Below are 143,650 nucleotides of genomic sequence, written 5' to 3' on the forward strand. Positions count from 1 at the left end.
CCTACTTGGGGAGGCCATGAAATGGCCCCCCCAAGTGGGATCAGTCTGAGCCTTGGTGGGGGGTGGGAGGAAGGGTGGGAGAAGGGCCCCAGAGGGCTGGGGGGCATTTTGCATGCAAAATGCCACCCCTGGCAAGACAAGCCTCCCCCAGCTGTCAGTGGTAGAGATGAGAGCAGAGCACCTACTTGGGGAGGCCATGAAATGCCCCCCCCCAAGTGGGAGCAGGCTGAGCCTGGGTGGGGGGTGGGAGGAGGGGTGGGAGAAGGGCCCCAGAGGGTTGGGGGGCATTTTGCATGCAAAATGCCACCCCTGGCAACACAAGCCTCCCCCAGCTGTCAGTGGTAGAGATTAGAGCACCTACTTGGGGAGGCCATGAAATGGCCCCCCCAAGTGGGATCAGGCTGAGCCTTGGTGGGGGGTGGGAGGAGGGGTGGGAGAAGGGCCCCTGAGGGTAAGGGGGCATTTTGCATGCAAAATGCCACCCCTGGCAAAGGAAGCCAGCCTCTTCATTTTTTCCCCATAGGAAATAATGAAGAAAGATGAGCAGCAGCATGCTAACAATATGCTGCTCCTTCGCTTTCTTATGGGAGGATGGGGGGACCTGCTTTGGGGGGCCATAACATGGCCCCCCAAAGTCCAATCTGTCTGAAACTTGGGTGGTTGTTAGAGAAGGGTTAGAGGAAGGTCCCCACCAATTTTGGGCTTATTCGGTGGGAAAATGCCTCCTCCAGGCGTCCTGGAAGACGGAGGCATTTTCCCATAGAAAAAAGCCGAAAGAATGCCGAAATAATGCCGAAAGAATCCCGAAAGTCGAAAGCCGAAAGAGATTCTTGTTTCGGCTTTCGGCTTTAACGATAGAGAATCTTCTTTCGGCTTTCTACTTTCGGCTATAGCCGAAAATTTTTGGCTTGCACACCCCTAGTATTTACCCCACCCTCAAAACCAAGGTTTATTTGTTTACTTCACTTATATCCTTATTTCACTTATACCTTTCTTCTCAATGAGGACCAAAGTGGAGTATATTATTCTTCTTCCTCCAAGTTTATCCTCACTGCAATGATGTAAGGTAGGTTAGGCTAAGAGTGTGTGACTGGCCCAAAGGACAAATGGTTTCAAAGCTTCACTGGTCAAAAGAGATGTGGTTGCTTTTTCTCCTCCATCCCACCTTCTTCCCATCTCATTCTTCCTGCTTATGGGCACAGATATATCTAGTTTTAGCCTTAGATAGTCATTTTGATTTATATAAATAGTCCGTCATGGCAACCCAGAATAAACTGGTTTCCTGTTGCATAGTCACCCCTCAATCATAGCCAGAATTAAAGGCTGAAAACCAATCTGCACATACCAAGCATTTTGCTATTAATGATTTTATTTGCATTTTGGACAGGTAACCCTAGTATATAGAGAACTCCAAATGCTGAGTTTAGTTGCCTTTTTCCAAGGATTGTTCAGCAGGAGTGAGATGGAGGGGAGCTCTCAACTCGAGTGCTCCTGGTGACTTAACTAACACAGTTGGGAGTTAACAAAATAACACATGTACTGTGTGGAGACTGGAGACTTAAGGATCTTACAAAGGCTTCACTACTGCTAGATAGACAAAAAAAGATAAAGCAATGGAAATACATGTGAGGAAACACTATAAAGCATACAGAGCAACTCACAGAGGTGCTAACTTTCTTACGTCCCATCCTACACAACGAGGAGGGTGTGTGGACATGGGTATCCATTGGACAACAGACCCTGTTATCATATGTGAAAAAGGTGAATTTATGATTAATTTACAACTTCGGAGTAAAGTGTCAATAGAGCTGAAAACTGAATTCAAACACATAAATCAAACCCTCATCTTTACAAGGAGCTCAACAGATCAGATGGTTTTAAACTTATAAGGACAAACATAGTGCCACCCCAAATGCTGCTCAGTGAAATAGTACTTAATCTTGTGAAAACCTAAAACAATGAAATGGCACCCAATGGGCAAGGCATATTGGTTTTGCAATTGAAGCTGAAATACTGAGCACGCTCACTCTAGAATAAGCTTCATGGAAAGGGGATGGCAGTGATTTATTCAGCAGCCCAATCCTCTATATTAAATCCTGTTCAGGTGCCCTCAGATTAGAAGTATTTCAGGTTGCCAACCTCCAGGTGATAGATAGGGATTGCTCAGAATTACAACTGATCTCTAGGCCATACAGATCAGTTCCCCTGGAGAAAATGGCTGCTTTGGAGGGTGGACTCTATGGCAATATACCCAGCTGAGGTCCCTCCCGTTGCCAAACTCTGCCCTCTCCAGGTTCCACCCCCTCTCCAAATCTCAAGGAATTTCCCAACCTGGAGCTGGGAACTCTCTAACAGCCCCACTGGTATCAAATCCCATTGAATGTACTGGTCCGTATATCAGGCAGCATAAACGTGCTTATGGCTGCAGTACACAACTCTCAGTAACATAAATGAGCTGCAGTCATCTTTTCTTGGAATGTATATCTTGCAGAGTTTAGTAAAAATTCTTGCATTGTAGGAGCCCAGGTTATTAGGATACAGGTATCTGAGAATTAAATGCTACTATCACAATTCACATCCCTTTTAAAAAAAATTGCAGTTAACATTTTCCATCAGTTGATACCACCAGGGTTGCCAGCCTCCAAGTGGGGTCTGGCGATCTCATGGAATTACAAATGATCTCCACACAACAAAACTCGTCTCCCCTGGAGAAAATGGCTGCGTTGGAGGGTGGGGTCTATGGCATTATACCCCGCTGAGGTATAATGAGATATAATGTCTCCTCAGGCTCTCAAGAAATTTCTCAACTCAGAGTTGGCAACCCTACCATACACACACACACGTGATTTGCAGTGCAATCCTACGTAAAGTTGCTCCATTTCAGACCACTGAAATCAATGGGCTCAGGCTCTGCATTGGGATTATATTGTGGGAGATAAAATATCCTTTCCTGAAGAGTTAACTTCTTTTTATAGATTAGTATTTTTACTTCTGGAATAATTTTTACATTCATTTCCTCGTCGTCGTCTTTTAAAAAAAATAAAATTCGTATTATGGCCTTCCTCCTAGAACAGCACAACACAACGCTGCCATCATTCCCTGCCTACCAGTTTGTTGCCTGCCCATTACCGGCACCACCAGTCATATTGTTCTCTGGCTTGTTTGCAGCCATTGCTCTAGACGTCAGGAAAGATGTTCCTGCATTCTTCTCCCGACAAGGGGCAGGTCTGATCCGGCAGCGTTTTGTCCCTTCTTCCCCCATTCAGTCGCGTCCTCCGGTGGCTTTGCCTTGAGGCAGGAAGAAGCTTGCAGGCAGCAGGGGGCTCCTGGTTCAACCCGCCGCCCGGTTTCTTTTGTTGCAACAGCTTCTCGCCGGCTGTCGGGAGATGCGCTGAGCAGCGGGGGAAGCCGCGCGAGGGCAGGGAGTGGGCGCAGCCGAAAGCCGGAGACGTTGCAGCCCGAGTGCGTCAGACACGGCGAGCGCGGAGAAGGGGAGGGACGGCGAGGATGAGCTCAGGCGCCGGGCAGCAGTAGGGAGAGGAGCCGAAGGTGAGCCGGGCGGCGTCTTCCCCCGCGCAGCCCCAAAGGACTGAGGGGGCAGAGGCGAGCCAGGCTGCCAAAGGGAAACGTTTGCCTAATGCCAACCTGCTGGCGCGGCAGCGGTTGATTTCCAGTCTCCTCCTCCTCCTCTGCCCCTACCAGATAATCCCGGCCTGGCTGGGAAGCGGCGGCTGTGCCTGGTAAGGGAGGAAGCATTGCTAGAATTCCCGCGGGTGGCGGAAGACGACGGGGCTCTGAGAACCCGAAGGGGGTGCTCGATCGCGCCGGGCAGGTGGCGGGTGCCGGTACCTGGGGTGGAAAGGCTGGCTGGTGCCCCGCGCGCACGCCCACCCTCTTCCTTCTTCTTAGGCCTTTCTGCGCCAGCTAGGTGCGCTCTCTCTCGCGCGCGTGTGCTGGCATCCCTTGTACAGCCCGGGGGATCTGGCTGAGTCTCTGGGGGCTTTAACGCGCGAGCTCCTGAGCCTTCCCGTAATGGATGGAAATGGCCTTCAGCCTTCACCTCCCTTGCGCAATCTCCCTTGCACGCCCACCTCTCCGGCCAGGCATGTCTCGGGGGAGCGCTCGGAATGCAGCGCGCGTGGAGAGCTTTTGCGCCGGCCTCAGCTGTGTAGAATGAATGAAATCCGCGCTCCGGGTTCAGATTGCTCTTGTCAGACGAAGAGCCAGGGGACGGTAGGTTTTGAGAAGACAGAGAATTGCAAATGCAGCCCAGCGAAATTAATAACTGCAACGAGGAGCCTGTTAAAGTGTTTTTAATCGCTGCTTTCCCCCTCCCCCATCGCTTTCAACATCGCAATGTTGCTTGCAACATTTGCACAGGCCATTAAAAACTGTCGTGCAAGGGTGTGATGCCTATAATTGTATTTTAAGCCTGTTGGAAAGGGAGGCGCGTGTGTGTGTACGGAAAAATGTATGTGCAAAAATCTGAAAGGAATATAGTCAATTGTGGATGTTAGAGGGTTGTGTGGCTTGTTTTTCCTGTAGCCAATTGTTTACACAAAGGCTTTGAGCAAAGGCTTAAAACCTGTAAAGGGTTAACTTTGCTGATAGGCGGGCTTATCGAAGAGGTGGAGTTGCACATGCCTAGACGTCGGTGGGCTTTGGCCCCAAATAGGTATTTAGGTAAGCTGTTAATACCAGGAATAAAGGAAATCACCATCTGGGGTTTTGGGAACTAGGGACTGTTGAAGAAGGTGTGAGTAATTGTGGGTTTTGCACGTGGGTATTGTAAGTTGTTTCCTCTGTTGTGGTGTTCTTCACCATAGTAGGGGATTTAATAGTTGGTTCTAGCAATGTGAAAAAGTCTCATGGTATGTAGAGGCTAGAGCTGTAACAGGAAGTGTGTGCCTAAATACATATATATTGCTCCTCCATCTCATTTTTGTGCACCATGAAAAGGCATAATCAATCTAGAATGTAATGCATGAGCAAAGCTGGCCTCCTGAGCCTTCTAATCTCTTCTTGACATTACTGCCCTTAAAGCGTGCTTTGGACTCTTACATCTCCTACATTTCTTTCTCATTCATCCATTTAGCCTAAGCAACTGTTTTACATCTATCTCTTGTGTTTGGGGAATCTCATAATTTTTCATTCCTTGGTGTGACTCTGACAGAATTGAAGAACTTCTGCTTGCTTGCAGAGCTGTTAAGTCTGCTAATAACATTTCTAAACATCTTTATGTGCATTTGTGTCCTCTGGACTTCCACAGTGCATACTGATTTAACACAGTGGGGTGGGGGGGGCGGGGGGAGAGAAGAGAAGCTGTTTTAACATCACACACAGTTAGAAATGCTAATCAAAGATGTGAGGTGCTTTATTTTGTCCATGGAAGAATATTCATTTCTAATTATTCATTGTTTCATAAAACTAAGAATGAATGGGTGGTATTGCCAATATAATGTTAGGCAAGTTAGCAAAATTATATTAATATTTTTCATGTGGTTCTCCTTAGAAATTGTGTGAGTACAATTGTGTTTCATTTGTAGACTGGGAGTTTGTGTGTGGGGGGGGGGATAAAACCACATATACATATAAATTCCAAATAGAAACATCAAGTTAGGAATTTACCTGGTTACCTTTTGCAGGTCAGGTCAAAACCAAAGCTAAAATTCTTATTTATGTGTCTCTTTTCACATATTAGAAGTAATCACTGTAATCACCAATCTGATAGGGAACTTACACGTGATTCAGGTGATGCTGTCTCCCGGAAACCTCCAAGAACAAGAGTTGAAATCTGGTGGTTTCCACATAAAGATTTTTGCCCCATGTGATGAATGGGATGCCTTGTGCTCATGGCGCTCCCAGGGCTTCCCCCTTTATACTGGAGCAAAGGAAAAACCTCCTTCACTATAAAGAGGGAGTGGCGGATTGTTGTGTGTCAGAGTCTCCCTCTGGAAGCTCAATCTATAGTCAATCTGGGGAGAGTGGGGTGGACCTCAGCTTCATTTTTCTCCTGTCCTTTCAGGCCTTTAACACTGGCTCAGCTGTGAAGGGGGATGCTGTAAAATATTGACACACTAATTTTCTGGGAAAATCTCCAGTTCTAATTTTTCTGGAAAACCCACGTCCCTGGTTCTATTATGCATGAAAGTGGTCTTGGAATAAGAGTTTAAATAAATAATTTTCACACATGAAGATGCTACTCATGGGTTGCAGTGGAAAGCTGGTTGTCTTCCTACCCTGGGTAAGAACCATCAGAAAAGAAATGAGGTATAAATGTATGTCTGAGCTGGGTTAATATTTGCCCACTCGTGGCAGGCAATCTCCAGGTAGTGCCTAGTTGGTAGCATGTCATTTCCTGATACAATCCAGATGTACCAATAGTCGTTCTAGGAATTGCTGGAACTCTACCCATAGTTCTACCCAGGACCTTACCCATTGTCCCTTCCAGTTTGTGACCTGGAAGTGATGTGCTGAAGACTATGCTTAAACCTTTGTTTATTTTTCTCCTTCTCCCCCCTTGCCAAGTTTGACCTGGCCTAAGGTCATTTCCAAGGTTAACTGCTTGGAGTTCAGTGCTTTGAGGAAGTGGATTTTTTTCTTGCCTTTCTACAGCATTGTGATACATTTGTGCACCTCTGGGGGTTTCCTAGTCTTTTTTCTGGTCTTTATCAAACCTGCTTTGTTCCAAATTTTTGGGAAAGATCGTAGTAAAGCCTGGACGGTTGCTGTATGGGTGAGGTTTTCTGGTCCACAGGCAGCCATTTTCCCTGTCCCTACGGCAGCCATTTCTTCCCCCTACCACCAGAAGAGCTTTTTATTTTTTAAAAAACTCAGTACTAGAATATTGATATATTAATATACCTGTGTAACAAGAGGTTGTAGCAGGTTCTCTGAATTAATCAATTTTCATTTAAAAAAAAAGTCCTTAGCCTCTTTCTTTATAATTCACAAGAGAAGGGGATACATACTTATGTTTTTAAAAAAATGAAAGCTGGGAATTCGGAGAACCTGCCCTGTAGTTACAAATGGTATATTGGTACAGTACTCCAGTACCAATTTTTTTTTTAAAAAAAATGCAAAAGCCCTGGTGGCCCAGGGGAGAGAGGGTGGCCACTGCTGGGGGACTGGGCCAGGGAAGCTGCAGAGAAACCTGCTGTCTGGAAGCCCTGTTACTTCTGCACTTTATCTGCAGCTGCGCTGGCAACGGGGGAAACCGCAAAATTCTGTGGGGAAGTTCCAGTTTTATCTGCACATGATCATCTTAAATATTAAAAGTACTATTATAATTTGCCGCCTTCACCCTCTTTTGTTTTGGAAACTAAGGCTGTTTGATTGAATAATCTTCAGTCTTCACTGAAGTAGACATTTTCTGATGTTGCCATTTTTCAGATCTCTTCATTCAAATTGGAACCTGGTCTTAGCTTTAGAAGCCAAATCTCTATCCTAGAAGAACTTGTTCTAGGTTGACCTGCTTGGAATGGCTGGCTAGTGCAAAATGTGGGTGAACTCTAAAATGCTCCTGGGATAAATTCTCTTGGCCTTTCAGCCCTTCTCCCACTGTTGATGTGCACATGCAGAAAAACAAAAGGTGGTTCTACTAATATACAAGTATCAGATTTTCTGACACACTCATGGCAGTTATAAATATGCTTTTTCCAGATTGGTTTCTAAACCAATTGATGGTTATTCAGGAAGGTTGATTTACAATTGCATGTCAGCATTCCTGTGTTTTGCCATGCATGTGAAATTAAGGTCCTGCATTCCTTGCTGATTTTGTGTTACGAAGGAAGATCCTAGATTATGGATAAACTGACTGCCAAACTTTTTGTTAATGGAATGCCTGATAATCTTCTGTGGAACCCCGAGGTTCCTCTGTTTGAAAACCAAGCAACTGATTCATAGGGTATGTATTTGTTGTAGTGGATTTAGCAGAATAGTTCTGAGTTGACATTGATGTCCCTGTTGAGTTGGTAGATATTAACTGTAGATCCTAATAATGACTTTTTTAACCTTTCCAGCATAAAGTGTTTGACAACGTCAAATCCCCAGGCACTGTGAGTATTTGTTGCACTTTCTCTTCTGTTATTTTCTCTGATCTATGTACAGTCTCTATAATGTTGGGTGCAACTATTGTTAAAAATGTTGCATAACAGCCAGAATAGCAAACATTTTGTGAATAAGTTTGCTCGATGGCTTTATATGCTATGTGTGTTTGAAAATTTCCACAAAACTTTGCTTGTCTTGAGAAAAAAGATTTACTTGCAAAAGTGATTTTCTGACTAATTCTAGACATGTTTACTTACAATTAATTCCTCTGACTCTGCTGAGATTTACTTCATAGTAAGTGTGCTGAGCATTGCGTCTCCTATTAAACTGTATTTTCTCATCCTTTGTAAACTAGTCCTAGGTCCCATCTTTTCACTTTAGTTAACTATGTAAGTGCTATACCAGTACTATAGAATGCTGTTGTTAATCCATTGCTTGTTAGCAGTTTAGAGACAGGCTTGAGCAAAACAGGGTGCAAAAATGTATAGGAGAAGCTGAGCCCAACAGTGATGGGATTGCATCCAGCATACTGTTTCTGCAGGTTGATTTCCACCTGCAGAGTGCAACGTTCTCAGTTCCCCCCACCTGCGGCAGCCCCAAATGCCCCAGAAATCCTGTTCTTGGGGGTTTCTGGGGGCATTGTGGGCTGCCACAAGAAGAGGGTGCTGAGAAAGTCTTGCTGTGCAGGTGGAAGCTGTTGTGCCCTCAAATGCCATGGCGGGTCCAACCCATGGGCCTGTGCATCATTTCCCCCAATCCACAGAGCTAAATTGGACTTAAAAATTAGAGAAATGTACATGTGGGCAAAGATAATACTGGGTTGCATGCTAAAAGAATGGAGAGGGCAGGGATAAGACTTGCCACCTAACCAGCATCTGATTTGTTCGTAAGTGTATCTACTCATTAAATTGTGATTGTAGGAAGAAGCCACATTTGTCCTGCAGTTGAGCAGTACAGTACTGGGCTGTGAGCCCTATTTGTCTGAAGTAGGCCTTACCTGTCATGGTCCTCCGGAAGTCTTTCTGCTGTGAAAACAAGAAATTGGGATTGAGAGTATAGGGTCCTTATCTTCTAATAGGAATATCCTTGCCTTAAAGAAGGGTCTCTCCTTATACTGTCTATTTTCCTGACATTGATAGAAGAAGCAATATATGGCCTCCCATCTGGAAGGGATTGCAGAACTTGTAATTCTGAAAATAAATTGGTATTTCTTCAGAGTAGAATGGGACTTTTTAAGAATCCGTGAACATACTTGCCAGAATAGAAAGTATGTTGTATGAGTTGGGAGGTTGTTGCCTGAGATACACGTTCTTTCCCATTTAGGCCTGATAAAAAAGCTTGTATGTATTTATTCTAGCAGATAGAGGCTTCCCTAAGGTTTCTTAACTGTATATAATGCAGAAAAAGATGCGTAGGAACTGGTATAGCAGTTTAAAAAGGGAGTAGTGAGAAGAAAATCAGAGTTTAAATTTCTGTGTTTCTGAAATTCTCTAAACACTCCCTTGCTTGCCTTAAAGGGTTGTAGTAAGAATTTACTTTAAGCAGAACTTGTGTAGAATGAAGGTGTAACATTTTATTAAGAGATCTTGCCCACTAATCTTTCATTCTGTGAGTTCACTCTACCAGAATGCTTCCATTGAAACATTCCTTCAAAAGAATTATCCTTCATGCAATTTGAATATAATGCTGGCTCATGATACATCTACTATGGCCCTTTCTGGACATTTTCCATTATTAACTCAGTAGGAAATGCTGCAGTAACCAAATGTTGCTTGACAGATTTTTGGTTATAAAAGTATATGTTCATCTAGTTCAGTTTCCAAACCAGAAAGTAAAATTAGTGGGTATGTTTGTTTATGTTACTGTGAATGTCAGAAATTGGGGATTGTTGACATTCTCTGATAAATGACAGCTCTCTCTTTCAGTGGCAATAGCTTATAGTGAGTGATGGCAATTTTAAACACTTCCATCTATTTGACATAGAATAAAGAATAAGCCACAAATCCAGGCATTTATAGCAATCTCCAGGCTTAGAAATTTTTCTGGCCCCAGAGGAGGAAGTAGCTCGTCTTAGAGGTACATGCAGATTTTCAGCAACAATTCATAACCTCCTCTGGTTCTTGTTCTTTTAATATCACTTGCAAAGATTTCTTGTTTGAATCATAACACAGAGCTAAGTATTGCATGGATCTGTATGAATAGTCCTATTAACTGTGCAAGGCTACTTGCAGTATGTAAAATTCAATCCCAGTGTAGTGTTTGAGTAGACATCCTTTTTGAGTTCCTAACCTTGTAAGAGCACAAGTGCTCTGCTACTATCCCCTGTGCATTTCTAGCCCTATGGTTGTGGCAGCTTGCCTCTTTGGTAGCCAGAACATTTAAGCTTCCTGAAGACCCAGGAGCCTTATGCGTTCATAGGCATTTCCGGTGGTAGCTACTGTGTGAGTGTTGTTTCTCAAAAGGTCTCTGTGCCCCATTTCAGACATACTCTGGAGAAATTCCTGAAGGGTAGTTGAGTATACTGCAGTCAAAATAACAGAGTTTCATGGCACCATAAAAACTAACTGATTTCTTGTGACATCAGCATTCATGATCCAAAGCACATTCACCAGTTGTGTGAATACATTTTAGAAAATAGTTTAATTCTCATGGAAATTTCACTTCACTTTTTTTTTGGATCATGTCAATTTGAGCTAGCATTTCAAGTACCAAGAGTCCAAATAACTTTATCGGTTTGAACAACTGATATATCTATTCTCAAGCAAGGGTTTTAGGATTATGGACTTTGCTGGTGGTATGAGAATAGCAAATAGTATACCTAAAATTAGTTAATTTTAATAGTATTAAAATATCTAGGAAAAATTTTGTCGGATGCATTTTAAGCATTAGCTACCAGATGTCTTACAGTAGCTTGTGCAGGTTTCATTATTGTGACAGATGTGCTGATCCTTAACCAGAGCAGGACTAGTGGAGCAGTGGGTTTGAGTTAGACTTTTACTGAAGGAGAAGATCTACTTACGTAATAAGGGTGGCAGTGCTGTTTTGACCAATATCTCTTCTGCTTGAAAATCTTATGGTATTCTAGGGAAGGGCTACCTAGAGCGTATGGGTTGTGTGAAGATTTCTGGAATAGTTCTGTATAGCCTACAGATGCTTGTCAAAGAGTTCTTGCTTTTTTGTGGCTATTTAATGTAAGTTGCTATCTTCTGCGGTGGGAAAGAAGTATGAAAATGTGATGAAAAATAGTGTTAAAGGTAGGGCTTTTTTTCAGCTGGAACGCAGTAGAACAGAGTTCCAGAATTTCTTGAAAATGGTCACATGGCTGGTGGCCCCGCCCCCTGATCTCCCGACAGAGGGGAGTTTTGATTGCCCTCCGCGCAAGCGGCATGGAAGGCAATCTAAACTCCCCTCTGTCTGGAGACCAGGGGGCGGGACCACCAGCCATGTGACCATTTTCTCCAAGGGCAACCCACTGAGTTCCGCCACCTCTTTTCCCAGAAAAAAAGCCCTGGTTAAAGGATTAACTGCGATGTGATATAAAGATACTTGTTATAATCTGTTGGTTTTGCAGGGTCCCATAATAGGGTATTTTCAGGGATAACTTGAGTATTTTCAACATGAGGGCGTTGATAGAAGGATAACAGTTTTAAACTTAGATGTATACTAGTGGCTATTTGGTACTGGTGACCTGTTAATTAATTACCTGTTGATGAAATATGGTGATGGCTGATCTATTATCAGTTTCCATTGTGGTTGTTGGCGCAGAACAACTCATAGACCTTTGTACTATTTGTGTCACTTTTGTGACTTGGCAAATTGTCAGGTCAGAGATAAACAGTAGTGGCACCCTAAGGATTTAAGAAAAATTTATTCTATCATAAACTTTTCTTGTGTTGCACCACAAGAATTGAGCTGTAGTATACAAAAAGCTTATGCTGCAACACTATTTTGTTGTTCTTTAGTGGGCCAGTGAAGTCAGGATTGTTTTTTGTTGCAACAGGCTAACATCGCCACCTGGAATGACCAGGTCAAGGTTATACATGAGCAAATAGTGCCCTGACAGGAATAATTGAAACTATATGACCTGCTGATGTCATATGTGGAGAAAAATGAGTATTTTTAGTTTTGTTTTGTGTGCAGATTGAAAGCTATGATTTTCTCTCTTACTAATCCACAGTGGCATAAGCTGCTTCAGAGAGATTACTCATAATGGTGGCTGCTTTAATCAGGTTTGCTTGGAGGTTGTTGACAACTTGTTTTTGCATCAGACAAACAGAACTTTACTGGATCTCAGTGTAATGTTGGAAGAGATATTATTTTCTGCTTTTGAAAAGCTAAGTAAAACTTCCTGGAAAGGTCAGCTGGGATTTGGAGTGAGGTACCATAAGTATGCTGATGACACAGCTCTGTTCCTTCATTCCATCTGAACCAGGTGAGGCAGTGTCATTCTTGAATGGCTACCTGGTGTCAAGAATGGGCTTGATCAGGTGAGAAAAAGGAGAGAGAAGAAAATGGTGGATACGTGGCCCCATCCAGAACAAGTGTAATAGATGTGACTTATAATTGCAGTTATATTTGCTCAGTCATCTTGATAGGACTGTAGAAACGGCTATGCCCCATTCTGGAGATTCTGCAGTAGAAGTCTGTTCTGTTTCTTGTGTGCATTCCTTTGCCAGTCACCATAAGGCGTTCTCTTTTTTCTATCTCTCCCCCCCCTCCCCCGCTATTTGATTTCTAGTCCTTGTAAAGTATCCTGAATTGCTCTAGGAAATTCCCCAAATTCCTGGTCAGTTGCCTTCAGGGAAATTTTCATAGAAATTTTAGCGTTTATTGAACTCTCTAATTCAAATGCAAAGTAAGTTTGTTACTAGGCTAGGAGGATAATTATCTTACTATGCAGCTCTCCTTAGCATGAAAAATCCTCTTAATAGCACAAGTTTTTAATTAGTTGGCTTTTAGCTAGGCCTTCAGCAGCCCGAATACCCCAGTTTGTCCTGAGCTTGTCAGGGCTTTGGAACTAAGTAGGGTTGGCCACGGTCACCAAGGAAGACTGGGGTTGCTGTGTGGAGGAAGACAACGGCAAACACCTCTACTCCTCTCTTGCCTTAAACACCCCATGGTTGGGGTTGCCATGGATTGGTTGCAACTGACAGCACATTCTTTTTTTTTTCTTGCCCAAGACCACTATTTTAGCTTGTCAACCCACCAATAATGAGAGGGTAGAGCAAGGTTGGTGGAGAGTACTGCCTCAGTACTGCCAAGTACTGCTTGGTACTGCCTCAGGAAAGGTGGTTTCCTGCATAAGCACCCACTACCATACTTCTGAAAGTGGATTTTTTTCTTATTTAGGCTGAAAAGCCTCCTTATTTAGGCTAACTAACTTTATTGTGGCATAAGCTTTCGAGAATCACAGCTCTGTTCGTCAGATGCATCTGACAAAGAGAGCTGCAGTTCTTGAAAGCTTACGCTACAGTAAAGTTGGTTAGTCCTAAAGGTGCTACTGGACTCTTTACTATTTTGCAGCTTCTCACTAACACAGCTAACTCCTCTTGATCTTAATTGGGCTGAAAGCCTTCAGCCTTTCAATAAAACTACAATGCCCCCTTCGAAGAAACCAAACCCCAGCTAGCAGCATAATTGTCTGCCATAAAACAGCACATTAGTCTGACTATTTACAAACACAAACTTAGCGGGTATAACACATTGCAAACTGAGAAGCAGAAGTTAAAATATTAAATAGATTGGCATAGATTAAAACACTAAAACTGGGTGGCCATCAACAAAGGGAAGAGTAAGACAAAACATCAGAAGAGGAGTTCCAAAGTCTTGTTGACACCACAGAGGCCACACCATAGATCTATAAGGCACATTATAATATTGGCTGTTTTATTTTCAGTCTTCTTCCTAATAATTCCAATTGTAGAGTTTGCCTTTTTCACTGCTGTGGCACACTGGGTCGATGTTTTCATCAAGCGTATCCTCTGCAATCCCAAGGTCTTTTTCCTTCTCAGTCTCAGCAAGTTCAGACTCTATTACAATTTAATTGAAGTTGCGATTTTTGGAATCAGTGTGCATCTCCTTACACTGCTTACCCACATTGCAGTTTCTTTGCTACATTGTCCACTCACCCAGTTTGTCGAGATAGTCCTGGAGCTCTTCACAGACATCCTTGGTTTTCACCATTTGGAAAAAAATTTATGTCATCTGCAGGTTTGGCCACTACACTGCTTACCCTCAGTTTCAGATAATTTACGAACAAATTAAATATCACCAACTCAGTAGTGATCCTTGTGGGGCCCCACTGCTTATATTTACTTCTCTCCACTTTGAGAACTGTCCTTTTATTCCTACTACTTGCTTTCTGTTGTTTAACCAATCTTTAATCCATAAGAGGAGCCAGTTTGGTGTAGTAGTCAAGAGTGATGGGACTCTAATCTGGAGAACCAGGTTTGATTCCCTACTCCTCCACTTGAAGCTAGCTGGGTGACCTTGGGTCAGTCATAGCTTCTAGGAGCTTTCTCAGCCCCACCCACCTCACAGGGTGTCTTGTTGTGGGGATAGTAATGACACACTTTGTAAACTGCTCTGAGTGGGCATTAAGTTGTCCTGAAGGGTAATATATAAATCGAATGTTGTTATTATCCTGTGACTGCTAAGCTTACTCAGGAGTCTTTGGTGGGGTTCCCCTTCTCTGCTTGGGTATGTGGGCATAAGCTTTAGCACCAGTGTTTTAGTCCTGGGGGCTTTCCAAACCAGGAATAGAATGGGATCTGTCCTGTGGCTTTGTGTTGCATTCTATTGTAGAGGTAAGCAGCTGTCATTACAGCTTCTGGCCAGCAGGAGTCAGGGAATCCCGCTTGAAACAATAGGCATCTCCCCATCTGCTGCAGAATTCTGTTGAATCTCTCAACTGCACCATTTTGAGCAGGGCTATAAATCACTGTTATTTGATGTCTAATTCCTTCCTGCTCAAGGAATCTTTGGAATTCACTGCTGCAGTTCTCAGACCCATTGTCTGTGAACAAAGTCTCTGGTGCTTTCCCAAATAAATTCCTTGCTACAGCCATGTAATTCCTAAATTTGACTAGGGTCTGGTCCTTAATTTTCAACAAATAAACAAACACAAAACACGTTGCATTGTCCAAGAAAGATAAAATATATTTATGCTCTCCCATTGAGGTTTGCAATAGCCCAATCAGGTCTGAATAGATTCTGTGCAGGGATTCTGTACTCTGAATTCTTTGATGTGTCTTGCAGCTAGGAGCAGCAGATTTACCCTTAAGACATATTTCACAGGTTTGATTCTCAGCTTCACAGTGATCAAAAGTAATTCCACTGCTCTCTAACAACTTCTGAATTGAATTAAAGCTTCGATGACCAAGCCGGTTATGCCAGGCATTTAAGCAGTTTACTTGTGTACAATCTTTTCCCTTCAGATAGGCAACTTTATCAGTCTCAGCTTTTAAGTAAATGCAATTTTTAATCTCACAGTAGGAATCTCTGCATCACAGCTTTTAAGTATTACTGTTGAGCTTCTGACTTCCATTTGCATCGTAATGCCAGAGTTTAACATTCATCCAAGTGAAATTTTCCCTCCTGGTGCCTCAGGTACATACAGGCACTCTTTTAAGGTAAGAAAATTTGTGTGTCCACCAACATCAATCAATTGCAAATGAACACTTCCAGTCCCCAATATTTTAAGAGAGGTTCTGTCCACTTGAAACAGATGATTTCTTGATTGATCATCAAACCCAATAAAGCAATCTCGATTTGGGGTCTCAGATGCTTTGCTAATGAGTTAGGGACCATAGACTTCATCACTATACTGCCTTACATATTATCTGCTACTTTAAATATGTATTCCTATGTACTACCAGTGCTCCATGTCGTCTAATGTTAGTCCTAGAATTGATTATGTTCTGCTTCAGTATTTTTTCTACTCTGTTGGATTCTTGCTAATACTATGTCTTTTAAACTTGTATCTATTTACCCTATGGTATTGTTTATGAAATGTCCTTTATACTGTATTGAAATGTACTTAATACTGATTGTACTAATTTCATACTGTGTACTAATTTCATACTGTGTAATCCGCCTTGACTCTCAGTGAGCAAGGCGGACTATAAATGACATAAATAAATAAATATTAAATACTCTAGAAATAAATAAATGGAATTTCCACTGTCCAAAAGCCATAAACTCTTTATATTGTCATCAAATTCATTAGTGACCATACAAGCACTGTCTCTTGATCTCCCTCTCTCACTGCTTCTAGAAATCTTCCTCTACTTCCTCTACTTCTTCCTCTTATAGTTCCTGGACCACGTGGTCCTTTGATCTGCAGTTTCTACCAACATGGTCTCTTTTGTTACACAGGTAGCAAACAACACTGCGTCCATTTCCTCTTTCTGACACCTTGAATGCATCGTTAACTCCCCGTTTTTGTGACTCATCAAGGAGACATTTGACAATCGAGTTAATAATTAAGCCTGGTACAGTTCTCAAAACAGCAATTTGACTCTCATATGAATTTGGGAGACTTCCCACAATGTTTGCAAAAACTTCTGAATCTGGGACAACCACCTCAGCAGCTTTCAACTCACATAGAATGCTATTGAGATGCTTTTCCATATTTCCTTCATCCTTTAATCTGCTTTTGCACAATTGAATCCTCAAAGATCGAATTTACTCATCTGTCTTTAGGCAATGGCGCTCCTGAAGAATCTTGTATAGCTCATTGGCTGTTTTATATTGATTTATCAACAGGTTATAGGATTCTTTTAGAGATGAAACCAGCATAAACATGATTTTTCTTTACATTTTCAGTCCATTGTGGATCCTCCTGTGAAGGGGGCTCCATTGTAAGTATATTTTCTAATCTTCGTACCTCAAGGGCGTATGTTAAGCTATTATTTCATAAGGTATAATTCTTTTGATTAAGCTTAGGTATTTTGAAGGAGCCAATCTTACCCATGTCTCCATGTGGATCTATCCTGGCAGCTGCTCTTTCGGTACTCATCTTTCCTTTTGATGTGGACAGCTCAAGATGGTTTTCTTTTCAAGTGCACCTTTCTTTTCTTCTCTTCCTCTGCTAGAGCTGGTAGGGTGATTCACTTGAGATATCTCAAAACTTCAAGACTGGAAGTGAGCGTAAAAGCAAGAGGAGAACTTCCAATGCCCGCAAGACCAAAAGGAGAGTTTTCTTTCTCGTTATTGCTACTGGAGCCCATGACCTTTGTGGGGAGATAAATTCTTAATACATATATTAGCAGAGTTTAGCAGAAAGGCGCATTGTAAGTAGTGAGAACAGACAAACACTCCAGTTTAGCTCTATAAAAATAGTTTACTACATAAAGGATAAAAATAGGGTTACATTGGTAGAAAATAAGAAATAACTGGCTACATCTTTGCTAGTAGAAGGTAGTCCAAAGACTTAGAAGCACTCACTGAACAAAGAGCGATAAAACTTCAGTATATATCTTCATCATCATCATCATATGATTTATATACCACCCTTCAGGACAACTTAACGCCCACTTAGAGCGGTTTACAAAGTATGTCATTATTATTCCCACAACAAAACACCCTGTGAGGTGAGTGGGGCTGAGAGAACTCCTAGAAGCTGTGACTGACCCAAGGTCACCCAGTTGGCTTCAGGTGGAGGAGTGGGGAATCAAACCCGGTTCTCCAGATTAGAGTCCTGCACTCTTAACCACTACACCAAACTGGCTCTTAATTGCCTTCCCCCATAAACAGGTTGTCCAATAGAAAATCCTAATTCCACTTCATTAAGAGTAGTGACTTCCCTTTCTCTGGCAGGAATCCTTACTTGAGGCCTAAGTGGTTACATGCAAATAAGTTTACTAACTAACTCAAGCAGTAGTTTAACTCTTTCATGACTGAAATGAAAACACTTGCTAAATCCCGACAACACTGTTTCTGGATTGTAATGGAACTGACTGAGCAATTATTCACCAACACAGTTTCCCGGAACCAGCCAACACAGCACCCCCAATACCACCCCACCCTTCCAGAGCATAGAAATACTATGATAAAGTGTCTGAAAAGCTGCTGAGAGGTTCAAAAGAGTCAAAGATACTGTTTTCCCCATGTTTCTCTAGATGAAGATAATCTGCTTGGGAACCTGAGACAGTTTGCGTTCCAAAGCCATGTCTTCCAAGAATCTCTGAGCTGAGCACCTTGACCAATTATGGAGTGTTAGAGTTCATTGGGAAGTTGTTGGGCTCAGTGACATAATTTTTTTTTCCAGGTGGGGCTTCACCATTGCTTTCCCCAAGGCTGCTCACCCAGCCCAGCTGATCACCCTCTGGCAAATCTCACCAGATTGGAAGGGCAAGAGTTGAGCATGTAGCTAGTAAGTCTTGCCTATTCAAATAGCCCGCTCAAATCTTCAAGCTGTACAAACCTCCCTTTCTGTGACATGTACTTTGTAAAGTGCAAGCCTAAGGGAAATAGCCAAAGGGCTGTTAGCCTGTGCCTTACAGCCAGTGCTATAAGATGAACAAATCCAGGACCAACCCACAATATAGTGTGTTTTGTTTTGTTTATTGGGTTATTTATATAGTGTATGTCACTTTAGGTTTTTTTGGGGAGAAAAGCAGGATACAAATAATTTTAAAAGTATCCAGCCAACAAAACAGGATGAGCAGAAGTTGAAGAACAGCCTGATCATTTCTGTAATCAGCATGGTGTCCAAACTGGTATGCGTTCTCTATCTGCAAAGTGCATTTCAAACTGGTCATAATGAAGGGTTCTTCCATCTGTTTCAATAGGCTGAGTTGTAGTAGACTTTTAGCCCCCTGGAATGGAGGCAGTGGTGACCGAGAAATAGACTTTCTTAGACGTGGAGTGTGTCCTAAAGAAATCTCGAGTTCATGTCTGATTGGGTTTGTCATGAGTTTTGCTGCAACCATTCTGTGGTCCCTTTCCATTTTGTTGCCCCAGCTGTTTGGTGAGCAAGGGGCTGATTGGACTCTTGTTTAGTGGGGAAGAGCATCTGGGAGCAATTGGATCCTTCTCATTCCAGTGCCTGGCAAGACTTTGACAGGTTTGCCAGGCATGCCCACAGAAGAATCCTCCAAACCTGGCTTTAGGATCCACCAGAGTTTCTAATGGTTTTCCAACTTCTACAGAATTTTGAGTTCCCTGTAAGTTGAAACCCTGTCACAGTGATCACCAGTGTGTTGCCAGTGGGCATTCTGGTGCTCGCCAATATGTTTAAGCTACATTTGTTTTCAGCCCTGTTTTTGCAGCCTTAGGGGCTAGAAGCTTATCCCTTAATGAAGCCTGAGATCGCTAGAAAGCAGCATTGGGTGTCCCTTCGGTGTAGGCTTAATGGGATGCTTACCCTCATTACATGAAAAGCTTCAACCATCCATTTTCACACACAAAGTTTCTGTTAAAGGGATATCTCTGCCCGTTTTTTCTGTATAAATCACTCTTCATCATTTATAGAACAAATTTCTAACTTCAGCCATATTGCTATAATGCTGCAGAAACCTGTTCTCTGTTTCTGTTACATAGAATTCAAATGCAACAGTACAATACTCTGGAACTGAAGGATGTGCTATTTGTAGCATAACTATTCCGCATGGTCGCAGTCAGGTTGGAAAGTCCTGTGGCTGTTATAGAGGAAAGCAAGCTCGACTTCTCTTGCTTAGTACAAAGAAGAACCTTTAATACCGTTATGTAAGCGTGCGTTATGATGACTCTGTTTTTTTTAAATAATGTGATAAAATGAACGTAAGCTTATTTCAGTCACCGAAGAAAATACTCCCCTAATTGTTCTTTAATTATTTGGAATTCTCCCCCCCTTTCCCTTTTAATTTCCGTTTTGCATGAATGCTCCTGACAACCTAGTTTGCTTTAGGCTACATTGACTTTGCTCAGCCAGCCAGAATATTCAATGGCCAATTGGGTGGTTATCCCATGAACAGAGCGCAGTCCTGGAGTACGTGACATGGATTTGACCTGACAGTTTTACTGTCATGCAATGCGCAGAGGCTTAAAGCAGTGGGAAGGGAAAAGCAGATTTAGGCTTCATAACGGAGGCTGTACTGTCATGAACTCCTCCCCCAAACATTGCAATGGAAGATGCTAGGTGCTCACAAGCAAAGCAATCTTGCTCAAACAGTACGTAGGTCATTTTAAAAGGCTTACTGTTTTTAGCTTCGTTTTTTTAAAAAGCCAAGTGATGATGAAATGTTCCCTGTTCAAAGGTTCCCCAGGTGGTAACCCTTAAAACATCAGTCTTCTGAAAAATAGAGTAAAAACTAGTGGCTTTTGAAGCATGAGATGCTTTTTCGTGCCTTCTTATTTCTCAGCATTCAGTAACTTTATAAATACTGTCTCACAGATACTTATTTGGTGATGTGGGGCTATAATTACTTTCAGAAAAATAAAACTGATGATTAAATGGGATCTATTTCTGATAGAGATTGACATTTCTCTATTGCTGTCCTCTGTGTTGTAAAAATAGGCTGCCCTGTAAAAAATGCATATGATGGTGATTGAAATGGCTTTGTGAGGGACTGAAATGGAGAATTTCTCTTAAATTGTTGCTTAATGTGATGAAACCTAAAAATGAAAGTGATAGCAACTGGGACTCATTCAGTTCTGCTGGACTTTTGTGGAAGAAACAACTACTGAGGGAGAACTTTGAATTGCGTGTGGTTTGTTTGCTTATTTACCTCTTTTATAGCTCACATTTATCACTGAGACTCAAAGTAGTTTACAAAATATTAAAACAATGTAGTTAGCATCCAATGAACAATGCAGTAAGAGTAGGGTAACATAAGTAGAAGACATGCAGACAGTAACATTCCAGGATACGATGTACCACAAACAATGCAAAACATGGATTTCAGAAGCAGAAGAAAGCAAAAAGCAGTAAAAACAAAATAAGACATACTATAAACAGTGCGATTGAATCCTAATCCATTTAAAAGAGCACCCTCCTGAACCATTCCACTATATACTACAGCTCTGTTTCGTTCATAATAATGCCCTTTAAACATTTCTGTAACACATTCTGCAGAAAGTTATTAGTGTGGGAGACTTTTTGACTTCCTCAGGCAGGCCATTCAACGAAGTGGGAGCCACAACAGAATTGAGGTATGGGCTGCTGTTTCTTACCCATTTGGACAGTGGCACCTTCAGAAGGCTTTGTTTAGCTGAGTGAAGCTGTTGTGGTGGAGCATAGGAGAGATGGTCCTGAAGATATGTGGGTCCAGGGCCATTGAAGGCTTGAACCTGGTAAACGACTGTCACCAATGTAGTGACTGCAGAATACGTATAACATGTATACTGTATTTAATTCCTGATAATAACTGAGCTGTACTAGTTGGAGTTTCTGAATTGACTGTAAAGGCAGACCCGTGCAACAAATAGATTTACTTTTGGTTCATTATGTATGTGCAAACAAAGAAGCTTGCTAAATTCTTTTCCTCCTTCCTAAATGTTTTAATAATCGGAAATAGTTATGTATGTGTTTTAAGCAGCTGCTGTTGCATATTTTCTGCTTCAGTTCTGCTTTATTCAAAAAATGTCAGGAATGATGACCTAGAGGCTTATTGATGTTGTAGCAGGTGGTTTGCATATCCTGTTGTGTAAGCATGATTGGAAGCTTTCTGGATCCTCAGCTGTGCTGCTGCATTAGAGTTCCTTAGTCTTGAGTGAAATGTCATACTTGTATCCTATAATAGTATTTAGGGTCAGTAATGGATCCAGTGAGATTTATAATGGTTCACCACACCAATACCCAGGTGTCTGCTTGGAGTGCCGTGTTGGCATGGGAGGGGAGGTGTCAGTCCTAGGGTGGCAGTCCCTGGCAGTTGGATCCCCAAGCCCCTCACAGCAAGCAGGCAGGTGCATTGGTTGAATAAACTTTATTTAGAGATCTAGTCAGTTCAGGTATGCACTCATAGGGAGAAGTTGGCAGAAGTGATTATTCAAACAATAGGACTGATATAGTGGACCTTCTCCCACCCTTTGCATTCAGGTGTGAAAACCCAAAAAGTTACATGGGAACAAATTAGTTTAGTCTAGACAAAGTACAGCGTGGAATCATTCTCTCCTGTGAAAAAGATACATTTAAGTACACAGCTGCAGCTCCAGTCCAAGGCCACTCAGAAGTGAAAGCACATATTTCTTAGAGGTAACAAAGAGGCCACTTGGTCCTCTGAAAATTAGTATTAGCAGTCTAGACTCTAGACCCCTTCAGGTGACTTATATAAAATGCATAAGATACAGTAGTTAACTTTGGCATTGTATCAGCATGAATTTAAGATGCAGTGTAAGATGCCGAACACAATAATGGCATGGATGCAGAACATAAGAATGGCATGGATGCTTATATCACTCTCAGTATAAAATGCAGAACATAAGAATGGCGTGGATGCTTGCAGAACATAACAATGCAGAACACAACAATGGCATGGATGCTAGCATACATGACAGGAGGCAACAAGTGTGGCTTGTGCCTCTTACCAGCGTTACTAGTGTCCGGATCTAAGGTGAACGCCATTGCTTGGTTTTCTCCCAGCCATGTGCTATGAATCAAGAAGGCCTCCCTGACCTGCTTGGGCATGAGCCAGTTCTGTGGAAGGCACATGATGTATCTATATTGCGGAAGCTGAACAGTTCTGGGTTGGCAAGCTTCCTTGATGGAAGACCACCAGAAACCATCTGGAAGCTATTCTAAGCTCTTTAGAGGGCGAGGGTGTAAGTGTCGTATATAAATAGCATGAAGTTGCTAATCTATCTCTGAAGCTTCATTCCGTCTGTAGCTTTCATGACTGTGCAGTACAAATGGTTTCCTACTGAAATCCTACCTTAACTGCCTTTTTAAATTGTGGGTCTGCACAGGTCTGGAATGTCACTGGTCATTTACCCCTAATTAGAGTGCTTTTTGCATCTCCTACTTCCGCTTGGTGGTTGGAAAAACTAGTCCTGGCACCCTTCATAGTTCTAAGTACATAATTTGTTCTGGTAACCAATAGACAGTATAGACTTCACAATGAGGCGATGCTAATTTGAGGCGTTTATAATGTGTATCTATTCCATGATAACACTTGGAATCTGCATTTCTTACCATGATGACAGCTGTCAGTTTGAAGAGAAAACTTCTTTGGTCCATTTACCATATATCAAAACAGGCCTCCCAGCAAGTTGATTGTTGAAATGGTTTTCTGGTTCACAAAATGAGGTTTGTGGAGTTTTATCTTGGTTTTGCAAGAAGATGCAGTTGTGATCATTGACAGATATTTGCCATATGTTTGGGTACATAGTGCTGTATATAACCATACTCTTAAAAGTTTCCTTGTGGGTTTATGCTTTTTTAAACATTGAAAAGGAGCAATGGAATGTTCATATTCTCCTGTGTTGTGCTTTATGAGAGGGGAATTGACAAAGAATATCATTATTTAAAATATTTACATCCTGTCTTATTTTCTTAAATTCATGCATGAGGATCTTTTCCAGTTATCTATAATAATGACTGTGTATGAAATACACATTTTTGAATTAATGGATGACTAAATGGCCTTGGATATATTTGGAATACTATCATTATTAACAGCTTTCACTTCCTTAGGTGAAGTTTTTCTTTAGGATTGCATTCACTATGAGCAGGGTTGCTGGGCCCCTGATGAGGGTAGGGGATCCTCTGGCTCCTGTTTCTTGCTACTACACAGAGCAGTGGTGGGGAAAATGGCTGTTAGGCTGACAGCCTGCTCTCCCTTTTGGAGAAAACCTGGAAGTGATATCAGACCTATCTAGGAATCACTGGAATCTCTATGGTTTTACCGTAGAATTGCCAGTGATTTCTACAGAAGCATAACATCACTTCTTGGTTTTTCTGGGAGTGCTGTCATGGCATCATTGATCCCCCCCCCCCCTTGCTGGTTGCCAGGCATAGCCTTCTAACCCTAATCATGAGCCTTGCATGTAAATTTTAGAAACGGAACAGAAGATCAGCTGTTCTTGATTACAGATATAAATGCTAAATGTGTGTTTCAGCATAGTTACTAGTATAATGCATACGTTGCTTTGTCAGTGAAGTCAGCTTGTTCTCTAGTAGTGCCAAAAGAAAAGTGTGTATGAGGTTATTTGGAAGATTTCAATTACTGGTTCACAGACTAGCTTGGTTTTAATACATCTGATAGCATTTTGCTGCCTAGATTGTAAACTCTATTTTCTTCTCCTTTTGGCAGCAATCAGACCCAGCTGCAAGTATAACAGGCCTAACAGCCAAGACCCACTCTTGTAGAAGGGCTTTGCTGTCACTGCTGTATTTATTGGTCTTTTCAGAGCAAGAGGCTAACATGATGCGGTAACAGCTGTGAAAGCATACTTGTGTTGCTTAGTGCACATGAAGAGTAGGTATTAGGGACCTTTCCCTGCTACTTTGCCGAATTGGATGGGTTTTAAAATAGATTTGATCACTTTTAAGTGTGCCTATAGCAACAACCCGGTGTATGTGATCTATTTCCAGGGGATGGCATTCCCTGTGGACCTGCTGGATAACTACAGTCATGAAGATCTGGAGAGTTCTGCAGAAGACTATCTTTCTGATCTTAGGTGTGGGGATCCAGAAAACCCAGAATTCCTTTCCCTTGTCAATAATGTCAAGGTAAGGCTTCAGAATTTTTTTTTAACCATATGACAACTGTGTGAAAAAACTTATGTAAATTGTACTTGGGGTTTACTCACTATCAAAAGGCCTATTCCAGTGTATTGCAAGGTAGAAAAATGCCCATAAACAAACCATTTATTTCTGGTAGCACGTACACGTACAGTATGTTTCAAACACCCAGAGCCTTGATGCATGTTTTCATGTAGCCTTGCCAGGTGCCTGCCAGTGGTGGACAAACTCCCCAGTGGTTTACCCTTCTGGGTGGCAAGCCACCCAGCAATCACTCGGCACTGGCAGGCAACCTGGGCAAACAGGAGGCGGGTGTTCTCCCAGCTGGCACGATGATGTCACTTCAAGGAGTGCATGCAAGGATTAAAGAGGTGAATACCCCCCCCCCCCGGTTGCTGGGGAGACCTGGCAACCGGACTTTCACATGAGGTAGAATGACTCTAATGCCCTGAAAGGAGAAAGCTGTATGCTTTCTGTTAGCAAACATGCAATGAGGCTGGTATCTTGGTACCATTCTGAAATTTCATAAAATTAGGTGGATTTTCACATTATCTCCCATCATTAGAGAGGTTATATGAGTGCCTACTAACAAGGCCAGAATTTTGAGGACACAGTGTTTCCAAGAAGACCACATTACAAGAGAATAAATTAATTTATTCTGTTCTTATCCTCTACCTGGCTTCCTTGACACTGCTTACAATTTCAGTCTTTTTTCTGTGTAACTCCTACTTGAGTTGGGCATGTGTTAACATTTTCAGCCCACATACAGATAGATCTAGATTGTTACCTGGAATAGGGCTTCTTGTGAGTAAGGGGGGCGGAATTAGCAGCAAGTAGCAAGGCTATGTGAGAAGGGTAACTATGGGATAACTCCACCAGTATTTACGGGGTCCTTTCTCCAAGGTAGCAGACGAGACTTGGTGCTTTTAAGGTCAAAGAAAATTTTTATTTAAAGAGGAAAAACCAATATACACACAAGAGGCAATTAAAAAGTGGTTGGTGCACACACAGAGTCCTAGGAAGCTAGCCAGAAATTGGAATAGAGTGAGGGTGGGGGGGAGTATATTTACTGATCCAGGAGAGTGGAGTAGTCCACGGAGGAAGAGAGTAGCTTCAAATGTCCGGTGTTCTTGGCCAGGAGAGAGACTTAGGGATAGTGGCCCCAAGGGTACAACTCTCAGATCTGAAGGCGTAGCTTGCACAGTTTGAAAGGGGCAAGAGCCCTGGTTTTTATACAACAAAACATGTCCTCAGGCTGAGGAGCCCCCTCAGCTGTTGGAACAAAGACCGCAAAGGTCAGTTACTGAGAATTACAAAGGTTTGATTACCTGGATTACTTGCTGCCGGGGTGTGTGAAGGAAATGCAAAAGTCTCTCCTGCTGCCTCACAAAGAGGCAGTTTGCTAATCTTCCCAGAGCTGAGTTGATGAATTTAGATAGGGATGGCATCTTCCTAGGAACAAATTATAAACATATCAGTGCTGACTGATTGATCCTTGATCTTAGGGTGGGGGATTTCATCACAGAAGGAGGGCATTGAAATGTGCTGTGGGGTGACACAACCAGACTGTTTCTTATCACAGCTCATGCCCGCAGCTGAAGAGGCAGTAAATGCAATCACTGTGGTTACTCTGCATTTGCATGACTGTCCTGTTCATGCTTGATCTCCCGGGCAGGACTCAGCAACACTTGCTACTCACCAACTGGAATTCCCCCTGATGCAGATCAGGCTGCATTAGTCCAGGGTCCCTGTGATTTTTATATCACAGGCAGCTATCAAACAGCTATTAAATATAGCTGACTACTTACATAGATTCCATCCAGAGAGTCCTTCCTAAATTGATACAAAGAAAACTAGGTGAGGTGGGATGGTGTTGCTTGTTCTGTTTTATTCTTGAATTCTGGAATTGGAAAACTGAGCCTATTGTCTCCTCTTTAGCACATTTTAGTCTGTGCTAACAATGTGCTAACACTGTGCTAATAATGTACAAACAAAAGTTAGTTGAAACATTGTAAACTTGTTTTTTCCCTCCTCCCAGATTCCAATTTGCTTGTCAACGGTAGGCTTTGTCCCTCTTTATGGTGGAGAGGAGAGACACAAAGTCCTTGCTTTGTTTGCTCCGGAGGATTCACTTGCAGGTCTTATTTTAGATTTTTAATCTCAGAATTGTATCATTCTGCCTTATGCCTGTTTGTTTCTTGTTCTTGCACTGAAGATCTAATGTAGTTATGCCCTAGCTTGTCGTATGTCTCTGGCTGTCATGGTTTAAAGTATAAACCTGGCACCTCTAAAAGCGTTCATACAGTTGCTAGGAGAAGGGTGACTCCCTCCAGCCCAGTTATGTAATGCTTAGGCCAAGAAGCAAGATATTAATCTGGCCCTTGCCTACCTTATATGTGCCTTTCTGACCACCGCAACAAAATCATTCTAATGTTGTTCTATAAGAAACCTTACACAGTTGCGGAGTGGGAGGTGGGGAGAAAACTGTGTCCCTTGAATATGGAACCCATGGATGCTACTGGAGAGGAAATGCTATAAAAACTTGGAGACCTGCAGATTTTCATCTTCTTAAAATATGGTGATTGATTATGGAACAGTGAGTGAATGGCTGCTTTAAAGCACCTCTTAAAATATTATTGTTTATTGATATATGCATTGAACCACAATTTGGTTTTACATTCTAATCATGAATAGAAATTACCCTTAATAATAATTATTAAAAAGTGTGTATCCATGTACCCAAGTAAATTTCTTGGGTGTAAGCAAAGCTAAACATTTAAATGTACACTAATGTCAGACTCCCTTTTCTCATTCCAGCTGTTGCCCTGTTCCTTGCAGATCAGTGGTGGACTATTGATGATATTGTGAGAACATCTGTCCTTTCTAGAGAAGGACTTCAGCAGGTAAATAGTGCACCTGCACTATTAATCATGTTTTTAATAATAATAATAATAATAATAATAATAATAATAATAATAATAATAATAATAATAATAATAAAAATAGTTGTGCTTATATACTTCTCTTCTAGGCACATTAGTGCCCCACTCAGAGTGGTGAACAAAGTCAGTATATTTTATTATGCTTGCAATACAGCTGGGGAGTTGAGACTGAGAGGAGTGGCTTACTTAAGACCGCCTGCTGGGCTTATGGTATTAGAACCAGCAGAGTGCTGATTTGCAGCCCAACTACTTAACCATTATGCTACAGCATAGATTTTTGAAATCCCTCCCCTTACTCTGCAGGAAATCTGAAAACAATTCATAATTACCTTGTCAAGGTTAAGTAGAGAAATTATGTGTTCAGATTTTTGTGAAACAGAATCAAGATTGTGTATATTTGTGTAGAGTTTATACAACTGATTATGATTTCTTTTTGTACTGGAAGCACCTTGCATATAGAATTCTTAATATTATTAACTATAAAACTCATGTATGCTACAAACCTAAGATGATTTTCACTCAGACGAATCCTAGGAGCAGTAGTTTTGAGTTACTGTTAAGGCCCTTCAGCAGAATTTATTATTGTCAAGGTTCCTCATAAGTTGCAGTAATTTAAACCACTGCAGCTTCATAATGCAGATATGCCTGATCAGGGTTTCATCCAATGTCTGTTTCCACGGTGTCTGCTTTTTAGAAAGTACTGTTGGCATTTTGCTTTCCCATTGCTTTGGGAGTAGGATTATGGATTTTAGTAACCTCTTAAGTATTAGATTGTTTTTGAAATGAAATAATTTTCCTATTAATAACTTTTGATCATAGTCTTTTCTGTGTGTTACATAGGTGAAGTCTGTTGGGGAAAGAGTGGTTCTTTATGTACTAAACAGAATAATTTATCGCAAACAAGAAATTGAGAAAAACGAGTTCCCATTTCTCTGTCATGGTAGCCATGATTATGCCAAGATTCTGTGGAAAAAAGGAGAAGCAGTTGGCTTTTATTCTGTTAAACCTACAGGTAAAGTCAGTCTTTTACACCATTTGAGAAGAATTGTTTGCATGATTCTCCTGCTGCCTTATATATGAGATGGCAGGGGTGCTGTGCTATTTCACAATGGTGAGACAATTACTTATATCTGATTTATGTAAGTTGAAGGATGTGAGAGCTGTGTAATGTTAAGTAGGATGCAGAGCAAATGAAGGCAGAGCCGGCGTGGTACAGTAGTCGGACTGAAAGCAAGAGCGGACCCAGTTCAAATCCCCACTCACCCGTGAAGTTCACTGGGTGACCTCGAGCCAGTCACACACACTCAACCTAACCAATCTCATAGGGTTGTGAGAAGGAGAGTATCATGTACATAAGTTCTGAGTTCCTTGGGAGAAAGGAAAGATTAAAAAATATAATAGAATGGACAGACATAGAATGTTACAAAAAACAACGACAACAGAGAACAAGTTGGTGATAACTGGAGAGGGGAAAATATGAAGGACCACCTAGGGGAGAAGAGAGAACAAGATGAGAGGAAAGCCACTAGATGAGTCATCAAAATCCAGAAAGAAGTGAAGTTGACCTGTAGCTGCAAAACAAGATTGAGATTGAAAGGAACTTTCAAATTGTACCCTTCAAAGAGTGACAGCTGGCAGTGTGGTTATGTGACACTAATAGTAGGTTGGAATTGGCATTCATTGATTTTTTTTTCTTTTGTTGGAGTTACTTGAGTTTTATATGACTGATTTAAACAATTATGTGCTAGTCTAATTGGTTGCCATTTGGCCTCTCCTCATGAACACCTTAGGTGTTACAGGTGTACATGCACTCTCTCATTATTTACCTTTAACAGTTCTATTCTGTGGTTTCCCCCTTGCCTTCAAATACTTTCCCCACTACAGTTATACCTGCTCTTTCAAATAGTGGGGAGAGAATGAACGGTTCAGTCCACTTGACCTTTGTCCTGTGATATGTCTTGGAGCATACAAAGAATAACGAGAGTCTTCACCTTATCCTGAATGTTACATGTAATCAGGGGTTCCGCTTTCAAGAAAAGTACGCTAGTCGTTAAAGAAGTGCTGGATGTCTCTTTTTGAGCTTGTTAATAAAGGGACAAACTGGCATGTTCTCTGCAAGAAAATATATTGTGTGTAGGTGTGTCAGTTCACTTTGAGCGCTTCTTTGCTGTTACTTTTATATACAAATTGCAAAGGAAAAAAGGATTGAATACCTTATCAATCTTGTGACTGTTGTTATGCCAATGAAGGTATATGATGATGATGAAAACTGTAAATAAAAGCAAAATAAACTATAACCAAATAGATTGGGTTGATGTAGTCTTTTTTCCATTGTGAACATACAGCAGAAACCCTTACATGGAGTTCTGTTTAAAAAATGGAATAGCTCTCCAAAGATTTATTTAAATACTCTGGAAATTTTACTCCTCAAATAAGTATATAATATATCTCTGCAGAAACATAGTGGAGTCATAGTAGCTGCTTTCTTGGGATTGTGGATTAATTTCTAGGGAAATTGGTTGCCAGGCATATTATATGGCCTTGACAACAGTTAGAAACTTGATATTCAGCCAGATGGGCCTTTGGTCTAGTCAAACTTAGTAGGTTTTGGAGGCAGGGGGTGGGAGAAAGAAACAATACGCAGATGGTTCTGTCTTTCCCACTATCCCCTGTAATTTTAACCTTGTGAACAGAATGTGTATTTTAGATTTTCAAGTCTCTGAATTTAACCCCTTCATTTGGGGGTTAAATTATGCTTATTTATAAGTAGGAAAGTGATTCCTTTAAAACTATCTCAGGTAAATTGATTGCCTTATAATGAGAACTGGAGGTGGTGAGACTAAGGTTCAAGGATGGATTTGGATAAACTGTGTCAAAAATTGCAATCCTTATTTGCTATCTGTGACAGTGTCATCAAAAACTTTCTTCTAAACCAGATGATTTATATGTAAGAGTCGTTGGTTCTTGGAAGTATGGATGTAGGATATTAAACATTAAAATGATCAATATTGTTTACAGCTAGTATATTGCTGCAAATATTTAAACATGCTTGGGAGGAGCTAGCAGGCAGAACTTCTCTCGTTAATGCAACTGTGCTGACCAAGCTGGCTGCATGCGGGGTTTACAGCTGTTGCCTTTGCAGTGCTAGCAGATGATTCCCGTATGTCCAGGAAAATTACTTGCTTGAGAGAAATGTTGGTTGCTCTGGGAAGAAGGGTGGCCTGAAGAAAGGTACAGGGGCCAAATCCCTTTGAAGCTTCTAGTAGATCAAAAAGTAGGACCCCCCCCCCCAGCTCCTCTAGCATAATCTTTTGCCCATCACACCTCATAGTCTTGAAGATGGAGTGTGCAAAGAGGAGTAATACGTGGAATCACTTCACAAAAGAGAGATTGTGAGCTTGTTAATGCTTAAATGAAAATATTTATCTAATAATTTAAATGGTTGCTTTTTAAAAATGAAATTTACGTCCCTACTGGGCCGCTATATTTTATATACAGTTAGATTTGGAGAGTAACAGAAAGAGAATATGTATCTGGTGAAATTGTGTAAATATGATGATGTAGGAAGAAAGATGAATTCAAAAAAAATACAGTGCTGAGTTGTCCAGATAAGGATTTTGGAGAGTGGGAGAAAAGAACCTTTCAGGGAAGCCATTTGGGATATAAAGGAAAAACTTTGCTATCCAGCACCCATAAGGAATGGGGGTTTCCAGTTACTCAAATGTGCTGAACATACAGGCTTATTGCTTTGTCCCACCCGCTTCCCCAAGGAATCCTCAACAACCAACCCCATCCCAGTGGGAACAACATGGCAACAGCTCCCACACTGGGCTGGTCTTGCCCCCCCTGCCCCAAACCATGAAACTGATCTTCCCAGGAGGAAGACGAGCAGAGCAGCTGCTCATAAGAAAGAGGAACCTGAGGATGGCATCAGCTGGCAGAAGCCCCACAATTGCTAGGGGGCATCAAGTTGACTGGCTAGAGCAGTAGGAGTGGAGGGCATGCTGAGCTATGGTAGCTGATATTGAAGGAGCTTGCCCTCTGGGTGATGCCTACTAACTGAGTGTTCTGGATAACAAAATGTTTCCTGTACTAAGGAAGTGATTCTGTCCAGGGAACATTAATCAAAGCTGCCTTAACAATTGCAGGGAGCATGTGTACTGCTTTCCTTACCCAGAGCTACCAGCTTCCAGTCCTGGACACAATGTTTGTGAGGAAGAAACACAGAGGGAAAGATTTTGGACTGCTCATATTGGAAGATTTTGTGGATTCCTTTACGGAAGACATGCTTGGCCTGCGGTATCCACTGACATCTTTTATGCATGCTGGTAAGCCCTAGTTTTAGAATGCATGTGCCAATTATATGTAGATTTTACTACTTACCTTTTTTATGATGAACTTTCTAGAGGATTGTATGCATGGGTATGCATGTCTGCTTTTGTTGTGTGTAGGTAAAGACTGAGCACCTCCTTGGCTTTCTTTGCAAGAACTTGACTTCTACCAGTTTTGTGGACTAAGGAACTCTCTAACATATGTAATTAAGAGAATAGGCAGATAGTACCCTTGACACGGATGAAAAGTGAGAAAAAGTTGTGTAGGGAGGAATCTGAGATAAATGAAATAAATAACTTCCTTTCCTTGTTCCTATCAATCCATGTTTCCCTCAGGAGCAGGTTTGGGGGGAGCGGCAGCATTTGAAAGTACTGGGGGATGGCAAGAAATTTGCCCACTGTGGGTGGAAATCCTCATCTGGATTCAAGCCAGAGAGACAAACCCTGGGTGAGACCTGTAGTTTACTGCAAGACCTGATTCTATTTAATTTTGTCCTACCCTTCCTCCAAGGGAATGGTGTATAGAGGGTCCCCTCCCCTCTTTTGCTTTTACAGTAGCCGTGTGAGGTAGAGTGGACTGAGGTGAATGACAGACCCAAAGTCATTCAGTTAAATTCATGGCTGAGCAGGGATTTGATCCCAAGTTCCTTCAGTTAAAATTAAATAGCTATTGTGCCAGTATTAAAAACTTTTAGGACCCCATCATTGTTGATTTTGATGGCACACTACAAAGGACATTTCTCTCACAACTGTTCATGTGGGCAAAGCCAATGGAGGATTTTTGTGTATGTATGTGTAAATAAATGTTTGTATAATAGGCCAAGGCCTCTTACAAAATTGTGATTGTTTACATATTAGAATGAACTTCTGAATACTTTGCTGCAAAGTAATTGCTGCTTCCATTTAAATACTCAAGAAAGCAGGTCTCTTCAGTTAAAATGACACAAATTTGGGGAGTGGAAAAGCATCTTATAAAAGTCCAAACCTGTTCTGTTTTTCCCAGCTTGTCAGAAGTACTTTGAAAAATACCCAGGAGATCATGATCTTCTGTGGGAAGTTGAAGGAGTGGGCCATTGGCATCAGAGAACACTTGTTGCTAATATATTGCAGAGGGAGACTCTCAAATACACAGGTAAGGTGGTTGTGGGCGTGATCTGCGTAAACTGAAATGAGAAAAATCTCTACTATTACTATCTAATTTATGTAGCCCAAATAATATTTTATTTGTTCAATTTTATTGGGAGCAGGAGACTTGCAGAAGGAAACCAGCAGTTCTCAGGCTGAGGAGAGCTTTTTGCAGTGTGCTGTAGACCACACCCCAAATGAACAAGCAACGGATCCCAGTGATACACAGCTAAGTGTAGGTATACGAACTGCTTTCTCTGCATAATATAGGGCTTTCTAAAAGCTTCACAACTTCTGAGAAATTTTATTCTCAGAAAAGTATGGAACGCTTTTAGAAAGTGTTTTTGCTTGACATTTTTCCTGCTTGTCACCACTACCTAACACTTTTTAAAGTAATATTGTGTAATATTGTCGAAGGCTTTCACGGCCGGAGAACGATGGTTCTTGTGGGTTTTCCGGGCTGTACTGCCGTGGTCTTGGCATTGTAGTTCCTGACATTTCGCCAGCAGCTGTGGCTGGCATCTTCAGAGGTGTAGCACCAAAAGTCTTTTGGTGCTACACCTCTGAAGATGCCAGGCACAGCTGCTGGCGAAACGTCAGGAACTACAATGCCAAGACCACGGCAATACAGCCCGGAAAACCCACAAGAACCATAATATTGTGTAATTACACAAATCAGTTTTAGGAGCTCAACTCACAGAGGGCATGTGAGGTGCTGAAACTGTTTAGAAGCAGGACCATGCCCAAAGCCTGCCTCAGAGGACAAAGTTTTTCCTTAGACCTACCCAGCTATACTTTTTAGGAAAGCAAGCATTCTCCTGTTGAGGCTTGGCCTACGATGAAGCAGGCTAAGTCTCCTGACTCAGTTGTCAGATGTGGTGGTGGAGGAAAGTGCCATCAAATCAAAGCTGACTTATGGCAACCCCTGCTGGGGTTTTCCAGGCAAGAGACTCACACAGGCAGTTTTCCATTGTCTGCCTCTGCAACCCTGGTCATCACTGGAGGTCTCCCATCCAGTTACTAAGCCAACCCTGCTTAACTTCCAAGATCTGACATGATGAGGCTTGCATGGGCTATCGAAGGGGCAGTTTTCAGATAGGAGGTGGAAATTTGAGTAGGAAATTTCACTGTGCCAGATGCCTAGGAACGAAGGAAGCAGGCAGTGTGGATTTTATTTTTACTGTGGGAGGATTGGGCCTTTTTCCTTTATGGCATGCAGTGGAAATGAGGAAGTGCCACAGTCCTGAAGATTTCAGTTAATGCAGGGCTCTCTTAATGAGAGGAAACAATATAGGAACTGTTTCTTTATCAGATGTTCTAAACTGTAAAAAAGATTGCTTCTGTTCTTTAGAGGAAATGGATTAAACTTCATCTTCAATATCCTGACATAATATACGGGAAATGAACAATATGAGAAAAACATGGCTTAGTGGAACCCTAAAATTCCAACCTTGATTATGTGGTTTTTTCCCCATACATCAGTGTTGTTTTTCTCTTGTATAGATGGACTCTCATAAAAACAAAGATGGCATAGATGTATGTGAAGGCACATCTGAAGGTAAAAACTCAAGTCTTCCAGCTCTTCTGTTAAAATTTTCTCAGTGTATTTTTTGCTTTTGAACAGAGATTATGTCAAATCAGAGTTTTCACAGTACTGAAAGATTGGGGAATGGGACAAGAATGGCACTTTATAAAGTTTTTACTTTTCAAAACAGAAATCAGAATAAACTTAGTACAGTCCCTGCAGTTAAAACCTCCTCATTCCTAGACTGAGGAACAGAGGCTACCAGTGTTGGGGAGAAGCAACCTTTTTGACCTGAGAGCTGAAAACAAATGCATAATTGTCCATTTGAAGATATTGGTGTGCCAGCAGACAAAAGCAGAATAGAGAAGAAAGAAAGGTTGTTCTTGGCTAGATATGCTGGGAGCATACTGAGCCCAGAGACGATGTTGGTACTTTTAGTGGTTTACCTTCAGTCTGACCAGCAGCTGCAGGTATCTAGGATAGTGATGATGGGTGTAAGTCATGCCTGTTGCCATCTATGCCAGTGGTCCCAGCTATAATGCCAGTACCTCGGCTTTTGCATTTAGTTGTTTGAACAGAGAACAGCCCATGCATGCTGAGCAAAATGGTCTGGTGTCTCTGTTGAGCACATGTGCTGGGAGTTGCCTTCCTAGATCTAGGTGATAGTTATCATCGATGCACCTCCCACCCTGCCAGTTATATAGCTGCACCTGGCACATTTCTTTCAGAGAATGGGGCAGCTTCAGACATCTATAAAATGCATGTTTGAAGTATTTATTGATGTCACTGAAGATGAAACCATGGTGTGTACCAAAATAGCACAAAGGAGTATGATTAAGAAGACCTGGGAAAATGCTTTAAATGCTTAGACTGAAGTTTTGAGGGCAATTATATGGTCCCCCCCCCCCAGCTGTTTGATTTATTTGTATACAAAACATGCTATTTCCACATCACTCCTTAGAACTTAATGCTACACCAGTTTCTACTCGATCACGAAGCAATCATCTGAAACGTCCCAAGTTGGGGAAAAGGATCCAAGAATCTGACATTGCTGATGGTGAAGATATAAATGTTTCTGAAGCATCAGAAAACAGGTATGCTGTAGGTGAATGTTTTAGTTGCATCAGAGATGTTCTTGTGCTGCTTACAACTTAGGAATGGTTTGCACAAAGGAAACTTAAAGAGTTTGAATAACTGTATTTAACATCCACGAAACGAGCCTGTTACATTGTGGAACTAGACTTTAAATAGCAATATAATTCAGTAAAACTAACATGTGCAATTTCTTTTCTCATTGGTGAAAAGTCCAGATAACCAGTTAATGAAGAAAGGTGCATACAATTTGCACACTACCAAAATTAACTATTTGTTATTTATTTATGTTACTTATAGTCCGCTTTTCTCACTGACACTCAAGGCGGATTACATAAGGTAAGTCAGTACAATGAATAGGAGCAGGAGGCATCTAATGTAATAGAACTAGGATTGCAGAAATCTGAAGCAAGGCAAAAGTTTTATTTGTTTATTTATTTATTTATTTATTCGATTTTTATTCCGCCCTCCCCACATTTCCAGCAGGCTTAGGGCGGATTACAAAATACATAAAAGTTAAAATATATAAAACAGTTGTTATAATTAACAATTCTATAAACATCCAATTGATACAGGTAAAATACAATTATATATATCAACATAGCATCACAAAATTCCACTGATCAAATTTAAAACAACTTCAGAGCATCTCTGCATTCAAGAGGTTTTTTTTAAAATGGGGGTATTGGTGGTGGGGAGGGCCCAATCCCTCATCAATCGGCCAGGGGTGCTCCGCCTAGCAATGCCCATATTCCTGGTGGAACAGCTCCGTCTGGCAGGCCCGGCGAAAGGATAACAAATCTTGCCAGGCCTTAGTTTTTTCAGACAGAGCGTTCCACCAGGCTAAGGCCAGGACCGAAAAGGCCCTGGCCCTGGTTGATGCCAGGCGGGCCTCCATGGGGCCAGGGACCTTTAACAACCGTTTCTCACTAGAACGGAGAGTCCTCTGGGGTTCATATGGGGAGAGGCGGTCCCGCAGATACGCTGATAGGGCTTTATAAGTTAATACTAAAACCTTGAACCTGATTCGGTACTCCACTGGTAGCCAGTGCAGCTGACGCAGTGCTGGTGTTATATGCTCATGCATCGGCAAGCCCGTGATGACATGTGCTGCTGCATTCTGCACCAGCTGTAACCGCTGGATCAGGTTCAAGGGAAGCCCTGCATAGAGCGTGTTACAGTAGTCTAACCTAGAGGTGACCGTTGCCTGGACCACTGTAGTCAAGTCGCGGGATGAAAGATAGGGGGCAAGCTGCCTGGCCTGTCATAGATAGAAGAACGAGGACCTGGCGACCACCGTGATCTGAGCCTCCATTGTCAATGAGGCATCCAAGATCACCCCCAGGCTCTTGACTCACAAAATTAAATTTACAAAAAAATGAGATGGGATGTGTCTGTGTATTAGGCTGGTTGATGCGTTCTCCCGGCTTTTTATAGTACACCAAAAGCACTTCAGTATTACATAGTTTTTGATAAATACTTCATTGTTTCTTCACAGACTGGAACCTGCTGCACGTATGTCTGAAAGCTCAGAAGAGTTGATAGAAGAGATCGAAGACAGTGTAGCTGAATGTGAACCAGAGGAGTTAATTGAAAATAAAAAGCAAGCAGTTCAAGAAGTGCAACAATTGTCTGAGAAACCGGATGATAAAGAGGTACAGTTCAGTTAAAGATTATAAGATGGTTCCAAACTCCTGCAAATGGAAGGAGTATGTAGAAGCAGAATTTTCTCTGTCTTCCCATTCTTTCAATAGCCCCTCAGTAGCTGCTGCTGAGTATTGGGGATCGTCCAGAATAATATACCATGCGTTACTAAGGACTGCAGGAGGGGCAGTGGATTGGTATTGAGCAAAATTGCTTAATCATTTGTGAAAGAAACAAAGAGTTTGTTCAAGGTTATGAGGGATAATTTCATCTGAATCCCCCCCACCCCCCAAATATGCTGCATGGAAGGCTCCCACATCCATAGCGGTAGTTTTTGGGATGAACAAAGGGCTGCTCAGAGAGTTTTCAGGAGCTTAGACCTAATCCTCAGTCAAGATAAGACTGGAGCGTCTTGAACTTTTTAGCTCTATATGAAGAAGTGTAACCCTTGGGTTTGGAAAAGATGAGCCCAATACTGTAACATTTCATATATTGTTCTACCCTATGCAGGGCCGAAGGTATGCACAATATACCTGAGGCTTACTCACGTCAGATACTGCATGCAGAAATGTTTGACTGAACTATATGTGTCTCATCACTGTGGGATAAAACGTTAGCAAATTAAGATGTAACAGTGGCAGTGATGGCTGAATACCCTTTGATGTATGAATGTCATTTTAGGAATCGTATGTTGAGTCGCTCAATGGAGAATTAACAGAACATGCTATCAAGGTTTCATTGGTGACTGAAGGAGAAATTGCAAGTGAGGCTATGGATGGGGAGTCAAAGCTGCAAGCAGATAGTTCAGAAGAAGCAACTTTAACTTTACTTGTCCCATTAATTCTTGATTCTTCAGAGAAATCTCCTGAAGGCAGTGATGATAATATGTCAGATAAGGTGAGGGAAATGCAGAAAAAAATTATATTCTGTTGACTTATTTTCTTGTGGAGATAATTTCTTGCTTGAGTAGCACCGAACAAAAGGCAGAAACACTGTACCCTATTACTATGCAAGACCAACAAAGCCTTATGTCCATTAAATCAAAGTGTGTAGTAGCATTTCATTTTCCATGATATATCATTACAGGGTGGACAAATATTACTGCCATCAATTCTCCTCCTCCTTTCCCTCCCATTTCTTATGTAAAACCTTTGGAGAGTACACAGGGATGACAGCTATTTATTTCAGAGATACCTTTACATGCCTAATGTGGTGGGGTCCACTATTTAGGTGGCTATAAACAAGGATTAGACAGATTCAAGTCAGCCACTAATAACCATGACAGCTAAATGGAATCTCTGTGTTTAGATGTATGTCCATATGGGGTGCTGAGGGGCTACTGCGTTGTTCTCTGGACCAGGATAGACCAACCATCAAATTCTAATTTAAGTCGGAAGAAACAATATCCATGTGTTTGTATGACTTTTTTACAGCATGCATGTTTACTCAGAAGTAATCCACATTGAATTGAGTGGGATTTATTCATGAATATGTACATCATATTATCAGTCTACTTCAAAGGAAATGACATGGATAGTTTGGGTCTTGGAAAAATGTCATAGGACTAAACATTTCTGTGTAGGCCTATGAGAGATTTCCCTGTGAAGTCTTTTCTATACTAACAAGCTTGAAGCTGTGTGTGTGTTTGTGTGTGTGTGTGTGTATCAGCTCGGATCCTAAATTACCCAGATTCCCAGTCTTTCCACCTTAAACTGCCTTGCCTCCTGAAACTCTGCTCCCAGGGGACAATAAATCTCTGTGAACTGTGTCAGAAGTAGGGGTGTGCACCTGAAAAAAAATGGGGTTTCCTGCTTCAGGCTTACTCGAAGCAGGAAGGCAATTTGGGATAACTCAAATCCCGAAGCGGCAAGCCCATGGGAAGGGGAGGAAGGACCCCCTCTTCCTTCTCCCATTGCCTAAAAAAAGCGGTGGGGTGGTGTGATGATTTCAAGAAATGGGTGCATGTATCTTTAAATGCTTGGTTTGAGCTAGGTGAAGAGTGGGGGTGAAAGAGGAATGAGTGAGTGATGTGATTGGTTGACTGAGATTGTGGGCGGAGTGAATGCAGTTTAGACTGGGAGAGAGAGAGAAAGGTTTCAGTCAGAAGAAAGCAGTCTAGCTGTGTTGCCTGAATATGTTGAAGTGTTTATGACAGAAATATAACCTGTGTGGAGCCTGAACTGAGCATGTTTGTAAAAGGACACTCAGTCAGGGAAAGAGAGGCCACCTGTGTGCTGCCGGAGCAGGTTTAATATTTCTGTGAATAGGAGTCAGAGGAAAGCAGGCTAGCTGTGTGCTGCCTGAGGAGTTTTAAGCATTTATGCGAGACAAATATTGAGTTAGAGAAAGAGGCTGACTGTGTGTGAAGCCTTAGAAGAGATCTGTGTGAATGAGAGTAAATGAAGTAACTTTTAAGAACCGAGAACTACATTTATGAAACCGATACGCTTCTTGACTAAATAAAAGTTTATTTTTGTTTTGTTATATCCCAGTGTAGCTGTCGTTGCTATATCCCATTCTTATCCTCAGGGCCACATAGAACCACGAAGGAGCCTGACGCTTAGGAACGTTACCAAAAGGGAAAATTTAAATAAAATATCTTGGAATAATATATTTCTGGTGGCAGCCAACTACCCAAAGGGTGTAAGGGAAAGATTAAAAGAAACATCTACCCCAAGGAAAGTAAAGATTGTAACAGGTGGGAAGTTTGAAACTTTCCTTGCTGTTTGCAGATGCAAACAGCTAGAAAAGTGCTGCAGCTGCTGCTGCTTTGCCTGAAGCTTCCCAAAGTGATACGAATCGCTTCGGGAAGCTTTGCTTAGGAATTCCCAAATCAGCTCAGCAATTCTGGGACCAATTCAGGTTAAAAACCCGAAGCACACACCCCTAGTCAGAAGTAAAGCAGAAATCTTCCTTGCACCGGCTCTACCACCTGTTCTATGGGATGTACTGGGGTTCAACAGTAGAACATCTATTCTGCATGCCACAATACCCAGGTTCAATTTGCAGCATCTCTACTTAAAGAAATGAGGCAATGGGTAATGTGAAGACCCTGCCTGAAACCCTGGAGAGTTGCTGCTAGTCAGAGATGATAGACCTCTGGTCTGACTTAGTATACGGTGGCTTCATCTGTACCTTCTACAAGCAGAAAAGGAGGTAGAGATCTAAGCCATTATCTTGGTCTCATTCTTTCTTCAGTCTGTGCTGGTTATGACGCCTTTGCAATGACTGACATCCTGGGGAAGTTTGGCCACATTGTCACCTTTTTGCCTTGCGTAAAACGAATCATACTGGCCTGTGTTAGTCCTTGTAAAAAGAACCAGCATGGGTGCAGTGATTTAAAAGGTTGGACTAGGATCTGGGAGACAAAGTTCAAATTGCCATTCTGCAGGAAACTCACTTGGATAACTTTGGGCTAGTCGCACTCTCTCGGCCTAACCCTCACAGGCATGTTATGAGGATAAAGCGGAGGAAGAGGAGAACGTTGTTTGCCATCATGAGCTCTTTGGAGAGAAGGTGTGGGATACAAACATACTAAAGGAAGTAGAACAAGATATGTTGCCGATTAAAAGTTCTTCCTGAAACACAACATATAAAGTTTGTTTTTCCCCTGCGTCAGGTTGAGAGCATGGCAGAATCAGAAGTACCACTAGAAGAGGAACAAGCAGCAGCACAGAGGAAAAGGGCAGCTGTTCATAATGCAGATGTTGCTGCATCATCACAAAAGGAAGAGCCCTCCAATAATGGCCTTTCAAACTCTGTAGCAAGTGAAGCTCTAGAAGATACTGTTTCTGAGAATGTCTCCCCCAATACAACCTCTTCCTTGGAGGAGCAAAGTGAAGGAGGGTCTGACTCACCAGAGGCTGCTGTGGCTCTGGGTCAGGGGTCCTTAGTGATGGTTGAACTGGAGGATATTGCATACCAGCAGCACACAGAAGGGCAAAAGAACCAGCTGGATGAACAATCGGAAGAGTCAGCTGAGCCAGCATCTGAGAGAGCTGCAGACAGCAGTTCTGAGGAAGTGGAAGTGGAAGTTCCCATAATAGACAGGCGGACCTTACGAAGAAAGGCCAAAGGGTACAAGGGACCACCCAAGAAAAAAGGAAAGCTAATTTAAAACGTGAGCTGTTACAGCTGGAGCAGTTACTGTGTGTGTATTTTTTTCAATAGGTTATTTAAAATAAAACTTTATTGAACAGCAGAACGCATACATCTTCAAACACTGGAATTTACATGCCTCCCCTTAAATCACTGCAGACACCAATTAAGTATGGAAGTCAATGGCCAATCTTGATAAATAATAAAGTATAGTAATTTGGTAGACGTAATACTGTTGCATCGTTGTTAGAGACATTAGAGAAGCCCAATGTATTTCATCTGGCATTGTAATCACTTGGCTATATGACGTGGCTCTTGATCCTGAACTTGCTTTTAATGATAACTGTTCCTTCAGAATGCCGAAGGATAGCCATGGTTTAATAGAGGCTATACGCCAGGCACTTCAGTGGTTCCCACAACTCTAGAACGTTTCCAGTTAAAGTCCCTTGAGTCTGATCTGCATTCCATTGAAGGATTAATCAAACATCTTGGTGTGTGATAATTTACTGAGAACAGATTCTCTAATAGTCTTTTCAGAAACAATATTATTTCATAGTAAATGAAAATCTTTTTTGTTAAAAAGAATTTCAAAATATGACAGTATTTGTATTTGGTTGTTAGCATCTTTTCTCATTTCATCTTCAGGAGTTTGCATCCAACTTTGATTATTAAACCAGGTGTACATGCTCTCTGTTATGGACTAGTTAAATTGAATTCTTGATTTACATTGGACATCTTTGCAAATAAAGCGGATATTTATTTCCACAAATGAAGCTCCAAACATAATTTAGAATGGTAGTATATGTACAGATAACTTCAGATTTGTACTGTTACACCTTTTATAAGTAGCAATTAGGAAAGTTCATAGAGAATGTCTTAAATTGAAGTAATTTCTTAATTGATTTTAATTGCTAAGAACGGGCTTTGTTTCTGGATATTTTCTAATAGTATCTTAACAAGACACTAATTTTTTAATGTTAATCCTCTTGAATACTAAGTGCTGTTTATTGTTTTTAAAAGCGTATCATTAGAACTTTGGAAATTGTTGGAACTGGATTTCTAGGGTGTTGCACTTTCTCCTCAATGTACATTTGTATATTGTGGAACAAGAGTGTGGATTGATAGGTGTTTATAAAAGAAAATTTAAGCAAACCTTCAGCATTTCTAACATTGATTAAATACTTTCTATGAAGCACATACAAATCCAATTATAAATACCTACAGCTTGTCTCTTGTACTAAGATTTCCCCCTCTAAAGTAGGATGCCTTGATAATTTAAGAACAGTCAAGTTTTTGTTATATCATTAGGATGGGTATTTTTGAGACTGATGGGGCGGGGGGTTAGATTTAACATACCCTGTGTACAGTGTTTTAACAAATATAGGATGTGAATGTTAGGTGTATGGGTTAAGCTTTAAAAAAGAGTAAATGTTTCAAGAGACTTAAAGATTCTTGCTCTGTAAATCAAACTACGTTATGTGAGGTGACTCAGATCTGTATTCCTATGACTTCTGGATTAGTGACTCTTACATTGTTTAGTGTGCTTAAAACTGTCCTTTCCTCAAACGTGTTGCTGCTTTGAAGACTATAGAACTTTGTTAGTGAAGTCAATTCATTTGTTTCTTATTCTGATTTCAAACACTGGTTTCATCTGTGAGAGCTGAGCTTCTCTGTAAGTACAAGAGTGTTCATGTCATAGGGAGCTCTCGATGTCAAGTGGCTTCAGGAGTCTAGCTGTCTGTATAAACTTGACTCATTACTATGGATAAGTACTGCCAATTCCTGTTATAAAGTTTTGTATGTAAGCAAGCCTGGAAAAGGTTTCTTTGTTTTAGAGTCCAGTATGTGACTTTTTCCAAATCATTAAAATGTGCCTAAAATTGTGCTGCATCTACCAAATTATGACTACCTAAATTGACCCCCAGTGAAGCCTTTAAGAGTTAAGTCACCACTGATCATAGTTAAGGACTACATGGATAATTATAGATGCCCCATAGGGTCTTTCATAGTTAATTGTTCCAGAAACACTTCATTAAGTACAGTTGTTCCTATCTAATAGAACCTCCTTGCACGTGCTTGCTGAAGAAATTTGCAAGACAGGGAAGTACTGTATAGAAGCACTTGAGAAGCCATTTTGTGGTTCCACCGGAAGGAAATGTCACCAAAATGTGTTCCAATTTCATAGAGGAGGGAACGTTTGAGTGTTAGGTATCTTATTCTTCAGCATTTGATATGTTAATAAATTCCATTAGGCCATAAAAGGTTATTAAATGTGACAAATACTGCAGTGCGATGTTAACATTGAGCTCTTATTTGATGGGACAAGATTATATGAACTGAATTTTACTTCTAGCTCTGTTCTGTTAGACGTTGCTGTTCAGATAGTATTTTTTTCCTAATGCTGTCAAGATGTAATCCACATCTCAAATATTTCATACACAGCTTGTTTCACTAAGGTTATAGCATGAAATAGGTTGAGCCTAATTTTGTCCCAGGAAGAAAACATTTTAGTTATTGCAGTTATGTTTATATAACCACAGAAATCTTTGCAGGCTCATAGGTACCTAGTACTACCATTTGTTGCTGCACAAACATGAGCAATAAGTAGTTCAGGTTTCAGCTCCACCTTCCCTATTGGTTCAGTCTTAAGTTTTAACAGTTGTCACAACCCTGACATTAGATGTCTTGTAGACCTGTGGTACTGTTTATGAATCTCTTATAGTGATGCTGTCCTACACTAGTGCTTTACTTGTGTGTTTTGCAGTTTGACTCTTTTAGCATATCTTGTTTCTGATATTTCAAAATAGTCATTAAAAGTTTTTTTTGTAATTTTCACTTGGTTTTAGTACTCTTTCAAATCTTCAGCCGTCTTTACAAGTATCACTACAGGATACGCATCTAGGGGGCCCAAGTAACATACGGCAACTATGAAATATATGTAGTTTTGTCAGCCTTGGTTTTACACAGTGCAGAGGAGACTGATAGGTTTGTAACTGTAACTGGGCAGTAATTAAACTGGTAACCAAAGTCATGTTCTGTTCTGTCAAGGCCAGGCACACATGGAACAGATTTTGCTCCAGTTTCAGTGATCTTGTCCATAGTCCTTGGCTTTTTTACTTTCAATATGTAAGCCCTATTCACTAAAGCAGAACTTACACAGAACTGCACAACAGAAAGTCACACTGAAAGAAAGTCTCTTCTACAGTTTGTTTTTTCCCTAGTACCTCTTTACAAAACCCTGACACAGCTGCAAGTTGTAAAAGACCCTGTTTGGAGCCTTAATAATCATGAAGATAACAAGCAATGTACTATATCTTTATAGAAAGACAGGAATAATATAGTGATAGGTAACTCACAGCAGGAACAGATGGAAGGTGGGCCACAGCTGAAATGCTTAATTCCACAAACACCATGCATGCTCTTTTGTGTTTCAATACCATATATACTAGCCCCTAGGTACACCTGTGCCATACCTACTTGAACTACTGCACAATGCATCTGGAAACAAAGTGTGCAAAAATATTGATGTCAGCTATTTTGGGTCTAAGGCATAAACAAACAAGCCTCAGGTTTTTTTGTTTTCATTGGGTGCAGAATCTCTCATACTCTAGGGCCAATTCCATTTTTAAAACTGGATAATAAGCTACATAGGGTCCAGAATTCCCCTCCATTAAACTACTCACAGTTCATATTTCTGGCAGAGGCAACATCTGGCTTCTAGAAATAGCACATTTCATACATCTCTAATGAGTTGCTTACAGTGATCAGGCTGAAACACTTTTTGGTTAAAGTTGGTTCCCTTTATTACTGGTAATGTACATTGAACAAAACAGTCTACAGACTTTCAGTTCTGGTGTTGCTACATTGATGTAACAACACAACTGCTTATCTGTCCGTACTTTGAAGCACTCATCTGTGTGGTCAAGTTAGTGGAGTTTTAATGCAGCACTTACACAAGCAGAAGTGCATTAATGCACCCATCATTTTCTGGATTGTTGGTCACTTGTGCATATTTTCCTGAAAAAGGAAACAATTTATATTTAAAACCTTGAACCAAAATGGAACTACACTGCACAAAGGTTACTGTAACTGAAAAAGCCAATTAACATACTGCCTAGCCAGTGGTTATAGAAGTAGTATTTGTAAAGTTCTCTTCTGTGGACATGGATGGTCCTGGACACTGAACTAGTTGACTGACACCATTTAGAACAGTGGTGATGAAAGTACTGAAAAACCTCGTGTTTCTACTCGGGAAGAGCGCTTTGATGTGTTCCAGTCAGCTGATTCACTTTGAAACAGATGAAGGAAATGCTCAAAAATGTTTCCAAGAAACTGAACAACGTACAGACGTGTTGTACGCAAACTAACCTAATACTCTATCTGCCAATTCACACTAACTTAAACTCATACTGCTTGAGGAGAAGGAAGCATGGAGTTACCTAAGAAAAAGGAGGGGAAATCTCTCTGAAGGAAGCAAAACTGGGGATAGTGCATCAAAATCCACTTACTTCAGTAGACTCTGAAGCGAGCAGATTTGCTTAGGGTAGCACTATACCAATGAGCTCAACAAACCTACTTACATCTTCAATAGCAGGGACTTGATATGCTGTTCACAACCTACAGTGATCTTTCTTTTACAGGACCATTAAAAGAAATTTATTGATTTTGCTGCTCCAGTCCAGATGATACAGCCATCTGAAGAAATCCCTATACCAAGTTCAGACAAATTTAGCCAAACGTCATATCAAAGAGCACCTTTGCACACTTCTGCTCATTCAGTTCTATTTACATTGTTTAATTGGTATTTGAATACTCACCCCAAACTACTTTGCCGCCTTGTGTCACGAGACCAAGTTCACTAACGTTCACCTCGATGACGGTACCTTTTGTAATTACTCCCAGAGATGTATACAAAGGAGATGACGGATTCTTTTTTACACCAAGTATAGGTAGACAAAAAGTCGCTTTGAGTTCAGGATGTGTCACATGAGCCTTCTTGAACCGCAAACCCTATGTATTGAATAGATTAGTTAGGTTCTTATTTATACGATTACTATTGATTTATGTTTTTGAAGACATCTTTGTTCCTGAATTACAATTCATGTGTAGCTAGTATAAAAGTTCCTTTGTTACTGAAGAGTGCTATCAATCAGAAAACAGCAGATTATTGACTGATTAACCAAACCATGAAAGCATTTACCATTGGCCGAATGAATCGTTCATATTTTGGAGGCTTTCGAGTGAAGCCATCCCCAACAAAGCACACTTTTGTAACCATTCTCTTCCATGCCTTCTTCTTTCTCTTTCCTGTCCGAATCACTTTAAGAACTTCAGTCTCTCCCTGGGCACGGACTTTTGGTACAGGAACTTCCCATTTCCCCTACAAAAAAAAGAGCAAGAGCAATGTTAGTGGGGGTGGAGGAGGATAAAAATTTTAACCAACAGAAACATTAGTATTAAAATGACAGTAGAAATCCAGTTTTAAAAGGAAATCGTTCCATTGACAAAACAAGACTTTGCATACATGTCCATAGATCTACCAATTCTGGCTGTTTTCAGTAGGCAGTAATTTGTGCTTGCCAGGGAACTTGTAGGATTACAAGTGTTTTTTTCCATATTGAGCTGCTCTTGGAGCAGACAAAGATACAGTCTGTGCTGCTTGCTCAGTCCCCCATCCAAAGTGGTTCTTTGCCATGCTGAACTTTGGAGAAAGTTCATTCTAACATGAACACACGAAGCTGCTTTACTCAGATTGGCAGGTGGCTCTCCAGGAGCTCAGGAAGATGCTCTGCCGCTATGCCACAGTCCCTCTCCTTAAGTGCCTTGAATTCTTTGCAATTCCCGGAGAACTCAGAAGAAAAGGTGTTATGTGCTTTGGGGCATTTGGGCTGGGAAGATTTAGTTGTCTTACCTGATGTTTCTGGAAGAAACTATACCAAAGCTAAACCTATACCATCAATCAAACCTTAAAGACCCTTAAAAGAAATTACTCAGTTTTTGGTAAGAGACTATACAGATGTATACTGTACCAGCCATACCTTTGTACACTCATCCTGACAAGTCAATGATTACCTCCTCCCTCGTATTTCTAAAGTGCTACCTAATGCTCTAACTAAACCCTAGAGCCGTTAGTCTGCAATTCAGTATTTTAAAGGCGTGTTTAAAAAATGGGAAGTAACCATAACTGGAACATTCCTATTGTTACTTACTGCTTTCTCTTTTCGCTTCTGTTTAATCATGTTAGAAAGAACTTTAGCTCGGGATTGACCTTCTCTGTCTAGCAGATATGCTGGTACAGCTCCTTCTGGAGTTTTTTCATCGTTCTTCTGTTTGGTATTTCTCTTTTCATGCATCTTAATGCTAGAAGAAAAAATAAATCAGAACTATACTAGACAAAAAATTGTAAGCCAGAAATAGAAAACCACTTAAGCTAGAACAACAACAGGCATCTTACATTAGTCACATGCTCTACTGAAACAAAAAAATTGTGATGGGCATGAATCTGGTTTATTATTTATTTATTTAGAAAAAATGTATGCCACCGGTCCAAGAACCAGCTCAAGGTGACTTACAAAATAAAATTAATAAGAACTAAACATTAAAAATAGTAATTAAAATCCAGTATTAAAACCTTGACCAGCATAAAAATAGACGCCTGGCAACTTAAAACAAGTTTCCAGACAAAACAGCATTTTTAAAAATCAATCCCTTAATTAAAATTCTGAGTGAACAAAAATGTCTTGGTCTGGTACCTAAAAGAAAACAACACAGGCACCAGGTTGGTCTTGAGGGGGCATTCCATAAGCAAGGTGCCCCTATTTAAAAAATGCTGCCTCTGTTTGCCACCCTCCTCACCTCTGAAGAGGGAGCACAGAAAACAGGGCCTGTGAGACAGATCTTAACTGGAGAGCTGGACAATATGACCCCAAGCCATTTAGGCCTTTTAAGGAAAAAACAGAACTCTGAATTGTGTCCAGAAACAAATCGGCAGCCACTGTATATCTTTCAGCATTGGGGTGATATGATCCTTGTATCCTGCTCCAACAACAATCTGGCTGCTGCATTTTAGACAAGCTGATGTTTCCAGACAATTTCTAAAGGCAACTCCACATATAGTGCATTGCAGTAATTAACCTGAATATAATCAGAGCATGGGTCACTGTGGCCAGATAATGCTTTCTGAGGAACAGCCATAGCTGGCTTATCAGTCAAAGCAGATAAAAACCACTATGTGCCACAGAGAACTGGGCCTCTAAATAGCCAGGATCCAGCAACATACTACCCACTACTCCCATGCTATGAATCTGTTCCTTCACGAGTGCCTCCAGGACAGACTGACTCCTTAGTCTTTGAGCAGTCCTCAAGCTGTTTTATCACCCAAATCTGGATTGAGCTGATTTATTATTGGACTCTTGCGGTCCTCCTTCTTCCATGAGTTCATTACTTTACTTCATTTAACACTATACTGTGGCTTACAGTCTTCCCTTTTCCATTTTATTCTCACGACAACCCTGTGAGGTAGGATAGACTGAAAGTGTGACTTGCCCAAGGTCACCAATCAAGCTTCCATGGAAGACTGGGTCTCTGACCCAAACATGAGTCTCTGATGCCAGTCACAAATGCTAGACTGTTCAAAACATTTGAAGGAAGGTACAAGGTTTTTACAAAATCGGGAAATCATTGGATCATTAACTAACTATGCAAAATGAATTTCAACTGCAGACAATTCCCTCATATTCCCCACCCCCGGCAGCAATATGAGTACAATGAGCCAAAGATAGTAATTCTAGCCCAGCTTTATATAGCTCCAATAAAATATAAAAATAAATCAATATCACAACATAATCCAGAGTTTATACCCCAGTGGGGCCAAGACTATGCTATGCTAATGATTAATCATGCCAGAATAGTTCAAGATAGAATCAATCAACTACTCACGTCTTTTTCATCTGTATCTTCTCTGCATGGCGCTGTTTATGGTAAAGCTTGGCCTTCAAACCAATCATTTTCTTAGCTTTCTTTGAACGCTCGTGAGCCTCGCGGCCCTCTTTTTTCCTTTTTTTCTCATGGTAATCCAAGCGATAACCGTAGCGCTTACGATGTAACTCTATGTATTCGTTCTGTGGCTGTTAAATCAAAGATTAGAAATTTGTAAAACCAGTGATATGAATATAAAGAAGTAGCACATCATCTTGTCTAATAAATGTTTTCTGAAAGCTGAAATAAATCAGAGACAACTATAACTCTCATATTTAGCTCAAATTATGTTGGCAGGTTCATGTCTTTAGTTAAATCAGCATACTTCCAGTTCAGAAAATGGGCCACAAAAAACACAAACCTACTTTATTATCAAGATACAAGGCTAAATTATTTCAATATTCTGAATGTAACAGTATCTTAAGCTATCTGGATTCCGAGACTTATACTAAATATAAAAGATAATCAGCCTATTTACTAGGAATGTTTACTTAGAAGTAAGTCTTACAAAGTTCAACGATGCTGCATTGGTAGCTAGCTTAATATATCTATCTATTTACAATGACAATGTAAAAACAAAAAGTTCTCAAAGCAGCATACACAGCAAAACTGGACAAAATTTAAAACATTTTCATCCTAAAGTATTCACTACATTTTTTTCCTGCTTTCTTCCTCATGATGTTATTTGAATTGGGTTGCCAAACGGTGAGGAGAAAAAAATGCCTCCATGCCATTTCAACATATTAAACTGCTATTAAGGGGACAGAACATTTATCTCTAGGCCTACTGGCAACCATATATTTGAGACTTGTGAGGCCCATAGATATTAGCTGCTATTGGAGGCCTAGAGAAGTGCAGAAATACAAGAGTTCCATCTCTAGTGCATTTGCTGCTCCCACAACGAGCTCTAATGATCATGGTGGAAACTGCCCTCCCTCCTCTGGCAACACATGAGTACAGCAAGATTATTTGGAAGCTGCTACTGTGCAATTCTATGAGTAACTGTGCATAGGGTTGTACTATTAAAGTTATTGCTGCTATTTTAGTGTAAGCCATGTGTTGCAATGGTTAGAAATGGGGAGAGGAGTTCAAACTTAGGCAAACAGAGTTTAAATTACAACATAGTCATGAAGTCCACTTAGACCAGTCTATTAGCCAGTGTTGCCATAAGGACAAAATAGTGCAAGCGCTAAGTACATCATTTTGAGTTCCATGTAGGAAGATGGAGCTAAAAACATGCAAGATACACAGGTGTTTATTTTAAAATTAAAACTTTGTTATCTTGTTTTAATTATCTGTAAGCCACCTCAAGCACCTTTGGAGAGAGTGGGGTAGAATTAAAATTACCAAATAAGATGTATTCAAAGGTAATGAGTGAATGGATGTGTGCTTAATAGTAATAGTAATAGTAGTAGTACATGTGCTTATATACCATTTTTCTAGACAGATCAGTGCTCCACTTAGAGCAGAACAAAGTCAGTGTTGTTACTATCTCCCCAACACAGCTGGGGCAGATAGGACTGGCTTACCAAACACCACCTACTGAGCTCATGAGAGATTCAAACAAGCAGAGTGCTGATTCGCAACCCAACCACTATGCCATATTAAGATTTTAGAGACACCACCAGCAGAAGCCAACATATACTTTTGCATATTTAGTCTCATCCTTTTGAAACAATCCCCAGCAGTCTCAAACGCCCTTTCTCTTGAACCACTACAATTCAGCCTACCCCATATCTCATGCATACCCTCGAAAGTCACGAAAGAACAGAAGTGTATGGCTGAAATTACTTAAATAAGCCATTTCAACGTAACCAATGCAGCTGGCCCCGCTCAGAGGCCAGGCATGCTGTTCTCTTTCCCTGGTTCCCGTGGCAAGAAAGGGAAACTTCTGGTATCCACAGCGGAACCCAGGCAGCCTCTCGAGCAGCTACTTAGCACGACCGAGCGATTCCAAGTAGAGACCCGCTGCCCTCATCATCAGCCCGCTTGCCTTCCCACTCACCATGGCGATTCAGCGTAGAAGACCCAACTAAGTCTTGCGGTCGAGGTTCAGTTGTCCCCTCTGAAGAAGCCACCGGTCTTAGAAGGAAAAGGAAGGTCCAGGTGCAAAACCTGCCCGGGTAATAACCGGTTCCGTTTTCTCTCGTTCCGCTCCTGCTGAAGGGGTCCGGGTGTTTGGCGCCAACAAGGTGGCGCAATTTTCTTTCTCTTCGGGCCAGCGGCAAGGGGAGAAATTTAAACACTCGAATGGTAAAGCTTGGTAGAACGTCAACGGAACGTCATATCACCTTCCAAAACAGAGAGGGAAGGCAAGGAAGGTTACGCCACCCTGATGGAGGTAGCGTGCTTTCTCGGACGAGATTCTAGAGACCGGAAGCTGCTGTAGTACGCCTCAAGGCCACGCTTTTGGGTCGTGTCCGGGGTTCCTACCGGCTTCTGAGAAGGAAGAGCTAGAGTGGGCAGTTGGGCGGTGTTTCTCATCTTGAGGGAGGCGATATTTTGGCCGCCGTATAGCACTCATGTGACGAAATAGGTGGCATTTCTTAATAAGTCACCCAAATGTGTGTCTGGATCAAGAACAGTTAGCTATTAAGGTCAATGGCAATTATTCAGGGCATTTATTTAAGCGCACACTTTGTCTGACATCTGGTTTTGTAGGCAAGGTATCAGTATGCTCCGAAATAAAAGAACACTGTTGCTGAGTGCCCTAAAAAGGGCGTACTTACGCACTCAGGTAAGAACTTTTAACAACTTCCTGGGACAACTGATATGAAACTGGACTATTTTTAATATACTTTACCTTTGGGGTGATGAATATTTAAAGTTTCACGGGGCTTGCCTGAATATGTGGATAGTGGTGTCTAAAATCACTTGCTATATCAGTCTAGAAAAAATTGTTTGCAATTTGAAATTGAATTTGCTGTTGAAATTTGGAAAACTTATTACAAGATAATCGAAGTTTTGTCTGATTCTGATCTCTTTTCCTTCACAGTTCATGTATTGCCAAAAAGCAAACACTCTGTGTGTAAAAAAAATAAAACCACACCTATATCTCCAGAGAAATTACCATTCTCCACCAGGTAACTGTTTTTGATACTCTGCAACTTGCATATAGGTTCGCCATAGTATTTTAGAGAAAGCAGTGAAAGGCACTCCTAAATATGCTTCTATAAATTATTGTTGTTTGTCCTTGTTTAAGGATGCACATAGAAACAGAGCCCTGGGTTATTTATTTACTTAGGATATTTCTGCTGCTTCTTCAGAGTCCTTCTGAAGGCAGCTTACAATTAAAATTACCGCAGTAGTAAAAACAAGCCACTGAAAACAAAACACCTAGTTTTGTAAGTGGTGGTAATAAATGTGGAGGAGAAAAATAACCAAATTTGTTGGAGAGGTTCTTCCAGTTTCTTGTTTCTGTTCTGGTGTGACACTATTTCTATTAAAGTTACAGCACACTAGGCTTCTAAGGGATATTTATTTTGGATTGTTTAGAATTAATCTTGGCCAAGTGTCCTGTTACATATTTATGACATACTTGTTCAATCGACTAGGTGCTGTCATTTGAAAAAAAACCTCATTAATTGAACTTTCTGCTGTGTGTATACAAGCATGGCTAATAAGGGAAATACCCTGCAATTCAGGGAAAGAAGAAATCACTGATTTCAGTAGTATGCAAGAGGATTTCTTCCTGGAACCTGTATGTCTTGTGGAAATTACGTTTCATTCATTTGAATCATTAGAGATGTAATTGTTGGCTTTTTGTTGAACAGGTGAGGTAAAATCTTTGCGTTCTATTATCACCCCACCTGTGTCTAAGTAAGTAATGTCTATTTTCTTTACATAGAGTATACTGATAGTTCTTTGGTTGTAAGATGTTGGCTCTGTACTCATGCAGCGACACTAAATAATATTTACAAATGGTCTCAGAGAAATATATCTTAGCCTAATATATGGGTCTTCAGTTCACCTAATTGTATGAAATGTTGAGTCCTTTAGACCATTAATAATAGTAGAAACAACTCCATTTAAAAATCCTTAAGCTAGTTGAACAGGTTTTGATTTTATCTGACAGAATCCGTAATATTGGTATCATGGCTCACATAGATGCAGGAAAAACAACTACCACTGAAAGGATGCTATATTATTCAGGATACACAAGAAGCCTTGGAGGTTAGTAATGAAGTGAGTGTTTAGTTTTCTGAAGTTTTACTGAAATAATTACCAAAACATGGGTTACATTTAAAATTATCAGTTCAGGAAAATGTGTAAAGTATTTTAGATCTAAATTATATGCCCGAGCTAAGATGGCTACCTCTTTACTTTTGTTTGAAAGGCAGCATTTTGTTATTCAACATGATGGTTTCTCATCTTATCTTTCATTGTGCGGAGGCCCTTTGCATTGATGTTTGACTAGTGGTTTGTTCGTTACTTTCCCATTGAGGCCTTTTTGCTTCCCTGACCTGTTTTTGGTACAGGGAACATACCAAATACGGGTATGTTGTGTGGACTGGGAGAATAATGTCTCAGGGCTCTGTTCTGGAGGATACCTTTGTGGTGGTTGTATTTTCCTTGCTCTGTGTGTGGAGGTGGTTGTATGTACAGTTGGTTGTGTTGAGCTTTTGCATTATTATTAACGGCTGTGCTTTGAATTATGTTTTTAAAGCGCAGCCTTACTGGCATTGAGAATAAGATACAGAGTAAAATTGCCCTTCCATTTGCTTGTTGCTGTGCTCCTAGCATCTGTCCACTTGAGTGCAACTGATTTGCCCAAGTTCCCTGCATTAGTGCAAGAGATGAGGCCTAATGCTGCTCTGGTGCAAGATTGAGATTGGTGCTAGAAAGGCAATGTCAGACCAATTGATTGGTGTTTTATCTAGTTCACCCCCTACTTTAACCTTAGGTAGGATCTGGACCTTAGATGTTTCGTCACAGATATAAAAAACATTAAAGTTCTTTGAACAAACTTAAAAGGTATATGATCTCCCTTTTGACTAGATGTTGATGATGGAGACACAGTAACAGACTTCATGGCACAGGAGCGAGAGCGTGGTATCACTATTCAATCAGCTGCTGTGACTTTTGATTGGGCGGGCCATAGAATCAACCTAATAGACACACCAGGTACATTATTTTGATTTTATAATTCTTAGTTTTTAAAAAAGAATATGACAAAATATAGGAAATAGTGGTACTGAAAATAGCAGTGAAAAAACATACTGGGGCTTAAAATATTGATGTGGCCTTGGAAAACTCCTAAATTATTTGATTTATATATTAGGCATTATCCACTGGGAATTTCACCTATATGAACACTGTTCAAATGAACAGGAGGGGGAAATTTCTTGTGCAGATGAACTTACTGCTGGATTGTTCCCGTTAATAAACCTGCTGTAACTGAAATGTCTGTTTTATAATATAATGGTCTAAACCCATCATGGATCATTATTTATTCTTGAATTAGATTTTTTGATTCATTTGTCAATGTATTTTTTAGGTTTTTTAGGTCCATGACAAATAGGTAATTAGTAGCAAAAATAATGTTGTCCATCTAATATAATCAAGCTATTCCAGGCATTTTGTCCTTTATTACTGTTCTCTGTAAACTGAATTTTAGGTCATGTGGACTTTACAGTAGAAGTGGAACGGTCTCTGAGAGTGCTGGATGGAGCAGTGGCTGTATTTGATGCCTCGGCCGGTGTGGAGGTAAAAATGAATTTCTAGTATCTATTGGCTTAACATAAACTAGGCTTGTGCTAATCCTGTTTATTGAGAGCCAGTTTGGTGCAATGGTTAAGTGTGACGGGACCCTAATCTGGAGAACCGGGTATGATTCCCCACTCCTTCGCTTGAAGCTAGCTGGGTGACCTTGGGTCAGTCACAGCTCTCTGGAGCTCTCTCAGCCCCACCCTCCTCACAGGGTGATTATTGTGGGGATAATAATAACATACTTTGTAAACTGCTCTGAGTGGGTGTTAAGTTGTCCTGAAGGGTGGTATATAAATCAAAATGTTGTTGTTGTTGTTATTATTATTATTATAATATAACATTATTTTAGTTGATACGGTGAGGAACGAAATAAATGAATTTCTGCCAGTAAGTGTCTGCTCTACGTTTTGAGCTGTGTGTTCATGTTTACAGTCAGGATCCCATGTGGAAGAAAAAATTTCAGGGTAGGAGCCTTTTTGAACTGATCAGTTGTGTGGAACTTGCAACTAAAGCCCAGAGCTCTGGTAAGAGTGCCTCAACGTTGGCTTGGTGTGGTTCAGTGTAGTGAATATTTGCAGGCTCTGGCCTAGCTTGAAACCTGCTGGCTCAACTAATCAGCAACTCCTGCAGGTGGTTTCTGAGTCTAGTGAAATGACCTTGAAGACCAGTCCCAGAGAGTTCTATCCTCCCTGAATGTTCTCAACGCAGCAATGCTAATTAGTAGCTTTGCCCTGATTGACTCCTGAGTTGCCTGGTGATGTGCGGAAGGGTAGAAAAGACAGCCCCTGAGTACAACTAAAAAAACTACCATTTTTCTCTTCACCTTGGCAAGCCTCCATGCTGCACCAACCAAGCATAGAGAGGGCCATATGTTACCATATGAGCAAGATGAACAATCATTGGATGCCAACTAAAGACACTTAAGTTAGTAAGCTCTTAAAGTTTTAGATAAGCAGATTTTAGTTTGGCAATAGTAAGGCTTTTATATCTGTTGCCTGTTTCTTTGAGTGTATTTCATGCTTTACAACACTCTCCAAAGTTAACAAAATATATTTTAATCAAGCTGTGTCTGGAATCACGAACTGAGACATGAGTACACCTCAGGAATGAACCCAGGGACTGGAGAATCAAGACCTCAATAAAGGCAGAGCTCTCAGTCCAATTAAATGAAAGTTTAGTGTACCTCACCTGCCTGACTGTTGGAGTCGCTATTTTCAGTGCCCAAATAGGAGGTTTTGGGGGGGCCTGAACTGTGTCAAAGCACCCCATTTATGCAAAGTACAGTGCTGCATAGGCACAGGAGGGAATGTTCACAATGAGGGTCCAAACAGCATTTTCAGCATGATTGCATAAGAATTGCATTGCCAGACTAAATTGTTTGTTACGTCTTACATTCTGTCTTCTGCCAGTAGTCAGTGAACTACCTCTTGGAAGTTTTCAGGTGGTCCTGAACAAGGCAGTCAGTCCCTTATTGTCAGTGTCTCATATCTGCTATTTAGAAGTGTAGTGCATTCTTAAGATGGATGTTTCGTGCAGCCGTTTTGAGGGATTAGGCTGAAAGATCAAACATTTTCCTAATGTCTTTTTTTTAATGTAAGTGGATGTCCATCGCTACATCTTATGGTGGTCAGTTCCTCAAATAAACTTTGCATTGTGTGACAGTACTTTCTGATTGATGACCCGAATGGTTACTGTGCAGCTGGGAGCCTGGCAGATTGGCCTTGAGTGCTCTAAGCCTGAATGCCCAATCCCCAAAGGGGGGGGGACACTAGTATTTAATTCATGCATTTAATAGACCGTTGTTGTGCCTGCCTCTTCACTGTCTTTTTTTAAAAACCAAAGCTAAAATTCTTTAGCCTTTTCCTGATGGAGAAGATGCTCCAACCACTTCATATGCTTCTACAGTTCCTTTAAAGTGCTCACCCTCTGTAATATGATTCTTTATTTGTTATCCTTATCACTTGTGTCAGTCACTGATCTCCTCTGTCTGGAGGTTGTGCCTTTCTTTGGGCCCCAAGAAACTGCATGGCAGGGCTGGCATTGTGAACTTGTGGCACCACCCTTGCACAGCTTGGAGGCAGCTGCCAATCAGCCAGATGGCAGGGGGAAGTTCTTGGTGACTGGCACGGTGGATCCTAGAGGAGGTGGCTCCACCCAGGCAGCCTGGCAGTCACTAAAGCAACTGAAACCTTGCAGGGCCCTGTGGTATTGTAAGGATGGGAGAAGCAGGAGCATGTGGAGACTGCAAGAGGGTATTTAATTCCCACAACCTCAGGCTGAGAAGGATGTCCCTGACTCACTCTCCCTGGGGGGGGGGGGGCACGGAGAGAAAGGAGGAGAGAAACAGCAGTCAGGAGGGAGGAAGAGAGGATCAAGGGCATCGCTAGAATTCTTTTGTGTTCCAGATTGAAGTCCTTATTGGGCTTGTGAGGAGTGGCTGGAGTCAGAGCTCCCTCCTGTAAGCTTTCTTCTTAGGAGCTCTCTCACTTCTGAATCTTGTACTGTGCCTAATACATTGCGAGTGGTAAAATTTTTTGTAGGTATAGGAGACAGCAGATGCTAGTAAGCTAAAAGTATTGACACTTTCTATTTTTGTTTAGGCACAGTCTCTGACGGTGTGGAGGCAAGCAGACAAGCATCACATACCACGAATTTGTTTTTTAAACAAGATGGACAAATCTGGAGCCAGGTACTAAGGCAGACATTCTTTTTCATAGCCAGTAATACAAGTAAAAGCTGCTACACTGTAGAGTGTGAGAATAATTGCTAACTACCAAAGATTCTTATTATGCAGTGACTACTGAGAATTATGTTATTTTAAAATTGGTCTTGCAAACAGCACCTTTTCTGGATTTTTTAGATTAATGAGTTGTCTCCAGGCACCCAGAGCACGATAGCTTGACAATAATCATTAGGATTGTATGTGTTTTTCTTTAATTATAATATAACTAACAAGTGTACTGTGTAACATTTACTTAGTTTTATTAAGTGGTATATTTGAGGGATCACATAGTTCAAGTTCGTGCTCATTGTCAACGAATGGGTTTCTAGGGGAAGCATGGCTACACTGCTCTCTCTCTTTTAGTTTCCTATTTATCTATGACCCTGTGGCTTTTGGGGGGGAGGAGATAATCAGATGAGCACATTTGATACTAAAAAGGAATATTTTGTTTTAGTTTCAGATATGCTGTGGATAGCATTGAACAGAAGCTGAGGACGAAACCTTTGCTTTTACAGGTTGTGTAAGAAGTATTGTCCTTATAATAATTATTGTACTGTTTGACTTAGCTGGTTGCTTTTTTCAGGCTACCATATCTTATTCTCTCTCTTTTTAAAAAAACTCTATATACAGTTGCCAATTGGAGAGGGAAAAGCCTTTAGAGGAATAGTTGACATTGTGACCAAGGAACAAGTTATTTGGAAATCTGCAACTCGATTGGATGATGGAAAGAACTTTGAGCGGAAACCCTTGAAGGAAGCGGGCAGCCCTGACTTGTTAAAAGATACCATTGATGCAAGAACTACCTTAATAGAACAAGTAAAGTTCTAAAGTAAATATATAAATCAATTGAGCAATGAATTAAAAATGCTCTGCTTTTATGCACTAACTTCAACTTTGAAGTCAATGTGGTGCTTTATAATAAATGCTGTTAATTGGTTAAAGAGACATTTTTGGCCTAACAGTGATAGAAGTAAGGTAGAAATGCTTTCTCTTACAAGGTCGCGGATCTGGATGATGAATTTGCTGAACTGGTCCTTGGGGAGTTCAGTGAGAGTTTTGATTCAGTGCCAGCTGATAAGGTATGTGGCTTTGATGTGAATATTATCCTGAGATTAAGTCCCATTGAGTAGACTTGAGTAGGATTCTGAGTAGACCTGTTTAGGATTGCTTTGTTAAGTGTATAGTCAAATCATAAGTAGGTCTTTGTCAAAAATGTGAATGTTCTTGATCTTCTGCAGCTACATTCTGCTGTAAGAAGAGTAACCCTGGCTCGGAAAGCAGTACCTGTGTTTTGTGGGAGTGCGTTGAAAAATAAAGGTGTTCAGCCATTATTAGATGCCGTCACCATGTATTTGCCTTCTCCAAATGAATGCAGTTATGACTTTTTGTGAGTATGAAAGATGGCATATTTTAAGTTAGAAAAGCTATTTTTATTTATTTAATTAATCTACTTTAGATTTTTATTCTGTTATCAACATCATACTGGGAATCCTTAATAACTTGTAGATTGGGGTTCAAGGGTACGGAGGGGTGACTAGCGATTTACAGTGGTAGCTTGTACAAGCAGTGCATTGCATGTCGTCAGCTGTTGTGCACATGCATCTGTGAGGAGGTCAAGAAGGTTCCCTTTACGCCCTGTGCTGATCTCCCTGTAAGGTGGGAGACAGAGAGAGTTCTTCTAGTTTTAATTGCTATTCACCAATTTCGTTGTTTCAGCATAACTAGACTAATATCAATTAATATGTATTATTAATTGTATATAAAATGAATATCATCATCATTATTATTCAGATTGCCAATCCATTATATCAATGGAATGAACAGTAAAGACAGCATTCTGAATTGAAATATTATACCTTTTTCCTTATGTACCACTGCTTTTCTGATTTTGTTTTTCAGGCAATGGTATGGGAATGACTTGTGTGCTCTAGCATTTAAAGTTCTCCATGATAAGCAGCGTGGGCCGTTGGTATTTGTGCGCATTTACTCAGGCACAATGAAGCCTCAGTCAGCTGTCTACAATATTAACAAAAACTGCACGTGAGTAAAAAGTGTGAGGGAGAATGGGAGAGGTTCAGTATTCATGTCTAACTGAGTCTTCCATTGCAGAGAGAGAATGAGCCGCTTGCTGCTACCTTTTGCTGATCAGCAAATAGAAATATCTTCGCTAACGGCTGGCAACATTGCTCTGACTGTTGGGTTAAAGCAGGTGATGAGAAAAAATTGAATCCTAAAAGTCTGTTTGTGGAGCATTGCATGGAAAGCATTCGTGTCAGGAGTTGATCAACTTTTTGCTTATTGTATTTCCCTAATATAATTTCCCCGTGTTAAAATGGATACATCTAGTAATTTTCCAGTCTTTCACAGTATATGTATTTCATTAGACCTGTCGAAAATCCTTTTGTATGCTTTTGTGGTTACAACTACAAGGAAGGTAGTTTTGTATTGAAGGTAGTTTTATTTTTATTTCCTTTTTGTTTTTCAATATAACTCTTCATGATGGCATAAGAATACTATTAGAAAAAATGTCATAGTACAAAACAAAAGACTAATTGCTGTCATTCGATACTGGCTTGTCTTTTAATTATGAAAAGACAATCTTCATTCATTAGTCAATTTGCAGTGCTTTCGAATGATGAATTCCAGTTACTTGTTGACAGTACAGTGTGTCATTTTCTCTTGGTTTGCATTAGAGCTCCACTGGAGACACCATTGTTTCCTCAAAGGCTTCTGCGGTGGCTGCAGCCCAAAAATCTGCGAAAGATGTGGGGTCAAACTGTGGGCGAACTGGTGTAGTAGAGAACCTTCTCTTGGCAAGTGTTGAAATCCCAGAGCCAGTCTTCTTTTGTACAATAGAGCCACCATCCATGGCCAGGCAACCAGGTATCATGCAATTGCTAACAAAGGCTGATGTTGTCCTGAGGAAGTCTTGGGTTTTCATTAGTTTCTCAATAAAGCATATGTCACCATGAAAACTGTAAATGCCCAGAAACATTTCTCCCATGGGGAGATGGGTGTGATCTGCCACTTTAGAAGTGTTTAAACTTTAGACTGAAAGAGAATGGTTTGGATTCTGTGGATTGGATCCAGTGATCACTTATATTTCTAAAAAAGAATTATTTGGAATTGAGGAACAGCTCCCTGCAATACATGGCATAGGTTTTGGAATGTAGGGGAGTTGCAAAAGCAGTTGTAATATATTTTGCTGTTCAGAGGAGGTTGGGGGGAGTTATATGCCATTGGGAAAAGAAAAAACTTTTAGCTTTTTGAGGCTTGGCTAGATTTGTCTCTTCAGCTTTTTAACTTACTTTCCCTTGCATTGGGGACCTTTGATCTTTATCTTTGATTAGAAAGCTGATTCTTTTAATATAACAGTAAAGAAAGAAATAATGAGTAGATTCTGTGAAGGTGCTTCAGTGGTAGTTGTGCCATGCATAGTTCGTGCTAGCTCAGCTCATGCAGCATCGCTGCTTGCAAGTGTTTGCTAGTATGAAGTCTCTTTTTCCTTAACTTTTCATTGACTTTCGTACATTTTTGGGAGGGGAAGAAATAATTACTGACGTAACATCCTTTATTTGGGACCTGTTTCTCCCATTCAGTCCAAGACTAGTTATATTTACAGCAGAGAGTACATAAAATCAAATGTAGTGTTTGAACTTAACATCGTTGATGTTTTGCTCCAGATCTGGATAATGCTTTGGCTTGCCTGAAACGTGAGGATCCAAGTCTAAAAGTCAAGCTAGATGCTGATACTGGACAAGTAAGGTTTAAAGTGTGCATCATTACAACTATATCCATATTTTAATGTCCCTATTTCATTGTGATATTTTAATAAAAAATATCAAGCAAGCCTGTTGCAACAACCATTGCAATTTCTTAGGCTATGTATGCCACAGAATTAATTGTACTGGAGTAGTATTTCTTCAGGAGATCTTGGGAACTGTAATTTTCTCAAAGACCACAGTTCTTGAACAGCATTCTTAGCATTCTTGTAAAGCTATAACACTATTTGTGTGGGAAGTTATAACATAGCTTCAAATCAAATTGCATTTTAATATGCCCTTAGAAATATCTGTTCATTTGGTAGAATAAGACTGAAAAATAATAGCGAATAAATAAGCAGCTTGCATGATGGATTGTAGGAAATTGGCATAGCAAATAGAGGTGACTACTGCACTTTCATTTTTCTGTGATTTTTCATGTTTTAGGCACAAGTAACTTGTTCTGTTACTGGCATGTTTGCTTGAGAAGTAGTTGAGATATGGCAGAGAGGAATGGAGCCATTTGAATGCTGTCTGTGTAAAAAGAAATACTATCAGATTCTTTGACTTGCTTGTGTTCTGTAAATACATTTAAACTGGACATTTTACTTGCTTTATATCTTCTTTTGGATTATGAAATAATAAGCAGGGGACTCGCAAGGACTTGTGGGGGGCATCTCATTTTCTGCTCTCTCCCCTTCCCTGGCTCTCCCCTCTTCCTGTTTCCTTCTCTCCTTCCCACCAACTAGCCAAACTACCTTTATCTGTCCCTTTCAGCTTTCCCTCCTTCCCTTCCCCTGACAACCTCTCAGTGGGAAAAGTCTGACCAAGTTGTACAGTGGCTACTGGCACCAGCTTTTTCTGTTAACCTGTGACTGACTTCAAGTTTGTACAGAAATCTCCTCCATCTGTCCCTAGCTCCATTTTACAGATCTATTGATCATATCCTGTATGGGGCAGATCAGAATTTATATATATGATGCTGTTTTGCTTGGTTTCTAATTATATATTTAGTAGCTTTTTACCTCAAGAGATTTTCTTATATAAATAAAATTGACTGTGGAGTGGAAAAGTTCCTAAATTCTAGCAACTTAAGTACTCATGTGTCTATAAGTTGAAATTTTCTTTCATGTTGCATTTACATTTATTGACAGACTATCCTTTGTGGCATGGGAGAGCTGCACATTGAGATCATTCATGACCGAATCAAACGTGAATATGGACTTGAGACTTACCTTGGACCTCTTCAAATAGCTTATAGAGAAACCATTCAAAATACAGTCCAAGCTACAGGTAAGAGAACTATCATCTGAATCTGCCAATGAACTGTATTGCAAAATTGGCTATTAAAGTTTTCCCAGTTAGCTTTCTGAACCAGGATTTTTGGCATAATTCTTGGTATTAAATAAATTACCACAGAAATGCTGGACAGAATTATAGGAGAAAAACGACACCAAGTGACCGTAGAATTAGAACTGAGACCCTGGGAAGGAGAAGGGTCAGCAACAGCACCAGTCATCGAGTATACTGAAAATACCTGCGATTTGCTTCAGCCAGAACTTCGTGAAGCTGTAGAGAATGGAGTTCATACCTCATATCTTCAAGGTAAAAGCCATTTCACGGTGTGTTGTAATGGTTAGTGTTGGACCGGGATCTGGGAAACCAAGGTTTCCCCACTCAGCTGTGCAGGCTTGCTGGGTGGCTGTGAGCTAGAAACACACTCAATCTAACCTACCTCCCAGGGTTATTGTAAGGATAAAATGGTGGAGGAAAAGAAAACAATGTAAGCTATTCTCGGACCCAACTGAGAAGAAACACAGGATGAGATTCCATTAGCATCTTATAGACCAACAAGATTTTCAGGGTGTAAGCTTTCGAGAGTCAAAGCTCCCTTCTTCAGAGGAGGGCTATCTGTTTTACACATCTTATGACCCCACATTTATGCTGTGCATTTATGTTAGCAAGATTCAATGTCTTCCCATCTGCAGTCCTTTATGGAAGATTTATGAAATTGCCCTACCATGAAAGAACTTGTCCATGCAATAACAAGGAACCGGAGTCAATTGCTCACATATTGCTCCAGTGTGAGTTTTACATTCAAATACAGGAAGCCCTAATTAACCCTATTTTGTATAACAGGTATAGCCTCCCTGAAGTGAGACTTGTTTTCCTCCTTTTATCAGATCAGTGTTCCCATATTACCATCTCAGTAGCGAGATATCTCCCGATTGTTATGAGAATTAGGGATTACAAGATTTAAACTCTGGAGAGATGATCGATTTTGGATTGTATTTTCCTTTTTTGTGAATTCAAATACTGATTTTGTTTGACTTTATTTTATGCCAATAAAGGAACTGACTGAGGAGAGCTTTGATTCTTGAATGCTTGTACCCTGAAAATCTTGTTAGTCTCTAAGGGTAACACTGGACTCAAATCCTGCTGTTCTACTACAGACCAACACAGCTGCCTACCTGAAATTAGGAAGCGAGGCAGGGTATAATGAAGTGAAATAAAATAAAATGTATCTACTGCTATAATGGATAAGCAGCATTATGCTGCTAAGGAAGTTGTCCCGTATATGCCCACATCCAATGACAAATGTAATTCTTGATCATTTTTAATGTTTTCATAGAGCAGTGATGGGAGTGACTTAGTGGGCAGGATTGTGGATGTGGGGTTTTTGGCATGTGCATTTTGCTTCTCATCATTATTTGTAAAAGTGTTTTTGTAAATTAAAAATAAAGTTATGGGAATATGATGTCTTTGAGTTCAAATATAGATGTACCCTGCAAGACAGTACACCTCATATGAACATTTGAAACTACTTTATAACCCAGAATAAATTACCTGCAATATCAACTATGTTAGAGTAACATGCAACACTTGTAAATAATGTTAAATAGCGGGCAAACTCTAATACAGAAGTTTTCTCAAACAGTTGCCTTCATGGTTCAGTATAATGCAGTGTTTCCATATGTTTAGGACCACTTCTGGGCTTTCCAGTTCAAGATGTAATTGTGACAGTGCGTGCAGTGGCTGCAAATGCTGACACCTCTCCAACAATGGTTTCCGCTTGTGTTTCTCGGTGCATGCAAAAGGTATAAAGGGAGCCCAATCAATTTGTCTAGGGCATTTTTACCTCTGCTTTTAAAATCCTCTTTTAGTTTTGTCTTTGGGGGGGTGCCCTCTGCCTTAAAGGTACTGGGTTAATGACCTCTTTTGTCATTTTCTGGATCATTGCCCATGCTTAAGATTTTTTTTTAAAAATCAATGCCCTTTTTTCTTACTATGGTTGATACGACCTCTGGTTACTTCCCCATGGAATATGACTGTCTCTGTAAGCATTGCAAGCAGGAATAGTAATTATGAACTCACGGGGGACATTATGTATAGTTACAGTTTAGTCATTTTGATGTTTGTGCAGAAGTGAAAGTTGTCTTTTCTTTTTTAAAGGCCTTGAAAAAAGCTGATAAACAAGTGTTGGAGCCTCTGATGCACCTAGAAATAACAGTGGGTGAGACTCATCTTGGTTCAGTGCTTGGGGACTTGGCACAAAGAAGAGGCAGGATTGAAGAAATTCAGTCTCGCCAAGATAACAAAGTTGTGATTGCATCAGTTCCGCTAGCAGAAATGATGGTGTGTGTGTGTGTGTGCTTAAGCCGATCAGAACTAAAGCTAAGACAGAAGAATAGCTCTACATGCCTATTTAATTATATCTGCTCCAGGGTGTGTTTATTGCAGCTTGCCTGAATGAAATATTGCCTGCCTAAATTAGTCATGGAGTTAGCTTAACTAGCTTTCACAAGGATGTGTGTGAACTATAAAGTTTTTGGGGGAAGGTATTGAGAGTTCTTTGCCATTACGAATACATAGGGGGAAACCTTTATTGAACTTCTGGGAAGCAACCCTCTGCTTCATGACCTAATTGAGAAGCTTCATTGAGAGAGGAGTTCTCTGCTTTGTTTCATGAGCAGAAGAACAAAGTTTGCACAGGAGTCATTACACAAGCAAGCTGACCACACGTTTTCTGCTTTCTCCCCTTCCCCATCTTGAGTTAAGTGCTTTCCATAAAACCCTCCCCTATCAATAGCAGAAAGTGTCCGATATGGAACTAGTTTACTGGTCCATATAGTGTCCTGTGAAAGTGACTCTGTACAGGCTCAAGCAGAAAGTCTTTCCCAACAACTTCTGCCAAAGATTCTTTAGCTGGAGGTGCCAGGGATTGAAATTGAGATAGCATGCAAAGCAGGTGCTCACCAACAAACCACAAACTCTTCACTTAAACCTATAAGCCTTTCTCCTCAATAAATGGGGCTTATCCAAGAATTGAAACAAGATACTTGTAATCTCCTACACAGGAAGGACTGGCAGGATTCCGCCTTTGCATGTATAGCTCCCAGAAGGCATAAAGTAGCATTTTATCTGACTAAAATCTGCTGCATCCCCTTCCACCTTGTGGGACTGAGCTGCTGTGCTGACAGCAAGGTGAATGTGTCGGGGGATATGTACAGTGTTTTCCCTTCTCACAAAGCAGTGCTCCGCAACTCCAATACTAGGATTGTTAATGGTAGAGAGTTGCAAGAAAAAAACTGACAGTCAAACCAATTTTCTTGTGTAGTATTAAAAGCTATTTCAGTGCTAAGGGTTAGTGTGTCAGACGAGAAACAAGGAGACCATAGTTGAGATCCCCTGTTGCTAATGAAGTTCCCTTCAGCCTTCACACACTCAGCCTAACCCACCTGACAAAGTATGTTGTGAGGATGAAATGGAGAAGAGAAGCTCTGAATGCATTTGAGAAAGGGCTGGATAAAAATGTGGTTAGTATCTTCAATATATGCATATATGGAGTATGACCACTGGTTCAGTTCAGCCTTGTATCTTTTTCCATCAGAGCTCCTGCTAGTCAAAAGTTTCAGAAGCACATTTCCCAGCCTTGCTACTTGAGTGTCTTTTAACTGGAGCTGCTGGGATTAAACTTGGCCTAATCTATATGTAAAGCTCTACCAATAAGCTGTGGTCTTTTCCTTTAAAAATTACTTCACAGATCCATTTTTCATTTTTTCACATCTACTATTGTGCTTAATGTTATATATTTAAAGTAGGTGCAGTTGTACGGAAGCTACGATAAAGTGTTGCTTCATTGATGCTAATAGCTTCTTTCCAGTCTAGTCACTGATGGCAAATTGCATGCGTGTGTTTTGCTACTTTGTCACTAACTATATGCTTTGGTTGTTCTAGGGATACTCAACAGTTTTGCGAACTTTGACATCTGGCTCTGGGACATTTACTCTAGAATTGGCAAGCTATCAAGCAATGAGCCTACATGAGCAAACTGCTCTGCTTAACAAGAGGACTGGCTTGGCATAATGTGAAAGATAAATAGACTTGCTTCAGAGCTGAGATCTGGTGCTTTGCCACAGTTGAAGTGTGTGGCCACCACTGTGCTGTCATGTGTTCACTGTCAAAGCATGAAGACAAAGCAAACATTAATCGGCAAGCATTTTTACAAGAGGTCACTTCTTATACCTTCACTGCTGTAGCTGCTGTAGTTTGTTGTACAGGTACTTGAAAATACAAACATATGTTTGTAATTACCTGAGGCCCAAATTAAGCATGAAGCTACAAAGCAAAGAGTTTCTCCTTACATCTTGCAAGGGGTTTTTAAAACCCCCTAAGTATGATTGGGTTGCACATTAGAAATGTTTGCAGATTTGTACCCCTAGGCTAACTAAGCATGTGTAAGTTATCCTGTGCGGATTGCAGCAGAGTTTAAATAAGATCCTTTGTCTATGTAAAGTCACATGGTAAAGTTATTTGGCTTTGCCAGTCACACTTAAATTGGACCTTACAAAGTTTGTGATAAGGTTGAACAGAAGTGCTATCATCTTACATCTTTTTAATTGCTAAACAACTTAATCCTGATTATTCCATAGTGTTCTTCTACTGTCTAAAAGAAAACCAGTAATTATCTCACATTTTCTTTATGAAAACATCTACTGACCAAAGAGAACTTTAAACGCTCAACCTGTGGGACAGACTAGACCAGAATATGTCTGTATCAAACAGAGCATTCATTCACCATTCTTCACCTGGCCGCAGTGCCTTTTCAGTTACCACTGTATCTAATTTTGAAAGCATGGATCAAAAAATCTCCACAGTGGGCCAGGGAAGCCCAGATTTGCAGAAAAATTTAAAATCTTTTTTTAAAAAAGCAGCACTGGGGGTTTAATCCCTAAATTAAGAGGTGCAACATCTGTTAAGTGATGAATGCCCACAATGATCTTGAGACCTTAAGTTCTGAGAAATTGGTCATTAGTGGGGTTGCTTCAACAATAATACTAATGCTGAGCCCTTTAAGCCTTGGATCCTATCAGTTATAGGCAGATGTGGGGGCTGAAAAATGTAAAAAGATGGGAGCAGAGAAAGAGGAGAGGCTGTGGGGACTGCTGTGGTTAAGGAAAGAGGAAATAGCGTATGAAGGGGAAACAGGGCAATTGAAATAACCTGGAATATTCTTTATCACCATCTTATTTTTAATTTGTAGTACAGAGTTTGAATTCTCTTGGCCAAATCTGGAAAGGACTGAGCTATATATAAATACTTACAGTTAAAAGCATAATGCAAATGCTTTCTATTATTTTAAGAAACTGCTATGCTACAGAACTGACGTGTTTTCATGGAAGAGTCCATTTATTAAAGAAAGAATGTATCATCTTATTTTATATACTTGTACAGGAATATCAGTTACATTTCATAAAAACCTACTGGCTTAAATAAACACATTAGCATTTATTTTTAAATTACCTAATGAACAGAATTTTTCCCTGTCAAACGTGCAAAATTTAATTCTAAGTAAAATTCCAGCATTTTGAAGTTGATGGCTCCAGTACAAACATTTGATGGAATGTACAAGTTTCCCTACCCAAAGGCACTGCTAGTAATGTCACATCCTTATAGGCATTATGGATCCCTCACTTCATGACGACAGAATCCAACATACAGTGGCTGAGCTGCTATTCCACGCCTGTATAAGAGAAAGATTGATTTTCAGATAACACATGGTTATTATTGACTTGCTGAACTGTTGTGCTGAAGCAACATTCAAGATCTTTGCTTTTTACCACTGGTTGCCAAGTTATGGTGGAAATAGCCAGGTGAGTTATGTTTGTGGTTTCCTAGTGATGCTTGAAAAGACTTAAAGCATTTCCCTTTCTGATTTATAGCATCTCACTGTCCCACATAGGCATATGTCATTGCTGTCCAAATCTAATTGCTTAAAGAGGCATGGGACAGGAGCAAGATAGGAATTAGAGGAGTTTTATCTGGCACTTGATTACCCAAAATGCTCAGTTAACTGACATCACTCAGAGGGCAAGCCCCCCCCCACTTTAGTCACCATACCCCTACATTGTTGGATGCATTTGTGCCCCACTTTTGCCTCTCCAGTCAGTCAGCTTGATGCTTCTGACAGCTGATTTCATCCTCAGCTGCCTTCTTCAAGCTGTTGGAAGGCAGCTTTGCTGGAGGGCTCCCAGGCAGCTGGCCTGCTGCACAGAACAGCTCTGTGACTGCTAGGGGAAGGGTCCTACCAAATTGAGGATGGTGTTCCCACTGGGGTGGGGCTTGTTCACTGCAGATTTTACTAGGTAGAGGATAGGACAGAGCAATAAGCTTGAGTATCTAGCACATCTGATTAACAACAAACCCCACCCCAATCCCCATGAATGCTGGACAACAAAGATTTTACTCGATATGCTACATAGTGCTTACCACTCATCTAAATAAAGATTTTATATATTGTCATAATTCTGGAGAATGTGTGTATAATTCTCAGTGGAAATAAAAGTCTTATTGCTGGAAACTAAATATTGGCAAAGAGTGATTTTTACATAAAGGATTTTTTTTTAAAAAAAAACACCCTCACCTCACATCCCATTAGGAAAGAGCCTCAGTTTCATAAAGAGAAAAAGTTGATGGAAATAAAGAAATTTAGCCCCCATTTAAAAAGGCCCTAAACAACTTGAAATTAAAACCTATCTTTTAATTAGAGTTAGATACAGAGTTCTATTTTTTCCTCCATCCTCAAAGCAGCTTTACTAAACACTACAGTATTTGGACCAGGCCCAATACTAAGAAGCTGAGATTGTCAATTGATAGAGTTAGGGGATGAGGAAGAACACGCCATCTCAGCTGTTACTCTCCATTTGAACCCCAGCCTTCAAGTTGAAGAGGGCTTCTGATAACGTTCCTGCCTAGTAAGGGGCTTGCCACCTCAAATTTCACCCTGACAAAAATACTGAATAGCACAAGTGATTTCCTCAGGAGAGACCTAGTATTTGTTAAGGCCTGGTAGAACACTGATAAGATGTATATTGGTGTATTGAGCTACAACATATTGGTTACCCCATTTCTTACCTAAGCATGCGACAACGGTGTTCAACCAGCCTGGTGTAAGCATCTTCAAGATCAGTCACATTTTTACTGCTCCAGAGTCTCTCACCAATAGCACTTGCTCGAGGCCTAGTGTTACCAAAGAGTGGGTAAAAAAATGTAAATTTTAAAATCTGAAGAATGCAAAATCTGCGTATGATTTCTTATCAGACAAAATGAGTGAACATCTGCTTTTCTCTGTGAAAGAACAGACCAGCTGCAACAATCTGCCTCTTGAGGGGAGTTGTGCACTATTCAAATTAAGTTCTGTCAACCAGGCCCTGTGGACATCCATTTTCCGTGGCTGTTCGCCCGGTAACAATTAGTCCTCCATTTGGAAAGTTCTGGGCATCCAGTTTACAAGAAAATGATCTTGTTGAGAATCTTTACATATGTATAGAAATAACCAAAATCCTTAATTTTGTAACTGCACCCTTAAACAAAAGTCTACAACACAAAAGCCAATGAAGTGTGTAGGTTCAGGTTTTGCAGTATGTTCCCTGAGAATGTAATGATTTGATTTAATTGCAAACATGTTCTATTTGTTATAGCAACCAACAGGGACACATGCTTCTTCAGAAAATATGAATGAGAACATTTGGGTTACAAGAAGACGGTTACGTGCCCTAACTGTGGGTACAGGGAAAACAAACAAGTGACTCCCATGAAGTACTACAGAGGTCATGCTGAGGGCAAGTGGTGTCAACTAGAGATGTTAAAGATAGAGGGATGCACCCAGGCTATGGCTCCTTTCACATATGGTGAATAATGCACTTTCACACAGTAAAATCCAATTGCAAGTAGATTGAAAGTGATTATTCTGTCTGTGAAAGCAAGCCAGCAATTTCCGTTTATTCCCCCTTTCAAGGGGCAGATCCCCCTCCCCTTGTGTCATTCCTCCGGGTCTCCTTATCCTCCAGGAACATTTTGTGGAGTTCAGTGAGCTATAGTGGGAGCAGGAAGACAGGAAAGGTCCATTCTGCCTGCAGAAAATTTAGTCTGGATCCAACCATAAATGCTTACAAGTCTTCCCACAGGTGAGAATGTCTCATTTTCTTGTTTCCCTGCTATCCTTGAAGAACTGCTCTCTTGTTTAAGACTACTGGTGCTCAGGCACCTCTTCCTTTATTTGTAACTCACACTGGTCTGAATTATGTTGTTTGGTCAGAGGTTCATTGATTAATATAACAGTAGGGCAATGATACTGATGTGAAGATTCAATCCAATCCTTTGCATGCTATGCAATCGCCAAACAGGCATTCCCAGACTACTGGATTCATTGGGTCAAGGAGAGAAGGTAAAGGAGAAAACAGAAGTCTCAAGATACTGTACATAAGATACTGTTAAGACACTGTTGTAATAAGCATCAAATTAAAATGAACATTTTTGATAAACATATCCGATGAACAAAGAACTATACCAGAGTCTTGGAATGAGATTGGTTGCATCTACAAATTCCCCCCAGAGACAGGCTTCTCCACCAATCACCAGCTTTTTCTGTGATTCACACCCTGTGTTTAAAGGAAAAGCATTTTTCTCATATTCTAATAAATTCAATCTGAGACAATTCATAGAAAATCATACTATCCATTATAACTATATAGATCTTTAAAGGAGAGCGATTACATGAGTCCAGAAAGTGTCTTACCCGAAGAGACAAAGGCCAGAGGCAAGGAACCCTAAGAAGAAGCTATCAGTCTAGCTTGTCATATCATGCTGTTATTAAGAGAAAGGTTTCAAATTCTTCTCTTAACAATAGCTGCTTCAAAGACTCAAATCCTTAGCTAACTTATTATCTTATGACTTTGTACACCAAACAAGGTTATCCATATTTGAAACATGTAACAATAGTTCATTCTTGCTGCTACTAGTTTTAACAAAGTGTATGTAGAATTGGTGATTACAAGTTTCTCATATTTATGAATATCTTTTGGCTCTCAACCAACACATCCATCCTTGGGTTGTATTTCTTACTTCTGTGAAGTTACACATTCCTGCCATTCTCAGACACTCTCTGCACCTGGGCCAGTACATTTGTATATACTGATATGAGTTAAGACAACTCTTCTAATCTACACGTGGCCATACAACTGTGTTACTCCATTTTTTCATGCCCCTCTCCAAGGTTATTCTATTCTGGTCTTCTAGACTCCCCTTGCAGTCTGTCTAGTTATGGGGCCAGGCTAGCCCTGTTTCAGTGGGCAAGGTATCTTGAATGACTTTCTGGGTCATATCTAGCAACTGTTCCCCTATAGTTCTAGTTATATCCATGACACGACAATTAATATAAAAAGTAATGTGATTTGTCTAGTTAAGAAACAAAGTCGAACACAATCTTTCTACCAAATTTACTAGAGTGTTAACATGGATGAAAGAAAATTGTGGATAAATAATAAATGGAAAGTTTCAGGACAGACAAAAGGAAGTACTTCTTCAAGCAGCACACATTTAACTTGTGGAACTCACTTCTACAGGTTCTGATGATGACCACCAACTTGGAAGGCTTTAAAAGGGCAGTGGGCAAGTTCATGGAGGAGAGGGCTATCAATGGCTATGTTATCAATGGTTATGATAGGTATCTTCTCCTTCCATTTCTAGGGGCAATATGCCTCTTTGTATCAGTTGCTGGGGAACACGAATGGTCCTCCTGTTTGGGGGCTTCCTAAAGGCAGGTGGTGAGCCCTTGCGTGAACAGAGTGCTGGATTAGATGGGCATTTGGTCTGATCCGGTACGGCTAGCTTCTTATGATAACATTTATGTTCTTGTGATAACAGCAGGCCATGCAACTATCCCAGAGAAATAAACAGGATTTAACCATATTTAATTTTGATTACAGCATGTCCAAGGAACAGACTTCAACAAACCAAGAAAGCTGAGTGGTTCAACGTTGTAGTATTTCTTCCAGTCTTGGCCGTAGCTAATGTAGTCTAGGTACCAAGGTGCTGCCAGGATTGCAGAGAGCCCTTCTTTTGTTACTTGTCTTAATTCTTCTTGATACAAGTTCCCCATCCAGACTTCAACAATTGAATCTGACGGTAGCTAACAAAACGATTGAAAGACATGGATTTTAGCTATGTAGATGACAACAGTACACCTGTCTTTGCAAAGCTCAACAGAGTCCTGTTTCTCTCACTGGCCCCATGATATGCGTGCACACAACATACCAGGACAGTAGTTAGGTTAGTCTCTCTCCATCCTCCAGCCTTCTCACTCTGTTCAGTGCAAGTTACTCAAGTTCTAGGTTCAAGTAGCTTGTACTGCACAGACGGCTGGACAGAGATAGAGGTGGTACACAGACTTTCCCATTCTCCACAACGCCACTGTGCACTGAATAGGATTTTAAAAAGCGGCTTTCAGCCCAGTAAAGATCCCTGTATGTGGGCAGGGCACCCAGTGATGGAAGGATTGTCCTTTACTTATTTATAGCCTGTTTTGCTAACCTCATCATAGAAGTTTTATCTATGTTCAAGCATGTGGCTTTTATAAATGATTTGCTCTACTTGTTTTCTTTTCTTAATGCAAAACCATATTCTTTATTTTAGGAAAGACCGTAACATATTTTAATAAATTTAAAATGATTATCAGACTGCATCCTAGATAACAAGAACTTTTTAAAAATTGCTTTTGGCACAATTAGGTGCTTTAGAGATTCCAGATGTAGTTTCAGAAATGCACAACTTAGAAATAAGACAACTGGCAGAAGCTGCATACATGATCTTCTCCATAATACTATGTAGTTTTGTGACCCAAAGAACAGTCACTACTTTCTTGTAACGCACGTTTACTTGTTTACCATTTGGATAAAAATCAGCCCTAGATTAGTTCACATCCCAAATAGTTTTGCAGAAGTTAAGCAGGGTAATTTTACATGTGAAATCAGCTTCAAGCTACTGCAAAACAAGACCATACCTGACCTTACCTCTGCTCCATTATCAAATACTTCCTGCCAAACTATGGCTTTTTTGTTAATGGAGGATACAATGTCCAACATTCTGGAAGCAAAGAAACAGAAGAGTACAATTTATTGTTAGATTATCTCTACAGCCCCTCAATCATGCTGAATTTAGAATGACAATGTAATAGGGGTGTGCATAATGGAAAAAATGAGCCAAAACTACACACAGAACTTGCTGGTTTGGCTCACTAAAGCAGCTTCTGGAATGCTGAACCAAAACTGGGAACTAAATTGAAATGAGCCCTTCTCATTTCATACCTTCGACCAGGGCTTTTTTTCAGCTGGAACGCGGGGGAACGGAGTTCCGGAACCTCTTGAAAATGGTCACATGGCTGGTGGCCCCGCCCCCTGATCTCCAGACAGAGGGGAGTTTAGATTGCCCTCCACGCCGCTGAGCGGCACAGAGGGCAGTCTCAACTCCCCTCTGTCTGGAGATCAGGGGGTGGGGCCACCAACCATGTGACCATTTTCTCCTAGGGCAACCCACTGAGTTCTGCCACCTCTTTTCCCAGAAAAAAAGCCCTGCCTTCGACACTGGGCAGGCTCACCTTGCAGGGCAGCGCAGCTGCTTATTTTCCTGAACAGTGCCAATCAGATTCCAAGGGGAGAGAGACTTTGTTATTAACTAACACTGTTGGCGGGAAGAGGGAATGAGACTGATGTGCTTGAATGCATCTCTCCCCACTAATCAGGTCCTTGCAAGGGGAGACCCCCTCCCTTCCTTGCCTATCAGCTTCAAAAACATTTGGAAGGGAGACTTTAATCAAAGGCTGCAATTCGAAAGAAACTTCCCTGGGACTAAGCACTACTGAATAACATGGGACTTACATCTGAATAGACCTGTTTAGGATTGCTCCCCTCATTCCTGTGAGCCATTGGACTACTCTGCCTATTCTGCCCTTTCAAAAAAATCATACAGTCATAGGATTGGAAGGTACCTCTAGAGTCATTTAGCCCAACCCCCTGCACACTGCAGGAAATTCACAACTACCTCCCCACCACACCCCCAGTGACCTCTGCTCCACGCTCAGAAGATGGCAAAACACTGTCAGGATCCCTAGCCAAACTAGCCTGGGGAAAATTGCTTCCTGACCCCAAAGTGTCGATCGGCATTACCCTGGGCATGTAAGAAGGGGTCATGAGAACTAAGCACTGATGTAACCCTTCCTGCCCCCTCTCTCATGATCTGCCTAGGTTCACAGAATCAGCATTACTGTTGGATGGCCATCAAGCCTCTGCTTAAAAACCTCCAAAGAAGGAGAACCCACCACCTCCCGAGGAAGCCTGTTCCACTGAGGGACCGCTCTGTCAGGAAGTTCTTCCTAATGTTTAGCTGAAAACTCTTTTGATTTAATTTCAACCTGTTGGTTTTGGTCCGACTTTCTGGGGCAATGGAAAACAACTCCACGACATGCTCTGTTTGGCAGCCCTTCAAGTACTTGAAGATGGTTATCATATCACCCCTCAGTCATTTCCTCTCCTTTTCTCATAGGACTTGGTCTCCAGACCCTTCACCATCTTCACTTGGTCTCCAGACCCCTCACCGCCTGCCCCCACAGCAAAAGGAAAACTTATGGGGAAAACACAGGTCTGTTGGGGAGAGGGAATCAGCCAATCCTTCTGCCTGCTTGCCAGTACTTGGGTGATGGAGAAGATTGGCAATGAGAATGCCGTTTTGCAGAAGAACGCTGAGCATCAAAAGGAATGATTTGGATTTGCCTCCCATTGTGGGAATAAAGAATAAGGAAACAGGAAACCAACTGGGAACAGCAGAATGCAAAGGTAGTAAGTTACTGGGACTACAGAAAAAGGAAACGGGAACATGAAGCAGGATAGTTTTTTGCACTTTTGCACTCTCCTACTTGGGAGCGCCCCACTACTGCTGGTCTACCTACCAACACTTGTTTTCTACAGGTCCATTGTTGTGTGTATGTTGTTGTGTTTGAGGAAAAACTCAGTGGATCAATTGTTTAGGCTAGGAGGGAGACTAATGGTTGATGTTGTTTTTGGTTAAACATACAACAGCTGCCTTGGAGCCTCGTTTACCCACCCATCCCTGAAAACAGCATACATTTGCGCATGTGCTGCCAAAGTACGCTCAATGGCCTGAAACAAAAAAACCTCAAATGGATCAGTTCTGAGCCAGAACCAACCCAGTCAGAACAAACTAGCAATGAAACGGGATTGTTCTGCAACTCCTGGAACTGAAACGGAAACTTTCTAGAACCACAATGTAATGTATTTACTTCCAAAAGAGGTTATGAAAGTAATGGAACTTCTCCTATGGAACCAATTATTTTCTGCATACGTCTTGTGTAAGCCTTGAGACACAGATGTGATGTGTACTTTTTTGTATCAGTAAAATAATGAATTTGACTAGCTTTTATGCACAACTTCTGTAAATAAATTTGATATTTTTTCATGTATACCCACATAGTAAGTAGAATATGATTTTATGCTCACTGTAATGAATCTTAGAGCCGCATTTGTTCTCCAGCCATCTATCATGGACATGAGTGTTGAATTACAGCTAACAACCATTCTTTGAGAAGTTATGCTGACAGATGGCGATTTGTCCATGTTTCCTAGTGCTCATAGTTCAACAGGAAATCTGTGTTTCCTGCATCCAGGCTCAATGTTCTAGTCATTGCAGCAATCTGCTTCTCTAAAATGTGTGTTTTAAAAATGTGTTTATAAAGATATTTGTGAGAATCTCAAAAGATTCTATTTAGTGATCAATGTTGTTAGGATTTGGTGTAGGAGAGTGATTAAAATCATAAGCTGAGAGTTAGAATTGTAAGAAAAACTGAACTGCCATGAAGCCTTTGAGAACTTAGAGAAAAAGCACTTCATTTGCTGTCAGCGCTCATTACAACCATTCTGAAAGGCAGGTTCACCACAGTCAAACCACCACAGTCAAAGTGGGTAATTGGGGGTATGTGGCTTGCTTCAGGCCCAGCAGTGAATTCAAAACTAGGCTGAGATCTGGACTCCACCAGTCCCTAGCAAAAATGTATACTCAAAGGGCATGCATGTTTGCATGGATTCTGTTTGTATTCTTACAAATAACTGATCTTGTTCAGATAATATTTTCCCTCAGACTGTATTTATTTGAGCAAATATCGTATGCTCCAGGATCTCATGGTGTTGGTTCCAAACCACATCAACTTAAAATGTCTCCTCAAATCCTATTCCAGGGGGTCCTCCGTTCACCAGGAACAGGATTTTAAGGGGTGTTTCAGGCTATGGCTTGGTGGGGGGAATTATCACTATCAAGTCTCCTGATGGTGGTATCTGCCATCATGGGCGGGGAAATGTATTCTAAAAAACGAACATAACACTACTGTCAGCACCTGAAACTCCAGGAAATTATGAGTTAGATTTGCTGTCCAATCACTAAGAGGAAAGTTGGAGAAAACACAAGAATGGAAACTTCTGACAATAGAGTTAATTTAAAAACATACATGGAGTATCTACTGAGATGTGCATAATTCACTGAGGGAAGCTTCTAAAAAAGATCCCTTATCCCGAAGCTTCCATTCACATCTATCCTTCCTGCCTAGCCTTCTCTGCTGGCTCTTTGTTACTCTTCAGCTTCATTGATACTTCACTTTTCTCCCCAATAGGGACCCAAACCAGCTTACATCATTCTCACTGCCTCCATCTTATCCTCACAACAGCCTTGTGAGGTAATTTAGGCTGAGAGTGTGTGACTGGCCCAAGGTCACCCAACCAAGTTTCCTTGGCAGAGCGGGGATTCAAACCTGCCCCTCCCAGATCCTAGTCTGACACTTTAAGCACTATACCATGTTTTTAAAAAAACACCTTCTGTTCTAGTCACCAGGCTTTTGTAAAAAATAAGCATTTGCGGAGGCATAAAAGATATGTTGCATACTTGAGGTCAGATCTGTGCTTTACTGTCTCCTTTGTGTTATATGTGTGCTTAAGACTGAGGTCTGGCACAGTACTGAGTAGATGCAAGCATCACACTTGGAAAGTTTAAAAGATATGATAATTCCTCTTAGCCTACAAGATTTATTGCCAGCACTATTATAGTAGAATACAGTGAGAAAGTGCAGTAAGAAGTCCTGCATGAAAGAGAATAAACTCACTTTTCAATGTAGTAAGATTCCAATTTAGCGTAGCTATACCAAATCCCTTGCTTCTTCACAAACTCTTTCACATCAGGGTTAGACTTCCTATAAACAAAGAGAGAATCGTAACTACATTTCTTGTAAAAGTCACTGTAAAAATCTGTGTCACTACCAGTTCCAGAATCCCGTAATCTGCAAAAGCAGAAATCAGAAGACTCATCCTCCACACCAGGCTACCACTGACAGAGAGCAGCTGAAGAGAAACGATGGCGGAAAAGGAAAATACAAACACTCTATTGGGCAAGACCAACAGAAAGTAGTATTTCATAGTGTATCTTATCTGCCTACAGTATTCAGTTTTGCAGCATGTAAGACTGCAATCAGCATCCTTGGCTTTTCAACAGGATCACACAGACATACATCGAGGTCAGCCACAGCAGTGTCTCATAACCACAACAGCAGCCAGAGATCTACTGGTCCTATATAGTAATATAGGAGTTTGATAAAGCTCCTGTTTTTGCTGCCTGCTTGGGACAGCAAGAGAGAGAGAGAGAAGTGGTGGTGGAGATTGCCAAGTACCTGGTGGACAACACACAGCTTAGCAGGTCAATAGTTCTGCAGACCACCATACGGTCTCTGAATATTGAGGTTGCAATTATATCTATCAGGTGATATAAAAAGACTATTGGAATTATGACCTGCTTCCAAACTGTTCTAGATATGTATTTCTTACAACTGTCTACTGAGCGTTTACTAAGCTAGAGGGACAAGCCATTTGATCCAGCATGGCAATTCTTGTGATGTCAAGTATGAACAAGGAAGGAAGTACATTGTAAGCTTGGTGCTACCATGCTAGCCTGTGATAGACTTCTGGCTTCCCTTCCTTCAAAGCGATATAAATGTCAGAAGTGGCAAACACAACGTAACCTCATGTTCAACCCTGGGTTCCTGGCATCAGCTAGGCTGGGAGTTGTGATTGGTAGCTTGTCATAAAGCTAGCATAATTATTAGACATTTTACAGCATGATGATAATCCTGTTATAGAAACAAAGGCCATGAGGAAGTAACAAATACAATTGCTATCAGAAAGGACACTGCAATCCTGGGTAGGGTGTGCAATTTGGTTTGGAATTTGGATTCGAATACCAAATTTTGGCTGATTTGGTAAAATCTGGGTATTCTGACTCAAAAGCCAGTTATCTCGAATTTTTACTGAATTTTTAGAAAAAAATTCAGTAAAATTTGGCCATTGTTTTTGATGGGAAAGTCATTCTGAGGGCTATCTGGTGGGCTGGGGGGTGTCATTTATCAATCAACTTTACCAAATTTGGAGGGAACCTACTCCTGACTGTCCTCTAAAACTCCCCAAGTTTCATGAAGATTGGACCCCAGGGGCCAATTTTATGGGCCCCCAAAGAAGGACCCCCCCAGTCTCCATTATTTCATATGGAAAAATATCTGGGGGCAATCTGGTGTGTGGGTTCCACCAAATTATCAGGGGACCTACTCCTGACTGTGCTCTAAAGATTCCTCAAGATTGGACTTCAAGGGCCAATTCGATGGGCCCCTGAACAAGGTGCCTCTTGCCACTCCAAAGTGAAAGAGGGGGACCAACATCATATCAGGGAATCATATCCATCCCACCCAAACCAAAGTGAAGCAAGGGACACTGCTATAACCCAACAGAATGAGTGTCACTCACAGCAGCCAGGCGCTGGGTTCAGCCAGTAGGAAAACGGCACAGAAAAGAACCAAGCAGTATCCAGCCACAAGCACAAGGCATTTCTTTGTTTCAGTTTGCTTCTGTTGAGCCAAGTTGCAACAGTGGCCCTTGCTTCACTTTGGTTTAGGTGGCATGGATGTGGTTTTCTGATGTGGTATTGGTCCCCTTCCTTCACTTATTTTATTTACAGAGGAGTTAGCCGTGATAATCTGTAGTAGCAAAATCAAAAAGAGTCCAGTAGCACCTTTAAGACTAACCAATTTTATTGTAGCATAAGCTTTCGAGAATCACAGTTCTCTTCGTCAGATGCATGGAGGGCAAAAAGAGAAACTGGTCAGATATAGAGGAGGAGGGGGGGCGGGGTAGATGCAAACATCTCCTTCTGATATGCAGATGCAAACAGCTCCTTCTGATGTGGAGATCAGTTTGCTTCTGTAAAGGTTCAGAGGACTTAGCCGTGTTAGTCTGTAGTAGCAAAATCAAAAAGAGTCCAGCAGCACCTCCAAGACCAACCAATTCCACTGCAGCACAAGCCTTCGAGAACCACAGCTCTCCCCGCCAGATGCATCTGACAAAGAGAACTGTGATCCCCGAAAGTCCATGCCAGGTGCCACAATCTACCAGGACATTCCATCAAAGACTTAAAGGTCGCTGTAGTTCAATAGAAACCTTTCAAAAACAAAATCCAACGGGAAGCTGCTGAATTGGAATTCATATGTAAGTTTGACTGTGTCAAGCTGGGACTGAATAGGGACTATGAATGGTTATCTCATTATCACAGGTAACTGATTTCCTTTACAGAGGCGGGGTCAGGGGGAGTCCAGTGGCACCTGGTGTGGGCTTTCGGGGATCACAGTTCTCAGGGGAACTCTGGGACTAGTCTCTGATGCATGCATGTTGCTACAGCCAGGGTGTGCACATTCAAGGGTCTTTGTGAATCCCATTATATTACTCTCCCTGTCATGGTATTCAGCTAGATAGATTTGAGACACATTAATAATTTTAACTGTTAAATGTCACACACTACCAACAAGTGAAGTCCACTTCATCTCCTCCTAAGTGGATGTAGTCGTCAGGAAACACAGTGCTAATTTCCTTGAATAATTTAGCCATGAAATTATAAGTTGAATTCAAAACGGGGTTTACAGGTCCATAAGAGCCACTCGGATGCTCTCCATTGTAGCATGGTGTAAGGATATCTTTCTGTCCTTAAACAAATAAACATGTATGAGATATCCTCAGTGGATGCACATTATTTTTACAAAGTCATGCTCCCTATCTTAGTTTTAAAAACTATTCCAAAACCATTTTTTTTTCAGTTCAATCAAAAATGTGAATAATGTTTTTCAAACTTTTAAAGATGCACAAAGCAGGGTGAATTTAATTTCTCAGGTTTCAGATATGGAAAATTATGACTCAGAGGTTTGAATTTGCTTGGCGCCACAGATCAACATCTTATGTTCTGAATTCAAGGCTACTGAAAATTTGTTTCCATTTCCTTGAGCTTCCTAACCTTGATCACAGACATTGGTGGAAATGCTGCATGCAGTATTTCACATCAGAAACTTTTCAGAACCTCCATAGCATAACGTGTGCTATGAGAGCAGCACATCTATTTTATTATGGTATGTAGAGTTTCTTGTCTATGTGCAAAAAAATTAATTAGCAACTAAATTCAAAGGCAGTTTTGGTCTGCAGGGACAAGCAAGAGTTGAGCCTAGTAGCACCTTAAAAGACCAACTAGATTTTCCAGGTTATATGCTTTGGAGAGTTAAGCTCAAGTATCTGACACAAAGGATACTTGACTCTCAAAAGCTTATTCTCCAGAAATTCTCATTGGTCTTTAAGGTGCTACTGGACTTGAATCTTGCAAGTTCAAAGGCAAATACAGCAATAATAATTTTTAAAAGCTTATTCATCTCAGGTCATACTCAGCTTATTTGGCAGGACACACTTAAAACTTGGACGGAGTTCAGTTACACATAGTGTGTACTTGCTTTGGATTTAAATTATACTCTTCATTCTGCTTTTGAACTCCATTAGTAACTTGCTTCACACAGAGTGGGTAAAACTCCCTCGCTGGTCCATCTCCTCTAGCCTGTTCACTATCAATAAATTTTTCAGAATAATATGCATCTTACCTTCTCCCCAAGACCGTGTATGCCCTGGGGTGTCAAATTCTGGGAGCACTCTAATGCCACGTAATCGAGCATACTCTATCACCAGACGGACATCAGTAGGGGTGTAAATGTGATTGTAAGAATAGGCCCCCTGTGAAAAGTGTCCAAATGCGTTATGATACCAAGAAAAAAAATCAATGAATTGTAGATGAAACCCAAAAGCAGAGTCACATGACAGCCATCAGAGATGGATATAATCCAGAGCACAAAGCACTTGGCAATTCCTATTGATCTTCACAATAGGAAAAATTATTTATTCTTTACAATGGTGAAGTAATTTTGGCAGAGAGTGACTTGCCCCAGGCTTGTCAAGAGATCACTCCCACTGCAGTGGAGAATTAAAATCTCCTGCAGCAACACTCAACATCCTGTTCATTACTCTTGCGGCTTAGTGGCTCACAAGGTGTGCAGGCTGAAAGTAAGGCATGGATGGGGGAGGCCTGCAGTTTTACAGGTACCATTTGAAATAAAACTCCAGTGGACAAATCCCAGGAGGTATGGTTTCAAGGCCGGAAGGCAAGAAAAAAAAAAGTGTGATACAGCCTTGGTCTAAAGTTAAAGCCTGCTGTCAGTCTATGTTACAAAGCTGATAGTGAAAAGCAAGCAGAAACTGAAAATAAATAATGCTATCTGGAGTACATAAAATGAAGAACTTTAAAATGAAGAAATTACTACGGAAATGGGGACAGGCAGCAGGGCAGCAATAAAATCTGAAATGTTTTTGAAATAATTATATTGTTTTCATAGGGCTGCTTAACCACTTAAGATATTAAGATATCCAGATTTCTTCGCCAATTAACTGGAAGGGATCTTAGAGATCCTCAGATCTGTTGCAGCAGTGCCCTTGAAATAGTGCTTATCTATTAAGAAGCATGACTGGAAATTCTGGAAAAGATCATGGATACTGCGGCAGTCCTAAGCATCCAGGAGCACCAACCAATAAACCATTTACATTAACAACTGTGACTCATTATGTCTTCGAAGTAGCAACAAATGTGTAACTTTAGAGTTCCTTTTTAAAAAGGCATGGAATTTCCACGAGGTTCCGTGTGACAGTTACTCACCTCAGCACTCAGCTCAGGAAAAGTAACACTCTGATAAGGAAAGGACTGGTCATCTACAATGTGCCAGTGCAGGACATTGAATTTGTTAAAAGCCATGGCATCCTGTGACATAAAAAGCATTTTGGTTACCAATCTCCCCATTCATAAGCAAGTTGTTTTTAGAGAGCGACTTTGGCCTATCACATATTTCTCCTCTGCATCTCTCAGGTATTTATAAGCCTGGATGTGCCCAGAAACAGGAGGACTCTTGGAGCAGAACCACAAGTGACAAAAGGCACAGATTGGACGCTTGTCAGCTTCCCTCAAGTTTTGATGGGAAATGTAGGCAGCTTGGCGGAATGTTGGACAAGTGACAGTTGAAAAGTCCATTGGACAGCAGTCAGAGAGCCAAGCTGCGAGACCAGGAGGCCTACATTTCCCATCAAAACTTGAGGGAAGCTGACAAGTGTCCAATCTGTGCCTTTTGTCACTTGTGGTTCTGCTCTTGGACTCTGAGCCTGGATCTGGACAGAAGACCTGCTAGCAGAGGAAGACCAGACCTGCCTGGCACTCTGAAGTCTGCCCTGCCCTTTCCTGTTTGTTTCTGTCGCATTTTTTTCTGTATTGTTAGATGCTTTGGGTCCCCACTGGGAAGAAAAGCAGAATACAATAGACAGACAGAGAGATAAGGTACCATTAATTCCAATTATATTTGCTTCCAGTAAATGTCCCTGGGATGCTTTTCTACCTTAACTTCCAAGGTTCTATTTTAAAAAAAGCAATCAATTAATGTGATTGTAATAGAACAACACAGATGCCAAAGTAATCCTTCAAGGACCTTTCTAGATGCTGTAGTTTATCCAAGGTAGGGCTGTGTGCCCAGACAGATGTCTTCCATGCCAGAAATTCCTGTGTGCCCGTGAGAGAACAAGAGAGAGCAAGAGAGAGTGAGAGGGTATTGCTACTTCTCATAATCAAACAGGGAAATTAACTTGCAAAAAATAGCTATTATTTGTCTCAGAAAGCACAACTATAAACACAAGCTTTGTGGAGTAAATAGCTCTTGTGCTAGTCATGAAAGTCAATTGGATGGTTCCCAAGACATTACTGTAAGGGGCAGCACAAACTCCTTTCTTTATCTAGTCCATTTTGAAAGCCCTTTCTAAAAGACCTTTTTGCCTAGCTTTATCATAGTTAAAAAAAAATCATTGAAAGCTGTACATACTCTCCAGTGCTAGACCACATATCTTAACATCTGGAGAAGCCGCCACTATCTACTCAAAACAAGACTTCTCTTCTTTTCATAAAGTGGGGTGGGGGAGAACAAAAATACTAAATGATTCATCCTGGACAACTTCGGAAAAACCACTAAAATTCAAAGAGCCAATCTATATGTGAGTAGGAGATCCACACTTGGATTTCCTGTCTATTTACTTTTTTAAAAATTGGGGCGAAGAGGGAGATTTGAGTCAGGATCATGGCAAACCTTTTTCCTAATCTGAAACAAGCCCCTGAAGGAGCTGGTTTTCCTGATAAGGGAAATGTAAAAAGAAAGAGCTTCTCCAAGAGGCCAACTCACATTAGGCAAAAGGTGTGGGTGGAACGGAATGATTAAACCCGCCCTTACTACTGAGATCCTGATACCCTCCCTTGCCTAAGCTGTTTATACAAATTTAAAGAGACAGGAGGTCAGAAAACTGAACTGCAGCATCTCATCTAGTTCGGCCTTGAATGACGCTATATCAAGCATTTCTTGTTTCTTCATACACACAATATGCTGTTCGATTTTCCTGCAAGAATCTGGAACGTGGAAAAGAATATCAGCAGAAAGCTACTTCTCACAACTGATTCACTGTGCAATATTTGGGACAATGGTAAAAACCGTTGTAGTGCCAGAGTCTTAAGTACACAGGCTGCTCTTCTGGGAGTAAGCCCTATTAAATAAAATGGGACTTACTTCCAATTAGATCTGCTTAGGATTGTTCCCATAATGTCCACACTAGTAGTTACTAACACAGAGAACAGCTGTCGAGTCTTCATCCTATGCCATAATAGCAGATTAGAATTCCTAAATCCATTCATTAGAGAGTCTGACTTCAATAAGAACACCTCTGCCATCCCTCAAAAAATGTATTATTATTGCAAGTTGGAACATTTAAGATAGTAAATGTAGTACTATTTTAAGCTATAACATTTGCTGCCTTTTTGCTGAGAGGAGGGAATTCGGCTTCGTGTTATATTACCTCTGTCCTAGACAAACTTTTCAATGCCCTGGTTATGAAACAAAATTCTGTTTGTATAAATCTTTTATGCATGGTATATTCACTGCAGCCATAGCCTATGCTTTCAAGTGATGTCAGCCATACCCAGTAATGGGAGCTATGGACATGAGGGGCTCTAGAGGGTAATCACAGCACAACATATTGCAAGACATTCATGCATTTTTGGCTCACAGATACCTATTAGCTATCTGAAGTGCTCTTTTTCCAGTATGGAAGAATTTACAATACTGTCTACTGCAGAAGGCTGTGGGCAGGGGAGAAAGAAGTCTGACTCAACTGCCAACTTACCAAATTGGTCAGGATACTTTTCAAGGGCAGAAAATGCCTTGATGTATCAATTAAGATTCCTCGGTGAGCAAATCTTGGGGAGTCAGTAATGTCAGATGCATTGATAAAGAACTATGAAAACAAAGAGAAAGAAGGTATAGTAAGTTTTCTGGTAAGGCACTATAATAGATACAGAAAAAAACAACGCACATATCGTACCATGCAATCCCTCCAAGGGAACTGTATGTCAATTTATGGGCAATCCCAATGTGCAGAACTTGACAGACATTAAGAAAATACTTAAGGCGGTATGTGCTTGGTTGCGATGCTGGTGAATTCTCTCATTTCAGTAAAGAGCAGGTTGTAAGACTCACCAACCCACCATCCTGCCAATGATCTTTAATAGATCCATTTAACTATGGCTGAAATGGAAGCTTAAACTCCATCCAGACTTCCTTTATCTACGGTGCTTTCATTTTCTGAAGCTTGTCTCAGCTGATCATGAGCACCAGAAACTTACTCTTTCTTTTAAAATGAAAGTTGACAGATGGAATGCTACACGGCTAGCCAAGTTTTGTGACCATGCACCATCCTCAAATCAAGTCAAATCAAGAAGCTAGTCTGGAAGCCAGTGCAGATTCTCAAGTGCCAGTTTAACCAGCTCCTGGTGACCATCTTCTGTTATACAGGGTGCAGTCTTCAAACTGTCCCTGATGCACCAAACAGCACATTAGGTCAAAATCAGAAAAATCTACCATGGTTGTGGAAATTCAGAAGAATACTTACACTTCCATAGTCATCTTCATATACTAGCTGGCTGAATGTTTCCAAACCTGGAAGTCAAACAGAATAAACTGTAATCCATGATCAGCAAAAGTAATATCAAAACCATTCAATAGCCACGTTTGAATTCCAAGGAAATTATGAGAGAGGAAATACAGCTGACTTGTGCTTTCCATCTCTGAACCTCATCTAGAAGCACATCTTCTATACAGACAGATGCGTATTCTAATGCTGGGACAGAATGTACTCATGTGGTCCATGGGGAGACCTTTCTCCTTGCTTCAGATGAGGCTTGGACACAAGGGGCTTCTCACTGCTTTCTTGAAATATCTGAAGGGCTCAGAATAAATTACTCATAAATTAAAGATTATTGCTAACAAAGCAAGACTGTAGGACTGATTCACACAATACACTTTTGTGCTTATATTCAACCCATGCAGAATGTGGATGTTCCCAGGATGAACATACCCCATTGCACACAAGTTGTGTCAATCTGCCAATGGCCACGAGCCCAAGTTGCCAAGGGTGCCAATAATTATATACACTGAAAAATCATGCTCTAAGAACATTTGTAAACGAGAAAACATTAAGTTTAGAAAAAGATGACTCAGAGGTAACTCAACATACTAGATATGTCATTTTTAAACAAAAAAAGTAGCATGCAAGCTAAAACCCTTTCCTCCTCTTAGCTTGTCATTCCCTGGAGCTTTCAGCATTTTTTTTCCAGCCAAATTCCAACACCAGAAGTGAATAACGTGGGAAGAGCTGAAAGCAACAGAGCACATCTGAGGGGATAATAACAGAGGTGGGGCTTTGCTCCTTTATCCCTCCATCTTTTTTTTAAAAGCTCCCCCACCTCTCAATGTAGACAGGAATGGACGGATATGTAGATCTTCCATCACATCTACTCTAACTGGCAGCGGATAGTATTATTGCTAATTATTTTATGAAATTCATTGCCACGTGGCTTGGTGATTGCCACTGGCTTAGATAGTTTTAAAGGGGGATTAGACAAATTTACAGGGGACAAATTTATCAATGGCCATTAGGCATGGGAACTACCAGCTACTATGAATAGGGAAAACCTTTTGCCTTCCTTTCCCACTTATAGTTCCTTAGAATTATTCGGAAGCGGGATACAGAACGAGATAGACCTTGGGCCTCATGCAGTGAGATTCTTCTTTACTCACCTCTTAATGCTCCCCAAACCTTGCCTGCTTTCAGCACAGCCACAGGCTCTCCTACATAGAGCTGGTCTTTAAAACAAAATGACAATTAATACAGAACTACCTTTCAATAATATATATAAGCGATCAGTTTGTATTACAGTTTTGCGCACAGCCTGTTCATAGCTAACTGAAATTGATACAGCCTGTATGCAAGACTGTAGCCATGGTGATAAAACTGACTGGTTTCTAGATATTTTCCTGAAGAGCAAGATCTGGTCCAGCAACACCTTAAAGATCAACTAGATTTCCAAGGCATGAGTTTTCAAGAAGTTCCCTTTGTCAGGTATTTTTCTTGATAACCAGATTTGTCAGATATTTTCTTAAGCATCAAAGTCCACAAGACTTTGTGGCAAGACAAGTTCAAAAGTTTATTAGGAAGAAAGGTTATTTGTGACTTACTAAGCCAAACACAGTCCACCTAGCATACACTGTGGTCTGCTCTCTGCTGACAGCTTCTTGTTTTTGGACTCCAACTGCAGGGGGCAAAAACAATTAAGATAATCAAGCTTCAGGGAAGCTGCAACATGTTGCCAGTGGCTGCTTTTGGTTTCCTGAGTCACAAGTTGTGTAAGGCCTGCTCTGTGTAATTACTCGGCATTAATAGCAAGGGGAAGTGTGTTGTATCAGAATTAGATGTTATTTCAGAATATACTTGTCTTTTTCCTGCTTCAAAGCTTGTCATGCTTGATCAACATTACCAATTAAAACACAGACAATGCAACATTTCCTTAAAAATAATAACCCTTCAGAAAACTGAAGTCCTTTTTCATCTTAGAAGGCTAATGTTCCAGTCAATAAGCACACAAAAGGCCTGTGTGCTCCAGCTGATTAACAAGACTGCAACCTATAAACAATATTTTTGTCCTTGCCTTTTTTTAAAAAAAAGGACGCACCACAATGCTGTTGCATTGAGAGGCACTAGCAGCAGGCCTCCATAAATCCTGACACTAGAGTTCACTTCCCTTGACCCTCTGGAGTGCTCAGTAGCCACTTCCCTCCCTGAAGCCTCTCATGGCAGAGTTAGCTTTGGTGCAGACAGGGACAGGACAAAAGATTCACATTAGCTGTTGCTCAATTAGAGTTCAGAGCGAGAACCCCCCCCCCCCTTTATGCAGTAGACTCACAGAAGGTGTTTAAAAACAAAACAAAAACAGCCATACAAGCTGTAGAGCAGGCTGTAGTAGTATGAGATTCTAAGGATTCAGAGAAGGTTGAGTTTGTCTCGAATTGTGCTATGGAGCAAGAGAAACAACATAGGATTCCCTAGTGTTTCTTGGCTGCTCCAAAGCTTAGCATAGTAAGAGAAACTCCACTCCGTCCTCTTTCTGAATGCTAGAGGGTTTTAGGGTTGGGGGGGGGGAAATTGTTGGCAATTACAAATAACAGCTAGCCAAGGAGCTAGACAAAAATGAGCCTACCTCTGTCTAACGGTAAAGCAAAAAGTGGTGGTTACCTCTTAACTCCTGCTTACATAAATAAGGGTCCTAATTTTTCAATTACCTCAGAGCCAATCTACAAGTGACGAATGACACGTGAATGGCTTCATTCGTCACTTGTAGCTTGGCCCTCAGTTTAGAGAAATGTAGCCACATATGCAGAACAATCCTAAAGTAGAACTACTCAAGTCTATTCATTGTGGGCTTACTCCCAGGAAATTGTTCTTAGCATTGCACTTGTTACAGGTTTCAGAGGAATTTTTGACAAACTTTTTTTCCCCTGGATAATGTCATGTTTTATCCAACTAGGCACAGAGTATTGGTGCATTTGTTTTCAGATTCCTTTCGCAATCCCATCCCTTCCCAAATGTGCATTGGGAAGAAATAAAAAGGCACTTCAGTGCTTACATGGGTCCCTTCTGAAGCTGAATTTGACAGAGCCTATGTTATTTATTGGAAATCTGGTTATCAAGAATGCCCTTAATCCTGACTACCTGGATGCAAATGTCTATTACCATGTTTTAGCACTCCGATCTTTGTGTACCATTAATACAGCTATTAAACTAAGTACATCATATTCAAGGCGTCTTTAATAACTGAGCCAAGCCACTGTATTCAAAATCACACCTAATGAAAACTGTTAAATAGGATGATGACTGTAACAAACTGTGTGTGTTCTTGACAAACCAGTGCTGTTTAAATATATGCAAGCAAGCAGAAGTCTGAAATGAAAGAGGTGGAGTCTACAGGATATTGTAACTATCAGCTGGAAAGGAAGAAGTTCCACTAAAACACACACATTTACGCTGTTAGATACTCACAAGCCTCATCTGATGAGATGTCAGGATATTTGTCACAGTCAGATTCTTCTGCAGTAATAATAACCTGAAGTGCAGTTAGCTCAGTATTGGCTAAAGATTTGTCATCATGATTCTGCCATTTGGAATACCCAAATATGTATTCATAATACCTAAAAGTGAATTAAAAAACTGAAAAGATTTTATAAAATATTCTCAGTCTACCATCATTATGAACAGGGGAAGTTCCTAGGAATGGTTCAGGCCAGTGGAGTGGCTCTCTATATAATTTAAGCAGGTTCATACGCATCTTGAGAAAGAGCATTCATCATTTACTTATAGGAATGCTATGCTTCTCCACTGAATTTTGTAGGTGGAATGGGTGTTACTTTAAAACTGGTGTCATGGGCTTCTTGTTCTGATTCACTGTGAATGGACATGGAGAAAGCAGGGATGGGATGGACTTGTACATTTATTGTCTAGAAACTGCCAGATAAAAAGAAGTAAATCTATTTAATGTATTTTAAGAGAGTAGCTCTTCACTGGAAGGGTTTACACCAGTGGTTTTTCAAACCATGTTCTGGGAACTCTAGAATCTTACCTATGATTCTTCAAGTAAAACGCTACTAACAGATGGCAAGTTTCCTTGAAAGGCAGCATGCCCATGACTACAGATCTTCGACTATGCACAAACGTAAGACCGAGTTGGTGTCTTCAGTGCATTCACACAAGAATGTCTAGCTCTCCATGTGAGCTGTCTGTGCATCTTAAAAACATACTCCAGAATTTCCTAAACACATGAGGATTTCTAAGAGTCTTCTGAAGTTAAGACAGTTAGAAAGCTGAGTTAATATCCATCTTCTCTAATCAAGTTTTTAGGAAGTTTTTGCTTGCATCTTGTCTAACTGGTCACAATCCAGCCTACAGTAGGCCTTGTTTAATGAACAGGCTTTAGAACACATAAGGTTGTGCTGGATTATGGCAACCCTGTTACCCAAACAGGCAGTCTCCTAATCAGTTGGGGGAATTAGCTTAAAGGAGATGAAGCGAGAGGGGGTAACTGGGATTCTTCACCTATGTTTATGGGGATTCTTCCCTTAAGAGAACTCTTAAAATAAGCCAGGCAGATGCTCAACCAGAAAGGTTTTTTTTATTAAAAGAGGGAAAAAAGGACAAACCGACAGAAAACCATACACAGCATACATATGAGGCTAACTAAGGAAATCAGAGAGGAAAACAGGAGAAAGCAGTTTCAGGGAAGGAGATGGTTACCAGTCTGGAAGACAGAGGTCTGGGCAGCAGCAAAATAACCAGGATTTCACAGAGAAGAGAGGAGACCCCAACAGATTTTGGGGCATGTGTTCAGATCCAGAGACACACACACAGTCACAGGTGGACAGGGAGTCCAGTTATGGGACAAAATGCTTCCTAGGGCAAGCTGACATCATCGCCCCCAAAACAGTAACTTGATGGGTTTTCCAGAGATGGGTAATGAATTTGGGAAAGACTTAATGGGCCTTCCTGAGGTGGACTATAGGTGTAAATGGTGCTTGATGACCCTTTGAGTACCAGACAGGAAAAGCTACCAGGTTTGCTGAATAGTGTTAGGTGGTGCTTAATCAAGGTAAATGAGGGAAGTGAGGTAGGGTGTGGATGAGATTAGCCAGGAGCTTCCTGGGAGCCTCATCTCTCTGGGGTGTGGAGTAGGCCATTAGTCAGTCAGCTGCTCAGATTCCCTTCCAAAATATTTTCCCAAGCTCTTACCCTGCTGGCACCCATTTTGTTTTATATCAAGCCTGGCAGTGTCTTGCTCTTCAACTGGAGAAGGGGTCTGACTTCTAACAATTAAACCCTGCCAACCAGATAACCCTGGAATAGTGGATTTCACCAACAAGATGACCCTATTATTGTTTATAAGATCATCTGCCTACAGTCAAGAACCTTAGATTTTACATAAGGAAATAGTCTTGCAGATCAGGTAAACTTGCAACTCATCACTTAACCAAACTTAGGCCGTTTCCACACACGTTGAATAATGCACTTTCAATGCACTTTAGTTATCCTTTAGAAGTGGATTTTTTGTTCCACACATGGAAAATCAGTTATAAATGTTCACTAAAGCGTTTTGAAAGTTATCCAACGTGTGTGGAAGCAGCCTTAAGCAAATATGCTGAAGCATCACAGGATGAATTAAATACTTTGCATAATCAGGTAGAGAGCAAATAGCACAAATTAATTTATGGTGCTTGACATGTTCTTTAAACATTGTTGGAAAGCTTCAACATCAAAAAGTGTAAATTGCTGTATGAAAATGCATCTTCATAGATTTGGACAGTAGAAATTACATATGTGCTGTCAAATCACATCCAACTTGTGGCAACCCCGTAAGGTTTTCAAGGCAAAAGACAGAGGTATCACTGCCTGTCTCTGCATAGCAACCGAAGACTTGCTTGATGTTCTCTAAGAGCGGAACTACAAGTGACGCCTGACAATAGCTGGACACTTGTCAGCTTCCCTCAAGTTTTGATGGGAAATGTAGGCATCCTAGTCTTGCAGCTTGGCTCTCTGACTGCTGTCCAATGGACTTTTCAACTGTCACTTGTCCAACATTCTGCCAAGCTGCCTACATTTCCCATCAAAACTTGAGGGAAGCTGACAAGTATCCAATCTGTGCCTTTTGTCACTTGTAGTTCTGCTCTAACTCAAGTATTAATCAGGGCCAGCCCTACATAGCTTTTAAGATCTGATGAGACTGAGCTATCCTGGGCCATCCAGGTGAGAATCTTAAAAATCGTAGTTGCTAGGCACTATATTTACAGAAATCCACACTGATTTGTTGAATAGTTAGATTACCGGTAGCTAAACAGGAAATTGGTATGTTCTTCTATCAGCCAAACAAGTTGAGGAAAATAGACAAGACACAAATCTGATATATGCCCACTACAAGTGCTGAGACTACAGGTGTGAGCAAATCTCTGTACTTTTCATAATTATGTAGAAAAGGGAATGACTGGCAGGTGCAAATTATCAGAGTGTTATGTTGCACAGAAGATGAAAGTTATTTCTGCCAAAATTCCCTTTTCTACTAACACAGAACTTTTGTCCCATCATGCAACTTTCTACACAAGCTCAGTTTCTTCTTGCATCGGATGATTTCAATGTATTGCACCTAGTAAGGGTCACTGCAGGGTCTACTTTCAGCATCTGGGGTTGCTAACTTTTTCATTTTCAGGGTTCTGAACCACCAGCTACTGCACTCACATGCAGAGATTTTCCCATCAATACCACAGAGGCAGCAATGGCCTCTAGCACTGACAGCTTTTTACAAAGGCACCTCAGGCAGTCACAGATGTCAAGTCTATCAGCAAAGCAAAAGAGGAATCCAGCCGGACCTTAAAGACTCGCAACATTTATTCCTACACAAGCTTTCCTTGAGTCAGAGATTATTTTATCAGGTGCAAAGGGAGAATGCCCATCCATTTTGTTGATGCTTTTCTATTTGACTCAATGGATGCACACTTCTGTGCATCTGATGAAGCAAGTTTTGACTCGCAGAAGCTCATACTGGAGTACATTTTGTTAGTCTTTAAGGGGCCCTCGACCTCCTGTTTAACTTTGCTGCCACAAACACAAGCTACTACCTATGCAAACAGGCAGGTCTTGGGAATCAAAAACAGGAGACCTTCGTGCTCTGCGAAGTCTCAAAAAAAAATGGAAACAAAATGGTGAATGGCACAAACCCTTTTCTCCTCTAGAAGAAAAGGTAGCATCTTTAAGCCAAGAAACTGCCAAGCTTTCTTCGTGTTATTAGTTGCAGGGGGGAAAAGGTACGCCAACGATAACCGGCATCTTATGACAAGCCTTCTCTCTTTGTACCCAACCGCAGCGCCACGGGGCGAAAGCAGCGCACATCCCGTCCTCGCCACCCGGCCCCGAGGCGGAAAGCGCAAGGACCCCACGAGGAGGAGGAGGAGGTTTCACCTGCGGAAGGCATCCTGTAGCAGGGAGCAGCGCGGCCCCGCCGAGGACCCAGAGCCGTGGACGATCTGGAAGCGCTTGGGCGCAAGCTGCAGCTGGGCGGCGGAGATGTGGAGCACGCGAGGCAGCGGCCAGAGGGAGCCGGAGGGGGACGCGCTCCGCGGCGCCTCCACATGCCGGGGCTGGCGTAAGGAGGAGGCAGCCAGCGCCGTCGAGACGCACAGCAGCCACACGGATCCTCCCAGCAGCCCCATGCCTCTCCTCGGCTTCTCTCCAGCAGAGTGCCAAGGCCCCGAGTACTCGCTGTCAGCTGACCGAAAGCGGCAGGCTCGGCCCTCTCGCTTGTGGCTGGCACCGCCTTTTCCCGGGTGAGGCGGGATCGGCTTTCAGTCGGGGCCTTGCATTAGGATCAGTGGGGAGTCTTGCGAATGCTCCAGAAGTGTTTATCAGGCTGGGTGTTTAAAAACAAACAAACAAACAAACGGTGTGTGTGGGGGGGGGGCGCCTTCAGCAAAGAGGAAAGGCTGGGTATAATTTTTTAAAAATAAATTAATGAAATAAAGACGTTCATAACTTTCAGTCTTGTGCTTGTATGTATCGTGTATGAAATGCTGAGCAGGTATGGAGAGATAACAAGGCTGTTAGCGGTAGCTTGCAGCTTTGCTCTTCTGGGGAAAAGAAGAGCAAGATTCGAGTCCACTTGCGCCTTAAAGACCAACTTGACGTCCAGAGCATAAAAACGTAGGAGAATACAAGAAGAAATTTCAATTGAATTAAAAGAATATATGTTAAATACAATATTAATTTGTTAATACAATTTATAATGTTTTGTACAATGTCTACAATATTTCCCTCCACCGTCAGGCCTTTGAGGGGACTTGAGTATTCTGTGCGGTGCTAGAGAAGACAATGAGAGCAATTCTGTTTTCCCCAAACCCCCAGCTTCTCCAGGCTCCCCCCCCCCAAATCTCCAGGAATTTCCCAACCTTGAGCTGGCAACCCTAGGACACCAGTACCATTATTAAGAGAGCCATCCTAAGCAGGTTTACTCAGAATCCTACTCAGGTCTATTCAATGGGGCTTACTCCCAGGAAAGTATTCTTAGGATTGCATAGGCACCTTTACTCAGGGTATGGCAGAATGTGTCACATATTTTTGTCTGTCAAATTGTGACCAGCCCAACAGCTGTAGAAGCTGTCAGAGAAATACATCCACAGTGTCCTTGCCCTCTGTTTTCAGGGCTGCAAGGAGAAACTCCTAAGTGTTTGCTGGAGTTCTTCCTGTGTTGCATTGGAATTTCCAAGGTCCCACTCCAGTGAATCATGTCAGTCATACGGGCCACATCATCTTTATAATATGCTTTTAGTACTGTACATACCTTTGCTAGTGTATAAATCATATTGGAAGGTGAGCGTGTTATTTGGCAGAGATTGTCACTTCCATGAACGTTCTCTCTGTATTTAAAAACAGCTCCAATCCCGAGGAAGAGCCTGCTGTTTTCTCCTCGCTTCATGGATCAACAGACACAGAACTGTCTTACTTCTCCATGGAATTCAAATATTTTTGTCTCATACCCTAAAAGTCTGACAAATTATTAACAACAGTTACTGGTGTTTTAATTGGATTGATTGTTGGCTACCTTGAGATTATACTTGGGAGAAATGTAGGAAACAAAATATTTTAAATTCAGCAATAAAGTCTTTGGCCATACAGTTGCCAACTCGTGTGTTGAGAAATTCCTAGAGATTTGGGGGCGGAGCCTAGGGATAGTAGGGTTCTGGGAAGGGAGGGACTTCCACAGGGTATAATGCCATAGAGTTCACACTCCAAAGCAGCCATTTTCTCAAGAGGAATTGATCTCTGTAACCTGGGGATCAGTTGTGATTCTGAGAGCTCCCCCCCCCCCATAGTTGGCAACCCTATTACTGGATTGGGGGTATTTTCAAGACACTGTTTATGTTTTTGGCCTATTAGAATGGCCTATCCTGGGAAGAGGATGGATCTGGAAGATTTCTTTGTGACTGGGAGATTTTCTAGCTGGCAGGCATGTTGAGCTAGAGCAATGTTTCCGAACCAGGATTCTTTGAAACCTTGTTCTGCAGGACATTGTCAAGAATTCTGTGAGAAATTATGGAATAAATAAATAAAATTTTTGAAATACCGCAAAAAGTCCCAAATATCCAAATTCAGTGAAGAATTCAACATTTGTACAAAAATAAACATGACCAAATATCACACTGAAAGTCAACCTTATATTGACTTTGCATGTGAATTTTATTTTGATGGTTAAGTAAACTTTATCTGGATTTGATATTTTGGTATTTGAAAAAAAAAGATTAGATAATACAAAAAGGACAGGAAAAAATACTTCACTATTTTCTGACAGTGTAAGCTGACACAGACATACCAGCTCTTTCAAATAAAATGTCTTGACAATAATTTAGCAGTAATTGAATTGCCCTCCCCACTATAAACTTTCTACCATTTTCATAGGTAGGGGTTCGTCAGGATTTGAAAAATTAATTTAGGGGTTCCTCCATGAATAAAAGATTGGGAAATCATGAGCTAGAGGAATATGGAAGTCTTGCAGGCCATTAAGGCAATTCCCTTTCTCTGTTTCTCATTTTACCCCTTGATTCTTTCCAGAACTGAGGGAGGTGAAGCAACTGGAATCAAGGTTAGAGCAACGGTGGAGGAAAACTTGGGCCGAATCTGATGGAGAATAAGTTAAAGCCCATTTAAGAGCCTGCTCTGTGGCAGTGATGGCAGCAAAAAAAAAAAAGAATATATCTCTGCTATTGTTGCATTTGCCCAGTGTTATCCAATTGTGCTGTTTAGGGTTGAAGAAGGCTTGTTGCATCTTAAGCCCCAGGAGCAAACAGAAGAACTCAATGGCCATTTGTGACCAGTTTGTTAAACACTTCATAGATGAAATGGCTAGCATCTGATCTGGTTTGGACTGCACATTAATGAAAATAACAATATGAGTTCTCAGGGTTTCTTGTTTGATACATATAGATAGCTTTATGTTAGGTTTCTGTACCAGAGAACAGTACAGGCTTTACTTCTCCAAGGTTCTTGTACTGTTCTCTGGTACAGAAACCTAACAGAAAGCTATCTATATGTAGATTATTCTTAGAAGTTCTTAGAAGTTGAACAAATTGCCCATCCTTGCCAAATATGGGTAAGATTTGCATAAAAGTCATAACATTGGGAGTTGAACAAGTTGAGAAGTGTTTGGTGAATAATCGTTTTCTGGTTTTAGAATTGAAAATGGTTTGATTGTTAGCAGTCAGATCCCTTCCTCATACTAAAACAGCAGTTTACAAATGGAATATCATAAATGCCCCTTCCCAAGTCCAAGGCACTGCCTGGCCCAAGGCACTGCCTGCTACACTTCCTCTCACCCACCTATTTTAATCAAAGCTATTCAGCAAACCTGGTAGCTTTCCCATCTGGTGCTTACCAGGTCATCAAGCAATATTTTCACCTATAGTCTATCCCAGATAGTCATTTCAGGCTTCTTTCAACTTACTGATCTACCTCTGGACAAGCCATTAAGCCATTGTTTGGGGGCAAAGACATCAGCTTGCTTCAGGGAGCATTTCACCCCATAACTGGGCTCCCCAACTCTGTGCCCTGTGTGTGTTTCTTGGGACCCACCATACACCTCCAAATCTGTTTGGGCTTCTCATCTCTTTGTTGTGAAATACTGATTATTTTGCTGCTGTTTTAGTGGACCTCTATCTTCAAGACTGATAATTATCGTCCTCCTTGAAACTACTTTCTCCCCCTTTCCTCCCCGATTTTCTTAGTTAGCCTTGTATGAATGCTGTGTGTGGTTTTCTGTACGTTTGCCCTTTTTATTTCTCTTTAATTTAAAAAATCCTTTCTAGTTGAACATCTGCCTGATTTATTTGAGAATTCTCTAAGAGAATAATCCCCATAAACATTGGTGGAGATTCCTAGTTACCCCCTCTCACTTGCCTCCTTAAAGCTAATTCCTCCAACTAATTAAGGAGACCTCCTATTTGGATAACAGGATGATAGTTTGTCAGCATTTTTTTCTGGCAGGTCTCCAGTGCTTTCAGCAGGTATGAGATGGACACAAGTGTACTGGGTGCAGCTTTCCCCTGTCACCAGGATATGGGAAATGCTTCTCTGGGGCAAAACGTGGCAGGTGCTACTGTGGGTCAAATCTAAAAGCAAAACTGATCCTGTTACTCCTCATGTTGACACTGGCACATGGTGTTCTCAGTTTGTGCTTCCATTCTAGTATGAGTGAAGGAGGACAGGAAAGTGATGTAAGTGTAAAACTCACAGTCGCTGGTGCCAAACTGGTGCCTAATTTTGGCTCTCCCATCCATCTTCTATCAGCTCAAGAGAATCTTTGGAGAGTGGCTATGAAGGAAATACAAACAATGCACTTCTAATGCTGAAGTGAGTGAAATGGTTCATGAATCGAGCACAGTGACGTATCTCCTTAGTGTGCATGTGTGAAAAGCACAATTTAAATGCATTTTAAGTGAAAGCAATGATGCTGATTTCTACTAACCCCTCTGCCAAATAACTGGAAACCAAAATGCTAGCTTTTATACACACAAATTTCCACCAACTGGCTCATAGAATTCAAGTCAATGGGTACTTTCACTTGGGAAGGCCAGAACTGATGCCAAAAACAAAAGTGGCAGTGACAACTCAACTTGTAGGGAAGATACTTTGCCAATGAGTTAGGGACCATAGACTTCATCACTATATTGCCTTACATATTATCTGCTGCTTTAAATATGTATTCCTATGTACAGGGGTGGTGCAAGGGTTTCCGGCGCGCGCGCGCACGCACGCACGCACATTGGCCTGCGTGATGATGTCACGTGTGACATCATCACGGGAGCGCACACGCTGCCACCGGCCCGATCGCTACGGCGAGCAGCTGTGATGGTGCGTGGGTGGCCTCCGAGCTCTCCCGCTCGGTTGCCTGCACCACCGCAGATGCCTGCCCACGGCGGCTGTGCCCGGCCGGGGGCGTGTGCTGGTGGCGGCAGCGGCACGGGGCAGGAGGGATAGGAGGCTGCAGCTCTGTGGTGCGCGCTCCCACCCCCCACGCCGCCTCTGGCGCTCCCTCCAGCACCCCGCGCCTGAGGCCACCGCCTACCTGGCCTCAATGGGCGCGCCAGCCCTGCCTATGTACCACCAGAGCTCCATGTTGTCTAATGTTAGTCCTAGAATTGATTATGTTCTGCTTCAGTATTTTTTCTACTCTCTACTGGATTCTTGCTAATACTATGCCTTTTAAACTTGTATCTATTTATCCTATGGCATTGTTTACGAAAATGTCCTTGATACTGTATTGAAATGTACTTGATACCGATTGTACTAATCTCATGCTGTGTAATCTGCCTTGAGTCTCAGTGAGCAAGGCAGACTATAAATGACATAAATAAAATAAATAAATAAATAAGGAGATCACTGGAACTAGATAGTTATCTGTGTGTCCCTGACTAAAGTGGAAAAATTTTGAGGAAGAGCCATGTAAATATTTTTAATGCTGTTAGGATAAGTGCTCTGCTCTTGATTGTAATGATGTGTGGGTGGCATGACAAATACGGAAACTTGTTTCTAGATCATACTACACCCATTTGGAAGTTTTGTGAATCAGTTTGAAGATTCCATATTAGAATCCAAGTATCAGAGCTCAGACTTGCACTTCATCCAGTAGGTGGCACTGAACGCATAACAATAACACACCAGTGCAATCCTGGAATAAACTTGAGTTGGAACTAATGAAATGAATAGCGTTACATTAAGTGTGAAAACTATACTGTTAGTTCTCGCTCTTTCTCCATCCTCATCTCTTTGTTGTTTTGAAGCTTTCTTCTGGAAACACATGTTGATGATTATCCCCATTTTTTATCAATTAAAAGCATTTCTAATCTTTTCATCCTATTATGGACTTCAATGGCATTAGCTCATACTAGTAGATCTAAATCGCTTTCAGGTTGGCCATTTAAAGTTAACAGTTATGCAGTCTTCCTATGTGTTTCCCTGGATCCATTCACTCTCTCTCCCTTGCCACATGCTAAAATAAGCAGGTTTCTCAGTATACTCTTCCCTTCATCTTGGGAGGTTGGGCCAAGGAGGGTTTAGAACAGAAGATGCTGTAGTTCAGTTTTTCTGTCTGGTATATGGTCTGGTGTTTTTAGCCATCTGGTTGATCTTTGCTGTGATGGTATGGTGTTTTCTCCCTTCATATAACCACTGTAAGAAACCTGAGACTAGGTCTTTGGTAAAAATGGCTGGATTTAGGTTCAGAATTGTAAGTGTTGTCAAATTGTAGCCTAGCTCAGATATGGGGTTTCTGGTCTGATAACTAGAGATGGGTACGAACCTAAATACGACCCAAAAAACCCCCATGAACCAGGCCATTCCGGGGTTCGCGAACCAGGGTTTGTGGAAACTCCCTTTCACGGAACTTCCACGAACTGTATACTGGTTTGTTGGGTTGTATTTACAGGGGCAGTTTAAATGGCCATTTCCCCTGTGGAATGGCCATTTAAACTGCCCCTTTAAGGGACTTGCAAGGGCAAGTCCCTTTAAACTGCCCAAACCCCAGCCCCCCAGATCCCACCCCCCGCCCCCGCCCCAGCCCCCCACTTATCTTCCCCTGTGGTGTGGTGTTCTTCCTCTCCTCCCGGGAGGGGTGGGAAGGCCGTTTTTGGCCTCTTCCACCGCCCTGGGGGCCTGCAGAGTTGCAGAAGAGGCCAAAAATGGCCTCCCTGTCCCTCAAATGGCTGCCGTGGCAGTCGTTTGAGGGGCAAAAAGGCTGTTTTTGGCCTTCCTGCCCCTCAAATGGCTGCCATGGCAGCCATTTGACGGGCAGGGAGGCCATTTTTGGCCTCTTCCACCACCCTGCAGGCCCCTAGGGTGTCAAAAGAGGCTGGAAACGGCCTTCCCACCCCTCCCGGGAAGAGAGGAAGAACACCACACCGCAGGGGAAGGTAAGTGTGGGGGTGGGGCTGTGGTGTGTGGGGGTAGGGGGGCTGTGGTTTGGGCAGTTTAAAGGGCCCTGCCACTATCAGATGGCAGGCGGTGAGGGGTGGATCCCCCTGCCACCTGGCAGCTGATAGTTTAAAGGGACCTGCCGCTTGCAACCCACAAACCACGAACCTCCTAGTTCATTTTTGTTGTTGTTCCTTGCCCATCTCTACTGATAACACCTGTGGAGCAGTCTCTGTGTTCCCCAGAGATTTAACCTTGGGAGATTGTTCTCAGAGAGGCTTTATATTCACTCCCTAGATTTTCATGCAGATGAAATGCTAATTAACAGCAGCCCTGATTGGCTCTTGAGTTGCTGGGTGATTCACTGAGTCCTGAAAAGATGGCTTCTCAAGTCACCCAGATACCAGTATGCCAAAGAGAAGTGGAAAGCTGTATGCTATTAATCACCTCAGTATTTCTCTATGGCAAGCCAACTAGGCATGGGAGAGGGCTTGCATTCTAATGGACAGGTAAGATAAGCAACAAATGGATACCAAACAGAGATGCCTAGGTAGTTGGCTCTCAAGTTTTTAGATAGGCAGATTTTATTATGTAGCAATAGTAAGATTTTCTTATTTTAATGTCTATTGCCTGTGTAAGAGTGCTTTATGTTTTCTGCAAATGCTCCTTAAGCTAATAAATTTAACTTTTATTTAAGCTGAGTTTGAATTCATAACTTGGGTGTGAGTATACCCTAGAAAGAACCTGGAGATTGGAAAGCCAAGGCCTTTAGGAAGCGGAGAGCAGCCAGTCTCACAAACAAAAGGGAATGCATCCCACCAGAAGTGGCTGTGGTTGGTGCTCAGGATTAGGAGGAGGGGAGGTAGTGATCCCGACAACCACTTTGAGTGCATGACAGAAAAGTGGTGTATAAATGTTTAAAATAAATAAATATAATAATCTTTGTTCCTAACACTTAACATGTAAAAAGAGACTGGCATATAACAAAAACTCCTTTTTCTTTTAAATGTCAGCCCAATTAATAGTGGATGCCAGGTAGAACAGCTGCATTGGCTACCATTAATTACCGGGCTCAGTTCAAGGCTCACCTCAGTTCACCTGTGAAGCCCCTCATGGCCTAGGACAAACATACCAGTAGGACTGCCTTTCCTACTATGGTCCGCCATGGCAGCTTTGTTTCTGAACACTCCTCTCTGCAAATTGATAAGATCAGCAACTGCCCATTTGTGTGCATTCTCTATGGAAGTTCCTACCTTGTGTAAGGACCTGCCTGAGACATTCAGGAAGGCTCCCACAGTACTATCTTTCTAACAAAATGTCCAAGACAGAAATGTTCAGGAGGGCGTTCTTGTAATGGAATTAAAGCTGCAGTGGCATAGAACTGTTTAGAAGAGCACGTTCTTATTGGAGTGGGGAGAAGGTACTGCATTGCCTTGTACCTTTTTAATCCTGCATTTTGCCTTGCTTGCTCTATGCAGGCTTGGGTAGTTTGCTGTTCACCTAGCCATTCACAGTGAAATCCTGAGCAGAGTTATGCCAGTCTAATCCCGTTGAAATCAATGGGCTAGAATGGAATAACTCTGTTTAGGATTTCACTATCAGTTTTGCAGAGAAGTTAGCCGTGTTAGTCTGTGGTAGCAAAATCAAAAAGAGTCCAGTAGCACCTTTAAGACTAACCAATTTTATTTTAGCATAAGCTTTCGAGAATCAAGTTCTCTTCGTCAGATGCCTGATACAGAGACTGGTCAAACACAGAAGAGCAGAGGGAAGAGGCAATTAGGGGGGAGGGGGATAATTGCCTCTTCCCTCTGCTCTTCTGTGTTTGACCAGTCTCTGTATCAGGCATCTGACGAAGAGAACTTGATTCTCGAAAGCTTATGCTAAAATAAAATTGGTTAGTCTTAAAGGTGCTACTGGACTCTTTTTGATTTTACTATCAGTTTTGAATTCCTAGTCTTACTGCATTCTTCATTGGATGTCCTATACTGTGTGGCTGCATTTCTCTTTCTTTTTACTCTCTAGTCCACCTTGAGTCTTAGAGAGAAAGACAGGCTATAAATAAAGCAAGCAAACAACATCTTTTACCTTCCATTTCTAGCTCCCTCTTTTAAAAATGGGCTTAAATGCAGACTTAGCTCCTGCCCCCAAGTTCTAGCAGCGGAAGGAAGGAGGGAAGACAAGACAGAAGCCTTTCCTTCCAGTTAGACATTTGCCGTTTCCACACATCTTACCTGCTGCCGGAACATCGCCCAAAACACCCAGAAGACAGCGTCTTCTTGTGTGAAATTGAGCCAGGAAGACGCAATTTCACGCAAAACTCCAGGATGACAGCATCTTCCTGGCGCGATTTCGCACAAGAAGACGCTGTCTTCCGGGTGTTTTGCACAATGTTTCAGCAGCAGGTAAGATGTGTGGAAACGGCCATGATTGCTATGTGGCCCACTGCTCCTGTAAGCCCTATGAGCTAACTGGTTTAGCCCAGTAGGGTGGAGTCAGTAGCTAGAGCCAGTCAGTTGAGGAAGAAGCTGGTTGCTGGGGAGCTTGATAATAATGGATGTGCTCTTATCATCTTGAATAAGGCAATCAGAAATGTTGTATGTGAACAATAGTGACTAAAAGTGGTGTTCGCTTGGCCTTATTACTGGGATTGTATTGTTCTTTCAGGGCTGTAGTTCCCCAAGAAGAGGACAGAAGCCTGGATTCCAGTTTCTTCATAACTGGAAGTATTGTGGCAAAGGACTCTATCACTTGGTAGGATCTGACAAGTTGAACTTGTTTAACTTTTTTATTATCTGTTTTTTTTATTTTTAAAACAGAAAGGGGAGTACAGAAAAGGAAAGGGGGACAAAAATTTAAAAGAAAAAAATTACAGAACTATGTGTTACAAGGGCTACCAGAGTACAAAAATCTTACAAAATTTGAGATATATATTTGAACTTGCTTTCCTTGAATGGTTTTCAAAGACATTTTGGCTGAAAGTTTCTGTGTTTGTAGCACTTATGAGTTTGGTTAAAGAAAAGAAAAAAAAGTTGTATTGTTCTAATTGTTAAAAGGTTTGGTGAAAAAGACAAATTTTCTTAAAATTGTGTGAGAGTTTCCTTCCTAAATTAGCCCCATAGAACCCATACAATAGAGGTTACACTCCCAAGGGCTGCATGCCCATACAGGGCGCTGCGCTGATGAATCAGCAGCTGCACTCCTACATGGTATAGATCCAGCCGTTTCTACATTTAATACTCTCTCTTAATTGTTTTAGAGGAGAGTGCAAACTGCCCAGGGGTGGGGAATAAAGGTTCTATACCAAAATGTTTATTTGTATGCAGTACTCACACTAAGCATTACAAAATCCAAAAGACTAAATAGCCTTGTCTCCCAGGTGGTAGTGTAACAATTGGTTTTTGCTAATTGCAAATAAATTTTACTTAAGCCCCCGACAGTTTAGATACTCTCATATTAGCTGTACTCTGCTGGAAAAAGAAAGATACAAGAGTTTTATTTAATGCATTTCCAAAACATGTCCCTTTTCTGTAGAAATAGTTCTAAATATCCCAAAGTAATCATGTAAGCAAATACGAATGGTAAAAATATTAGAGTTGGTACCTGTTCCTGTTTTCAAGGTTCACGCATTACTGACATGGAGAAAACATACTCTGTATGAACTGGTCCTTGAAAGTAATTGTATCAAATAACTCAGTAGTAATTTGATACAGGATACAGTGATTTATTCAGTTTTGAACTCTTAAAATCCCAAAGCATACTGAAAACTAGAAAATCATGCAATCACAAAAGTAACAGAATCTTTTTTGCAAAATTTGTAGGTTATAAATAAGATGCCCTTATTGTTCATTTGGACTTTCATAGCTCAGCCTGGGGCCCATATATAAAAAAGACAAGTGTCCTGACTGACTCATCAACACCCAGCCCTAGAAACATGAAATTTGTGGAGAACATTCCTTTCATGATGTAAACACCCACTACGAAGGGATTTTAAGAAATTTGCCCCCTAAGGGGGTCAAAAGGGATAAAATGTGTTTTCCCAAAGGGATACAGCTTCTTTGTGTGGCTGCCTGCTTGCACCCCTGCCCACTGCCAGCTTGGCCACTCTTCCCTGATTGGGCCAGCCTTTCAAGGTCATTTGCTAGGGTTGCCAGCCTCCAGGTACTGGCTGGAGATCTCCCGGAATTACAATTGGTCTCCAGGCCACAGAGATCAATTCACCTGGAAAAAAGGCTACTTTGGTGGGTGAACTCTATGGACTTATGCCATGGCAAGGTCCTTTCCCTCCCCAAACCTCACTTTCTCCAGGCTTCTCCAGGTTTTACCCTTGAGATCTCCAGGAATTTTCCAACTTGGAGCTGGCAACCCTATCATTTGTATACGTGGGCTGATTGAGGCTCTCAACATTCCACACATCACACCCCCACTCCCTAGACAGTTGGAACACAGAGGTCATTTGCGTATGCGGCCTGATTGGTCCTCACCCTCCACATTCTAAACAGTATACAGTTGCTATTGGGAGTCATTGAATGTGTCCTGAGGTAAAATACACCTCCCAGTCTTCCCCTCAACGTTCTGTAGGGCTGCCAATCTCCCTGTGGGGCCTGGCTTTCCTGTGTATTATAATTGGATTTAAAGTAGTTAAATACCGTAGTGAAGCACGGGTATCAAGCTAGTTAGGAAATAAAGTAAAAATAATTCCCTAGTAAAAATAATTCTTATAGGAATGGTGCGTTCACAGATCCTGAGCAAAGATACGGTCCATTCTGCTCTTCATATCACAATGAGTTTTTTAAAAAATCCAAAAGCAAACAAAATGTACGTTACTAGTTTTGTTCTGAAGGTCTGTCTGTCAGTGGAGTGATTCCATATCATGTGTACACGCACCGCCAGTGCCAGGGTTTCTGGTGCCTGCGGCCACTCCTGTGTGTGCGTGTGTTCCCAGACTGCGTGATGATGTCACCACATGATGATGTCATCACGCAGCAAAGCTGGGCCCATTGGCCAGCAGGTGGCTGGGGCGGCAGGCAGAGGCTGCCCACGCTCCACATGCTGCCCCAGCCGCCTGACATGCCTGGCCTGCGGCTGCTGCACCCGGCCAGGAGCATGTGGCGGCGGCGGCGGCGCAGGGCTGGCTGGCTTCAGCAGCTGCGGGCCAGCCACGCCAGCTCCATGGTGTGCGCCTCCGCCCCTGGCACCCCTTCTGGCACCCCCTCCGGCACCCCAACACCCATGGTGCCCGCCTCACCGCCTCAATGGTGGTGCTGGCCCTGTGTACACGTATAAAAATATGCATCTCTTCTTGCAGATGTGGGGGAAATGACAGCATATGCTGAAGGTTCATCAGAGGGATAAAAGGAAGGGAGGAGCCCACTGCCAGACATTTTGCATAAGCTGAAATAAAGAAAACACTTGACATTTCTTCATTCCAATTAAATAGTTTCAGGTGGGTAGCCATGTTGGTCTGCAGTAGAACAGTAGGAATTGAGTCTAGTACCCCTTTAAGATTTCCAGAGTGTGCACTTTTGAGATTCAAAGCTCCCTTTGTCAGATACGAAGGGATTCATGAAGAATGTAGAGGTGACTCACATTGAAGGGAGGCTTGTCACCAGGAACTTGAGATGTGAGAGGGGGTCTCAAGATAACCTTGTTTTTCTTACATGCTTCCCATTTCCTTGAGTAGTGAGAAGCCCAAGAGCCAGCACTATCTGGATTTAGCAGTAGAACTGCAATTCCTCAACAGATCTCCAAAGAGGGAAATTTCACTTCAAGGGTACATTCACCTAATGTACAGTGTTCCTGGTCTGTCTGTCTGTCTGTCTGTCTGTCTGTCTGTCTCTCTCTCTCTCTCTCTCACACACACACACACACACACACACACACACACACACAGATCCAGATTCAACCAATATGGTGGTTAAAATGTAAAATTTTGATTTAAAAACCTGAGTATGTATTCTGTTTTACTTCATCTTGCCTTTATCAACTCTCTTACACATATAGATGTCATACTTCACACCTTTTCTGCTAGCTGTCATAAGGCAGATGCGCAAATACAGTGACAATGCATAAAGTCACTCCTTTCCTTTGCAAATCACCCTCAGAATTACTGAGTTGTCTTGCTCCCATATGCAGAACTTTCCTACAGCTTCACAGAGCACATGCTGTGTGTGAATAGATCATGCTCAACTACCACGACTATGTTCAGCCATCTGCTTCGCCATGCTGTGCTAATGTAAAACAGTCATAAAGCTACATTGGCGAGACAGTTGAGACAGGTTTACATCTGCTTTGAATTCTGAGAACATAACAAAGTAGCCCTAGTGTATGCTTGAACCTGTACTATATCTGAGAGGAGTTTGAAATGGTGACAGATTGCCTCCTTCTCTTCAGGAACTCCCCCTTGCTCCCCAGCAGTTTTGCTGATATAATTTCCTGAAGCCATCCCTTTTGGGAATGCACAATCTGGAGACTTCTGTACTTTTGAAAAAGGGTTTAGAAAAGTGGCCATGCTGGAAATGAGTCTGGAAACAAACAGCTTTATAGAGAAATGTGCTATCCCGCACCCTCTAGCTGCAAAATTCTCAAACGAGAAGGCACCTGCACAGGACATCTGTGCCAGAGATCTTTACTGTCCTACTCTAGGACAGTGGCAGGAGAGGAAAAGGCCTCATTATGTAGTTACACAGGTTTCAGAGGCATGCTACAATTTGCTTAGGATGTTGGGCTCGGAATCCTGCTGCCCAGGTGCCCTGGGCACTCCATGGAGACTAACCATTTCCTAATTCTCACCTTTCAACAGCTCCCACTTCCAGACCTGAACGATATTGTTGGTCACTCTATCCCCCTCCATAACTGTTCTTCGATGTGGTGTCAGTCTCATTGTAGTGTCCATTACAGCACACTTTAAAATGGAACTTTCTGAAGCAAAGCCTATTGGTAGGCACAATAAGGTCACTGCCTCAGGAAGCAGCAGATTTTGGACACCATCAGTGAGTGGGATTTGCCAGCTTCTCAGGGTATAGGAGGATGATATTAGCTTGATTTTCTGCCACAGGCACCAAAATATCTTGGGCTGGCCCTCGGGGCTGGGACTTCCCCCAAACCTTCTAGCATTGGGAAAGAAGCCCCAAGAAAGAAGCAGCTTCCGCATGAATTACAGTCAGCTCTACTGCAAAGAGAAAAGGAAAGGTATACAGATATTCTTTTCAGTAGTGTTTTATAGTGAGGAGGGTGTTGTATATTTCCAAGATTTATAAGCAGTTGAACATTTGTCTAGCTTTTTTCTCCAAGCCTTTCTCAAAGGTGCTCAGGGCATCATATGTGGGTCTCCTAGGGATCCCAGGTGCCCGCCGATGGCAGGCAATCTCCTGGTAGTGTTTTTGAACATCAGTGTTCAAAAAGGATTTGTGAGTCTGCCATGCTATACTGTTAAATATATATTTAGCATCAAGGTGATATATACTGATGATACTGCAAGAAAGTACGACACTATGTATTTAAGATTTCGTTTCAGAACAGTCTGGAAGTTTTATTGCAAAGTTAGCTAAATGTAATTTTATGTAATAAAATTATGAATGAATTAAATTCGAGTTCCCATCAGGCAATATTTTCAAGCAATATATAATTAACTGTTTCCCGTAGCTTAACCTTGTCCCACCCTCCTTCAAATAAATGGACTTCAATCAACTGCTCAACAACGGTTGTGTCTACAAGTAATAAAACATCTGGAAAATTAAGCTAAATGGATAAAACAGCACCATGTTAGGAGTATCTGGCGTCCCCACAAACTCTCTTATAATGCACATTTTTATGGACCAGATGTGGTATTTATGTGTTATGAAGAAAAGAGGCATGTTCACTCATACCTTTTATTGCTTTTAAAATGTAAGATATATTTTAATAACTCACAATGGGAATTGTATCAGAGTGATCAGAGGCTGTCAATATGTCAGGTATAAATCTTTTAAAAGTGAATGTATCTCTTAGAAAACAATAAGGATAATGTGAATCGACATTTGACTGTACACTTACGGGGACCTGGTGAAGTCAGGGGAATGTGGCTTATAAATTTCCACCGACTATTCCAATGAAGGTGATCCATGTATCCTTTTGATCTTACAGTTGTTTATGTCCTGCACAGGTCTGTGTTCTGTTATATTTCTAGCACTATGGAATAATTACTTCTTTATGTTTATTCTTCAGCCTCTCCCATTTTCTCATTAAGATAATAACTGCACAAAAGCCACCTGCAAAATCTCTATTTTTAAAGACCTCCACAGGGGTTTCTGCCTGGTGAAATTCACATATGGGTCTTAAAGAGCTGGTCTGAATCCACTGAGCTTACCTTAAATTGTGGCTGTTACTTTCCAAGCTTATTTTAAAAGCCAAGGCAAAGGACAGGGGGAACGGTCCCAAACTCCAAAGCAAAGGCACACTAAGGACACGCCAAAAGACCGCTGCTGCAATCCAAAGCTTTATTCATAAATGCCGAGGGTCAAAATCAAAAGGTTGGGGGAGCGCCCACTCTCTCCGGCTGCTCCCGGCAGGAGATTGGCAATGGGTTTGCCTGGCTAAATTGTCCCGTTTCGCAAGGCTCACAGCTTCATCAAAAGCCACAAATGAATTCTTAGTGTAAAGCGTATTCCTTTACTACAAAGTAACCTGCTGGACAAGAGTCAAGTTTCTTCTTAGTTTTAGTTCAACAATATTTCCTCTAAAACTAAAACTAAGAAGAAACTTGACTCTTGTCCAGCAGGTTACTTTGTAGTAAAGGAATACGCTTTACACCAAGAATTTATTTGTGGCTTTTGATGAAGCTGTGAGCCTTGCGAAACGGGACAATTTAGCCAGGCAAACCCGTTGCCAATCTCCTGCCGGGAGCAGCCGGAGAGAGTGGGCGCTCCCCCATCCTTTTGATTTTGACCCTCGGCATTTATGAATAAAGCTTTGGATTGCAGCAGCGGTCTTTTGGCGTGTCCTTAGTGTGCCTTTGCTTTATTTTAAAAGCCAACAAGACAGCTAGGTCTTTTTTCTTTTTCTCTCTTTGTCCAGGGATGCAACCCTAGGTACACTTATTTGGAAGTAAGCCCCATCAGACAGTGAATATATATAGCTGAGTAGGTCAGCTGGCTCAAGCTCATTATTATCTCCACTGACCGGCAGTGGCTTTCCAGAGTTTCAAGCCAGTGAAAGGCATTCTCAGCACAGCTTGCCTGAAATCCTTTAAAGGGAGATGTTAGGAATTTCGCCTAGGACTTTCTGCATGCAAGGTGCTTTTCAGTCTGGTTTTAGGCTATGGAATAGAGACAAGGCTGGTGGCTCCAGTTCGTGACCTCCACCTAAATGTAGGCAGACACCGTGCTTCATTGTTGCTCCTTCTGGATCTGTCTGCAGCCTTTGACGGAGTAAACCATTCTATCCTGTTAAGGCATTTGGAGGTAGAAAGAGGTATCGGGATGTGCCTTGGACTGGTTTAAATCGTTCCTCATGGGATGGACTCAAAGGGACACTATTGGAGACCAGTTATCCTCAGTGTGGGAATTATCTTGTGGGATTCCACAAGGCACAATCTTAGCCCCAATGTTATTCAACCTTTATATGAAGCTTTTAGGTGAACTTATTCATAGCTATAGAATTGGATCCCATCAATATGCAGATGATACCCAGCTTTAGATTTCATTAGCCAAATCCCCAGTGATGCCGTAAAGACAACGGAATCACTGCTTGACAGCTATTGTTAATTGGCTGAAAGCAAATGAAATTGAACCCAGACAAGATAGAAGTGTTGCTGGTTAGAAAAGCAGAGATCTTGAAGGACATCATGCTTTGGACCTTTGATGGGGTTCAGTTGATCCTGGCTGGCTCAGTTAAAAGCCTAGGGTTTATACAAGACCCAGTATTACTGCTAGAGAAACAAGTCAATGCAGCTGCAAAGAAGGCCTTCTCACAATTCAGGCTAGCCTGGAAGATGGCCCCCTTGACACTGCTGATCTGGCCACCTAGATTCATGGCACAGTAACATCAAGACTAGACTACTGTAATGCACTCTACATAGGTCCCCCCTCAAAGTAAGCCTGGAGATACCAGCTGGTGCAGAATGCTGCAGTTAGTTTACTCTGAAGAGCTAGATGGAGCACGTATATCACTCCCATTCTGCAGTCACTCCACTGGCTTCCCATCAGTTACTGGGGTCACTCCAAGATGATGACTATCACATTCAAATGATGTTGGCCCCTTGTATCTGTGTGATCACCTCTTTCTAATGTTCTGCCCTGGCAGCTTTGCTCATCTGGTCAGGGTCTTTTGCAGATATCATCTGGCAGTTGGGCAAAATCAAAATAACAATAACAACAACATTCGATTTATATACCGCCCTTCAGGACAAAATGCCCACTCAGAGCAGTTTACAAAGTATGTTATCATTATCCCCACAACAAAACACCCTGTGAGGTGGGTGGGGCTGAGAGAGCTCCAGAGAGCCGTGACTAGCCCAAGGTCACCCAGCTGGCTTCAAGTGGAGGAGTGGGGAATCAAACCTGGCTCTCCAGATTAGAGTCCCGCACTCTTAACCACTACACCAAACTGGTTCTCAAACTGGCTGCCTGTACCTGTGCTTTCTCTGTGATAGCCTCCACCATATAGAATGGCCTGTCTGAAGTGATCAGGAAAGCTCCCACTTTCCTGGCTTTCTGCAAATCATGCAACTGAATTATTCTGGAGGGCTTTCTATCCAGATTACAGGACGATGTCATAAGAAATAGCTCAGAGGGATGCCTTGGTAGGGGTGGGGACTAAATTCCAGAGCGGAGAAGGAGAAGTCTTACTGGCCAGGCAACCCAGGGTGACTTTATAATTTCCTCACTCCCATGTAGGCAGAAATGAATGATTGTGAGCCCATTTCCTCACAGCATCTTTGCAAGGTGTAGTGGTTAGAATGTCAAACCAGGTTCAAACCAGGTTTGGGGATCTGAACCTGGAGAGCCAGGTTCAGATCCCCAAACTGCTATGAAGCTTGCTTGGGCCACTCACTCTCCCTCAGTCCAACCTATCTCACAGGGTTGTTGTGTGACTAAAATGAAGAAGAGGAGAACAGTATATGCTGTTCTGAGCTCCTTAGAGGAAGGGCAGTAAAATGTAGTCATTAAAGAAATATTAAATCCACCTGGCATTGTGCTTCTGTTAGGTGCTCTAATGTCCTTTAGGTATGTGTGCTCCATATTCATTGTTCAGTGATTATGTTACAAAACAATTATTGGCATATCCTTCTGGTGTGAACATTTGGGTGATGATAACTTGTTTTGCTAGAAGTGACTGGGATTCCATCACCCAAAATATGCAGGTTGTGTGTAGGCAGGTGAGAAATGGCAGTGGGAAGGAAGAGTATTAGGTATCAGCGCTGAGCCAGGACATAAAAACGTGTTCTCATTTCTTATATCACCTGTACTCTATCCAAAGGAATGTGGGCACTGCAGCTTCAGTTTGTCCATTCAGCCTTGACAGTTAATGCTGGGTGCCTTCAAACTAAGATATCTTTCTCCTTTACAATTTACGGTACACACAATAGCTTTCCTAACTGTATGTTTATTATGTTGGATATTAGGCACAGAGCAAGGATCCTATCGATTTTCTGTTTGCCTAGCTACTCAACAGGTTTCTTGGCTGAACTGTTTAGGTGGGCAGCCATGCTGGTCTGCAGCGGAACAGTAGGATTTGAGTCAGCATTCTCTTCTTCAGACACCTTCATGTCTGAAGAAGAGAGCTCTGACTTTTGAAAGCTTACACCCGGAAAATCTTGTTGGGCCCTAAGATGCCACTGGACTCAAACCTTGCTTTTGGCTAAACTGGGAGAGATTGTCCTGGTTTGGTTTTGGAGATCTCCAGGTTGATAATGCTGGAGACTTTATTTGTGCACACATCTCTTTGTCTGATCCAGCTCAGCAGTTGTGGGATATCATGGAAACTATGGGGCTGTCCCAAATTGTTGTGGGCCCAATTCATGGGAAATGGGCCACATTAAATTTACTATTGGGAGCAAGAAATTGGTAGTCTCTTGGGATAGTTCATTCTTATGATCAACTCGCTTTCTCCTAAGGGTGTATTTGGATTTATCCACCATGCTCTGTAAGGGTAGGAGAACAGTTAAAATGGTGTATCTGGCAAGTCATAAGGGCTGGTTCCAGGTTTGGGACCATGGGCAGAGGTGCCCAGAGGGCACTTCTTTGCTCCCCACCAGGCTTTTTCTGCCCCTATATCTGTATGCCCCCCTAGACTCTGTTCCTTCCTCTGCCAACCAATCTCCCAATTGACCTAGGCAATGCATGCAAATGGAGAGTGCCAACCACACTAGCTGCTAGGAGAAATGCTAACGTGCCCCATTTCCACATCCTTCCCCAGCAGTGCTGCTGGGTAGCACATGCAGCCTGGAGCATGGATGCTTGCAAGCAGGCAGGGAAATGGCTACAGAGGCTGGTTTGAAAGGTAGTCAACCCACCTTGGATTATGCATGACCCGATTTCAGTGGCACCACTGTGGCCAACAACAAAATAAAAGGTTCATTGCAGGATTAGCAGAGTTAATATTAGTGACATCAGCCACAGATGATCAGGGGCTTGAAGGAAGAAATCTCATGCAGCATTGCATTTCTTTCTTAGAAATACTGCTCCTGGTTTTCTGACTTAATGTGAAGTGTTTGGAATAGCAATACAAGAAGCTTTGAATCTTTATTGTGAACTGGAGATTTTCTTTTGACCCCCCTTTTAAAAAGTAACATTCTGCATGCATCAGGGGGCGCTCTTGTTTCATCCAAAGTTCTAAAATACCCTTATTTTTCAGCGCATTGCTGGAAGGTAGATTGGAGGAAAATGGTCACCAAACTGGGAAAATAATTTGATCAGCCACCTAGCTTGGTACTGGTCATAGTAAAAAGGATCATATTAAAAAGACATTACATTTATCTAGTAGTTGATGGATACACTTGCTGGAAATTATTTTAAAGCTAATTTCGGGGTGCCACGTTCAAAGATAACTTCTATGTCTTAGTTGCCAAAACATTACTAATTACAACATGCATGCCAGGGACAAAACTTTCTTAGCTTTGCTTCGCATTCAGTTTTTTTGTGTGTTTCTTTGCATTTCACCTTTAACATTAGAAATTTAGCAAAACAATTAGTTAAAATTGTTACATTAAATGGAAAACAGAGAAAAAGCCTAGACTTGGCCATTTTGTAACCTGGAAGGCTTATAAAAGAGGATAACTTTGGCAATAGAAAGACACTTTGCATCTACCCATAGGATTTGAGTCCAGTGGCACCTTAGAGACCAACAATATTTTCGGAGTGTAAGGTACACTTTCATTATTTATTAGTTATTTTAAAATTATGCAGTATTTTCATCCAATTTAGGATCCCCATAATGGTGAACAGTCAAAACCATGAAAACAACAAAGTGACATCACTTATCTCCATGCCACAACAGACAAACTTCAGTTGCCTGTTTCCATATGTGAAGCTTCTATTAAAGGGATAAGACATTTTTCTCCGGGTCAGTTGGCAGCCCTAATTCTTAGCTAGGCTAGGATATAAGCATAGATTTTTCTGATCCAGAATTACTAATTTTTTAATCGGTAACTCTAGCTATCTCTTTAATATCAGCTTGATCTGCAAGCAATTACCAGGTGAGTCCATTAGAACCTTCAGCTGCCCATTTCCACTAATTAAACCTCTATTAAAGGACATTTTGTCCTTTCTAGATGGCAAGCTTAGGTGTAAGCTAGAAAGTACTATGCAGTGATTAGCTATAGGACTACCAGGAAGGAACTCTTGGCCCTCGCCCCAGATGGGGCCAAGAGTTCTCTCAGTATTCCAACTGATCTCCGAACTACAGAGATCAGTTCCCCTGGAGGAAATGGCAGCTTCAGAGGGTGAACTCTACGGTGTTATATCCATGCCGAGCTTCTCCTCTCCCCAAATTCTGCCCACCATAAGCACCACCCTCTAATCTGCAGGAATTTTCCTGACCTGAGCTGACAACCATAGCTCTATCTCTCACCATGCCAGACCCAGGGAGAGCAGAGACTGTGATTGTCCACGGCACATTAAGTACAACGGACATATTTTGAATGACAACACCTTTTTTGTATGCTACAGACCTACAACTATTGCAAATAAGGGGCCTGGTCGTGCAAAATGAGTAGTATTCTGACTAAACTAGCTAGTCTTCCTCCTCTACCACGTCCTCTTCTATTTACACTTAAAGCCAGCTGTAGATTTTTATGGGTCCTTGGGTATAAGGTATCCTCTAGCCCATAGCGTCAGCCCTCCCTTCTCCCTCATTTACTGCTGTACAGCAGCTACACTGGAAGGAATAAAGCATAATTCTCCTATATGGTTTTTCCTCAAATAGTGCCAGTAGAGCTAAAAGCAGAACAAAAGGATTCTCAGCCTGCTCCTTCCAATTCTTCTCCTCTGACCAACCCTCCCTACACAGTAGTTTTTGCGTTCATACAATCAATCCAACATTTTATGTGATGGGAGGCAATAATAGGAAGTTGATCAAAATACAGATTTTTACACGCTGTTATATAATCACTGCTTTCTGTGTGTATTTAACTATCACCTCTTCAGCGCTCAAATACCTGTCTCATAATAAAGTGCAACCTGTACTGTTTTCATTTCCAAACAACTTTGAATGGAGTCCTTTAATTATACCAAAGTATACACATATGCGTGGCTTTCTGCAGGTCCTTTCTTTCAAGGGCAGACATGTCTGGACATGTTCCGAAGGTCTGTGTATTACTAAACAGTATACAGATCAAAAATACCGGTACTTTTCTGCTTTCAGAGTGATCAGATATATAATGCAATTAAAAGTTAATCATCTGCTTTTCCAGAACTCAAGAGAACTCTCAAGTCTGTGAAGGTTATACAGTTTTACAAATGCAAGTCAATAGTCAGTACAGATGAATTTTATTGATCATATTACAAAGCCTTTCAAGTCCCTGCCAGCAGAATGTGTGAGGCTATGGGCTGCTATGTCTGATCAATATTTAGAACACAAAGATAATGGCCACAATCCTGAAAAACCACTGAATCCTATTACCGCTAATTGGACTTTCTTGGGAGACAATGGTTTTGCAATTGTTATGTGTAAAAATGCACTCTTTTAAATGGGTGAACAAAGCTGCTTATTGTACCTTGAGTGGAAATGAGTATGTCAATATTTTTAGATTGTTTTAATTTACAGTGATGCTTAACTTCTTTGTGTGTGTATTATTGTTCCTTAAGACAGCTGAGTTGTAGGGAAGGGTGGAGTTTGGGGAGGAGGAGGGAGCACAGCAGGGATGTGATGCCCTTCAAAGCTGTTATTGCCTCCAAGGGAAGTGATCTTTGTAGTCTGGAAATCAGTTGTAATTGAAGGAAAACTCTAGGCCTTACACAGAGGATGGCAACCCTGCTCACAGGTGGGTTGCAAGGCTTTGTCCTGAGCTTGGCTAGGAAGCTCTGCCCTCCCTGCCCCAAGCAATGGGCAAAGGCGAATAGTGGGAAGAGTTGCTGTGTTTCCTCTTTTGCCCTGTGGGCCCCTTAATTCCCAGTACCTCTGCTCACTCTTGGCCACTGGCTGTATGGGAAATAATGGATATAACTTATATCTATTGACTTAAATTCCAAGTGGGTTCTGCTTCAAAAAGCTTGAAAACCACTGACTTCAGGTGTTTTCACATGCAGAGTTAAGACTGGCTTTTACTTTGGAATACATCGTGTTGTGGAAGTTATTCATGTGGGATAAGAAAATGGAAGAAGACCTTGTTTAAAGTGGACGGCATGACATGGAGCAACGACGAGAATTTTGAACCGGAGGTGAGAAATCCAGTACTCAACCACGAAACTCTTTGAATGGTCTTTAGTTATGTGTCTCAGCTGAAACGTGAAGCTCATCCAAGGGAACTTATGTATTTAAAATATTTCTGTGACACCTTTGTCTCTACATAGGAGCCCAAGGAAGTTACAAAAAATATGCAAAAAAGAATAATAAAACGCACCAAAACAGTCTAAAGTGAATTACCTCAGTATTAAAACACCAGAAAACAAAAAGGCCCCCAAAGAATTCTCCACCAACACACAAATTACATATTAGGATTGCTGTGATGGTAAAACACCACTGTGACCTCCTTGGAAGAAGACGTTTGTATGTGTGTGTGCGCGTGTGCGTGCGCACTGTGCGTCCGTGCAGGTTGCAAGCCAGAGATTCATGCTTGAGATCTGAAACTACCAATTAAATGGGAGTTGCAACAGTTACAGCTGTCCCTGCCTGTCCCTACCTTGGTACTTTTCTCTGCTCCCTTCCTGCCTGTAATGCAACAACCTTGAAGTCTTACTTGCTATAGCAGGTAGAATAGGACAGACAAAAGGGCTGGGGAAGGACTGGGTAGACAAGCTGCACCTGGTGCACCTCCTGTGTAATTGGTAGTTTTAAAGCTGTAACAGGAATCTCTGGGTTCCAGTCTGTCAACCTTAGAGGAAGAACAGGATACAAACAAGTAATCCTAATGATTCAAATGGAAAATACAAAAGCATCACTGGTGAAAAAGGCCTTGGACTTCTGAGAATTTATTTATATACTATGCCGATGCTCCAGATTCAGTGTTTGTGAAAGTTTGTGTGCTGGCCCAAATCCTAGAACTGGCATCGGGGGTAGTGCTGAGCCAGAATAAAGGGTGGTACCTCACATTATTATTTTCACCCCCTGCAAAACTTCCCCCTCTTTCAACAATTTTTAGCACTCCTTTGATTTAATTTAATTTATTAGATTTATATTCCGCCCTCCCTACACCAGCAGGCTCAGGGTGGGCTCAGAAAGTGTTACGTTGCAAATAATGTTATGACACTATTTGCAACAGTACTTTTGCTGGGGGAAGAATCAGAGCATATTGCCCAGGCAACAATCCAGTTATGTGTAGGTGACCAGCTGGGGCAGAATGTGAATGAAATATGAATTCAAAAACTCATCCAAAGGCAGTCTGTTACACGTGATGCATTGTGCATAGATGACATCAGTACGGAATGATTGTCAGTAGGGTGCACTTTTGCTTGTGTATCAAATACACATCCCCATTCACATTCTGCCCCAAGAAGGCAGACTTAAGGTTGATTGTATGTGACTTCATCAAGGCAAAATGACATAAATAAAAATGTCTTGCAAGGCAGCGGTGATGGGCAATGACTACACAGACAACCAGGTTACCAGGAATGTATTACCTCTTACCCCAGATTCTGAGTGAGGGCAATGGGAAAGCCTCATTTACTCACACTGATACTGACTGAAGTCAAATCTGATTGCCTATGAGGCATTATGTGACATTATATGTCATACAATGTTTACTGTATGACCACGGATTGGCTGAGATGATGCATTAAAGAATCCTTTCAACTAAAAGGAAACAGATCAAAGCAATAACATATCAGAGAAACAATGGCTTTGAAAAAGTATAAAAAGACACCTGAAAGGATAAAAGTAGGAATTGGGGATAATTTTCCTTACTTAAATGACAACATTTGCATTGAAAATGAAACCTCATGAATATTCAGTGCAACAGGAGAGTATTTGAACTGTAGCTCAGCAGCACAAGAAAATATGATTTTAAAATAAAACAATGGGTTGGATCCAGCCAGCTCTTTTACTTACAGTGCAATCCTAAACAGAGTTACTCCAGTTTAAGCCCACTAAGTTCAATGGGTTTAGACTGCACAGCTGGTCTTGTCCAATTCCCCTCCTTACTCTAGCCCCAATCCCACATGGTGTCTGTCCACCATGGTGTCTGTTCATGATTCCCAGCACAGCCATTTTAAGTGACCAGAGGTGGTTTCCTACTCTTTTTCAACAGTGGACAAGCTGATTGGATCCAACCTAATGGGTGACAGAATGATATAATTAATAAATCAGTTGTAGAAAAAATAGCCGCTGACTTTGAAATGGCAAAATAAAAAATGTCTCAAGTTTTCAGAATATATAAGAACTCCTCTGTAATACAGTTCTATACAAACAGGTTGCTTGCTTCAGAGATATTGCAATCATGTAAGAAATCATGATGTAGACCGCTGTGATAAATTTCTCTTTCAGGACATGCTGCATTTACAGTGCAATTGTAATCAAAGTTACTCTAAACCCATTGAAATTAATAGACTGGAGTAAATCTGCATAGGATTGCATTGTACTAGTCACTATGCTCCCTGAAAATAATGGCAATGGACATGCCAATTGACCCTGTGTGTGCTGATTCAGGGGTAAATGGCACTAACTAGAAATTAAAACCGAAACTACTAGGGCTACAATGTTTATATGACTTTGGGAGCAATCCTAAGCAGGTTTACTGAGAAGTAAGACAATTTATTTTATGGAGATTACTCCCAGGAAAGTATTATTAGGATTGCAGCCTTAATCACTTTCAAGCATTTCATTATAAGCATTTGTAGAGAGGAACATTTATATATTTCTAATAACATTATATGCATGCATGTTTAACTGGAGCCCATTTGTTAATTTTTGCTGAAAGCCACTGATGGGAGATAGAAAACATACTTTGAAGCCTCTCTCCTTCTCTCTGTCTCTGTGTTAGAGAGGGAGATGTTTTGTAACAGGAATGTGGCAGCTGGGAAAGATTAAAGTTCTTCTCTCACCATTTCTCAGCTATCAATTGTGTCTTCTGAAATTGGCTTTTAAAAAAAGTACTGTTGGGCTACAATTACATGTTTCCATGTAATTGTGCCCTAGACATGCTTAAGACTGCAACCTTAGTTATCAGTACGGATGCCATGCCTCCTGCTACAGGAGGCCTCCTGGTATCATGTCTGCTTTCCCGCTGGTGTATTCTAAACCACAGAGTTTCTGCAAAATCCTCAAGCATCCACCATGCTACTTCTATTTTTTTACTGGAAGTGACATAAGCACACTGGTGTAATGCTGGCACGCTAGGCCCCACTCCCATTTCCTCCCAGGAGTTGCTGGCTGTGGCCTGGCAATCCTAGTTATTATTTAGACCAGTACTAGGTAGGGTTCCCAGGTGTCTGCTGGTGGTGGGCGAACTCCTAGGGATTTGCCCCCTCATCTGCCAATTGCTCAGCGATCGGCGGGAGGGGGAAAGCTCCTGGAGCTTGCCTGCCACCAACAGGAACCTCAGGAGGACCACATGCTGCATGCATGCTCCCAACCAGAGTGGCAACATTACTTCCAGAAGTGACGTCATTGCGCCAGCCGTGGGAGAATTCCCGCGCCTGGTTTGGGGCTGACTTGGGCCCTAAATGGGCCGAATCAACCCTGTGTGGAGTGCAGGAGCACTCCCAAGGCTGGCATGGTGACGTCACTTCTGGAAGTGACGTTGTTGCACTGGCCACGGGAGCATTCCTGCACTTCGCTTGGGCCTGATTTGGGCCCAAATGGCCGAATCGGCTCCGTGCAGAGCGTGGGAGCGTTCACGTGGCTGGTGTGGTGACATCACTTCTGGAAGTGCTGGCTCCAAGGTGCATGAACACTTTGCACGTGCACGAAAGAAGATCTCGTGCTTGGCACAAGGTGCCAGGGACTCCACCCTCTAGACAGGTGCGGGGTACCTGGTAACCCTAATACTAGGGTTGTCAGCCCCCCTGCCTCTTGTTTCCCACCACCACTAAGAACAGCTGTTGGTCCAACAGTGAGATCTCAGTTATGTGAAAAAAACAGAAATGATGTCATGCTCATATGGCATGACTATTTATGTGTACACATTCCTATATAGCAATTTTGAGTACTGTCAGGCATCCAGTTTAAGAATTTTTTAAAAAATCTTTAAAAAAATAATAATAATCTGGGTTTATATTTTTGTATTTTGCTTTGTATGTGTGGTTTACAAACATGTACATACATGCCTGTGTTATTTTTAGAAGTATGTTGGGCTAATGTTTTTGATGTGGATTTTAAATTGTTATTGGAATTTTTAAATTTGTTGACTTCTAGTATTTTTAAACTGTGTTTATAATTTGATGTCGTGCGTTACCTTGAGTCTTATTTTAGGAGAAAAGTGGCCTATAAGTAGGATTGCCAGGTTTTCTACTATGGTGGGAGACCTTCCAGCAATCCTCATAGTTGCCTGCTGGTGCCTCAAACACTAGTGAGAGAAAAATGACAGCAAATTGGGAGGATGCATCAGCATGTGACATCACTTCCCACAAAAATCAGGGACATTCTAGGATCTTAAAGAAAAAATCTATGATTTTTACACATCCTAGAGTGCCCCCCCAGTCATGATGTTGCTTTTGGTTTCTTCTGGAAGTGGTGTTGTATGCCAGCAATATACTGGTGCACTTGTTCCCCCCCTCCAATACTTCTGGGGGTTTCATTAAGTGCTATCAATAAATAAACAAGTGTCATGACAATCTACCCAGCAATCCAGTTCTTATTGTATAGCAGTGCCATCCTGTCTTTTGGTAGTCCATCCCTGACTTCTCTTCCACCGTCGACAGCACCCTTTCCCCCACGTGTTGCACCTCCTCTGATAGGCATCAGAGTCTCACAGTAATCCAGGAAGAATGGGGGCGGGGACAATGCCCCAGGAAGTCAGGCATAAACACTGGAAAGTCAGCATACCAGGGTGGAGCCCTGAAATCCCCGCCAGATGACCTGATTATCAGATTAATTTGCCACAGGAGCAACAGTGCCATGCAAAGGAACTGAGTGAACAATTACCAGGCAATTCACAGCATAATTACCAAACTAAGTGACAGTTTTGCTATTATGTAGTTGAGAAAAATGTGAGAACCAAAGTTTGCTCTGGAGATATTTGGCCTTCTTTGATACATAAAGAAATGCCATCTTATAAAGTCGAATAAATACAAGATCAATACAAGCTTAGGATTCAGTTCTGTACATTTTTATATACAGACAGGGCCTGTTAAAATAAATGGCACTTACATGCCATTGGGTTCCATATAGAACTGGAGCCCAATTATGAAGCTTGCACAGGATACTGATTTTTGAAAAACTCTACCCTTTTAAAATAGTACCGTAAGATTTTGGAATCATAGCCTGGAAGATACCACCATTAAAACAGAGGATCCTCCCCACCCCCGCCCCACATATATACCATCAGCTAGAACACCAACCCAAAATATTTCATGCTTTAGATGTCAAAGTTCTGAACCCATAAAGCTCTCTAGATTATGATATCATTTTCTTTTAAAACAGCAAGAGGATTACTGTTACTCCTTCTTCCTCCTACTCCAAATATGTAAGCCAATATAATGTGAAATACTGATAGGACTCTTGTAGTGTTTTAAAGTTCTCAGAGCACTTCTCAGGCTCATCTTTATAATTATTCTGAATGGGAAATTACTATGATTATACCCATAATGCAGCTGCAGGCAATAGCCAAATGAAACAGAATGTAAGCGAGGGAGTTCTTAGCTCTTACATCTCAGACAATAATTCTCCTCTTAACTGAACCTTGTATGCTTTTACATCTGTTTTACATGAGCCTAACCAATTCTACCGAATTTAACAGGACCAATCTCAATGCATGCCAGTAAGGTCTATAGAGCCCTATGCTAATGCCATTCCAGTGTTACCAAGAGAGCCAAACTTGGCTTCTCATTGCATGGCTTTCAGCACTGTAAAGCACACGCTGCTGATTGAAATTTTACAGTGCCTTCCTAGGCTTCAGTTGATTTCAGTGGACTTAGAAGGGTGCACCTCTACTTAGGATAGCACGGTTACATGGTATACTAAACATATATATTCAGAAGTCTCATTGAATTGGGTGGGGCAGTTGCTAGTATCAGTGCAATCCTAAGAACACTTTCCTGGGAGTAAGCCCCATTGAGAAGGATTCTGACTAGAACTCTACTTAAGATGACACTGCAAATGTGCTTAGGATCTCATCCTTAATTACTTAAGCACTTTTAGGAATGCCAGTTCTGTATGTTTCCACTGTAGCTTCTGACAGGGAGGACTGACTCCTGGACTGGTATGTAGCCACGCAGCAACTGCAATCTTCAGATCAGGGTTTCCCGGTTTCCCATCATGTAGGCAGGTAAGAATAGTCACGGATCATTCTTGATTATCTGCCGTCGAAATCCCTATGCTGAGGAATGGCCTTCCTGGGCATGTCAGGAAGGCACTCACTTTGTTGAAACCCTTATAAGTTTTGTAAGATGGAATGACTCAGGAGGGACTTTCTTGACTGATGTCTGAGTTTCAGTAGTAAATTAATACCATATTGGCCAATTTTAAGGTTCAAGTGACTGTGGTTTATGATGTTGTTTGTGGTCTAAGAATATGTTGAAAAGCTCTTGTGGGTATGTTCATAATTGTAACTTGCCTTGAGTTTGTCACTAGAGAAAGGTGAGCTAAGATGATTCCAAATACATAACTAATGAATGAATGGACAGAAATGTAACATTGGGGAAATCAGAGGGCTATTTGAATATGATGAAGCAACAAACCCAAGTTTGATTCTGTGTGCATTTTCCAAGAGCTCTGAGCAATCAGTCAATGCTCTCATAATATAAATTTTAGCATAAGCAAAAAAGTTGTATAGGAAATAAAAGTGGGTTCAGTCATGAGCAATGGTACAGGGCAACCTAGAGAGAAACCCATAAAAATAAATGGCTAAGCAAGGCAAGTGTTGGTGATTATGGGGTATCTGGAGCAGTATTATCCTAAGCCACTTCTGGCACTGCTAGGGCTGCTCTCTGGTGTTAATTAGATTATTCCAATTCATTCCAAGTGTGACTTAGGAGGCATGAAGTTGAATTATGTTTGAGGGATGTTAATGTGTTTAACCCCATGTTGTTTACTTAGCAGTTTAACAATACAATGTTAAAATGGCCAGATGCAAACGTACAGGATGCAGCCACTTAATAATATTAGAACAAGGGTCTCATCCTGCAAAGCAGCAATCACAGAGTATGGTGGCACTAGTGCCACTAGGGTGGCACTAGGGGAGAAGTTGTCATCCCGCCACCCATTGGTGTGTGGTGTCCCTCAAGGGGCAATACTTTCCCCCCTGATATTTAACATATATATGCGCCCCCTCGCCCAGCTGGTACGGAGTTTCGGACTTGGGTGCCATCAATATGCAGATGACACCCAAATGTATCTGATGATGGACGTGCCTTTGGAGCTGTAACTGGATGGTCGAAGCAGAGTTGGCTGAAACTGAATCCCTCGAAGACGGAGGTTCTGCATGTGGGTCTAGGGTCCATGGGTGCGGGACTCTGGCTCCCTGCTCTTGATGGAGTGGCACTTACGCCGGTGTCGAGAGTGAGGAGCCTGGGGGTGGTCCTGGATGCTTCCTTGTCTATGGAGGCAAAGGTTGCAGCGGTTGTTCGATCCTCATTTTTCTATCTAAGACAGGCTTGACAACTTGTCCCTTACTTATCGACCCATGACCTTATGACAGTGATCCAGGCAACGGTCACCTCCAGATTAGACTACTGCAACTCGCTCTACACAGGGCTTCCCTTGGGCTTGATCCGGAAACTGCAGCTGGTTCAGAATGCAGCTGCATGGGTGGATGCCAGAGAACCAATCATGGCTCATATAACACCTATCCTCCATCAGCTGCACTGGTTACCGGTTGAGTACCGGGTCCAGTTCAAGGTTTTGGTGTTGACCTATAAAGCCCTATGCAGACTGGGCCCAGCATACATTCGGGACCGCCTCTCCCCATATGTTCCCCGGAGGTTGCTTCGATCAACCACTAAGCACTTGCTGATGGTCCCTGGCCCCAGGGAGGTCTGCCTGGCCTCTACTAGAGCCAGGGCCTTTTTGGTCCTGGCTCTGACCTGGTGGAACTTTCTGTCTGAGGAAACTAGGGCCCGGCAGGATTTGTTATCTTTCCACTGGGCCTGCAAGATGGAGATGTTTCACCAGGCATTTGGTGGGGGCTAGGCTATCCTCTCGCCGGCCATACCACTGAAGACCTTCCACCACTCATGCAGGAAAATGCTGTATTTTAATATTTTATACCCGCCAATTTTAATTGTTTACTATATGTTTTAATGTTTTTACTGTTTTAAACTGTTGTTAAACCGCCCTGAGCCTGTCTGACAGGTAGGGTGGTCTAGAAATGTGATAAAATATACACCCTGCATTCTCACGCTAGAGTGAGTTGCCGTCACAGAGAAGAATCGAGAGTCTCCACTAAGGACTTCCCAAAATAAAATAATCAGAAAGTGATTTGGCTGTTTATTTTTGCTTGGCTGAGGAAGAGACAGAAGGAGAAAGGAGAAAGAAGGATCATTCTCAACTGTGTAATGCTTCTCAGGATCCTGAAGATTTCACAACAAAACAAACAGACTGTGAAAAGTACAGGCAGGTAGTGATGTTGCATTGTTAACCTACAGTCACGTTGCATTGAATGGAAGAAAAAGAATGGCTCTTCCATCTCCTGGCCCAGTCAAGACAAGAGCAGGGCAGTCTATCCCCACTTTAAGAACCATGAAGTGTTCAAGTAGTGCCAAGGCTCAGCTTCAGAAGTGGTGAAGCAATAATAAAGGCAAGTGCTTCTGAGCATGTACCAAGTTCATTTACCTTGCCATAAAGTAATAATAACTGTGCTTACATACTGCTATTCTAAACAGATTAGTGCCCCACTTAGAGTGGTGACCAAGTCAGTGTTGTTATTATCCCCACAATACAGCTGGGGCTGAGAGGAGCGGCTTACCCAAGGCCACCAACTGGGCTCATGGCTGTAGTGGGATTTGAACCAACAGACTGCTGATTTGCAACCCAACCACTTAACTACTATGCTACAGAGATATAGTTTATTCTTAATGCAAGGGATTACTGGGCAGGCTTCCAGGCAAGCTTGGGGGACAGCATCTTTCTTTTTAGAAAGTAAGTATTGATTAAACTATTTTGTTGCTCACGCCAAAAAATATGGTTGCTACCCACAGTGCTACCCACAGACAGTTCATGCCTGATGGGACTTAACAGGGTGGAGAATCTCACAGAGGCATGCTCAGAAACTGGAGTTCTTTGAGTCCTGGAAACAGCAAAGATCTCTAGATAGAAAACACTGGGTGCTTCTGGACAAAAAGCAATTTTTTTAAAAAGTGACATTAATCCTGTTCTGTGGCAATTACCCCTTATTTAGTTCCCACATAGAACAAAAAACCCCACCACTTTTTGTTATCATCTCTTTCAGTGCCATGAAGAGACAAGGAGGCCACAGAATAGCCATAGCCACAGTTGGGTTGAGGGACCATCTCCTCCCATACTGTCCAGGTCGCCAGTTAAGATCTGACATCCAAGCCCTGCCCTCTGTGCCCCTGCACACAGGTGAGGCAGGTGGCAATAGCTCCCCGCTGTCTTGTGGGGATAATAGTAACACTAACTTGTTCACCACTCTGGGTGGGGCACTAATCTGTCTAGAAGAGCGGAATGTAAGTGCAGTTGTTGTTGTTTTCAGTGGTGTCACCTTGCCTTTGAAATGCTCTGCCTCCCAAGGCTTCCCTGTGTCTACCTTACTTTTCTTCAGGTGCCAGACTAAAACATTCCTTTTTACCTAGGCCTTCCACTAAGGAGTTTTATTTCTTTTAGCTGTTTTATGGTCTGCTTCTGACCTGAAGTCTGTTTTATGGATATCTTAATGCTGTTTTTAATGTCTCTGCTTGTTCTAATGGCTTGTTTTTATTTTTATAATTTATGATGATTTTATTACTTTACGGTATTTTGTTTGTTTGTAAGAGGCTTCAAACAAGACTCTGGAGAGGGAAAATAAACATTTCCTAAATAAATGAATAAGAAACAGCCCATGAAGACCAGTGGAGGCAAACAGTGACAGCACTCTGCTGTGGGAACTGGCAGGTAACACTTTTCTTCCAGTACTACCACCACTGCACAGATAAGGAGGTGTGTACACACTTCTATGCTGGAGCACACGGGCAGCAGAGAAAAGTGTTGTCAGATGATCTGATCAAGATGGAAAGCTGCCCAACCTTCTCTCCCTTCATTTTCACCCAAAGGCTGGTCTCTGTTTCTTCTCACAGGACAACAGAGAGAGGTATGGTTATGGTACTAGGATGCTGGGTTGCTAACAGATCTGGAGAAAAATGTCCTTCCCATTAAGGCACATTTAATGGAATGTTATTTACCTCCATGCTATGAAAAAGCTTCAGTTGCATTCCCATACATTAAGCCTCTATTAAAGGGGCAGGTCCTTTTTCTTCAGACCTGTTAGCACCCCCCTGCTCTGTTCTATTATTAGAGAGACTGCAGTATATTGTGGGAGCAGTTTATGGGCCCAACAACTTCAATAGTTTTAACTTAATTACCCTCCTTTCTTACTTAAACATTAACTCCCATTAAATGTGTGTGGCATTTGCAGCTGTGTGCACAGATACATGAATACGAGCATGGCAGCCAAGAATGCATATTCAGAGTATGGCTATGTGAAAGTGCTGTGCCATGTTCAGTTTCCATATATATGCCCAGAGCTCCTAGGACTGATAAAAACTATTTGATCAACTCCTGTGTCATGAGAACACAAAATAAAGCAGATTGTTTTAATTTAGAATTACTGAGTGACAGAACTTTTGATTAGTTTATAACTATGAACAATAAGGTAAAGGCCACACACTGTATCAGAAAGAACAAACTTCCCATTCCTTTATTGTCACAAGTGTCTTGGACAGATGTAAGCTATATAATAAATGGACTCTGAATACTTGTGGGCAGAATGCCAAATCCATGGGGCTATGTTGGTTTGATTAAGCAGCAGCTTGGGACATTTAAATGAAAGACTTGTTCTGAGGCTGCAGTTCTATATAGGCACTGAGAGCCAAGCTACAAGTGACGCCTTACACAGGTTGGACACTTGTCAGCTTCCCTCAAGTTTTGATGGGAAATGTAAGCGTCCTGGTTTTACAGCTTGGCTCTCCATTACAGCTGCAAGACCAGGATGCCTACATTTCCCATCAAAACTTGAGGGAAGCTGACAAGTGTCCAACCTGTGTAAGGCGTCACTTGTAGCTTGGCTCTGACTTGAGAATGAGTCAATGGAACTCACTTTCTTGAGGTCAGGCAGGCAGCACTGAAGAAACTTGCTTGGGTCGAAATGAAGATGCCGCTGATGCTCCACAGGAACTTATTTTGGGTCAGCAAAGCCACAGAAAGACGAAACGGATGCACCTTGCTTGGGGCAACAAATACCTTGAATGGGCCGTGGCATCACTGGTATGGACATGTTCTTTTGGATAAAAAGCTTTAAAAAAAAAAAGAATAATAATCAGGCTGCCTTCTAAACAAGGGTCACTGGCAGTTCTGGATTTATTTTTATGCTGCTATGTAGTTCATGCAACGAGTTTTGAAATGAGTCAAAATGGAGGATGCTGTTGTGCTTTGCTGTCCATATAAATGGGTAATGGTTCTAGTGTTCAAGACAAATTGAAAACCCTACTGTATAATATTTTTACAACCTTAATTAACCATGAAGTTCTGGGATAAGTGGAAAGGGAATTAGCTCCTAGAATATCACTTTTTACTTCATTTATCCACTCTCCTAAATGTAACAAATATATTTTCAGTTTGGAACTTGGATGTTCAGAGACCCTAAAAAAGGCATTACAAACTATACAGGCTCACCATAGGAACTTGCGGTTATAGTATACCTGGTGGTACCCTCCAAATTTTCCTAAATAAATTCTAAAACTTATTTTGGAAAAGATCTTGTTGTTTTGTGATTACTGATAGCCTCTTAGTGGCACTTTGGGCTTGCTTGCCCACTGTCCAGGTAAAATTGGCAAGTGTATCAGTTTTCTAAGCTAGGCAGGCTGTGGAAGCAGAAAGAAGTTTCTCCCAGCACTAAGCTTAATTCCCCCAAACTGATCATGGTTCTGGGTGAGTGATCTCAGCCCAACTTAAGAGAGTCTACAGAACATATCTAGGGATACCCATGAAAGTGAGCACATGTGGCAACTCCATCAAGATTGCATTATGGGCCCACAATATTTTTGGGTCTTCTTGTTATCTCTCATTTTTCTTCATTTTTAAAGAAATGTTTTTTAGTTTTAATGAGAAACATTGCATGCCCCCCCCTCTGCCTCGCCAAACCACCACTTGAAATTACAAACTTCCTCTTGGGGATGTTTAAATGGTTTCCTTTTACCTTCCTGTGGAGCTATTTTTAAACTCTAAGGCGATCTGCTGCTTCTCAGCAAGTCCCAGCCTCCTGCCCCCAGGCTTGGAAATGAAAATTGACTGAAGGGAGGCAGAAAAGCACCAGCGCTTAAGCTAGCCGAATGCTAAATGTTAAGTATTTTAGCAGCATTGGGAGACCATCTGTTAAAAGGCAGCAGCCTTCTTGAATATTCTTCAGTCTGCAGATGGTTGAAAGCCATGGGGCAGGCTGTCCTCCAGGTACTTTCCCATTGGCATTGCTGGCTGGGTCTCAGCTGGTCGTCCTTCCAATAGGCCCAGGATTTCTCTCTGGCTTGAAAGAGATGCCCTTACCTGTCAGGCTACTAGGAGAAGGGGGATTGAATTCATCTACATTTTTAGCCAATTCATGATGTAATGAGCATTCTTGCTTTTTAGCAAAGCTCCAGAACTTGGGCAAATTAATGACAGTTTAATTATCTTTGCCCAGTTTCCATAACAGCAAAGCTAGAGTAGCACATGTGTTAATATAGATGGATGTATGTGTATTCAGCCATTTTGATGTCTTCTCTCAACATAATGTTGGACTATGATCGGAGAGAACCAGGATTGAATTCCCACTCTGCCATGGAAGCTTGCTAGATGACTTTGAGCCAATCATACACTCAGCCTAACTTACCTCATAACGTTGTTGTAGGAATAAAATGGAGGAGAATTATGCAAGCCATCTTGCGTTTCCATTGGGGGAAAAGGTGGGGTATAAATGAAGTAAATTAAGGGGTTTTTTTTTTTAGAAAATAAATTCCTATCAGTTCCATGACTACTGGCAGAAAAAAATAACTGGATTGCTGTAGAAGTTAGCCTTCCACATCTGTTTATTTTTTACCACTTGCTGAGTGAGGAATAAGTGCATTAGGACTACCCGTTGCAGCCTACACATTACCATGCACATTAAAAAAAAACACTCAGAGGAGAGGACAGTCAGAGGAGCCGCGTATTCATCTCTGCAGAACAGCTCATACAGTGTGCACCATATGAGTGCTGTTTTACTTTGAATCGAGCATTGCCAACAATTGGCAGGGGGAGGGGTGGAGAAATGCCTTGGCTGCAATGAAACTGGCGTGTGAGCAGAGTCTGGGAAATAACTGAACAGCACTTCTGCTCCGCAGCACTGGATGCTTCCCAAAGATAGGATTGTTTATATTGGAACCAGCGGTATCATATTGTTGCAAATGGCATGACTCATGTTGGGATGCTTTGTTCTTTATCAAACTTTAAATGCACACACAGGCAACAAAACTGCTCTTTGAAAATTAAATAGGTACTTACTGCAGTTTTTTTAATTCCAGTTCTTTGACAAAATACAAGTTCCCCTCTCCTCATACAAAGCAACACAAGGCACAGAGACTTTCTGTGTTGTGTACATGATTGCTGTCCTGAATCTGAGCATCCCCTCCAAAACATATTCCATCTGGTTCACTTTTAGAAGCCTGTACGTACATATAATTTCAATAAGAAATAATATTAATATAATATTAATACAATTTTTTTGTCTTCATACCATCTATCAGCATCCTTGCATATCAGGCCTCATAATAACCATGTTGCTTTTAAAAGCTGGTAGCAGGACACACGCTGTCTCTTGGGGTCTGGCACTGACTATATTCACTCACCTTTCTGTTTTATCAATGATGGTAGTTTTGAGTCAATGAGACACTGAGGTGCTGCCAAGGAAATTCATTCATACCTTCAGTCATTGCAATGATCTCCACAAGGATGGGTGATTTCATTTTTTCTTACAATAACCTAAGAGGTAGGCTAGGCTATGAAAGAATGACAGCCCACGGTTATCCAGCAAGCTTCATGGCAAGAGGGTCTTGGGTGCGAGGACTGCCACATGGCAAAATGAGTAAGTGTAAAGTGCGAAACATTGGAGCGAAACAATCCTATCTTACATACACCCCAACAGGGCTTGAATTGGTGGTGACTGACCAGGAAAGAGATCTTGTGGTGGTGGATAGTTCAACCTACGTTGAAATGAGAAAGGCAAACAGTATGCTAGGGATTATTTGGAAAGGGACTGATAACATTTCTAGTATTATAATGCCCTTGCATAGATCTATGGTGCGGACACTGTGTAGAGTTCTGGGTGCTCCTTCTTAAAAATGGGTATCATACAGCTGGGAAAAGTACAGAAAGAGAAACCAAAATGATCAAAGTGTTGGAGTACCTTACCTATGAGCAGAAAGCAAGGAGTCTGGGGATTCTCAGTCTAGTGGGGGGGGGACATGATGGAGGGTTATAAAATTATGCATTATAAATTTAACTGGAGAAAGCAAATAGAACTATTTTCTTCCTCTCCTAAAATACTGGATCTTGGGGCCATCCAGTGAAACTGACAGGCAGTACCTTCAGAACATACAAAATCAAGGGCTTAAACATTGCAGAATTTACTTAGTACTTCACTGCCACAAACTATAGATACGGCCACTAGGTTAGATGGCTTTAATTGGGGGATAAGACAATTAATGGATGTCCACCCATGGAGATTGGCCATAACTACCGTACACAGAGACAATGTTCTGTTCTGAGTAGCTGTTGCTAGTGGGGAATAACAAAAAGAGGCTTTGGCCCTTGCGCCTTATACTTGCAGTCCTTCCAGTGGTAACTGGTGGTCACTATGGGAAACAGGATGCATAGATGGATCTTAGGTCTGATGCAGAAAGGCGCTTCCTACATTCTTACATTTTTGTGCCTAAGCAAGGATTTCAACCCGAATCCCCCTTGTCTAGTCCAACACATGATCTATGGCAACACTGGTAGGAGAAATGGTAATAATTTGTTTTTATCTCAATGGACTCAATAGCTTCTAGGATCACTGAAGACCAGTAGGGGAAAGTGTGGGGCATTGGCTATGGCATGAAATAAATACAATCCTGGTGGACTAGTTGTGGAGGTGCCATCAACTGGTTGTCATTTATTGGTTTGCTTGTTTTCATTTAGTCTTTCTGACTGAGACTCAAGGTGGATGACAAGCACAACAGAGCTACTCAATTAACCAGTAAGCTGATTACAAAATATGATTAACACAAGCAGGAAACCCTCAAGGGTTTGGAGCGGACACCTCATTTACCCCTGTATCCCCCTTCTTATTTCCTCTTCCCCTCCTCCTGGCAACCTCCATACCTTCTTCCTTTTCTTTTTCCTACTCATCAAACCTTTTACCTGCCTCCCTATCTTCAGCTATATTTATTATTTATTGAATTCATTTATTCCCTGCCCTTTTCCACAATGGGGAGCCAAAGTGGTTCTCCTGGATCTCTTGTCCTCCATTTTATACTCACAACAACAGCACCACCACCGCCACAACCTTGTGAAGTAGGTTAGTCTGAAAAGGTGTGCCTGGACCAAGATCATCCAGTGAACTTCTATTGCAAAGTGGGGATAGGAGCGTGAATCTCCCAGATCCTAGTCTGAAACTCAACACAACACCACACTAGCTTTTGCAGAATGGCTGCTGTTGAATAGTCCTGTGTGAGTCATGAAAGCTGCACAGTGTCGTTTGTTGGTTGCTGGCCCCAATGAGTCCCCTCTCAAATGCTAAAACAGCCCTGGAAAGGGCCTTTCCCCCTTTCCCTGAGAAAAACAAAGGCTTAGAGGTTGGCAATACTGTAGTGGTTGCCTAGCATCCCCCAAAATGGTCATTGCAGAGGGGATGTATTTTGTAAAGGTACAGGTGCTGCTTTTATCATTTGGGGAGGGGTAACCCCTAATGTATTTCCCCCCTAGATTTCAGATTTTTCTGCAAACCTGGGGCTTTTTCATGTTTATAAGAAGATATTCATGGCTCTTATCTCTGGATTTAAGTGTCCACATATTTGTCTATGTTGAGATTTAGATATATTGATTTGAATGATAACAACATGTGAGTCTAACAACAATGGGCTGGGATTGAAGATATGGAAGGGGAAAAAAACAAACAAAACAGAGTTGGCTGAAATCCACTGTTCACATGTACAGCAGGAATCCATGGTATTGTGAGTGCAAATGATCACAGCCTCTACCCCATACATGTTCAAGGACCCTCAAGGACCATCTGCTAATCTGCAAACCGTGCTCCCTACTTGCTTGGCTATATACAATCCTGTTGAGCTGGCAATCAAATCCTGCAACGCTGTTAATGACTTGTGAAATTCATGGAACTCTGAAACAGGAGAAAAAAGGAAAAACTGATGGTTGACAACCAAAATGTTTAATGTTGTAGAAAAAAATTGGAAATGTACTTTTAAAAATAACAACTGTTGCAGATCATATTTCTGTACCAGAGAAATGAGTTCTCCATGCATTTGATTTATTCATGGTGACACTTGAACTCTATTATGTGCTTACAGTCCAAAGACAGTGTCTTCAAGAACTTTGTGGCTGATTTGAACCCTGGCCTGGCTCTACACCTCAGACTCTGTCGGGGCCAGTTATTGGGATCACGAAGCCCTGGTATTACATACATTACACTGGCTACCAATCTGGACCCGAACACAACTCAAGGTGTTGGTTTAGCCTTTAAAGCCCCTACATGGTTTGGGACCAGGGTGACTGAAGGACCATCTTCTCCCATATGTCCTTGTCTGGGAAGCTGAGATTACAGAGAGAGGCCCTCCTGACCACCCTATCAGCTAAAGAGGGGCATCTAGTGGGGACACGAGAGAGGGTCTTTTCAGTGGCAGCGCAACAGTTATCAAACAGTATCCCCTAGGGAGGTGCACCTGGCCCCCACACTGCAGATCTTCAGGAGCTGTCTTGCCTCCCCGTATGGTAGAAATATTACTAACAAGAGTTTTAAATGAATCAATATTAATACATTGGCTGCCTGGAACGTCAGCCGTTTCTGCAGGACAGCGCCAGACACCCACCCAGAAGGCAGGCACGCCTTTCCAGAGCGCCCTTGAACAGTCTTACAGCGGCAAGCCTGGCTCGAAGCTGGCACTGAACGGCCGCCACAGCACGGTGCAGCCTTCCCCGCCAACTGGCCACCCCAACCGAGGGAGGAGCCGCGTCTCGGCTCCTGCCCGAGCCTCTTTCCCCCGCTCTCTGGTGCAAGCCATGTGACGCCTCCCCGGCTGCGTCGCCGGGAGCTCCTCGGCGGCACAACCTCGCCAGCGCCGCGCAGCCCAGCCCAGCCGAGCCGCTGCCTCCCCGCCCCCTGCGCGCCCCTCCTCCTCCTCCTCGCGCCTGGGACCCTCCCCGCTCGCAGATCCATATACGCGCTTCCCCGCGCCGATCGCGGCCAAAGCCGGAGAGGCAGGCAAGGCAGCTGGTTCGCAGAGGTCCCGCCTCCCGCTGCAGCCGCCTGTGCTTCATGCGAAGGCGCCGGAGCGGCTGCCCGGGCAAGAGCGCGCGGCGGAGCTTCCCTCGCGCCTCTCTTGCCCTCGAAAGGGCGGACGACTGTCGCCGAAGCGAGGACGACTTCGGCTCCCTCTGCCCCCCGCGCTTCCATGCCGTGAGCTGCGCGGTCCTGGGAGGCAGGACGCGAGCGCCCCGAGGAAGCCCCGGCTGTAAGTTTAGCCTCCTGCTGTGACTTGTTGAGGCGCCCAGGGGCTGGTTGGGTGGCCGGGCGGCGTTAGTGCATCCAGGGGGAGGGGGCCTGCGCTTTCGACGGGTGTGCGCGTTGCAGCCCTGTTGCCAGGCGTCGGTAGAGCCTGGTCTTACTCAGAAAGAAGCACCACTGACTTCCATGGGACTTTCCCCCGGCAGTAGCTCGGGAGAACAGTTTCAGCCCCGAACGCTGTTTTCTGAGCTAGCGTTAAGCCCCGCAACGAATGCCATGATTTTAGAAGGGGGCATGTGCAAAGTGCATTTGAGCGTGTGCAAAGTGACCCTGCACGACCAGTAGTACTCACAACCCGAGAAAAAAAGCCGCTGCGTCCGGAAGTGTAACTTCCCGCAGCTCTCTATTTGGAAGCTGAGATATCGGTGTGTGCACTCGCGGTTTGCTCAGGAGGCGGTGGCGACTGTTTGGGCAGCCTTGAGAAGCGGAGACGGGTCGCTGCACCTCCAGGCAGGGCACGTTTCTTCCTTTCCCGTCCCACAGGAAGAAGGAGGGTCAGAGGGTGTGTTGCGGGCTTCCTTCCTCTCATTCTCCCTTCCCCGGGATGGCTCCGGGTTTTCCTTTCAAAGCGAAGGGAAGTGCGAGGCAGCCGTTGACGGAGCGTTGTGGTTTTGTGGAGACGCACATGCTTTACTGCCCTTCGTACAAACGAGATCGGAAAAGGCCCCAGGCAGCGAGTGTTTAAATTTTCAGGGAGAGTGGATCAAATAGTATTGGCTCTACTGCGAGACCGCAGAATAAATCAATCGAAACATGAAACAAAATTGCACTTTCTTTCTCCAACCCCTTCCTAGTAGCTAATCACTGGAGAGTTTGGAGGGTGTGTTGCATAGGTTTACTATACTAGGTGAAGATTTCAGAAATAAGAGGTTGTGGCTGTAGAATTTTATGAAGCTCGGGCTGTATCTCTTGCTTACATCTTCTGAAATACAGATTAATTACAAAGTAAAGATGATCTGGCCACCCTAGTGGCTCCTCCTCCTTCGCTTCCCTGTGGAGGTGATCGCTATGGAGGAGTCTTTTTAAACTAGGTGTGTGTTTTCATTGGCCTCTCCTTTGAATATTTAAACAATAGGTTCTGTGCTAGGTCAAGAGAATGGGCTTAGGCAGCAGTGCTCAGTTGAGAACAAGCCCCATTGCAGTCTGGGCTTACTTCCAAGTCAACATGCGTACGATTGTATGGTGAAGTGTTCCTGCACTCCCGTGAAACTGGGAAGAAAGCATTGTTTCTTTGGTGTATACAGAATCACAGGCTGGGAAGTCTCTGTAAACCAGAACTCTAGATAAGAAACAGAGAGGAATCTTTAGTTAGCCATATAGATGTGATAAAGAGCTACTAACAAGTATGCCCCTCAAGCAGCTGCTTTGAAGTCAGAGAGAGGGTTGTGCCACAGGACTTGCGGGGGGGGGGGGGGGAGGTTAAGGCAAAAATTTTTTGGATGGGTATTGTTGCTGTGTATGAAGATCCCAGAGTTAATAGAGCAAGATGTATCAGAACAATCTTAGAGTATTTTAATTCTCTTATATATTCCAGAATAATTTGGGAAGAATTATTGAGCAGTCAGGAAGATACCAAGAACATTTTTATCTCTGTAACTGTGCAACAAAATAATTTGTTAATTTGACTTAGCCAACATTCTGTCTTCTGGGTCCAAAGAAAATTGTGATAACTGAGGGGAAACCTGAAGTTCAGAGATAGTATAGCTGTGACTGTCCTCTGTGGGTATTCACCATAATGCCTGGCTTGTGATCTTACAACATCTGGCAGGCTGTTGGAAACCAAGAGTGGAATTTGATCAACTTGGCACTTTTGTTCCTTGAACCTGCTCAGAATAGACATGGGCCATTAGCTGGATAGGTGGTTTGATGTGCTGCCTATTGAATTGACCACTTCATTTCTATACATTCTGATTTTATGGGGAAAATTGCTTGATGGGTGTTGCCTCATCCTTTTTGCCTAATGCCTCTGTAAATTATCTTTGCTAAAATATTTGAGGCTTGCATAATTTGCACAACAAATGGAGGAACAAAATGTTTCAGTAGACAGCTTGGAATGCAGTACAGCCATACTTATTTAGCAGCTGATGGGGCACCCAAAATATCCAGGTAATCAGAGAGTCATGTAAATGGGTGTGTTGAGTACATAGGGCTTCCTTTGAGATGGTAGGTAAAGGTAGTCCCCTATGCAAGCACCGAGTCATTACTGACCCATGGGGGACATTTTCTTGGCAGACTTTTTATGGAGTGGTTTGCCATTGCCTTCCCCAGTCATCCACACTTTACCCCCAGGAACCTGGGTAATCATTTTACTGACTTCGGAAGGATGGGAGGCTGTGTCAACCTTGAGCTGGCAAGATGAACCCGGCTTCCGCCAGGGTCGAACTCAGGTCATGAGCAGAGCTCGGGCTGCAGTACTGAGTACTGAGACGGAGCTGCATGTAAATCAGCCAGTGTGTTCATATTATCATAGGTTTTTTTTTTTTAAAAAAAATAGGGATTCTGTTGTGTTTTTAACTACTTAGGATGGAACTTATATTGGCACAAATATACTCATTAAGGTATTCTTTTGTTTTAGAAAATTATCTTTTTATCAAGGTATATTTGGTGGTTGGAGAGTTAGAGAGAGGTAAATATAAAAAGTGTCTCTGCACTTGTATCCAGTTTTATTTACCCTGCTGTGAAGTCTTTGAAAATCAGAATTTTCTTATTGAAGATAGCAGGATTATAATTTTAAATCTGAGAGACTTCTGTTTTGGTTAACTTGGGTGTTGGGATACTGCTATATAAAGTTCCTCTTGTTAGCTGTACCTCAAGCACACTTCTCTTCATTCACTGTTACTTTGTGCTTATGACATAACAGTTGATTTAGATGACGTTCGCTAGTTTTATCTGCAGCAGGGTGAGATGAGTTCCTTCTAGCTGTTGGAGTCCTACTGAGTTTAGCGGTTGGAAGATCTTGGGGCATCACTGTTTGGCAACATTAAATTAAGACCTAGCAGGAAAAATACATATGTTGACCTTCAGTGGTGATATAGGTAAAAGGTAAAGGTAGTCCCCTGTGCAAGCACCGAGTCATTACTGACCCATGGGGGGACTTTTTATGGGGTGGTTTGCCATTGCCTTCCCCAGTCATCTACACTTTACCCCCAGAAAACTGGGTACTCATTTTACTGACCTCAGAAGGATGGAAGGCTGAGTCAATCTTGAGCCGGCTACCTGAACCAAGCTTCTGCCGGGATCGAGCTCAGGTCATGAGCAGAGCTTGGACTGCAGTACTGCAGCTTACCACTCTGCGCCACGGGGCTCCATCAGTGGTGATATAAAAACCTTAAAAGATAGTTTCATAGTATGTACCCAGTTCTAGTTGAAAGGTTTCACCAGATGATTGTAACTGATGATATAATAATATAATTGAGCTTTTTCCTAAGTTCAGCAGGGGGTTCACTGAGGGTAATCATTTGGCAAGAAAGTAAATTTAATCCTGGATTAGTTTCTGGGGCTCTTGAATGTCAAATTAATGTTGATTCTTTGTGAGATAACTTGATTAGATGAAGTGGTTTGATTAGATGAAGTGGTTTATAACAGTCACACTATACTCTGAGATTTCTTTCTTTCTTTCTTTCTTTCTTTCTTTCTTTCTTTCTTTCTTTCTTTCTTTCTTTCTTTCTTTCTTTCTTTCTTTCTTTCTTTCTTTCTTTCTTTCTTTCTTTCTTTCTTTCTTTCTTTCTGCAGAAATTATGCATTGTGCTGTAGAAATGTAGCATGTTATTTACCCAAAATTTATTGTTCAGATTATGTTGACTGCTCTGAAAAATAAGGCAAGTATGTTCATGAAGTTGTTCATGCCAATGATGGCTACTAAACTACTAAAATACAAATAGTAAAATAGATTTCCTTGATCTGTTGCATTTACTACAGATTGAGGTATGCTCCTTAAATTATACTGTAACAGCCAGTACTGCTCCCTTGAGGAACTACAGAGCATGTGTAGAAAGCGATATCAAATAAGAGGTGTTTCAGGCAGTAAGTAACCTTATAGCAACAATGAGGGAGGTGGCTTGGGATCTGGGTTGGTTCCCACCCTTTGCTGGTTGTAGTTGCCTCTTCTCTTTTCTCCAAGGGGAACTGAGGCATCAGGTCTGTAGCCAAACCCTGTGGTCAGCTTGCATTTTACAGCAGGTCTGTTCACCCTGAGCTCCAAGTTCCATATTTTTAGAGCTTGGCCAAGTCCTCCAAGGTAGATCTGACTCATCACCCAGCAGCAGATTAATGAATACCTCAGCTTCTCTCTCTTCAGGTTCTGTTGACTTTTTCTGGCTGGGTGACAGGTTTAATCTTGTGGGAAAGTTTCATGGAGGTCATGACAAATTGCATTTTTCCTGTCTTTCAAACCGCCTCTATTCCTGTGTTTGGCCCTGTGCTGTAGAGATTTAGGCTTTTCCTCTGGGCTGAAATGGTTTCTGTGAAACCTCAATTAAACCTGGTTTGGCCTGTGCAGCAGGCAGTTGGCAGTCCTCACCCTCATAAGGATTGAAACTCAGGTCTGAACGAGAGAGCATTTTGTTGTGGTCAGCTATATTATTGTGGTGGTGCCCCCACTTTCCACTCAGCAGCTTCCAATCCTGTCAAACGTCTTCTAGACCGCCCCCAACTCTCCCATCCTCAGGTTCCTAAATAAGTAAAAACACCCACTATAAACTTGGGAGACTTGTCAGATTGTAAAATTCCCATTTTGTTAGGCTGTTATTCTGTAGTCTTGTTTGCTACAACTCTAATTTCTCTTATTATCAGATCTTACAGTACTTTAGTAGTGAACTCAAAGGAAAAGTATTCTTAAAGTATTGTTACCCTGCTTTCCTCCCCAGCAAGAACCCAAAGCAGTGTACAAATACCAAAAATGCAATTAAACATAAAATGCCTAGTATAATACACAGTGTCCTGGACCAGTACTAGATCTCCAGCCCAACTCACTCAGGGGTGTAGGTGACAACCGACAGGCTGAGGCCTAAGAGCCCTTTGGCTCACACCTCTGGTTGTGTCTAGGGTTCAGTGCCTGTAACAGGAAGTGACATAGGAGGTCAACTTATGTCACAGGTATTGATAGAGATGTTCCCAAGATTTCCCTTCCTTTCATGTATAGTGTAAACCATATGAATTGGCTAGGTTCTTAAGATAATGTTCTCTTATTTCCTCATTCTCTTTTTCTTAAAAAAACAAACTGGAGCTCTTATTTTGTTTAAGTATGGTCAAATCAGTCCGTTTGCAGCGTTAGAATATGGGCTGCTGTAGAGGGAGGATGTCAGCATGAGTTAGCATCCACTCATAACATTTGGGTTATTATAGTAAAAAAATGCTAGGAGTATGATCTCTCTTCTTTGGCTATGTGGAACTGTCTTATCAGAGTATCACTTTAACAGGTTTAACATAACCGTAACAAGTTAATTTGAGGATGCTTGTGTTCCATGCATTATTTTAACATTCCTGAAGTACTGTGTCTTCTTGCTTCTTCTGCTGTGATTCAAAACAAAAGAATGTTTTAAGTATATGTGTAAGTGCATATTTTGTGAATCAGCTGCTCTACATTGGGGTGTGAGAAAAAAATGCAGAGCTGTCTCTTATTTTTTCTACATTTTTAACTTAACACTACCTCTTTATATCACCATAAAAGCAGGAGATCTGGTTTGCCGAGATGAACCGGCTGTCTTGAGCAATACTTTTTTAGAAAGTGCACTTAGGAAATTCATTAGAAAAATATAAACATGCACTGAGTTCTTTGCCCTCAGCTGTTGTTCAGCATTGCTCAGCATACACAGTTTGGAAGATGAAAAAAGAGCTTTTTAAAATAAAAAAATGTCTTGCATTGTTCTCCTAAGATGCCTTAATTTTATTTATTTATTTATTTATTTAGGTGTGGAAGAAAATGTCAGTCAGCATGCATGAGAATCGCAAGTCTAGAGCCAGCACTGGCTCCATAAATATATATTTATTCCACAAATCTTCATATGCTGATAGTGTCCTTACTCATCTAAACCTTCTGCGCCAGCAACGTCTTTTTACAGATGTGCTCCTTCATGCTGGAAACAAATCGTTCCCTTGCCACAGAGCTGTCCTAGCAGCTTGCAGTCGATATTTTGAAGCAATGTTCAGTGGAGGACTCAAAGAAAGCCAAGCCAGTGAAGTTAACTTCCATAACTCTATCCACCCAGAGGTTCTAGAACTTCTCCTGGACTATGCTTACTCCTCAAGGGTCATCATCAATGAAGAGAATGCAGAGTCCCTTTTAGAGGCTGGTGACATGCTGGAATTCCAGGACATCCGGGACGCTTGTGCAGAATTCTTAGAGAAGAACCTTCATCCCACGAATTGCCTCGGCATGCTGCTTCTATCGGATGCCCACCAATGTACTAAACTTTATGAGCTGTCTTGGAGGATGTGCCTTAGCAACTTCCAGACCATTAGCAAAAGTGATGATTTTCTTCAGCTCCCCAAAGACATAGTTGTGCAGCTTCTGTCTAGTGAAGAATTAGAAACTGAAGATGAACGGCTGGTCTATGAGTCTGCCATTAACTGGGTTAACTATGATCTCAATAAACGACACTGTTGTTTGCCTGATCTGCTGCAGACAGTGAGACTAGCTCTTTTGCCAGCCATCTATCTCATGGAGAATGTAGCTACCGAGGAGCTTATCACCAAGCAAAGGAAAAGTAAAGAGACTGTAGAAGAAGCAATAAGGTGCAAATTGAAGATTTTGCAGAATGATGGGGTAGTCACTAGTTTGTGTGCAAGACCTCGAAAAACTGGCCATGCCCTGTTTCTTCTGGGAGGACAAACCTTTATGTGTGACAAGCTGTACCTAGTGGACCAAAAAGCAAAGGAGATCATTCCAAAAGCAGACATTCCAAGCCCAAGGAAGGAGTTCAGTGCATGTGCTATTGGCTGTAAAGTGTACATCACTGGTGGCCGGGGATCAGAAAATGGCGTCTCAAAAGACGTTTGGGTGTATGATACTCTTCATGAAGAGTGGTCCAAGGCGGCTCCCATGCTGGTAGCTCGATTTGGTCACGGGTCTGCCGAACTCAAACACTGTCTGTACGTTGTGGGAGGGCACACAGCAGCCACTGGCTGTCTTCCAGCGTCTCCTTCAGTATCCTTAAAGCAAGTAGAACAGTATGACCCTGTGACCAACAAATGGACAATGGTGGCTCCACTTCGGGAGGGAGTAAGCAATGCAGCTGTAGTCAGTGCAAAGCTGAAGCTGTTTGCATTTGGCGGTACTAGTGTCAGCCATGATAAGCTACCCAAAGTTCAGTGTTATGACCTATGTGAAAACAGGTGGACAGTACCAGCCACCTGCCCCCAGCCCTGGCGATATACAGCTGCAGCAGTCCTAGGCAACCAGATTTTTATTATGGGGGGAGATACTGAATTCTCTGCATGCTCAGCTTATAAATTCAACAGTGAAACTTACCAGTGGACTAAGGTGGGAGATGTGACAGCTAAGAGAATGAGCTGCCATGCTGTGGCATCTGGGAACAAGCTGTACGTCGTTGGAGGGTATTTCGGCATCCAGAGATGCAAAACGCTAGATTGCTATGACCCTACGCTAGATGTATGGAACAGCATAACCACAGTGCCCTACTCGCTCATCCCTACTGCATTTGTGAGCACATGGAAGCATCTCCCTTCTTAACTGCATGTGTGGCTTATACAGGTGAGAAACAATACCGGCACTTACAAATGGATATTAGACATTTAACGTATATCTCAACTATGGGCTTCAGCAGAATAACTTTTTAATTATTATTATTATTACTATTTATTACATTTCTAACCTGCCCTTCCCACAAGCGGGCTCAGAGCAAGGTACAGCAGTTATAAAAATATAATACAAATATTAAAACAATTCATAAAACAACAGTTCATCATAAAATCAACAAACAGATAATAACTGTACCAAGATGGGGTCAATTCCAGATTCATGCCCATCAACATACAGGGGGAGGGAAGCAGACAGATAATGTACTGCAAGCCATACGTGGGTCAGCAAATGAATGAGCACTACATAGCCCCATGTTGTACCCATATGTTGGGCAGCCAGCCTGTGGACACTGTATAACCCCACACTTAGTGGGAGGCTGGTGGGAGGCTCAGTGAGGATCTCATGCTGGCCTCAATCATACGCCTGGTGGAACATCTCCGTCTTACAGGCCCGCCGAAATGATAGAAGATCCTGACGGGCCCAGGTGTCCTCAGACAGAGAGTTCCACCAGGTTGGGGCCAGGACTGAAAAGGCCCTGGCCCTTGCCAGGAACACTGGCAAGGTTTGGAAGATTTAGTCAATGCTATATCATGTTAAGAGAGTCAGTAACGGGACTGAACTCTTTCACTTAAAACATATGCAAAAAGCAAAGAGTCCAGTAGCACATTTAAGACTAACGAACTTTATTGTAGCATAAGCCTTCAAGAGCCACAGTTCTGTTCGTCAGATGCATGCTGTGGCTCTCGAAGGCTTATGCTACAATAAATTTGGTTAGTCTTAAAGGTGCTACTGGACTCTGCTATTTTGCTACTGCAGACTAACACAGTTAACTCCTCTGGACTTAAAACATATGGGCTTGCAATATAAGCTTTGTTTGTACAAGATGCTTTGTTCAATAGTCTGAATAGTCTCTGTTGGCCCCAGTTATTCATGTGCAATGTAAAAGTGTGAACTGCACAACCATAGAGACAGCCTTCAAAAATTCCTGGGTTAGTTGCTGCATTTTGTTCAGCTAATATGTTCATGGGCATTTCTTCTGGATGTGTTCGTGATGTTCCTTTGCATATATTTACATAAGCATATGCCTGGAAATAGTCAGGCTGAACCAAAGGTCCATTGTAATGGTAGAATATGTTGATACGATGATTGTGCAGAGGAATAGTATGATGGATAATTAAAAGTTGGCTTCTAATAAATTAATTTTTTTAGAGAGCAAGATTCAAGTCAATAGCACTGTAAACCAATGAGATTTCCAGGATATAATCTTTCAAAAGTCAAAGCCTTCATCAGATACAAGCAGGTGTGGAGATTCCTGAAGGTCAGAAG

The 143,650-nt window shown here is 41.8% G+C and overlaps 5 protein-coding genes across 7 annotated transcripts in view; 3 read left to right on the forward strand and 2 right to left on the reverse strand.

The window, feature by feature from the left end:
• The first annotated feature begins 4,726 nt into the window (after positions 1-4,726).
• On the forward strand, positions 4,727-42,209 carry FAM169A (family with sequence similarity 169 member A). Its single transcript, XM_054986895.1, has 14 exons — positions 4,727-4,756; positions 8,022-8,057; positions 24,563-24,700; positions 26,751-26,850; positions 27,530-27,615; positions 28,495-28,666; positions 31,803-31,982; positions 32,989-33,117; positions 33,233-33,345; positions 34,614-34,668; positions 35,597-35,729; positions 37,226-37,382; positions 38,053-38,268; positions 40,991-42,209. Exons 3-14 carry the CDS (start codon positions 24,566-24,568, stop codon positions 41,486-41,488), a joined length of 1,974 nt encoding a protein of 657 aa, XP_054842870.1. The 5' UTR covers positions 4,727-4,756; positions 8,022-8,057; positions 24,563-24,565; the 3' UTR covers positions 41,489-42,209.
• A 3,038-nt stretch (positions 42,210-45,247) lies between these two features.
• On the reverse strand, positions 45,248-51,560 carry NSA2 (NSA2 ribosome biogenesis factor). The gene is made up of 6 exons (XM_054987418.1): positions 51,452-51,560; positions 49,408-49,595; positions 47,679-47,829; positions 46,670-46,849; positions 46,287-46,479; positions 45,248-45,486 (listed from the first exon to the last, which is right to left on the reverse strand). Exons 1-6 carry the CDS (start codon positions 51,452-51,454, stop codon positions 45,419-45,421), a joined length of 783 nt encoding a protein of 260 aa, XP_054843393.1. The 5' UTR covers positions 51,455-51,560; the 3' UTR covers positions 45,248-45,418.
• A 149-nt stretch (positions 51,561-51,709) lies between these two features.
• Positions 51,710-68,227, forward strand: GFM2 (GTP dependent ribosome recycling factor mitochondrial 2). Of its 3 annotated transcripts, XM_054987414.1 has the most exons (21): positions 51,718-51,787; positions 52,108-52,183; positions 52,442-52,529; positions 53,220-53,265; positions 53,522-53,619; positions 54,445-54,570; positions 55,064-55,152; positions 57,756-57,844; positions 58,332-58,392; positions 58,508-58,693; positions 58,876-58,956; positions 59,116-59,264; positions 59,777-59,917; positions 59,987-60,086; positions 60,571-60,760; positions 61,561-61,637; positions 62,793-62,931; positions 63,058-63,243; positions 64,621-64,736; positions 65,092-65,274; positions 66,877-68,227. In XM_054987414.1, exons 2-21 carry the CDS (start codon positions 52,121-52,123, stop codon positions 67,003-67,005), a joined length of 2,337 nt encoding a protein of 778 aa, XP_054843389.1. In that variant the 5' UTR covers positions 51,718-51,787; positions 52,108-52,120; the 3' UTR covers positions 67,006-68,227. The 3 variants fall into 3 exon arrangements, with proteins under 3 accessions (XP_054843390.1, XP_054843389.1, XP_054843391.1); XM_054987415.1 differs by having other exon boundaries at positions 51,710-52,183; positions 65,092-65,152; XM_054987416.1 differs by lacking the exons at positions 51,718-51,787; positions 52,108-52,183; positions 52,442-52,529; positions 53,220-53,265 and having other exon boundaries at positions 53,547-53,631.
• Positions 68,228-68,302: 75 nt separating this feature from the next.
• On the reverse strand, positions 68,303-94,140 carry HEXB (hexosaminidase subunit beta). The gene is made up of 14 exons (XM_054987417.1): positions 93,840-94,140; positions 89,883-90,031; positions 87,587-87,652; positions 86,400-86,446; positions 85,635-85,745; positions 83,086-83,187; positions 81,983-82,112; positions 80,869-81,049; positions 78,137-78,223; positions 73,989-74,061; positions 72,934-73,108; positions 71,489-71,579; positions 70,054-70,158; positions 68,303-68,662 (listed from the first exon to the last, which is right to left on the reverse strand). Exons 1-14 carry the CDS (start codon positions 94,088-94,090, stop codon positions 68,599-68,601), a joined length of 1,632 nt encoding a protein of 543 aa, XP_054843392.1. The 5' UTR covers positions 94,091-94,140; the 3' UTR covers positions 68,303-68,598.
• A 40,117-nt stretch (positions 94,141-134,257) lies between these two features.
• Positions 134,258-143,650, forward strand: part of ENC1 (ectodermal-neural cortex 1) — a 16,518-nt gene continuing 7,125 nt past the window's right edge. The window contains exons 1-2 of the mRNA XM_054987092.1: positions 134,258-134,512; positions 140,474-142,276. Of these exons, the coding sequence (XP_054843067.1) occupies positions 140,486-142,255 (1,770 nt within the window). The 5' untranslated portion in view covers positions 134,258-134,512; positions 140,474-140,485 and the 3' untranslated portion in view covers positions 142,256-142,276. The remainder of the gene's footprint in view (positions 134,513-140,473; positions 142,277-143,650) is intronic.

This window comes from Eublepharis macularius, chromosome 8 (assembly GCF_028583425.1).
Source record: "Eublepharis macularius isolate TG4126 chromosome 8, MPM_Emac_v1.0, whole genome shotgun sequence".
Lineage (NCBI taxonomy): Eukaryota > Metazoa > Chordata > Lepidosauria > Squamata > Eublepharidae > Eublepharis > Eublepharis macularius.

What these genes read in the sequence shown, in the direction of transcription:
- FAM169A (XM_054986895.1), top strand. Translation starts at nt 24,566, where the DNA reads ATGGCATTCCCTGTGGACCTGCTGGATAACTACAGTCATGAAGATCTG. An exon ending in CCAGTGATACACAGCTAAGT is followed by an intron (nt 33,346 to 34,613) that starts GTAGGTATACGA and finishes TCTCTTGTATAG; the next exon opens with ATGGACTCTCATAAAAACAA. An exon ending in TCTGAAGCATCAGAAAACAG is followed by an intron (nt 35,730 to 37,225) that starts GTATGCTGTAGG and finishes GTTTCTTCACAG; the next exon opens with ACTGGAACCTGCTGCACGTA.
- NSA2 (XM_054987418.1), bottom strand. An exon ending in AAGATACAGATGAAAAAGAC is followed by an intron (nt 47,830 to 49,407) that starts GTGAGTAGTTGA and finishes TTTTTCTTCTAG; the next exon opens with CATTAAGATGCATGAAAAGA. An exon ending in AGGCGGCAAAGTAGTTTGGG is followed by an intron (nt 45,487 to 46,286) that starts GTGAGTATTCAA and finishes TTCCTTTTTCAG; the next exon opens with GAAAATATGCACAAGTGACC.
- GFM2 (XM_054987414.1), top strand. Translation starts at nt 52,121, where the DNA reads ATGCTCCGAAATAAAAGAACACTGTTGCTGAGTGCCCTAAAAAGGGCG. An exon ending in AAATTACCATTCTCCACCAG is followed by an intron (nt 52,530 to 53,219) that starts GTAACTGTTTTT and finishes TTTGTTGAACAG; the next exon opens with GTGAGGTAAAATCTTTGCGT. An exon ending in TTCCGCTAGCAGAAATGATG is followed by an intron (nt 65,275 to 66,876) that starts GTGTGTGTGTGT and finishes TGGTTGTTCTAG; the next exon opens with GGATACTCAACAGTTTTGCG.
- HEXB (XM_054987417.1), bottom strand. Translation starts at nt 94,090, where the DNA reads ATGGGGCTGCTGGGAGGATCCGTGTGGCTGCTGTGCGTCTCGACGGCG. An exon ending in AATCTCATTCCAAGACTCTG is followed by an intron (nt 70,159 to 71,488) that starts GTATAGTTCTTT and finishes TGGTAACACTAG; the next exon opens with GCCTCGAGCAAGTGCTATTG. An exon ending in CACCGTTGTCGCATGCTTAG is followed by an intron (nt 68,663 to 70,053) that starts GTAAGAAATGGG and finishes TCTCTTATACAG; the next exon opens with GCGTGGAATAGCAGCTCAGC.